A 144,179-nucleotide genomic window follows, 5' to 3' on the forward strand; every position below is an offset into this window, starting at 1 on the left:
CAAACCAGGTTCAAGTCAAGTCAACTGGGTTTGGACTTAGGTCAGGTATGTTCAGACCTAGGTCAGGTGGGTTAGGACCAGGTCAGGCAGGCTCAGACCAGGTCAGGTGGGCTAGGATAGGTAGGGGAGGTTTGGAAAAAGGAGGAGAGAGAGAAGGCAAAGGGGGGGTTGGCGATTTTTTCTAAAGGGGGGGCTCCTCTATTTATAGGGGAGGTTGCTTAGGGGCTAAGCAACCCATTTGACCCTTTGGCTTTTTCAGAAATCCAGCTTGATCTTATCCATCTAACTGTTTGATCTTATCCAAAAGGAATATTCCATGGAATATTCCCTGGAAGGTCCTGGAATATTCTAGAATATTTTAGAATATTTTCTGAGAAATATTTCTGTGGGTCCACCAATATTTTTGCGCGTCCCGCAAAAAAATTGGGTTTTCGGCATTTTTTCCCAAAAATTTCTGAGTAGGACATTATCTTCGTATTGATATAACTGAGAAAGTTGGCTCGTAGAAATCTTTTGATTTCGATCAGGTAGGAAGTTATGACCTCTAGAGTGTTTGAGCATATATTTGTGAAGATACAAATATCCTAAGTATATTTGGATCGCAGGAATCAATTCGATTCGCTCTACGAAAAAAAATACTATTTTTCACTAGAAAATGCCTCAAGATTTTATTCAGAGTTTGAACTGAAAAATTGTGGGTCTTACAGATTCTTGGTGAGAATTAATGGACCATCCTAGTTTAATTGCATGTGATCGGCTTTCAGGATTTATCCCCTTATCCTGAACAGGGGGAAATAATAAAAAGAATACCTCATTGAAAAGAGGCATCAGGTTTATCCCTTAACCTGAAAGGGTACTTTTTTAAAGACAAAGGTGGATAAAAGATAAGATTGATGAAAATTGTTTAAAACTTGAAAAATATTGATAATAATTTGATGAAAATTTGATTAATTTGAGAAAATAAAACATATGAAGGAAATTATCAAAGATCACAAGATCATTTTGAAAGTTAGTAGGATTTGAGAAAAGAATTTTGTCTAATCCTGCCTGTATAGATCACAAATAAAAATGCCCCAGTATCATGGAGAAGAATGTAAGAATTGAAAGAAGATCATTGTTTTATTGAAATGGCTCTTTGAATAGTACAAAAGGCTTTAGAATGAAAATTCTAAGTATAAAATTTCTTCAGATGCAGAGTGTTGACAGGATCTGACATTTCCACCCCATCTGCGTTGATTAGACGATACGAGTTGCGAGGCAATGCTTCCTTAACCACATAAGGGCCTTCTCAATTGGGTGACCACTTGCCCTGTGGTCGATGCTTGAGATGAGCTGTCGATCTGAGCACCAAATTGTTAACCCGAAATTTTCTTTTAATAACGAACTTGGCATAATGTCGAGCTATCCTCTGTCGACAAGCTTGAGCATGCTCTGCTGCCTTGAGCCTTTTTTCATCAAGTAGATCCAGTTGCACCAATCTCTGCTGCTGATACTGATCAAGTGGTAAATCTCTAAGGGAAGCAAATTTGAGAGCGGGCTTTTGAACGTGGAGAGGCAACACTACTTCAGTTCCATAAACAAGTTCTGAAGGAGTGGCGTTGGTTGGAGTCCGAATGGTGGTTCAGTATGCCCAAAGTGCATCATGAATTTTCTCATGCCAATCTCGACCTGTCCTCACAGTCCTTTCCAAAATGCGGATCAGAGTCTTATTGGTAGCCTGTGCTTGGACATTCCCTTGAGGATAATAGGGAGCTGAGAAACGATGGCAAATTTTGAATTTAGAACAAAATGTTTTCATCCTCTTATTTTTTAAATGACTTTCGTTGTCTGAAACAATATCATGTGGTATGCCGAAATGGCAAAGAATGTTCTTGTGAATGAAAGAAACCACATGGCGGCCTTCTACTGTGCGTAGAGTAACAGCTTCAACCCATTTGGTGAAATATTTTGTCGCAGCCAGAAAATATTTGTGGCCGTTGGAAGCAGAAGGGGTAATCGGGCCTACGACGTCGAAAGCCCACATAGAAAATGGCCAAGGAGAAACAACTGATTGTAGATATGTGGTCGGCGCATGAATGGAAGGTGCTTGTATTTGGCACTTGACGCACTTTTTTACAAATCTATGTCAGTCTTGCTGCATGGTATTCCAGTAGTACCCTGCTCAGACGATCTGCTTGACGAGAGTTTGATAGCCAACATGGCCACCACAAATCCCTTCATGTGCTTCTTGGATAATTTTCATAGCCTCTTCTTTGTCTAAGCATCTTGAATACTTAGAACTAAACCCACGGCGGTAGAGGACATTAGCAAGAATGAAATAACGGATAGACATACGCTGAATCGCACGTTGCTCCCTTATTGGCATTTCTGGTGGAAATTCACTAGTCTTAATGAAATTTTTGATATTTTGATACCAAGGCTTCTCCTTCTGATCGACCTGGTTTACTTGTATAGTTGAAATGAAAGCAGGTTGTTCAAGTCTGTCAACTTCAAAAGAACGACATGATTCACTGCCTTTGAAGGATAAAATAGAGCCCAGGCTGGCTAAGCTGTCGGCTATCTGATTATGCTCTCTTCTGATATGGCTGAGCTGAAATTCTTCGAAGCTGTCCACAAGAGCTAGGACGATCTTCTGATAGGGAATCAATTTGGAATCTTTCACTTGTCGTTCAGTGTTAACTTGACTGACAACAAGTAATGAATCGCCAAAGGCATGCACTCTTTTAACAATGAAACTTTGCAGAATTTTGAGGCCTTGTATTAGAGCTTCATACTCGGCCATATTATGAGTGCATTGGAAACCAAGCTTGAGAGAATAAGGGATCATTTCTTTTTCTGGAGTGATTAGCAAAACTCCAATACCTATGCCAGACATATTTTTAGAGCCATCAAAGAATATATTCCAAACTGGAGGTTGTTGGACATTGCAGATGTGCTCATCAGGAAAATCATCCTCTGCTTTAATTTTTTCTGTCAGGGGAAAATCTTCGCTTGGCCTTTAATCGACTTATGAGAAACATACTCTAAGTCATATTGCATTAGAAGAACCTGTCACTTCGCAATCCGTCCAGTGAGAAATGGTTGCTCAAGAATGTATCTGAGAGGATTTAGCTTTGATAGAAATTTGATTTCAGATGCCAACAAGTAATGTCTCAATTTCTGGCACATCCAAACCAGAGCTAGACAAGTTTTCTCCATCTGAGAATACTTCTTTTCATAATCAATGAAGGTTTTGCTCACATAGTAGATGGCGTGCTCTATCAGGCTGCCTTCTTCATATTGTGCGAGGAATCCACCACAGGCATTCTGACTGACGGAAATATATAGTAGGAGAGGCTTCCTTAATTTTGGCGGCTTCAAAACTGGTGGATTAAGGACATACTGCTTGATGCGCTCAAACGAGAGTTGGCATTCCGATCCCCATTCAAATTTTACACCTTTTCTTAGCAAATGATTGAAAGGTTCACATCTCATAGCCAAATTCGAGATGAATCTGCGAATAGACTGAATACGCCCTTGAAGGCTTCGCAGTTCCCTGAGATTAGTTGGAGGCGGCATGTCAATAATTGCTTTTGCTTTAGCTGGATCCACCTTGATTCCTTTCTTGCTGATAATGAAGCCGAGCAATTTGCCGGACTCAACTCCGAAAACACATTTCTGAGAATTAAGTCTCAATTTATAAAGAATGAGTCTTTCAAAAACTTGACCAAGAGCATTAAGGTGATCCTTTTCTTCTTTAGACTTGACCAGAATGTCATCCACATATGCATCCATATTTTTGTGCATTTGATCGTGGAAAATAACAGCCATTGCCCTTTGGTAAGTTGCCCCAGCGTTTTTCAGTCCGAATGGCATGACTGTATAGCAGAAGGTTCCCCATGGGGTAGTAAATAAAGTCTTAGACTGATCATGAACGGCTAGCTTGATCTGATTATAGCCTGAATATCCATCCATAAAAGAATACATGGCATGACCCGCTGTGCTATCGATCAACAGATCAATGTTAGGAAGTGGATAATCATCCTTCAGGGTAGCCTTATTGAGATCCTTGAAATCAATGCAGATCCGAACTTTGCCGTTCTTTTTAGGAACTGCCACGATATTTGCCAACCAATATGGGTAATCAATGGCTCGGATAAAGCCTGCTTTTAACAAATCTTCAAGTCCTTCCTTGACTTGTTGCTCAATTCGAGGGTCTAATTTCCCCAGTTTCTACTTGATTGGCCTGGAATCTGGTTTCAACTTGAGTCGATGCTCAACCAGTTTGGGATCTAATCCTGACATATCTTCATAAGTCCAGGCAAATACTTCTTGATGCTGCTTAAGAAATTGGACGAGTCTCACTTTCTCTTCTGCTTTTAGGCTCGAACCGATTTTGAGAATTTTCGGATCATCTTCCGAACCAATGTTGATATCCTCAGTTGGATCTTGAACCAAAGATGATGGTTCGTCCTGCTTCTGAATGTGAGCAAATTCTTGCTATTCTTGGATAGTGGAATCAAATTCTGCTAGCTCTTGGGTCTGCTCTGCTGCCTGGCTGACCTCTGCTCTTTTTATCTTAGAAATCTTTGCCAATTTTAAATATTTGGGATTGATAACGAATTTCTTCATTGATTCAGGAGTTAATGGTCCTGAAAGTGCCAAGAAAGGTTTTTAAGAGAAAAATACAAGTCAAAACAAGCTTTTGACTTGTATTTGACTAATGGCACAGACAAAATATAAGAAAGAAATGATAGACACCCAAATATGAAGAGAAAGTTGATCTTTTCATTAATTGGAAGTATAATATTTACAAGACTAACAAAAGATGGGATTGTGTTGTCCCTACAAGATTAAACAGAGAAATGAGAACAGAAAAGCAGGAAAACTAAGGCATCATCTTCTCATTTGCTTCCTTTGACAAAAACTGTTTTTTTTACTGGGATCTTGGCCGGTGAACCCCAACCCTGAACTGTCTGCATGCTGAACGGGAATGATAGGCTCCACTATGCCATCCTCATTTTTCCCCAAGCCTTGGAATGGCTGATATCCATGTTTTATCAACAGATCAAATCCTTTTCTTGCTTTGGAAAATTGTGGAAATAGAGGACGATCTTTAAAGGAGGTGTAGTTGATACGTCCTCCTAATTTGAAGAAACAAGGTCCCTGCCATTGGATCGTGGCTGCAACATTTTCTTCATCCATGACATCTTTCAGCTTCAACATTTCTAAACTTTCACTGAGGTTGATTTCATCCGCTTCGCGGATGCTTGGAATATCTGCCGTAAATGTTGGGTGGGGAATCATAGGTTGTGGCAGCCTTTCTTCAGGATCTTCGCCCAGAATGGTGGTAATCATTCCTCCCTTGGACCATTTTATGCACTGATGGAGGGTTGATGGAACAGCATTAGCATTGTGGATCTATGTTCGTCCTAGCAAGAGATTGTAAGTTGGTGGCACGTTGACGACATGGAGAAGGACTGTGTGCACCGAGTAATTAATGAAGATTTCCAGAAAGATCTTGCCCTTGGCGGTCTTGTCATGATTGTCGAAGCCGTAGATGGTGATAGGATCAGGCACATATTCTTCTTCCTTTAATTCTAAGGCCTTTGCTGTCATCTCTGGGCAAATGTTAAGGCTGTTGCCCCCATCAACAAGTACATGTGGGACAGTCATGCCCCTGGTCCTTACCACAATATATAATGCATTGTTATGGAAAGAATGAGGCTTTGGCAGGTCCTCATCTGAAAAGGTGATAGGCGCATTAGTCATCGCCTGATTTACAATCTGTGCCATATCTTCAGGTGTAGTGCCTGGCTTCACCTTAATCTTTCTTAATAAATCATCTAGCTTTTCTTGATGCTTGGGAGAATCATGAGTCAATTCAAAAATGAAAATGTTGGAGAGCGCTGTAATCGGCTTTTGGAGACTCTTGGCCCGCTCTTCTGCTGCCTTAGAGGTTTCTGCTTCCTCTGCGCAGGCTTCTTTCTTAAGGAATCTTTTTGGAAAAACTTGAGTTTTTCCACTCTCAACTGATGTATTTCTTTGGTTCAAAAATGAGAAGATATTCATCTTCTGAGATATAGGCTGATCCTGATGTAGAACCATTACCTGATGCTGGAGACTTAGGTCTTCACTGGAACATGGATGTATATGGCTTTGTGGAAGAAATGAATGTTCTGAAATGGTCGATGTTGAATGTTTTGGGAATGGGGCAAACAGGATTTCCATTTTGCCTTCCTCTTCGTCTTCTATGAGGATGCTTTTGTCAATGCAGTCCTGGATCAAATTTTTCAGGACAAAGCAATATTCGGTATCATGCCCTGTCGCCCTGTGGAACTTGCAATACTGCTCCTTGAATCTTCCCATGATTACTGGCGGATCTGCAACTTTGGGAAGTTTAATCATCCCGTGGGACAGTAAATATTCCAGAACTTTTTCTAGAGGCTGGTCGAGGGGAGTAAATTTCTTATCCCTACTCCAGTTTATGTGCTTGGGCTTTTCCTGAAGATCCCCTTTTTGTTGAGGACCGTTTGAGAGAGGCTTATCATTGTTCTTGAAGAACTTTCCTTTTCTACATCTGTTCTGATCAGGCTTCGTGCCACTGCCGCTGCCATTCTTGCTGCTACTGCCCTTATTATCCCCGGGAGCGTCAGCTGAGTAAGTAAAGTGTGCCTTTTTCTTTGGATCCTAGATATTCTTGGCCAAAGTGACACCTTCATACATTCCATTTTTCACTCCCATTTCAAGTCATTTTGCTCGTTCCATTAATTCAATAAATGATTTGGATGGATACGGGAAACTGAGGCTTTTCAGGGGCTGAGAGAAGTTGTTGAGAATGATTTGGAGGGCATGTTCTTTAGAAATGGGATTCCTCATCTTATTACAAATGCTCTTCCAATTATGGATGAAATCCCTAGCCTTTTCATTTGGCTCCTGCTTGATGTTGCAAAGGTGATTGAGCATAGGCAAAGCTTCTGTATTGAACAGAAAGCGCTCAACAAACATATTGACAACCTTGTCAAAATACCTTAATTCAATGGGATTGACGTGCTCGGCATACCACTTAGCAACTATCTCCTCTAAACTGCGGGAGAAACAGAGGAAAAGGGCACGGTTATCCTCGCTGAACCTGGCGCATTCGGAGAAGAATATGGCAAGGTGGGCCTTAGGATCTCCAGATCCATCAAACTTAATGAACTTTCTGGGGAGGTTGTCCAGATTGTTATCCCCTTCTAAGCCGAGGTAGAAGTCCTGCCTGGTGTATGATTATTTTCCCTTGTCCCGGATTTGCAGATCCTTAACTATCTTTGTTAATATTTGGATCGGATCCTCTACGGGGGCCCCATACTTGGGCTTGCTTATTGGCACATGCTCTTCAACTGTTCTCTTAAGCTGTCGTAGATGCTTGGGGATATAAATCAGCTGCTCTTCTTCTTCAAAGACTTCTGCTGATTCTGAATCTTCTGAGGTTCTGTCGCGCTGTACTTTCTGTTTACTGATTTTGACAGGCTTTTTCATGGGCTTTTTCTTAATCTTGCTTTTAGAAGCTGCTTTCTTTGGACCAGCCTTAGCCTACTCTGCCATCATTTTGGACATCATCTTTTGGAAGACTCTATACATAGCAGGATCACCATCACTCTCGTCCTATGAGTCGTGTTTCTTAGATGATCTGGGAGAATTCATCTCTTCTCTCTCGCTATCGCTGTGCTGCTGAATAATCTGTTTACCAGCTCTTGTCTGAACCATTTTTGAGATGCCAAAGTTTTCCTGCAAGATATGGGAATGGTTAGAGTATGAAAGAAACCTTTTAAAAATCACAATTCTTTAAGAAAAGCAAGAATGAAGGGCTTTGGTAGAAAATTTCAAGAGATTATCCCATTACCCGGGATTGGGTCATCACAAGACTTGTGATAATTGTGTTATCACTTTTATGATAACGAAGAAAATGGGCCTTGTTACCTAGGTGAGGTCGTCAACCATGATAAAAGATATTTAAAGAGAAGTAGGAGGAATGTCCCATTTACCCGGGATGAGGTCGTCACCAGAATCGTGACCATTTGTGCTATAAAACAATACAAGAAATAAAATTTGGCCCAAAAAGTAATTTTTATTGATAGTAATATTCAAAGACAAAGAGAGGGTGGGCAGACATTTTTCCACCACTCTTGATATTCAGAAGATACATTTGATCCAGAAAATAAAGATAGAGAAATAAAGGAATCCCAAGTATATTTGGTGACATGGTATGCACCAGACCACTGATCCGACTGCAGATTGAACTCTGGCATGTTGCCTATCGGGAAGAGGATGTTGGCACGAACCTGTCGCTGTGAAAATTGTCTGAGACATCTTTCTGGCTGATAATCGACACAGAAGGAGGGGCCAAGCAATCTGTAGCGCTTGCTGCGAGCATAGGTGTAATGAGGAACTGATTCTTTTCTGTCGAAGAAATCCCAAACAATCTGCTTCTGATGCAGTTTCTCGATCAAGGCTCGATATTGAATGGCCGACTTCGGCTGCTTACTGCTGAATCTGAAAGAACTGCCTTTGATGGCACATGTCGCAGGAACCACGACTGTAGGGCATACGTGGATCCTTCCACCAGAATGGTCTCTCTAAGGGCAAAACGAGTCAAGCCTCTGTAAAGGAAGGCTAAGGCTGCCATAGAAACTGATAGCTGACGGGTCTGCTTGCTTCCCCATCTTCGAAAGAGCTGGGCAACTCTGATATCTATGAAATTCTGGCCATCTTGGAAGAAAGCTAATCCCACTGTGCATAGGATCATGGCATGCTGAATTCTGTCTTTCGCTGCTCGAGACAAAGTGTCAACTTCTTCGTAAGCTCTGTACTTGCAATAGAGTCCGAACAGGTCAATGAACTGATTCCCATCGATCTCAGTGAGAGGCCAAGATCTGCTCCCTGTTGCTCGGGCCAAAGCTTCTCGAACATCTACCCCTTTGATGTTGATTAGGAATTGCTGCTCGACATGATCATCTGGCTGACCAGCTGGTTCGGGCAATCCCATAATATCATTGAATTCGTCCATCAACAGAGTCATTTCCCCCCATGGAAACCAGAATGTGCAGGTACGTGGATTCCACCGTTCTGCCATAGCCTGAATCAAAGCTTCATTGATGGTTCGCTTGCCCACTGCCGATGCCATCTCTAACCCACAGTCATCCAAGTGGTCTGGGAACATACACGAGAAGGTGGTGAACCAAGAATAATACCACCGAGAGAAGAAAGGTTGACACTGGATGACCCGATGATCCGGGGATCCATCTTGTATCTGATAGAAGACATGATCTCTGGGAAAGACAACATCGAGAGAATCAGACGCCATCGAAATGATACTGGGGCAAAGAAAAATGAGGAGAATTTAGATAGAATGCAGGACTTATGGATAGACTCTTGAAGAATAGGTATAAATCTGGAAATTTTTGAAAGATTGAGGAATTTTTAAAGGAAATTTTTCAGGGTTTTTGAAGAAAATAAAAAGAGAAAAGAAATGTAGGTAGAGGAAAATATACACCTAGGGTTTCTGAAAAATAGGAGAAATTTTGAATAATATACCCAAAGCTTTTGAAAGGGTTTGATACATATATATAAGAAAATAAGAAAAACATCGCATAACCCAAGCTGCACAAACAAGGATGCGCACACAACACTCCCTAAAGGCTCACTCTAAATGCAATATTTTGAAATGGCTTGTAGGACCTTAATCCTAACTCTAAGGTTTTAGATCATCTGATTCCAACCAAGATATGCCTATATACCCAAGCCGAAGCTTGAAGTACGTGTCATAGAAATATTTCTCCGGTTCTAAGATAATGGCTTCCTAACATCCTTGAGCACCTACCGATATGCCTTGGACTATGGCCCTTAGGTACGTGGTAGGAGGGCGCAAACCCAAATAAGTGGTCCAGTTGTGAGGCTCTCTCCCGAACTATGGTTCAGTGAGATAGCCCAGCAACATGAAGACCGGGACAATATAGGTAGGGAGGTTTTTCAAAATATGTTCAACATGCAAAAACCAGAAAGCTCTAATGCAAGTCCTAAAGAGATAGATTTAAAATGAAAGAAGCATGCACTTGCATACATTGTTTGCATTCAATCCCTAGAATTGAGGAGAGTTGTATTTCCGACCTAAGTCTAATGTGTGTGAACATGAAATGATCTCCTCAATATGGTCCAACCAAACCATACTTAGATCCTATATGCAATGATGTCAGCTTAGGACAGAGTCTAGGCTCCTTAGGTTTGCATGAAAATATAGCTGACATTTGTAGAATAAAGACTCAGATAATAAAAAGGAAAGGCATTAAATTCGACCGGACGAAGACAAGTCCCATCTCAGTCGCCAAACCTGTGATCATCGCAAAATTTTTCCTCTCGTATCTTTCTCTCTCTTCCACCTCTTTTCCTTTCTAACCTCTATTTCCTCCTTTTTGAAGGGAGAAAACAAAAGGACAGAAAAGAAGAGAGAAGGGAAAAAGAAAGAAAAGAGAAGAGGAATTCTTTTGTGGGGTCTCACTTGACCTTAATTTGAAAATATTTAAGAAAATAACTCGCCTCCGTTTTGAAATATTTGCGGGAAAACTAGGAGACGGGATTCGCTCGTCGGTACGAGGTTCGACCGTTCTTGGCGCCTTTACCAGGGGTAATCGAACCAAGGGTCGAAATTCATGCCTTTTGCTTTGCTGAGAGATTATCTAAGAATTTATTCTAAGTCTAAATGCACAAAGAATCATGCTTGTGCAATGCAAGGATGTATGCTCTATTTGAAAAATGATTTGGAAACCTCCAAGTATTTCTGAGATGAATCTGATAATAGAGTGAATAAATGGTTTCTAACTTAGAACTTAAGATTTAAAGTTCTAAGTTTTTGGAATAATCAGAGTTTTGAGAAAATAAATTTGGATTTTGAAAGGAATGATTTTGAAGTTGAGATAAAAGGAGGAGAAAGGAAATTTCAAAGTCATAAATGGACTTTAAATTAGAATTTTGAACCTAGATGAATGCTTGAAATGGAATTGAATTATGGCTTTGAAGTTTAAAATCAGAATGAGATTTGAGAAATCCATATAGAATTGAGAAACAAAATTGGTTTTTGGATTTTTGGGAATCAAGATAAACCTGGATTTTGAAATCTGGAATGAAATGGAATTGGTTTTGAAAGTTGGAATTGGGAATAGAATTTGATTTGAAATCTGAGATCCAATGATGAAGTTGAATTCTGAATTTTAAATGGAATTGGATTCAATGATCTGGAATCCAAGGTGGAATTTGGATCTGAAATCTGAGATCCAAGATGGAATTGGATCCGAATTTTGGAATGGAATTTGGATCTGAAATCTGAGATCCAAGATGGAATTTGAATTCTGGATCCTAAAGGGAATTTGGATCTGAAGTCTGAGATCCAAGTTGGAATTGGATTTAACTTTGGATTTGGGTTTTAAAAATCAAAATGGAACTTTTGAAGATGGATCTGGGTTTTGGAAACCCAGATTGAATTTAAAACTTAGGAAGGGTCAAGCTTTGAGATTCAAAATCAATCTCAAACTTTGATTTTGAAGATAAGAAGATAAAACTTGATTTTGAATCAGAAGATGAATCATAAACTTCAAAGTTTAAATTGAACTTTTGAAATTGGATTTTTGAGATATTGATTTCGAATTTTGAAAATGAATTTGGAATCTTAAAGTCGATTTGAACTTTGAAGTTTGATTTATTTTAGAATTTTTTGAAGTTTTGAAATGAATTCAAAATTTCAAAGTCAATTTAGACTTTGAAATCGAATTTTGAATCTTGAAAATGAGATAGAATTGAATTTGAATAGATTTGATCTGAAAAATAAAGAAAAGAATCACTTAAAATTTTGAAAAATATGATGCAATTCTATCCTAAATGATGAATGAATTTAAATTTTTGAAATTTGGATTTGAAAACCATATTTCATTTCTTAAATGAATGTAAATAAGATTAATGATATAATACACTCCTAACTATGGTCATTGAATGTATTATATAATAATCATATCTAAATTCAAATGAGGAATAAAATACCTTTTGGTGCTTTTATAGAGTTTAAAATGAAATTAATTCTCAATATATCCTGACTATGGCCATTGATATATATATTGAATCAATTTTAGACTAAACTCTGATAAAAGAGCAAAATATTTAAAGAAAATATGATGAATTTTTAAAAGGATCCAATGTGGATCCAGTGTTATTTTATAAAAGATAAAAGTCCTAAGTTTTGTTTAGATCCTGATTATGGCCATAGATGTAAATCATCAACTTAGGATTAATTACCTCTTACGAAATGGTGCACGTGCCATTCGTATTTGTAAAACTTTGAAATGAAGGAAAATGATGCAACAAATGATATTTATATGCTCATTCATTCTAATCTAGAGCAGGAAATGTAAATTCTCATTAAGATCTAATTTATTACAACACTTAAAATACAAATCCCAAGTAATGACATTTTCCCCATATTTCCTGCAAAATTCAAATTTTTGACAAGGTAAAAGGGATATAGAGACAAATATCATATTGGACTTAAAAGGGTAAATGATGGAATGCTAATGCCTACGTTTCAAACTAATGAAATTCTAATGTGTCATGAATGAGGAAACCTATGTATTTACATGATGGAACGAATACCTATAATGCTTATGTTATATGTTATGACTGAACGCAAATGTAGGGGTAATATACATATGATGTACAAGAGGTTGATATGTATATGGATTTTGAACCATGATGAGCATATACAGTGATATAAGATACCTAAGTGCAAGTGTTAAATGCATGTAAGTAGTGATGTTTGGAAGACTATGATTCATACTGATGCAAGAGTTTTATTGTGGAAACAAAGGGAATCACAACAACCGGAGAAATGACACAGCAATTCTTGGAATTACTGTGCAAAAAGCGAAACTCAGTGGTTCTTTGAGCTGCTGTGTATCTCAAGGAATCATAGCAACTCATTGAGTTGCTGTGAAAAGACGAGAGTCACAACACATAGTGACTCATAACAGTTATACTGGAGAGATAGAATGGGAGATGACACTAAAGTTAGCTATAATGATGTGGTGGGTGTTTGTAGCTGAAGCAGGTGTAGGTGATATGAGGTGACCTACGATACATTGGATATAGTGCAGTGAAGATGGGTATGGCTGTGTGGGTATGACTGCATATGCTGCAGTAGGTAAGTGCAGGGAGTTACAAGTGAATGGAAGGTGATATTTTAGTAGGTGATAGTGGAAAAGATAAAGATGGTGGGCTGTGAAATGTAAGTATGCAGATGAAAGAGGTGAAGGGCTGAAGACAACCAGTTGTGACAGTGTCCAACATTGTCACAGGTGATTCCAATAACAGTGTTTGATTACTGTCATCGAGGGGAATTTACAACAGCACCCGAGTGTTGTAAAGGGGCTAATTGGCTGAACAAGGCAAAAATTGGATGTGGAGGTATATACTGACAGGTATGTAGGATGCCTATAGAGGAGCAAGATACATATACGGTGGATGGAAATATGATAATAGATGCAGGCTATGACAGTGAATATATATGTTGTGAAGAGCCAAAAAAATTTACAGGTCTTTTTGTAGACTATTTACATCATAATTGCAGTGTAGGTCACATTATCATAATTTGATTGAGATCGAAACCAACCCTTCTGCTTATAAGAGATGTCCATAATCAGCTTATTTAGCAGCATTCACTGGCAAAGCTGGACCTGTAATCAATGTTAGCAGTCAATGCCTATGTGAAAAACTCATTTCTTAGTGAATTTGACTGTATCTGTTAATACTCCAGATATGATCAGGACAGCATCATTGTTTGGAGATATGTTAAACAGTTTATCCAACAAGACCGCCTTATGCAAAGAAATGTATTTGCCATAATCATTAGAGGCCTTTTCATGGGGTTTAACTGTGAGTGGATTCACTTTAGTAGATTCTAAAGATCTCCCCCTTCCACTATACTTCAACGAGAGTTAAGACCAGTCACGCCCTTTATCAAAAGGGGACTTTACTTTGATAATCAGCTCAAAATCCAAAACGACACAACCATTATTTTGCAAATGATTGAAGCAGACCATAAAAGAAAGAAATCAGAGAGGGATTAATCTAGCTGGGTGTGCACATCTGTAGATAAAGGAGGAAATGTTTTGATGATGAACTAATATGGGCGTAGCAGGATATGTGATATTGAAAGAAATGCAGAATAAAACATAAATGGAAAAGACTATTGAATTCGATATGGCAATTCGATAGATAATGTAAAAAAATAAATAAACTAGATGAGTGTGTGCAAGGATACTTTGCAAGGATGACCTTTGTGTTGTCTTACCTGTAACGGTCAGCAGAGACTTTGTCACACTTGTTGAACAAACACAGAACGAGTCTGGAGATGGAGATGAAGTTAAACGAAGGCAACATGAAGACTAATAATATTCAAGAGAAAAGGAAGAACAATGTGCAAATGCAAATGGATGAATGCAGTATAATGTGGTAATGAGCTAAATATGCAAACAAATATAAAGCATCATGGAAGATTGGAATGATAGTGTGAATCATCAAACCTGTATAAAAGAAAATATCTCAATAGATCATAACTGCATAAATCTGAACAGAGGATGGTATAAATGAGATATTGAGGTGCGAACAGGAAGTAACCAGAGGATGATGTTGGATAGCTTTTGTACAAGATAGACGTTACCAATTGTAAGGGAAATATCATGTTGGAAACAGGATCTTCAGAACCCTTCTGTTATCCAAATTGTCTCTTACAACAAACCCGATCAGCGTACTGACTTGGCTATTTAAATTTGTCCTTTTAACGGATTAAATCTGCTATTACAGCAAATCAAATTTACTCTTACCTTTGCCTTCTCAGTGAATCAGATTTACCATTTCAGCAGAACAAATTAACTCAGAAGTTCATTTCCTTTTACAGAAGGCGTGAGCTTATCAAACCCAGTATTCCTGAAAATGCCAAATGCAGAGACAAATTTTGGCATCTAACATTTCGACCCTGTCACATAAATTGATTTATACAGGAATTTTGCTGATATCTAATATTTCAATCAATCCTGTTACAGAAATACAGGGACAAGTTAATTGTTACAGAAATTTTGATATCTAACATTTTGAAAATTTTGATTGGTTGATACGGGAAGGTTGTGAAGGTAATTGTAACCTCAGATGATGTCGCCAATGGATTAAACATTAATTCCAGAAAGGATTATTAGGGCGATTTGGGATAAACCGGAGAGACTAATCTCTCGATGAGACGCTTCTGTTTTATTGCAGAAGATGCGATAATCTATTCATAATCTTACCATGGAATCACCTGAATTCTTGTCTCACCTATGTATAAGAAATGTTAAACCACCTAGACAGGAATCCATTAATATAAATGAATAGTAACAGAAAGAAAAAGGAAGCAATTGTCGGAACTGATCATCCCTTTAATATTGCACAGTGGTGAATCGATTTTGCCATAGGCAAATTGATGTTACTCTGGTGCTTTAATGGAAATAATAAAAATAAAAAAAAAGAAATAAATAAATAAAGGCAAGAAAATGGATGCTCACCGAGAAGATGCAGAGGTCTAGGAGGAGGAGGTTGACCTTCGATGGAGATGATGGGTAGTGTTTGCAGACGATTCCTCCAGAAGAAAAGTTGATGGAGAGAAGCTTTGATGTTCGATGTGGAAAATGGATATCTAACGATGATGGATCCTTCAGAGAAAACGTCGATCCTTAGCAGAGGCTTGGGTGCCTCTTCTTAAAGAGAATGGAAGGCTCGAGAATGGGAAGGTGGTTGAAGATGGAAGGTGGAGAGGGGAGAAGGTTGTTTGAGGATCAACGATGGTGGGGAGAGAGGAAAATGCGCGGGAGCAAGCCGTTGTAGATTTTTCCCTTTTTCAAAAGAAGGGTCCCTTTTAAGAAATTTTTTTATAAAATGGTTTAAAATGAGGTTTTTAACAAAATTAACTTTTTAAAAAGCTTAAAACCATTTGTTTTTCTCGTCGTTTTTCCATTTTTTTTGGTTTTTGTGTTATTTTTCATTTTTTTGCATTTTTAGAATAAAATCCTAAAGTTTTACGAGAAAACAAAGATTAAAAACTAGTTTTTTTGTATTTTTGCAAAATATTTACAAAAAGAGAGATTTTTCTGAGAATTCAAAGCTATTTCTCTGAAAAATTCTTCAAAAAGCGAATTTGGACCCGGAATTTGAGGTGATATTCGAGGTTTGGACCTCGAATCGAGAAAATATAAAATAGTGGATCCAAATGGGTGCCAAATGAGCTGTTTGAGCCATTCAGAAAATGTTTTTGGTATTTTATAATTTCAATTTGTAAATTGAGTAACGAGGCTCAAATTTGGACCTTAAACACCGGGTTCGGCTCAGAAATCGAGTTTGAATGGAATTCGATCCAGAAAATCCGAAGAACAACTGAAAATTAGCTTTATTTTCTCAGAAAAATAGGGCCAGAGGCAAAAAGGTCACTTTTATAAAACTTTGAAAAATTTGGGGTGTTCACAATGTGCAATAATTAACATGGCTATATCAATTAAAAGCACAATTAAATCTAACATGATGGAACAATTAGAAACATTTGCGTTAATAAAACAAGTGCAACTATAAACAAGAAACAGTAAGCAGGAAATACATCTTTAGCAACATGATCAGATATAAGCAGTAAGAACATTAGCATGCTTATGTGATTGCTAATTAACATTCAATTGCAACAATGGATATTTCAGCAATTATAACAATGAGCAGAGAAATACAACTTTAATCACAGAGTTATCACAAAGCAGTGAGTGACATCATCGTGTGACAAGCATGTATCTAGATTAATAACTCAGTGTACTTAAGCAGTTAAGCAATTAAATAGTTACATAATTAAGCAATTGAGCAAGTAGCAATTTAAGCAATTAACTACGACAGAAACCATCAAACACATAAGTCAGTTGTCAATGTGTTAGTTTAATTGCATTGTCTTGATTACCCCTTTGAGTATATGAGGGAACCTTGCATGAGTCATGGTTTTTAATGCACGCTCTCCAACATGAACCATTTCGGGAATGGGTATCCGAGCAGTTTATCTTAATTATGCTTGTTTAGCAACATTCCCTCCTTCTGAGGTACTTAAGCACATCTGGCCTTGTGTTTCCCGCAGGGCAACACGAACAACATGACGAGGTCACACTCGTACATTCACGTGCTCTAACACAACAAGCCAAGAGGAGCACTTCGTCGGTGAAGGCGATATCAACATTCATCATTCAGGGGTGTATGACATTCTTAAACATGTGAGCTTGACTCACGAGGTGAGTCCATCGCCCACACATAACTTGCCATGAAGTTCAACATTCCAACAAGTCTCAAAAGACAATTATACCCCTACAATGTGCCCCAAATCCCCTTTGCATTTTTGGGATGAATCAAGTGTCAAGTATGCATCATGTGTCAGGTGTAAACGCACATGAATTTGTTTAAGCATTCATCGCATGCTAAGAAACATCGTTAAATATAAGACACTTGATTTATAAAAATGCTCAATGCAACACGTTTTAGCTCAGTGGCATGATGTGCCAAAGTGCGTGTGAACTTTCAAACTTTGCCAAGCATACTACAAGAGTTTTGAATTATATCACTTAATAAGTCTCATACTATTCTACATATATGCTCAAAACATATTACTTGTATATTGCGATTTTATCTTAGGACATTCACACTGTAAGATTTACAATAATTGAGCATGAGAGAAATCCATCCATCAAGTGTTATAATTAAGAGCGCAACCAATGCACAGTTCGGGTATTCAAAGCACCTTTGCATTATTGACCTTACCCCCAAAATACTTAAGAAATAGATCTCAATGAAATCATACATTCATTGAAAATAATTGTTTGTAAATCATGTATTCATATTCAAATATCTAAGTGAGTCTTGACACTGAACTTAATATGATTGAGCACTTCCTTATCGTAAGCATTCATTTTCAAACTCTTAAACACAATTTATATGTATAGGAATATATTGGACTGTCTTCATAAGTTGAAAGTTGGCTCAACTGGTTGTCATAACTAAGTTTTACCGTACGAGGATTCATTACAACTATACCTCTTGGGTATATATATATTCTTATACCTTCATTTTTCCTAAATCTGGAAGTGCAATGTATATATATTTTGGTTGCTTATAATCGAAACCTTATGAGTCGGCTTTGCTAAAACATTGAGAATTAGAAAGTTGTGCTAAACATGAACTTACCTATTGAGGTGGTTCAATAAGAGTTGGTGGCCAAGCTCTTGAATATCATGCGCGTAATAGGCAATTCACATTCATGTCAAGTAGGGCACGTGATACAACATAGTTAAGCATGCTGTAATGAATTTTTAGAGGGTTCAAACTAGGCCACTACAACGAAGCATACATGCGGCCAACTTGGTGCCATGCGTACAAAAAATTGCAGCAGCTATGGGCTGCCTTACGTGAGCCAAGTGTATAGGAAAATCACAGCAAACAGTTTGCGGCCATGCATTCAAGGGGTGCATGGAAAACACAACCCCTTTAAGTGCTGCCAACAAGTGCACTGCTACCAGGAATTGTTGTGTACGAGTTGCGGCTAGCAAGCGACGAGGTTGCAGAAAATATCACAGCCTCTATGTCCTGCCACATACAATGAATAGGGGAAAGTAAACCGCGGCAATAGGCTTGCCGCCAAAAGGTTTAGGGATGATGACCAGCAACCATTGCGCTAACACCATTGCTTTTGTAGGGGAAAGAGATTGCAGCCTCAACACCGGGGTGGGACTTCCAAAGTGCGGCCAAGCATGGCACCGAAAAGTGTCACGGTGGCTGTAGAAATGGGCAGCAGTGAAGAACTGCCTAGAACGTTGTTGCTGCAACAATTTCTCTGTAACAAAAGGGGCTGCTGCCCAACCCACATTCTAGCAAGAAAAAGGGGTGGCCGACTACTCGATCCAGCATCCACACCGCAACAGCAAGAAGGGGAAAAATCAGTATAACTTTGGTTTTGTGCAGCCTGCAGACCCACACATGGGCTGGTTCCGCAATGGCATGCAACCACAACACGTAGGGCTACAGCATGTTGCAGATCAACACAAGGTGACACCACCTAGGTGCAGCAGAGGCTGTTGGGCAGCGACCGAGCACAATCCAGGTGTCTAACAACATGACTGGTCTGGACTGACAGTCTAGACCTGGTCATGCATGTGAAACCACTTGGAGTAGTTCGGCCAAGGCAAGGGTCCAGACTTGGGATGAGAGGAACGAAGGATTGACACAGGGAAGGCATGGGCAATAGCATGGTCTGGAGCGAGCTTGGGTCCAGGCCTGCCACGACTATGGCCAATCCATGCCTCCAAAAAGAGGCTCAGCTCGGCCCGGACTGGGACGCGACTGCAGCCATTTGGCTAAAGCCAACCCTCAACGAAGTGGGTAATCTGGCTGCAGCATGCACCCAGTTTATGGGTGTCATAGCCGCCCTCCATTACTAGTTAGGCTGACCTAGGCTTGCCGCTATGATGGGGCAGAACCTGGGTTGTCCGACATCAGGTCAGTCAACACAAAGAAAAAAAATGAAAACGTAATTAAACATGGGTCTTGAAAGTGAAGTAGAAGAAAAGGGGCAGTGGCATGGCTGCCCTACTGCAGACTGACCCAATGTTCGTAATGGTAATTTTTCAAAATCCAGTATTCGTGCTGGTACTTTTTCAAAATCTAGTGCTCGTGTTGGTACTCTTTCGAAATCTAGTGCTCGAACTGGTACATTTTCAAAATACAATGCCTATATTGATATATTTTCAAAAACCAGTATTCATACTGGTGTTCTTTCAAAATCAAGCACTCGTGTTAGTGTCTCACTGGTAGGTCGTGTCAGTCGACCTCTTGGGTTCGGTCTTCGTGCTGATCATTCATCAAAATTCAAGTTCCATACCAATTTCGGCTCTCAAGCCACCCAATTTCCAATTTCGACCTTTAGGTCAACCAATTTCCAATTTCGACCTTCAGGTCAATCAATTCCAATTTCGACCCTCGGGTCGGTCAATTTCCAATTCCCAATTTCTAAAATTTCCAATTTCCAATTTCCAATTTCCAATTTCTAATTTCCAATTTCCAATTTCCAATTTCCAATTTCCAATTTCCAATTTCCAATTTCCAATTTCCAATTTCAAATTTCCAATTTCGACTTTCGGGTCAATCAATTTCCAATTTTCAATTTCAAATTTCTAAATTTTAAATTCCAATTTCCAAATTCCAAATTTTCAATTTTCAATTTTCAATTTTCAATTTCCAATTTTCAATTTTCAATTTCCAATTTTCAATTTTCAATCTTCAATTTCCAATTTCGACCTTTTTGGTCACCCAATACCAATTTCAATCATTTTCCCTTGCGAGAGACCCTTTTTAAAGGGAGAGTTCGAGGGAGCTCTTTCTTTTCGCAGGGTATCCTTTGTCCACTTAGACCCTTTTCAAAGAGAGTTTGAAGGGACTCGTGTCTTTGTTAACCGTTTGCAAAACAAATTTCCAATTTCACACAAGGAACCCTTAGTTCAGGGAGAGCTTCGACGGAAACTCGCTTTCCTTGTGACCCCAATTTCATACTAGGCCATTTCATCATGAAGGACCCTCTTCTTAGAGAGAGTGTGATGGACTCGTTCTTTCATGACCAATTCACTGACCTCACCATTACCGGCCTCATTTCCATAAGAGAAGCCTAATGTTAGGAAGTTTTGACATAAGCTTAATTTCTCTTCGAAAGTTCGTTTTGCAAACACCTCCTCTTAAAGGAAGAGAGGAGTCATTCCTATTTCCCATTTCTGAATCTTCTCCTTTGGGGAAAGGAGAAGAGAATTTTTGCCATGGATCCGTTGAGTCGCGCTTCAAATGCTCGCTTTCATGAAGGATTTTAAGAACATTTTGCCAATTTGTCATTAAATATTTGTTGATTTCAAAATCTTTATTGCCAAAAAAATTATTACCTCAGAATACCTTCAGTATTACTTCCAAAAGGACAAAGCTTTCTCGAAAAGGGATTCAAAATTCAAAATCTTTCTATTGGCCAACCAAAAGGATGAAGAATAAATCCTCGATATGGCCAGCAAAGAAAATTCAATATTGTTGCAAAGTCAAAAGTGATCGATATTGATCGCGGTCAATGACACATTTTTAAAGATCATTCTTGTAAAGATAAGGCAGTCGAAATATCCTGGGTGATATAAAAAAATCAATTCAATTTCCATATCTCCTTAATCATTTAAGTTGCAATTAAATATTTGCAAAATGGATCTCTCAATTGTCGTCAAGATGAAGACAAATTATGCGAGTTAGACCCCCAGGGCCAAAGAAGATTTAGATCATCTCCAAGATGAAGGCGTTTGTGACAGATCCTTCCAAGGAAAGTTCAGATCACCGCCAAGTTGAAGGCGAATGCGATGAGCCCCCCGACAAACCCTAAAAGATATTTAATTTCTGCTATCATCAAGAGATTTCCAAACAAGGAGCCAATACCGTCAAGATAACCCCTGAGGCAAAGAAGGATCAGAACATCTCCAAGATGAAGGAGTTTGTGACGTACCCTTCCCTCAAAAAGAGAGAAAAGTTTGTACATCTCCAAAATGAAGGATGATGTAACCCCCAAAGAAACCCAAAAGCGCTCCAATTCTGTCGAAAAAAAAAGTGCAGAAAGATCATCATGAGAAAAGAATCCCAAGATATCAAACTGCCGAATCTTCTTTAATTTTGGGAAATTCTTTTATCAATATTCTTTCACCAATTGCTTTCACAATGAAAATTCTTTCTTTTCCGTTCATATCAGGGAAATTGATAGCTTCCTTGAAGAAGGCCAATTGTAAGCAATTTGAATTTAAATTTAGATTCTACTGAGTTATCCAAATTGGAGGTAATACTTTGGGTAGAAAAAAGGAAATGTTTTCATACCAATATACATCAGTTTCAAGTATTTTGAATCAATAAACAATTTTTAACATTTTGGCAATATTTTTTTGTTGTCCCGACATGAAGTGAAGAGCTCGATGTCCATTTTGACACATCCCGGTATCATCTTTTGCTTCCTTAAGAGAGTAACCTTTGTTGTCTTTCGCGTTGCTGAAAGATTAGCCTTCTCTCAGGAAGGATAGCCTTTGTCATCTTTCGTATTGTTGAAAGATTAGCCTTCTCTCCGAAAGGATAGCCTTTGTCGTCTTTCACGTTGTTGAAAGATTAGCCTTCTCGCCGAAAGGATAGCCTTTGTTGTCTTTCGCGTTGTTGAAAGATCAGCCTTCTCTCTAAAAGGATAGCCTTTGTTGTCTTTCGCGTTGTTGAAAGATTAGCCTTCTCTCCGAAATGATAGCCTTTGTCATCTTTTGCGTTGTTGAAAGATTAGCCTTCTCTCTAAAAGGATAGCCTTTATCATCTTTCGTGTTGTCGAAAGAATTCATCTTTCGCGTTTGTCAAAAGAATCGCCTTGCTCTTTTGGATCGCCTTTGTCATCTTTCGCGTTGTCGAAAGAATTCATCTTTCGCGTTGTCGAAAGAATCACCCTGCTCCTTTGGATCGCCTTTATCATCTTTTGCGTTGTTGAAAGAATCACCTTGTTCCTTTGGATCACCTTTGTCATCTTTCGCGTTGTCGAAAGAATTCATCTTTTGGTTGTCTAAAGAATCGCCTTGCTCCTTTGGATCGCCTTGTCATCTTTCGCGTTGTCGAAAGAATCGCCCAGTTCCCTTGGATCGCCTTATTCATCTTTCGCGTTGTCGAAAGAATTCATCTTTCGCATTGCCGAAAAAATCGCCCTGCTCCTTTAGATCGCCTTTTTTATCTATCGCGTTGTCGAAAGAGTTGCCTTATTCTTCTTCAAAAAGTTATCTTATTCGCCATCCAACTTACCATTTTCACTTCCCGATCAGGTTAAGGGTTAAACCTAGGCCTCATTCTGATGAGGTATTTCATTCTTCCCGGTCAGGTTAAGGGTCAAACCTGAGCCTCGTTTTTACATGAGGTATTTCTCGTCCATCCAAGTTAAGGGCAAAACCTGAACTTCATTTCTACAAAATGAATCTTTCTTTTTCATTCTCCATTCCATATCTACCATTTTCATTAAAGCAAATTCTTTCATACCCAGTTAGATTTTTCTAACTGGGGCATTTTTTTGTATATAGTCCAAATTTGGTGTGTTTTTCTTTGCCACTAAGCTCGGCCCTATATCGGCTTAGTAGCAAAACGGGGCATCTGTAAACACACCAAATTTTTACCCTCATCCAGTGTTTACATTTCATATGTCATTGCATATCATTGCATGCATTCGACATATCATTTCATTGCATTATATAGCATTGCATGTCATTTCATCTCATTACCGAGATCGAGAACTCCCGTTTTCAAAATATTAAATCCAGATTAAAGCTTTAAAAACTTTTCTTTCGAAATCAATTTCAAAACCTAGGTTTTGAATTGAAATTCCACCATTTGTCAACCTCCAGGATCTTATATTTTGAAGTATTTTTCTCGGAAAACAATCTGAATTCGTTTTAAACTCAATTTCAATTCTTAGATGAGACCCATTTAGGTGGTGTCACTTCTGGATTCCTTTATTTATAAAAAATCTCAAAAATTTCAGAGTCCTAGTTGGATCAGGACTCTGTATTTTCATCTTTTTGAATCTTTTCAAAACTTTATTCTGTTTTTAAACCAGATGTAGTCATATCCTCTGCCTATTCTCGTCATTTTTGTCCAAAATAATAGAATCCCAGTCCAATCAAGACTCTTTTTTCAGAATCCTAGTTGGATCAAGACTCTTTTTCCCGAGTCCTAGTCGTATCAGAACTCTACCTTTTACTACCCCTTTTACCTATTTTTGAGAAAAATTATATAAATTCTTTGTTTTTGGCCAAAAATTCTAAAGTTCCAGCCAAATTAGGACTCTTTTTCAGAGTCGTAATTGAATCAGGACTCTATCCTGATTTCGTCTGTTACTCCTGTTCTTTACTTGTTTTCAAAACCTTGTCATCCGACTTTCAAAACCTTCCATTTTAACCAAAATTTTAGAGTTCTAACCGGATTAGGACTCTTTCTCGGAGGCCTAAACGAATCAGGACTCTATCTTTCATTGGTATTCTACCTAATTTTAATCAAATCTTTTTAAAATCTTTTAAAATAAGTAAAAAACTAAGAGTTCTAGTTGAACCAGGACTCTATTCATAGAGTTCTAGTTGGATCAGGACTCTGACCTCGATTTCAACTTTGAGAGAATCTTTCAAAAATCCTTCTATTTATCTCTTCAGGAATCAAAATTGTTATACCTTTATCATAGAATTTTAAAATTCTGGGATTTTATCCCAGAGTCCTGATCGAATCAGGACTCTATCCAAAGTTTGTTTTCTCACTTTATTTTCACTGGTTTTCAAAAGCTTTGTTTAAATCTCACCATTTACTTCTTAGAAAACCAAAAATTCCCGGTCTTCTAGTCGAATCAGGACTCTTTTTCAGAGTCATAATCAGATCAGGACTCTGAACCGGACTTCAATTCTATCTTATTTTCACCTATTTTTCAAAGACCTTATATTTGTTTTCTCAAAAAATCCAAAATTCTAAGAGTCCTAGTCCAATTAGGACTCTGTTCCCAGAGTCCCAGTTGGATCAGAACTCTGTTTGATTTTAATACTTGTCATTATTTTCACTGTTTTTGCAAGTTCTTTCATCTATTTTTCAGAAAATACCAAAAAAATCTAGAGTTTTAGTCCGATCAGGACTCTGTCCCAGAGTCCTAATCCAGTTAGAAGTCTATTCTTAAGTTTTTTTTACTTCCATTTTCATTCATTTCTATTTGCTTTTCAAAAATTAGGTCATTTTGCAGAGTCCCGGTTGATTCAGGACTCTATTTCAGAGTTCTGATTGAGTTAGGACTCTAACCCTGACTGCGTTTTCTGACTTATTTTACCAGTTTCGTGAAATCTTTCAAAACCCTTTTTCATCTGGCTTTCAAAATCCTAAAATCTCAAAGTCTTAAAATTTCAGGACTCTAACCCAGAGTTCCAGTTCGATTAGGACTCTATTTTCAATCCTTTGAATTTTATTTATTGATTTTAACCCCTTTTCAAAGCTATTTTCAGTCTTTATTTCAAAATTTCAAAACTTCTATGTGGAGCCCACTCAGTTGACACCATATCTGGAAGAGTTCAGACCTAGTCAGGACTCTGTGCCATTTCAAAACTTTCAATTCCAAGTTTACTTTTGAAACTCTTTTGAAAAGCTGTTGGTTTTCAAGCTTTAAAATCATTTTTTTAAAATTCAAGTGGGGCCCACTCGGGGTGGTGCCACATTTGATAAAGTCAGGGTTAGACTAGGGTTAGTGAATGTCCTACTTAGGTTAGGAATCTAGAAGTTTCCAAACTTGATTTTAAAAGTCATATTTTTTTACTTTAGATTTTAACCTTGATTTTAAAGTTTTAAATTAGGGTTTTTTGAAAAACGCCAAGTGGCACCACATTTGGATTTTTTTGGGGTTTTTTTTAGAGTCTAATTAAGAGTCAGTTAAGGTTAGCTAATTAGGGTTATAGTTAGGTTAGAAGCCTCTAGGAAAATCGTTGCTCCTTAGTGGATTTATTAGAAAAAGTCTTAAAAAAAAAGAAAAACCTCATAATTAACCCTAATTGACTTTTTGAAAACCTATAAAAGGTGGCTTCAAGAGGTCAAAAGGGGCTCCTTTCTCTCTAAAATTTTTGTGGCCTCTCTCCTCTCTCCATCACCTCTCATTCTTCCCTTAAAGCTGCAGCCACCCAAGGTAAGATTTTTAATTTTCTTTTATGTTTTTATTACTTTTTTTATGCTTTTTATCATGGATTTAACCAGTATCGCCCTTTGTTCAGGGATTTCAACCATGGGTTTCTTCCAAGAACTCCAAAATCGACCTAAGAAAGTGATCTAACTCAATTTGGGGATGTTTTTCAGGATTCTAATTTGTTAGAATTGATGAGAGGTATGTTTTCTACATTCTTAACCAATGCAATATGAGATTTACCCGTTAAATGAGCTAAATCCATAGTTTCGAAGGTAAAATCAATTCCAGCCATGAATTCCCTGCTTTCCTTTTATTTTTTTATCATATTAATGTTTATTGCATATGTTTCAATATTAAAATAGACTTTTTTTTGCAGTTTAGGTATTTTTTTATTGTTTTTCATTGTTAAATCATGCCTTTTTTAGGGTTTTCTTAGATTTTCATGTGTTTGATTCTAGATTTGTAGAAATCATGTTGTTTCATATTTAAATATGTGTTTAAAATTTCTGATTTTTTATATGTGATCCATGGATGTGTCAGTGAAACCCTGTAAAAAATCAAAAGTTTCATAATTTGGTAATTCTGTCAAAAAAATACAAAGTCAAATCATGATTTTTGTTGATTAAAATCATTGTTCAAATTCAAGTATAAATTATAGTTATGATATTTTTTGCATCTGTTATCCGATTCAATATCCGTAAATTGAAGTGGCTTCATGTTAATGTCTAATATTTACTGTAAATTTTTCATAATTTTTGGTCACGGTTTGGTATTTTTCCTTTGTCAAAAGGTCAGATCAACTTTTTAAAACTCGTTATGATTTGTTAAAACCCTAATTCAATCTGTGTTGATAATAGATCCTTAATCGTAGATCCGATTCATAATCTATAAAAAAGGAAGTTCATTATTTATATGTCTGCTATTCACTTCTGAAATTTCAGAAATTTTTTATGAAGTCTGTTATTTTTCCTTGTATTCGCAACCAGAAATACCCATTTTGATCAATTTCATATTCATTAAATTCAAGTACAGATTGTCGGAATGATATCTCCCCAATTGGAGATGATTTTTCTGATTTGTAAAAAGGATATTCTTTTATTTTTTGTCTACTATTTCTCTGTAAAAGTTTATAAATTTCCATGGTGGCTTTACCCCTGATTCGGGCCGGACACTGAAACAGGTGCATGCCCGCGGATAAAAATAGCCTATTTTAGAATTTTATGTAAATTTTGGATTCAAATCTTGTCAAAATTGAATATTTATATTTCTAGATTGATTTTAGGGTTATAAAAAGTTCCCATGTCAATTCTTATCAATTTTGGATCTCATTTGATGCTTAAATGGATTAAATTGCAAAACAGGGTGCCCGTAGGATCCCAAAACACTGCCAAAATCATGATTTTCATGATATTTTTGAATTTTCGTGTATAAGTTCATGTTTTTAGGGTTTGTTCATGTTTAGAATCATGTTAGGACATTTCATGGTCGATTTGGTTGTTATTTGATTTTATTTAAACCCTAAACCCAAAGTTTTTACCAAAATATTTTCTGAAAACCCTGATTTCAAGGCCATAGTCTTGCTATCGGGGGCATTTTGGTCATTTGTCCTCATTTTCGAAATTCCTAACTTTGATTTTCTTAAGTTAAATCATATCATATCATTTTGTGTTTGATTTATTCTCATTTGAATTTTAAAATTTGTATTTTATAAAATCTTTCTGGAAACCCTGATTTCAAGGCCATAGTCTTGTTTTAGGGGTATTTTTGTCATTTTCACCAAATTTTGAATTTCAAAGTTGTTTATCTTTATTATTTCTTCTATTTTGTTTCATATTTTATTATGTTTATCTCAAGGAATCATGGAAAAAGGCTTATGTCTAGATAAATCCAGCAATTTCCAGATATTGCTCAATAAATCTAGAAAAGCCGACATGTTTTCACTAACAAGCTTTTCTAGTTTTGCAGAAACATTCAAGAAGAAGTCTTTTCTTTATTTCTCTTTTATTCAATTCAATGCAACTATCAAATATAATATTTGGAATAAGATTTACATTTTCTACTTAGAATAGGACTGCATTGCATATAGTTTAATTCTGTAAATTTTAATATCTGATGTATTTCAATTCATGCATATTTTTATAAATCCACTATGGTCTACATAAATGGCACGTGCACAAGCTCTTAGGTAGTTAACAAACTCTGTGAAATTCGTATTCATGGCCATAGTCAGAATATGAACAAGACCCACATTTGTGATCTTCATGTTAGCCTACACTCTTAGGCTAACTTCAAAATGCACTGCATTTCTCAAAAAAATACAAAAAGATTTTCTCAATTCTTCAAAACCATGTCTTTCAAATCCATATTCATTCATTTCATTCAATTTGCAAATTTCAATTCTAGTTTAGAGAAATCGATTTTCTAAAAAAAAATTAAGTCTTACTCAGAAACTGATTTTCTCAAAACTCTGAGCTTTCAAGTGGTATTTCAAATATTCCTCAAGTTCAAATGATGATTTTCCAAGTCATAATATCTTCAATTTCAAAGTCTGAATTCAGAGAAATCTAGTTTTTTCCAAAGTTATTTGAAATTCCTTAGTCGATTTTCACAAAGAACTTGCATTTCTTCAGAAATATTCTCACCATGATTCACGATTTTCAAAGTGTTATATTTTCCAAGAATTTTCCAAGTATTGCAAATATTCAAAGGAAACATCATGTTCCAAATCTACATTTTCTGAAATTCATAGCACATGCTTGATTTTTTGTGCATTTAGGAAATAGAATACGATTTAGACAAGTTGAGCAAAGCTAAGCACACTTTTGATCCTTGGTTTGATTACCCCTGCTAAAGGCGCCAGGAACGGTTAAACCTCGTACCGACAGGCGAGTCCCATTCCTCGGAATTATCCTGCATTTTAAAAATGAAGGCGAGTTATTTTCAAAATCTTTTGCAAAGGTCAGTTTGACTTGCAAAAGTAAAATTTTGCAATGATAACAGGTTTGACGACTGTGATGGGACTTGTCTTCGCCTGATCAATTGTGTGCTTGACTTAGTTCAAATTGTCAAAATCGTGTTCTATGGAATGTCAGCTTTTACATTCTGATATCATGTGAACCTAGGAGCCTAGACTTGAACCCAGCTGACATGGATGCATGTAGACTAGGCATGGTTTGGTAGGACCATATTGAGGAGGAAATTTTCATGCTCACATAGACCTAGGTCTAATACAATACTTCTCAATCTAGGATTTGTATGAAAACAATGTTTGCTTCTTCAAAATTTTTAAAATCTCTATCTTTTTAGGTTTTAGAGCCCTCTGTTTGCTTGCATATGCTCATGTTTTCAAAAAACCATCCCACCTATCTCTATCTGGTCTTCACGTTGCTGGGTTTTCTTCCAGAACCATAGTTCGGGACAAAGCCTCACAACTGGGCCACCTATTTGGATTAAAACCCCCTGCCACGTACCAAGGGCCATAGTCCAACGTATATCGGTAGGCGCTCAAGGATGTTGGGAAAATACAAGCCTAGAATCAGAGATGAATTTTATGCTACGTACTTCGGGTTTCGACTCGAGTATATCGACATAGCATGATTGGACATAGCTGATCTAAGCTTAGAGTCAGGATTAGGGTCCTACAACCATTTTCAAAATTGATGCAGTTAGAGTTAGCTTCTTAGGGAATGCTGTATATGTATAATTGTTTGTGTAGCATATGATGGAATGCCTTCTTTTATTTTCCTTTTACATCATTTTCCAAATTTCATCTATTTTTCCAATAATTTTATCAAAACCCTGGATGATTTTCAAAAACCTCATATTTTTCTTCAAAAAGTCCAAGCGATTTCCCTTTTCCTACCTTTCCTCTGGATCTCGAATTTTCAACCTTATTTTGATCCTGTCTGCAATTTTTTAAATGTTCAAATTTTGTCTTCCAAATTCTATTCAAAATTTCCATCTCTTTTATAATCCTCAATATTTCCTTCATCATTTACCTTTCTCCCAAAAATCCTTCAATCTAAACCATCCCTTTGTCATATAGAGAATTTTGGCATTGTAGAGTGATTCAGACCAGATCTAGAAGGAAAACAGTGTCGCCTCAGCACCCTAGTAGTGGCAGCGAGCAAGAAATGGATTCACCATGATCTACCAGGAAACAAAATCAACAAGCCAATGATGATGTCGATCCCCAGATATATGCCATGTTTCAAAAGATGATGAATAAGATGATGGCAGAGCAAGAAGGGGTCAGTTTCGACAATATTCCTACCAAGAAAAAGATCATGGGCCGAACATTGAAGAAACAACTGAAGATATCCAAGAAGCGTATCCAACATGAGGATACATCTGATGAAGCAGAATCAGGAGGTGACATCAATGAAGAGTGCGAGGCTCAATAAGCTTTTCAGAAAATAACTCGGGGGCAGGGGTCAGCTAATAAGCTAAAAGATCAGTCTGCTAATAACTCTGACCAGTCACAACTTAGAGACGTGGTCAAGATGGTTAAGGATCTGCAAGCCCGCGACAAGGGAAAAATGATTTTCACAAGCGAAGATTTCTATGATGGTTTAGACGGGGATGACAGCCTGAAGGATCTCCTCCGAAAATTTGTCAAATTTGATGGGACTGGCGATCCCAAGGCTTACCTGACTATGTTCTTTGTGGAATGCAATCGATTCAAGCGGGACAATTAAGCTCTCTTCCTTTGTTTCCCTCGCAGTCTGGAGGGAACGGTTGCCAAGTGGTACTATGAGCATATCAATCCAATCGAGCTGAAAGAGTTTGACAAGGTGGTCAATCTGTTCATTGAACGATTCCTTTTCAACACCGAAGCGCTGCCAACGTTGAACCACCTCTACAATACAAAGCAACAAGATAATAAGAAAGCTAGAAACTTCATCCGCAGATGAAAGGGCACTTGCAACAAAATGAGAAATCCTATCTCAGAGGAGCACGCACTCCAGATTATTCTGAACAATTTCTCACGGCCTTTGAGAGGCCTTATCTCCACCTCGCCTTCCAAATCTTTCATTGAGCTTACTGAAAGGGCCGAGTGGCTCGAGATGGGAATAGAGAATGGGGTCTATGATGGCATCACCCCCATCAAGAATAATCAAGATTCAAAGAAGAAGGCAAATTTCACCTTCAATGTCGGCTGCAGTGACTACAAAAATAGCAAGAGCAATCATACAGGTCAGAAAGAAAAGTCTTCAAAGAAGAATGAAAAATTGAGTCAGCAGAAAGAAAAGATAAAGCGGGATGGTTGGGGTGACGATCGTCAGTTTACTCTTCTTGAGCAGCCTCTCGATAAAATCCTTGAATATATGTTGACCAAAGAAATGGTGAAGCTCCCATGAGCCACAGATCCTCCCACGATCATGGGAAGATTCATGGATCAGTTCTGCAAATTCCATCAGGCAGTAGGAAATGATACTGACCACTATTTTGTCTTTAAGAACATCGTTTAGGATTGCATTGATAAGAATCTCCTCGTTGAAGATGAAAAGAAGAACCAGTCATCCTGACTGAGCTTTTCCCTTAAGAAGCTGATAGCACCAACATTTTTCCATTTCTCATCTTGCTTTATCATCCTAAAGGGATGATGTAATCCCATTTATCTTTCCTTAATTTGTCATCTTTCCTTCAATGCATCAATAAAATTATCAATTCTCCTCATAAGCTTGATGTCAGCTTTTATTCTTCTTCTCCGTAAAATGTTCTTTCATGAGGAATGACCCTCTTTAGAGTCCCTCATGAATCAATCAAAAGTCAGTTACTTTGTTATCATCAGAGAGCATTCTTCGAACATCAATTATCTTCCTTTTATCCAAATTTTCTTTCCCTATTACACTAGGGCATTTTGATTTTGAAAATCGTCTTATAAACATCCTGTATGCAGGCAGGATCAAACAAATCTCTCATTTTGCATGCATGTGCATTCATTTACATCATTTTGCATTCATTTGCATTTGCATGCATTCATTTGCATTTGCATGCATTCATTTGCATCCATATGCATTAAATTCATTTCCCCTTCAGGTTAAGGGATAAACCTGAGTTGCCCATTCAGGATAAGGGATAAATCCTGAAGCCCCGACAGTTGTCCAAGTCATTATGAGGATGAAGACTGAAAATCTCCCATCAGAATCAATTGGTAATTTTTCAAAACCCAGTGCTCGTGCTGGTAATTTTTCAAAATTCAGTGTTTGTGCTGATAATTTTTCTTTAAAATCCAGTTTCGTGCTGGTAATTTTTCAAAATCTAGGGTTTGTGCTGGTAATTTTTCTTCAAAATCCAGTGTTCGTACTGGTAATTTTTCAAAATCCAGTATCTGTGCTGGTACTTTTTCAAAATCTAGTGCTCGTGCTGGTACTCTTTCAAAATCCGGTGCTCATGACTAGTATATTTCTAAATCCTGTTTTACTGGTTGAAACTCTTAAATCCGATTTTGATTTTCTTCCTAGTCAATTTTTTCAAATCCAATTTATATTGGTCTAATTTTCCTTCCTTCAGATCCTAGAATTGGTCTAGAAAATTAGAGTTTCGACTCGAATTTTCTTCTAAATCCAATTTAAATGTCTATAATTGGTCTAGAAAATTAGAGTTCCGACTCGAATTTTCTTCCAAATCCAATTCAAATGTCTAGAATAGGTCTAGAAAATTAGAGTTCCGACTCAAATTTTCTTCCAAATCCAATTCAAATGTCAGAATCAGTCTAGAAAATTAGAGTTCCAACTTGAATTTTCTTTCAAATCCAATTCACCTAGCTCTCCTTTAAAGTTTTGATCTTCTACTTAAACTTTTCTGCAATTTAGTAATTGGTCTAGAAGATCCAAGTTCCGACTCGAATTCTCTTTCAAAACCCAATTCATTTAGTTTTTCCTTGAAGATTTGAATTCCGATTCGAATCTTTCTATCAAATCTGGTTTAGCATCCGTCCTTCCAAAATCAATCTTCGAATTGGTCCTTTTAAACTCCGTTTAGCACCTGGTCCTTCTAAACCCAGTTTAGCACCTGATCCTTCCAAATCTAGTTTATCACTGGTCTTTCCCAAATCCTGAGACCTCGACAATCATTCTCGTCACAATTCCCAAATATTTTGAAAGCGCTGGTCTCTTTCAAAAATTCAAGTCTCAATTTAAAAACAAGGTACATTTTCAAAATCCAGTATCCAGTATTCGTGCTGGTACTTTTTCAAAATCCAGTGCTTGTGCTGGTACCCTTTCAAAATCCAGTGCTCGAACTGGTACATTTTCAAAATCCAATGCCTATATTTATATATTTTCAAAACCCAGTATTCAGACTGGTGTTCTTTCAAAATCAAGCACTCGTGTTAGTGTCTCACTGGTAGGTCGTGTCAGTCGACCTCTTGGGTTCGGTCTTAGTGCTGATCATTCATAAAAATTCAAGTTCCATACCCATTTCGGCCCTCAGGACACCCAATTTCCAATTTTGACCTTCAGGTCAACCAATTTCCAATTTCGACCTTCAGCTCAATCAATTCCAATTTCGACCCTCGGGTTGATCAATTTCTAATTCTCAATTTCTAACATTTCTAATTTTCAATTTTTAATTTCCAAATTCCAAATTCCAATTTCGACATTCGGGTCAACCAAAATCCAATTTCGACTTTCGGGTCAATCAATTTCCAATTTCCAATTTCCAATTTCCAATTTCCAATTTCCAATTTCCAATTTCCAATTTCCAATTTCCAATTTCCAATTTCCAATTTCCAATTTCCAATTTCCAATTTCTAATTTCTAAATTCCAATTTCCAAATTTCCAATTTCCAATTTCCAATTTCCAATTTCCAATTTCCAATTTCTAATTTCCAATTTCCAATTTCCAATTTCCAATTTCCAATTTCCAATTTCCAATTTCCAATTTCCAATTTCCAATTTCGACCTTTTTGGTCACCCAATACCAATTTCAATCATTTTCCCTTGCGAGAGACCCTTTTTACAGGGAGAGTTCGAGGGAGCTCGTACTTTTCACAGGCTATCCTTTGTTCACTTAGCCCCTTTTCAGGGAGAGTTTGAAGGGACTCGTGTCTTTGTGAACCGTTTGCAAAAAAAATTTCCAATTTCACACAAGGAACCCTTAGTTCAGGGAGAGCTTCGATGGAAGCTCGCTTTCCTTGTGACCCCAATTTCATACTAGGCCATTTCATCATGAAGGACCCTCTTCTCAGAGAGAGTGTGATGGACTCGTTCCTTCATGACCAATTCACCGACCTCACCATTACAGGCCCCCTTTCCATAAGAGAAGCCTAATGTTAGGAAGTTTTGAAGAAAGCTTAATTTCTCTTCGAAAGTTCATTTTGCAAACACCTCCTCTTCAAGGAAGAGAGGAGTAATTTCTATTTCCCATTTCTAAATCTTCTCCTTGGGAAAAAGGAGAAGACAATTTTTGTCATGGATGTGTTGAGTTGCGCTTCAAATGCTCGCTTTCATGAAGGATTTCGAGAACATTTTGCCAATTTATCATTAAATATTTGTTGATTTCAAAATCTTTATTGCCAAAAAAATTATTACCTCAGAATACCTTCAGTATTACTTCCAAAAGGACAAATCTTTCTAAAAAAGGAATTCAAAATCTTTCTATTGGCCAACCAAAAGGATGAACAATAAATCCTCGATATGCCCAGCAAAGAAAATTCAATATTGTTGCAAAGTCAAAAGTGATTGATATTGATCGCGGTCAATGGCATATTTTTAAAGATCATTCTTGTAAAGATAAGGCAGTCAAAATATCCTGGGTGATATAGAAAAATCCATTCAATTTCCCTATCTCCTCAATCATTTAAGTTGCAATTAAATATCTGCAAAATGGATCTCTCAATTGTCGTCAAGATGAAGACAAATTATGCGAGTTAGACCCCCAAGGCCAAAGAAGATTTGAATCATCTCCAAGATGAAGGAGTTTGTAACAGATCCTTCCAAGGAAAGTTCAAATCACCGCCAAGTTGAAGGCGAATGCAATGAGCCTCCCGACAAACCCTAAAAGATATTTAATTTCTGCTATCATCAAGAGATTTTCAACCAATGAGCCAATACCGTCAAGATAACTCTTGAAGCAAAGAAGGATAAAAACATCTCCAAGATGAAGGAGTTTGCGACGTACCCTTCCCCAAAAAAGAGAAAAAAGTCAGGACATCTCCAAAATGAAGGATGATATAACCCCCAAAGAAACCCAAAAGCGCTCCAATTCTGTCGAAAAAAAAAGTGCAAAAAGATCATCATGAGAAAAGAATCCCAGGATATCAAACTGCCGAATCTGCCAAGAATCTTCTTTAATTTTGAGAAATTCTTTTATCAATATCCTTTCACCAATTGCTTTCACAATGAGAATTCTTTCTTTTTCGTTCATATCAAGAAAATTGATAGCTTCCTTGAAAAAGGCCAATTGTAAGCAATTTGAATTTGAATTTAGATTCTACGGAGTTAGCCCAATTGGAGGTAATACTTTGGGTAGAAAAGAGGAAATGTTTTCATACCAATATACATCAGTTTCAAGTATTTTGAATCAACAAACAATTTTTAACATTTTGGCAATATTTTCTTGTTGTCCCGACATGAAGTGAGGAGCTCGATGTCCATTTTGACACATCCCAGTATCACCTTTTGCCTCCTTGAGAGAGTAACCTTTGTTGTCTTTCGCGTTGCTGAAAGATTGACCTTCTCTAAAAAAGGATAGCCTTTATCCTCTTTCGCATTGTTGAAAGATTAGCCTTCTCTCTGAAAGGATAGCCTTTGTCATCTTTCGCATTGTTGAAAGATTAGCCTTCTCTCTGAAGGGATAGCCTTTGTCGTCTTTCGCGTTGTTGAAAGATCAACCGTCTCTTCGAAAGGAGAGACTTTGTCAACTTTTGCATGGCTAAAAGATTAGCCTTCTCTTCGAAAGGATAGCCTTTGTCGTCTTTCGCGTTGTTGAAAGATTAGCCTTCTCTCTGAAAGGATAGCTTTTATCATCTTTCGCGATGTCGAAAGAATTCATCTTTCGCGTTTGTCAAAAGAATCACCATGCTCCTTTGGATCGCCTTTGTCTTCTTTCGCGTTGTCAAAAGAATTCATCTTTCGCGTTGTCGAAAGAATCGCCCTGCTCCTTTGGATCACCTTTGTCATCTTTCGTGTTGTCGAAAGAATTGCCTTGTTCCTTTGGATCGCCTTTGTCATCTTTTGCGTTGTCAAAAAAATTAATCTTTTGCATTGTCAAAAGAATTGCCTTGCTCCTTTGGATCGCCTTGTCATCTTTCGCGTTGTCGAAAGAATCGCCTTGTTCCCTTAGATTGCCTTATTCATCTTTCGCGTTGTCGAAAGAATTCATCTTTCGCATAGTTGAAAGAATCGCCCTGCTCCTTTGGATCGCCTTTGTCATCTTTCGCGTTGTTGAAAGAGTTGCCTTATTCTTTTTCAAAAAGTTGTCTTATTCGCCATCCAACTTACCATTTCCACTTCCCGATCAGGTTAAGGGTTAAACCTGAGCCTCATTCTGATGAGGTATTTCATTCCTCCCGGTTAGGTTAAGGGTCAAACCTGAGCCTCATTTTTACACAAGGTATTTCTCGTCCCATCCAGGTTAAGGGCAAAACCTGAACTTCATTTCTACAAAATGAATCTTTCTTTTTCATTCTCCACTCCATATCTACCATTTTCATTAGAGCAAATTCTTTCATACCCAGTTAGATTCTTCTAACTGGGGCATTTTTTTTTTATATAAGTGTTTTTCTTTGCCACTAAGCTCGGCATTATACCGGCTTAGTAGCAAAGAGGGGCATCTCTAAACACCCCAAATTTTCACCCTCATCCAGTGTTTATATTTCATATGTCACTGCATATCATTGCATGCGTTCGACATATCATTTCATTGCATTGCATAGCATTGCATGTCATTTCATCTCATTATCGGGATCCAGAACTCCCATTTTCAAAATATTAAGTCCAGATTCAAGTTTTAAAATTTTTTCTTTTGAAATCAATTTCAAAACCTGGGTTTTAAATCGACATTCTACCATTTGTCAACCTCCAGGATCTTATATTCTGAAGTATTTTTCTCAGAAAACAATCTAGATTCGTTTTAAACTCAATTTCAATTCTTAGATGAGACCCATTTAGGTGGTGTCGCTTCTGGATTCCTTTATTTATAAAAAATCACAAAAATTTCAGAGTCCTAGTTGGATCAGGACTCTGTATTTTCATCTTTTTGAATCTTTTCAAAACTTTATTCTGTTTTTAAACAAGATGTAGTCATATCCCCTGCCTATTCTCGTCATTTTTGTATAAAATTTTAGAATCCCAATCCAATCAAGACTCTTTTTTCAGAATCCTAGTTGGATCAGGACTCTTTTTCCCGAGTCCTAGTCGTATCAGAACTCTACCTTTTACTACCTCTTTTACCTATTTTTGAGAAAATTTATATAAATCCTTTGTTTTTGGCCTTAAATTCTAGAGTTCCAGCCAAATTAGGACTCTTTTTCAGAGTCCTAATTGAATCAGGACTCTATTTTGATTTCGTCTGTTATTCTTGTTCTTCACTTGTTTTCAAAACCTTCTCATCTGACTTTCAAAACCTTTCATTTAAACCAAAATTCTAGAGTTCTAACCGGATTAGGACCCTTTCTCAGAGTCCTAAACGAATATGGACTCTATCTTTCGTTGGTATTCTGCCTATTTTTAATCAAATCTTTTTAAAATCTTTTAAAATGAGTCAAAAACTTAGAATTCTAATTATATCAGGACTCTATTCAAAGAGTCCTAGTTGGATCAGGACTCTGACCCCGATTTCAACTTTGAGAGAATCTTTCAAAAATTCTTCTATTTATCTCTTCAGGAATCAAAATTGTTATACCTTTATCATAGAATTTCAAAATTCTGGGATTTTATCCCAGAGTCTTGATCGAATCAGGACTCTATCCAAAGTTTGTTTTCTCACTTCATTTTCACTGGCTTTCAAAAGCTTTGTTTAAATCTCACCATTTACTTCTTAGAAAACCAAAAAATTTTGGTCTTCTAGTCGAATCAAGACTCTTCTTTAGAGTCCTAATCAGATCAGGACTCTGATCTATCTTATTTTTACCTGTTTTTCAAAGACCTTTCATTTGTTTTCTCAAAAAATCCAAAATTCTAAGAGTCCTAGTCCAATTAGGACTCTGTTCCCAGAGTCCCAGTTGGATCAGAACTCTGTTTGATTTCAATACTTGTCATTATTTTCATTGTTTTTGCAAGTTCTTTCATCTATTTTTCAGAAAATACCAAAAAAATCTAGAGTTTTAGTCTGATTAGGACTCTGTTCTTTCATCTATTTTTCAAAAAATACCAAAAAAATCTAGAGTTTTAGTCTGATTAGGACTCTGCTCCAGAGTTCTAATCCAGTTAGGAGTCTATTCTTAAGTTTGTTTTACTTTCGTTTTCATTCATTTCCATTTTCTTTTCAAAAATTAGGTCATTTTGTAGAGTACAGTTGATTCAGAACTCTATTTCAGAGTTCTGATTGAGTTAGGACTCTAACCCTGACTGCGTTTTCTGACTTATTTTACTAGTTTCGTGAAATCTTTCAAAAAACTTTTTCATCTGACTTTCAAAGCCCTAAAATCTCAGAGTCCTAAAATTTCAGGACTTTAGCCCAGAGTTTCAGTTCGATTTGGACTCTATTTTCAAGCCTTTGAATTTTATTTATTAATTTTAATCCCTTTTCAAAGCTATTTTCAGTCTTTATTTCAAATTTTCAAAACTTCTATGTGGGGCCCACTCAGTTGGTGCCATATCTGGAAGAGTTCTGACCCAGTCAGAACTCTGTGCCATTTCAAAACCTTCAATTCCATGTTTACTTTTGAAAAGTTGCTCGTTTTCAAGTTTTAAAATCATTTTTTTAAAATTCAAGTGGGGCCCACTCGGGGTAGCGCCACATTTGATAAAGTCAGGGTTAGACTAGGATTAGTGAATGTTCTACTTAGGTTAGGAATCTAGAAGAGTTCAAACTTGATTTTAAAAGTCATATTTTTTTACTTTGGATTTTAACCTTGATTTTAAAGTTTTAAATTAGGGTTTTTTGAAAAATGCCAAAGTGCCGTCACTTTTGGATTTTTTTTAGGGTTTTTTTAGAGTCTAATTAAGAGTCAATTAAGGTTAGCTAATTAGGGTTATAGTTAGGTTAGAAGCCTGTAGGAAAATCGTTGCTCCTTAGTAGATTTATTAGAAAGAGGCCTGAAAAAAAGAAAAACCTCTTAATTAACCCTAATTAAATGACTTTTTGAAAACCTATAAAAGGGGCACTTCAAGAGGTCAAATGGGGCTCTTTTCTCTCTAAAATTTTGGTGGCCTCTCTTCTCTCGCCAGCACCTCTCATTCCTCCCTTGAAGCTGCAGCCACCAAAGGTAAGATTTTTATTTTTTCTTTCATGTTTTTATTACTTTTTTTATACTTTTTATCATGGATTTAACCATTATCGCCCTTTATTCATGGATTTCAACCATGAGTTTCTTTCAAGAACTCCAAAATCGACCCAAGAAAGTGATTTAACTCAATTTGGGGATGTTTTCCAAGATTCTAATCCGTTAGAATCAATGAGAGGTATGTTTTCTATGTTCTTAACCAATGAAATATGCAATTTACCCGTTAAATGAGCTAGATCCATATTTTCAAAGGTAAAATCAATTCCAGCCATGGATTCCCTGTTTTCTTTTTATTATTTTTAGCATATTAATATTTATTGCATATGTTTTAATATTAAAATAGATTTCGTTTTGTTGTTTAGGTATTTTTTTTTGTTTTTCATTGTTAAATCATGCTTTTTTTTAGGGTTTTCTTAGATTTTCATGTGTTTGATTCTAGATTTGTGAAATCATGCTGTTTCGTATTTAAATATATGTTTAAAATTTCTAATTTTTTTATATGTTATCCATAGATGTGTCAGTGAGTCTCTGTAAAAAAATCAAAAGTTTTGGGATTCAGTAATCTTGTCAAAAAAATACAAAGTCAAATCGAGATTTTTGTTGATTAAAATCGTTGTTTAAATTCAAGTATAACTTGTAGATATGATATTTTGTTCATCTGATATCCGATTCAAGATCCGTAAATTGCTGTGGATTTGTGATAATGTCTAATATTTACATGTTTAATATTTTTTTGTCACTTTTTGATATTTTTTCTCTGTCAGAAAGTCAGATCAACTTTTTAAAACTCGTTATGATTTGTTAAAACCCTAATTCAACTTGTGTTGATCATAGATCCTTAACCGTAGATCCGATTCATGATCTGTAAAAAAGGAAGTTCATTATTTATATGTCTATTATTCACTGCAGAAATTACAGAAATATTTGATGAAGTCTGCTATTTTTCCTTGTATTTGCAACCAGAAATGCCCGTTTTGATCAATTTCATATTCGTTAAATTCAAGTACAGATTGTCAGAACAATATCTCCCCAACCGGAGATGATATTTCTGATTTGTAAAATGGATATTCTTTCTTTTTCTGTCTACTATTGCTCTGTAAAATTTTATGAATTTCCATGGTGGCTTGGCCCCTAATTCAGGTCTGACACTGAAACAGGTACATGCCTGCAGATAAAAATAGCCTATTTTAGGGTTTTATGTAAATTTCAGATTGAAATCTTGTCAAAATTGAATCTTTCTGTTTCTAGATTAATTTTAGGGTTATAAAAAGTTTACATGTCAATTCTTATCAATTTTGTATCTCATTTTATGCTTGAATGAATTAAATTGCAAAACAGGGTGCTCGTAGGATCCCGAAACACTGCCAAAATCATGATTTTCATGATATTTTTGAATTTTCATGTATAAGTTCATATTTTTAGGGTTTTTTCATGTTTATAATCATGTTAGGACACTTCATGGTCGATTTAGTTGTTATTTGATTTTATTTAAACCCTAAACCCAAAGTTTTTACCAAAATATTTTCTGAAAACCCTGATTTCAAGGCCATAGTCTTGCTATCAAGGGCATTTTGGTCATTTGACCTCATTTTCAAAATTATTATCTTTGATTTTCTTATTTTCAATCATATCATATCATTTTGTGTTTGATTTATTCTCATTTGAATTTCAAAATTTGCATTTTACAAAATATCTTTATGAAAACCCTGATTGCAAGGCCATAGTCTTGTTTTTAGGGATATTTTTGTCATTTTCACCAAATTTCGAATTTCAAAGTTGTTATCTTTATTATTTCTTATATTTTGTTTCATATTTCATTATGTTTATCTCAAAGAATCATGAAAAAAGGCTTATGTCTAGATAAATCCAGCAATTTTCAGATATTGCTGGATAAATCTAGAAAAGCTGACATGTCTTTACTAACAAGCTTTTCTAGTTTTGCAGGAATATTCAAGAAGAAGACTTTTCTTTATTTATCTTTTATTCAATTCAATGTAAATATCAAATGTAATATTTGGAATAAGATTTACATTTTCTGCTTAGAATAGGACTACATTGCATATAGTTTAATTCTGCAAATTTCAATATCTGATGTATGCCAATTCATGCATATTTTTATAAATCCACTATGGTCTACACGAATGGTACATGCACAAGCTCTTAGAGAGTTGACAAACTCAGTGAAATTCGTATTCATGGCCATAGTCAGAATACGAACAAGACTCAGATTTGTGATCTTCATATTAGCCACATTCAGCCTACACTCTTAGGCTAACTTAAAAATGCACTCATTTCTCAAAAAAATACAAAAAGATTTTCTCAATTCTTCAAAACCATGTCTTTCAAATCCATATTCATTCATTTCATTCAATTTGCAAATTCCAATTCTAGTTTAGAGAAATCGATTTTCTCAAAATTTTCTAAGTCTTACTCAGAAATTGATTTTCTCAAAACTCTAAGCTTTCAAGTGGTATTCCAAATATTCCTTAAGTTCAAATCACAATTTTCCAAGTCATAATATCTTCAATTTCAAAGTCTGAATTCAGAGAAATCTAGTTTTTTCCAAAATTATTTGAAATTCCTCATAAATCAATTTTCACAAAGTACTTGCATTTCTTCAGAAATATTCTCTCACCATGATTCATGATTTTCAAAGTGTTATATTTTTCAAGTATTGCAAATATTCAAAGCAAATATCATGTTTTCAAACCTACATTTTCTGAAATTCATAGCACATGCTTGATTCTTTGTGCATTTAGGAAATAGAACACGATTTAGACAAGTTAAGCAAAGCTAAGCACACTTTTGATCCTTGGTTCGATTACCTCTGGTAAAGGCGCCAGGAACGGTTGAACCTCGTACCGACAGGCGAGTCTGATTCCTCGGAATTATCCCGCATTTTAAAAATGGAGGCGAGTTATTTTCAAAATCTTTTTCAAAGGTCAGTTTGACTTGCAAAAGTAAAATTTTGCAATGATAACAAACCCCAAACTTCACTATTGTGTGGATGAATGTTAGCTAACCAGACTAACTTTTGGATTTTGATTTCATGCCATACATTTTCAGATATTCAAAAATTAAGAAGCCATATACAGAATGTTATAACAGTGAATATTATATTCAGACCTAAGACAAGTACAGAAAGATAAATTTTTTTGACTACTTGCAGGCTGAATCGATTAAAATGAAAAACATGAAAAATATAGATCTTTGTCTTATCTTTCTACATAATCAAATGGATCGGATTTTTATGGAGGGAATCATGAGAAATCCCCAAAATACAGAATACTTTTCATAGTGTTCTGGACGGGACAGGGTCTGACAGATTTTGTGCGACCGATTGCTTGACAAGGAATTTTCGAGACCATGCCTGTCGAATCAGGCCACGACCTTAACAACAATATTATAGGTCCATGTTGTAGCTTTCTAGAAAGCCCAAGAACACCAGAATGGAACCATTATCTTAGTCGATATAGTCGATTCTTTGGAGTTGTCTCTAACAACTCTAGAGCTGAAAATCCAATTTTTGACAGGAAATGGAAGAGTAAGCAATCACGAGTTTTGCAGATTGTTGGAATCTACTTTCAAACAACATATAAACTTAAAACTCAAACTTCCATTCATGAACATAAGTCAAGTGCTTTCATGCTGAGAGAATGTGATCATCGCAAAAATTTTTCCTCTCGTTCCTCTTTTCCTTTCTCTTCGCCTTTCTAACCTTTGTTCCCCTTTTTGGAAGGGGAATAAAAGATAGAAAAGAAGAGAGAATGAGAAAAGGAAGAAGAGAGAGGAGCTCTTTTGTAAAGTCACACTTGACCTTAATTTTGAAAATGTTTTAGGAAATTACTCGGCTCTGTTTTGAAATATTTGCTGGAAAATTGGGAGATGGGATTCGCTCGTCGGTACGAGGTTCGACCGTTCCTGGCGCCTTTACTAGGGGTAATCGAACCAAGGATCGAATTTATACCTCTTTGTTTTGCTAAAAGATTATCTAAGAATTTATTCTAAGTCTAAATGCATAAAGAATCATGCTTGTGCAATGCAAAATGCGGAAATGTATGCTTTTTGAGAAAACACTTTTGGAAATCTGAGATTTTCCCAAGTGATTTTGAAGTAAAAATGATTCGAAATAGTTAAATTTAACTTAGAGATTGAGATAGATCAGGTAAGATATTTGAAGTTCTAAGTCTTTGAAATAATCAGAGTTTGGGAGAATAAATCTTGATTTTAAAAAGAATGATTTGAAGCTAAGATAAAAGAAAAAGAAGGAAGTTTCAAAGTCAGAAATGGACTTTGAATTTGAATTTTTGAACCTGGATTTAGGAGAGGAAATGAATATTTGAAATGGAATTGAATTCCAGATTCAAAGTTTTTTGAAATCCGAACGGGATTTTAGAAATCCAAATTGAGTTTAAAAAATAGAATTGGGTTTAAGAGATCTAGATGAGATATAAAAATGGAATAGGTTTTTTGGAATCTGGAAATCAAGATAGATTTGGATTTGAAATCGGGCATCCTAAATGGATTTGGATCCGAAGTCTGGGATCCAAGATGGAATTTGGATCTGAAGTCTGAGATAAAAAAAATGAAGTTGAATTCTGGAATCCTAAATGGAATTGGATCCGAAGTCTGGGATCCAAGATAGAGTTGAATTCTGGATCCTAAATGGAATTTGGATCTGAAGTCTGAGATCCAAGATAAAGTTAAATTCTGGATCCTAAATGGAATTTGGATCTGAAGTCTAAGATCCAAAATGAAGTTGGATTCGAAATCTGGAATCCTAAAAGGGAATTGGATCTGAAGTCTGGGATCCAATATGGAATGGGATTCAAAATCTGAATCCAAAGTAGAATTGGGTTCTAATTTTGGATTTAGAAAGCCCAAATGGAACTTTTGAAGATGGGTCTGGGTTTTGAAAAACCCAGATTGAATTTAAAACTTAGAAATTTTGAGATTCAGAATCAATCTCAAAACTTTGATTTTGAATTGAGAATTAAGACTCAATGAGAAAATAAAGGATGAATCTTGATTTTAAAGCTTGAGTTTTTGAAATCAGAAGATGAATCAGAGATTTCAAAGTTAAATTGAACTTTGAAATTGGATTTTGAGATATTGATTTGAATTTTGAAATTCAATCCTAAAAAATGAATTTGGAATTTCAAAGTCAAATTGAACTTTGAAATTTGATTTGAATGAAAAATTTTGAATATAAAATGAATTTAAAATTTCAAATCCAAATTGGACTTTGAAATTGGATTTTGAACTTTTGAAATGAGATAGAATTGATGAGTTGAAATGGAAATTTGAAGAAAAGATATTCAGGATCACTTGGATTTTGAAGGAGAATTTTGAAAATATGATGCAATTCTATCTTAGATGATGAATGAATTTAAAGAATTTAAAATTGGATTTTGAAAATCATATTTCATTCTTTAAATAAGTGTAAATAAGATTGAGGATATAATATACTTCTAACTATGGTCATTAAATGTACTATATAATAATCATATTTAAATTCAGATGAAGAATAAAATATATTTTGGTGCTTTTATAGAGTTTAAAATGAAATTAACTCTCAATATATCCTGACTATGGCCATTGATATATATTTTGAGCTAATTTTAATTTAAACCCTAATAAAAGAGGAAAATATTTAAAAATATGATGATTTTTGAAGAGGGGTCCAGTGTGGATCCAGTGTTATTCCATAAAAGATGAAAATCATAAGTTTTGTTCACATCCTGACTATGGCCATTGATGCAAATCATCAACTTAGGATTTTAATCACCTTTTATAAAATGGTGCACGTGCCATTTGTGGTCCCATTTGTGAATTTTTGAAATAAAAGAGGAAAATGATATGAAAACAAGAAATTTATGAAATTTACAATGCTCATTCATTCTATCTAAAAGCTGAAAATATAAAGAATCTCATTAATATCTAGCTATTACAACTTTTAGATTAAAATTACAAAAGATCCCTAATTTATGAAGGAAAATAGTGTTTTCCATGTATCTCCTGCAAAACAGGGTGAGCACAAGAATAATGCTTCTAAGAGTATGCCACTACAAACTATAGGTGAAGCTTGATTTTAATATAATGAAAAACCAAGATTAGTGGAAAGATAAAGTGCACATTTGACAATAAAGACCCATAGATGTAACCTCAGTACATGATGATATAATACATGCTAAAATTAAGCCAAAGGACTGGATGAGCCATTGACATCGAAGCCAATATGCTGCTGCTATTGTTATATCTGCAAAATTACTTCCTGTGACTCAACGATGCAGTGACAGTCCACAGAAATTCCATCATACCAAGATGGGACTGCTATAGGCGCAGCAGCGTGGAGCAATGTGCAATGGAGTGCTGTGAAGGGGATGCAGTGACTATAGTAAGTGTAATATACAGGGGACTATGCGTAAATGCAGGTAAAGGGGAAGGTGAAAGTGGGCTACAACCGATATGCATGAATGGTTACTGTGGTTTATGTGCAGTAGGAAGTGAAATGGAGGTGTACTACCACAGATTATACACAAACATCATGAAAGCAAAAGCAACAACTTGTCATCCTGTTTCAATCCCAGCACTTGTACCAAGTACATCTGCTCTGACTTTAGCAAACCGATTGACCCAGGAAGTTTATAATGACTAGTGATGGAGAAGGTTGTGTGAAGGTAAAATGGTAGTTAAATATATGCAATTGGGGTTTGTACATTGGTGCAGAAAACCGAAAAGAATGGTAAAGGGGTGTATGTAGATGAAATGGAAATATGATGTGCAATGGGGTATAAGCAGTAAAAGTATGAAAGGTGATGAAAGTCTGAGTGAGCCTGTAGATGATTGACACCGGTGCCTATGTGTAGTATATGATTTATGAGTATAGGTAAATGATGTACAGGCTAGAGCATGGAATGCTCCATGGCAAACAAGCGACTAAACAATGAATATAAGGGACAGGTAAGTTGCAGCATAGCCAAAAAAAAAAAAATTGTTTTAACGACTTCAAGGTTTGATGTGCAATATCAGTGCAAGGACCTGGGGAAAGCTCTGACACATAGGGAATAAGACAGATGGGTGGGGCTGTGATACAACATAAAAATGCAAGGAAGATAATCAAATAGAAGGGACTGCAATGCCACGAGAGGTAAATTAAATATCTAGTTTCAAAATTTACTTTATATACGTTTTGCAGGAAATGAGAGACCTAAGATTTAAATTAATGATCCGACGTATTTCACAGTGACTTTATTAAACATATTAAAACAACTTCCAAAGTGATGACCTCACAACAAATCAGTGTGTCTCCAGGATAATGCACATTAGTGCAACTCCTACTGGCTCACCTCCGGTCGATGCTTTGAACAGTTTCCAACCAGTTATACATGCAGTATGTTAAGAAAAAAAAAAAAGAAATGAGGTGGTTAAATACTGTCAAAAGAGAAATCCATTACAGTAGATGACTGAACATAATCAACATAAGAGAAGATAATGGGATGCACATACAGAGGATTAAAGCATATATACTAACCCCTTTCTTTCTTTCTTTTTAATCTTCAGCAGGTGAAACCCTTGGATCCTGGGCTCTCCCTAATCCTAAATCTTAGCTTCCAGATTAGGGATACCGTCTATAAGATTATCATTGGTTGGCGTGATGATTTCAACATCCAGAACTTTCTGCAACATTAGTGAACTACAGATTTCGAACCCATGCCATGACAAGAGAATCTATCTATTGAATAAAGTATGGAATTTCACGTTTTTAGAAGATGCAGATACACCACACGAGAACCCTGATTGTGAACTTGAGATTTATTCAACAAATTGATATCATTCGTTGAATTTCCCATGCTTATGCAATATATTGATTCGGCAGACCAATTCTGGACCTCATATTTCTACAGTTCTCTGCTACAAATTGATGGTGATATATATATATATATATATTTTTTAAGAGAGCATATAACCAATAGGCTCTCGTTTGCTGTACAACAGAAAGGGATTATTAGTCTACAACCTCAGAAAAACTCCAGATCACCACAAGGTATGCCTTCATGGCCATTCCAAATGGATCTCGTAACGATTCCAACTGAGACTTGAGAGATGGTATCCAACACATATATAAAAAAAAAATCTGACGAATGTAACGAAATCTGATGGAAAAAAAAAAGGGTCTAAGGCATGATGGACACTCAAATACAATATATGAAACTATGATGAAGAGGTTAATCCAATATAAACTAGAAATCGAAAATAAGAAGAACCACGAAGATGAGATACTCATCCATACAGTAAGCGATTAAATGCAATGAAGTTCAACCATAAAAATGAACAGAACATAACAGAAATAAAAAGAAAACTGTCAGGATATGAGGATTCCCTTTTAATATGGCACAATGAGCATGGATCAGTGTTTGGTATATGCAAAACTGATGTCACGGTGGTGCTCCAGTGAATCGATCATGCAAAAAGTATCAAAAGGAATGAAGAGGAAAATCAAGACTAGCTAAGAGGGAGGGAGAATAAAGGGAGACACACCAAATGGTGGCAGCGATCTGGAAGGAGGAAGTCGGTCTTTCCTTCAAGCGAACCCGGAGGGAAAGTCTGTTGCCGGTTTCTGCAGGGATTCCAACCAAGGGAGGAGAGGCGATGGCCCTTTAATGGAACTGGCAGAGGTCCTTTTGCTTGCAGGAACTGTAGCGACCACTGAAGTTCGATCTCCTTCGTCCCATCCGAGGAAGGGCAAAGGAAATTAGGAGGAAAGAGGAAGAGCAGGAGAAGGAAGTGATTCGCAGAAGGGAAATCAGAGGATGGTGAGGATGCAACCGATGATCGAAGAGATGAATGATGGCTGCTGAAGGAAAATGGATGCCCCTCTCATTTTCCCCTGGCCTTCCTTTATAGAGAAAGGGAGAAGCATCGAGAAAGAGGGGTTCTGTTGAGGATTGAGGGTGGAGAGGAGAAGCCAGCGATCGAAGGGTGCTAGAGGGAGCATGCGAGCCTGCGAACGAGAGTTCGTGAATCGACCGTTGCAAATTTTTCTTTTTTCAAAAAGGAGGCCCCTTTAAAACAAATTTTCATAAAGTGGTTTTAAAAGAATTTTTTTGTAAAACAAACTTAAAAAAGTTTAAAACCACTTGTTCTTTGCATAGTTTTTCCGATTTTTTTGGTTTTTTTTGTCGTTTTGTTGTTTTTTCATATTTTTGGAATAAAACCCTAAAATTTATGAGAAAACAAAGATTTAAAACTAATTTTTTGTATTTTTGAGAAATATTTACAAAAGAGGGGTTTTCTGAGAATTCGAGGCTATTCTTTTGAAAAATTCTTCAGAAAGCGAGTTTGGATCCAGAATTTGAGGTGATATTCAAGTTTCAGACCTTGAATCGAGAAAATATAAAATAGTGGATCAAAATGGATACCAGATGAGTTGTTTGAGCCATTCAGAAAATGTTTTTGGCATTTTTATAATTTCAATTTATAAATTGAATAACGAGGCTCAGATTTGGATTTTAAACACTGGATCCGGATCCAAAATCAAGTTGGATATATCAATATGGAATTTAATCCAGAAGATCTGAAGAATAACTGAAATTTGGTTTTGAATTTGCTTTGATTTTCTCAGAAGATGGGGCCAAGGGCAAAAAGGGAATATTTATAAGATTTTGAAATTTTTGGGGTGTTCACAGATGCCCCTCTTTGCTACTAAGCCGGTTGAAAGCCGAGCTTAGTGGCAAAGAAAACACTCTAAATTTTGAAAATGCCCTAGTCAGCAGATCTGAACTGGGTGTGGAAGAATTTATTTGAAAAGACATGATTTTGTAGGCTTAATACCTTATCCTGAATGGTTTTGAAAAAATAAAATCCTCGAAAATGATGTGACCAAATAACAAAAATGAGGAAATCGTGATGGGACTTTGGATGAAGATCCCGAAATGGTGGAAAATCAGAATTTTGATCCAGTCTTTATGGGTGAGACAAGATCAACTTTTTGGAATGACTCAGGTTTAGCCCTTAACCTGGATGGGACGAAGATATATCAAGATGAATTGAATGAGGAAAGGAATACATGAGGACCATGATGTGACATTTTTTGGAAAACGCCTCGTGAGATGAAGCTAAAGTAAAATCCTATCCTGGATGAATATACAAAGCATGGATTCCTTGATGGGAAGAACCATGATGGGATTGGAAGAAAATACCTCGTCAAGACGAGGAACCTTGTTGGAACGAGACTCAGGTTTAACCCAAACTTGAAAAAGGAAGATACCTCGCGAAGCGAGGTTCAGGCTTAACCCTTAACCTGAAGGGGGATGACCAAATGGTATCTTCGAACGAAGAAACCATGATGAGACCTTCGGAGTTTGGACGAACAAATATGAAAGGGGTTTTGTAAAAGGAGGAAGATGGGGTTCCCTAAAGCTTGGAAAAAGGGATGATCTTGGGCATCTCATTGCTGAGACTGAAATAGTTTTTGAAATCAATGACCTCTCGCAGAAAATTCAGGCTTGACCCTTAACCTGAGTGGGTACGACCATACGAATTTCTCGAATTAAGAAACCGTGATGGGACAGGAAGAGATACCTCTCCTGAAGGAGGCATGTAAGATCCACGATTTTCATTTTCATGTATATTGTGTAATTATATGGAAATCGATGAATTTTTATGTTTTGGCAATTTCTAAAGATTTGCTTATTTTGAGAACTGGGTTAAATCGCGTGATTTTATGTAAATGAAGCGATTTCGGGAAATCTAGAGCGTATCAACCTCCGAAACTTTCAGGGTAAGTTTGGAATAAGGTTGTAGTGATACACCCCGAAATTGAGATCCGAACGACGAAAGGACCTCGTTAGTGCATGTGAATTACGAGTCTTGACTTAATTTTGGAGCCGAATCTTAGAACGCTTAATTTTAACTAACGAGAGAATATTTTCTCAAGAGGCATCAACCATTCTACGTTAATTCAGTTTATAAAGAGAATAAAATAATTTGTTGGAATTAAATTATTATTTTAATGCATTAAATAAGCATTGTTTTGAAATGTATACAATAGGCGATTTTGGATTTGGATCCGGAGCGACTAGAGGACCCAAACCCATTGGGCGATCTATTTAGTGGACGTCCATGGCTATGGTTGACCAGCTGGTCAAGGGTGGACCAGCTGAGTGGTATTTTTGAAATAAATTTGCATGGTTTTGAAACGAAGGCCTCTATTGGCCATTGATCATTTCCAAAACCTCATGATGGAGCCCAAAGGCCATCATGAGGGGCGTCTTTTCCAAAAGAAGAGCATGGGGCTGGCGCCCCATGGCAATTTTGAAACTATTTTGAATATTTTCAAATACTCAAAACCGATTGGATGAGTAGGGTGGCAGCCAAAGGCGCCCTCTTGTAAATTTTTGAAGTTTTAATGGCTTTTCAAAATGGCATTTTTGAAAGTCTTTCTAAAAAGTTTAAAAGCATGACATGCATTGGCTATGGGGGGGCGTGGAGCACCCCAGCCCTCCATCTTGGAGGGGTAAATCATAGTCGTCCATTCCCACTCAACCCCCTATAAGACCCTTTAGAAAAAAATGGGCTCTCTTGTTGGGCGATTTTTCATAGGACCCTCTCTCTCTCTTCTATCTCCCAAACCTCCTCTCTCCTCTCTTGTCTCCTACTTCCAGCCGTGGGTGTCTCTTGAAGGAGAGAGCTGCAACTAACACTTCTTTCCCTCTCCAACCAAGGTGAAGTTTCAACCTTTATTTTTTTGTGATTCAAGGATTTCGATATATATGAAACCCACGAAGCAATGCACTCCATGCGTGCATGCTTCAAAGAGGTGGATTAGCTCTAGAAAAAAAAAGTATTTTCTCTATGAGTGTTCATGTTGTTTTTTTTATTTCCCTAATGGCTGCATGTTTTGAAATAGGCTTCCTCTATTTTTTTTTCTTCTAAGTGCGTTTTCAGCCTTTCTTTTCCAAAGCATGTAATTTCTGATTAGTATGCTGTAATGAATGTTTTTACTCTTTCTTCTCTCGGTTTTGGCTTGTTCTTGAACATTGCAGTCAAGGATGGGTGAGCTGGACTGAGTTGCGCCCGTCCAGCACGCACCGAGCTCTTTTAGAGCTTGTTTGGGATGCATGCAGGCTCAGTCGTGCGCTGTAGCCGACGCCCTTACCTTGGACTCCCGTGCTTGGTAGTGATGGGCTCAGCCCAGTCCCAAGTCGATGGGACTGGTGCTTCAGCCACGGGGGTTGGCTTGGGTCATAGAGTGACCCAGCTCTGTTTGCTGAGGGAAGTCGTGGCTCCAGCAATTTTGCTTTTTTTTTTTTGGGATTTCACGGTTGGCGCATGACCAACCGGGTTCTGCTTGTGGTTTGGGGCCGGCCCATGGCAGGCACCCAACTCCTTCCATCCGTTCGGATGTGAGCCATAGGCTCTGGTCCTTGGCCCTAGTGATGGCACGGCCTGGTCTAGCGGACCAGACCCTTTGTCCAACCAACTGCACTTTGGTTTGAGCTGGGTGCCATGCGGGTGGCCCGCGCGCCCAGCAAAAGCTGTCAAAAGAAATTTTATGTATAATATATGTATATTTTGGTGTCATATATATATTTTAAGGCCTCATTTATTGTTGGTTTTTTGGCTTGGGCTAGGGTGCCGGTCTGAACCAGGGGATCAGACCTGCACTATAGCCGGTTTGACCATTTTTGGGCGCAAACCTAGCCCAGCCCGTTTTCTCCTTAGTTGGAGCGGGGTGCGCACCACTTGGGTGTTGTGCACCCATGGCATTCGGTTAGCACCTAGTGGGTGCAGGTCTTAACCAAGGTTCATACCTGAACCCTCTGGCAGCCTAGCTAGCAACTAGTGCTAGCCGCGGCTCCACCTTGTTGGAGCCGGGTGCCAGCCACTTAGTGCTGGACACCCCCGGGTCTCTCTTTCGGCTGAGCCACCTTAGGCTCGGGTTTGAACTGAAAAGGTTCAGACCCTAATCCGTTTTAGCAGCTGTCTGGTCCTAGGGACTAGACACCTTGATCCGCTCTTGGCACCCCTTGCACTATGTTAGCCGATTGACCCTTGTCAGGGGCTTGAACTAGCCCCAACCGAACCCTTTGGCAATCTGGTTCAAACCATAGTCGGACCAGACCCTGTTTAGTGTGCACGACAGCCTGGTCCAAAGGACCAGACCAATGTTGAGTTGGAGCTCTTTTGGCAGCAAGTGTGCGGATCCTTGTGTTGGCACTCTTGCAGCCCCGTAATGCCACTATTGTGGCTGTCAACACGTTTTTATCAAAAACCAGCTCGCACCTACTTCAAGCCGAACCCTATTAGGTTCAAGCTAGCCTTTGTATTGCCCTGCACCCTCCTCGCACTTCGGTTAGGTTTGGCATGAGTGCATGCCTAGGGATGCACCGGGTTCGAGTAAGCTTTTCATATATATATATATATATATGTGTATATATATATATGTATATATGTATACATATATGTATGTGCCTCGTCGAGTATGTTTGAAAGTGTTGATATATATATATATGTACATATGAATATATATGTAAGTGTATTAAAACACATGACTCTCGTGTCCCGTCCAAGTATTTCCTCAGATGATTCCATACTCCGAGCTAAGTATGAATTCCATAGGTTGTCCTGCGTTCGTTTTGGACAAACAGTTTGTTTAGGGTCCGCGGGCGCAGCACCCTGAACCGTGGTAATGCCAATATTATACCCATTAGATGGGTTAAGTTCAGAAATCATCTTCGAAACGTAAGTGTGTCGTACTGCGTAAGGAAAATCCTTATGCCTTGATTTACATGCAACGATCTAGTTAAGTATACAGTCGAACACTATTGCAAATCCACATACTTGGAAACTACGTTGAATTACAAGTGTTGTTTAATTATCTTTGTTTCGGGTCTGCACGCGCGGCACCCCATACCGTGGAAATAGCTAATGTTGTTTCCATAAGACAGGAATATCCCAGATTTCACCATAAACATGTGAGTGTGTTGAACCACGTATGAAAGCATAGTTAAATGAGATCTTCACACTGAAGTATGCAAGTTAGTGCTTTTTAATTATCGCATATTATGCAACTGCCTCTGTTATTTATACTTGTGCAAAAGATAGAAACATGTGATACTCTTACACTTTGCACTTGGCACATCTTGACACTGTTACTGAGTAGTGTGTACCCTGAGGAGGTACATTGCTTGAGGTATCGGTAAGTACATTAGGTGCACTTACCTTGTGAAACGAAAGGAAAGAAAATTTGACACCATAGGGTATGAATATTGAAATGTTTTGCTGTGGGCTCAGTTGGAGTCTCCGGGCAGTGGCCTTTGTGTTGTGTGGACTCTTGTGTGATATACCCTAAACAGAAACAATATAATATGGTGTTTTGACTGCTTTCACGAGCAGTGTGCTCCGTTGGCCATGTGAGGCTGAGCACGTGGATGGGCAGGACAAGTCCTCATTTTTGCGTACCCTGCGGGGACCACGAGGCAGATTCCTCATTGTGAGGTATGATTGAACATGAGCCTTAAGAAAGATAAACCTGCTTCGCCCCATTCACAAAATGGTTCACCTGGGGAGAGAGTAGATGGTACAACCCTGAGTGACTTGTCGTTACTACGACACGTGTTTGACAGGAGCTGTAGCGTCCTTTGGCCTCCAGTCACTCAGAGTCAGGGAGGTCGAGGTTGCCTTCTTAGGACCTCACTACTAGAGTAGTATGGATTGCAATCCTTGCCTATGCGAGTGTTTTCTCCTAGCCATGTGCTGCTCGCATGAGGTTGACTCGGTCTGTAGCTTCCCCGGTTACCACTCCAAACAATTAATAACAGACGCCGGGTGCATGTCTCACTGAATGCGAGGTTTCCTTCGCGTACCCGAAGGAGTAATCAGAAGAACTTAAAGACTAACCAATCAGCTGACTTACTATAGTTGCTTGTGCTGTGGACTTTACTCCAGTTGCTTTTTCTTGTTTAGTTGTTACTTGGTTACTTTGCTGCTCAGCACTTGTTACAGTTGTTACTACCTTGAGCACTTGACTTACAATTACTGTTGCTTCTTTAGTTACTTGTTGCTCAGTTTGTTGTTTTAGCTACTTGTTTACCCTGCTACTGTAGTTGTTGACTAGTACTTGTCACTTTGCACTCACCTGACACAGGCACTTACACTTGTTAGCTTTTTCTGTTTTTCCTGTGTAGAGGGTATATCTATACATGCTTATGGTTGTTTCTTCACCACCTCGCAATAGGACTGACCCCGTTTTATGGGGATGTGGGTGACGAACAGGTGTAGTGCGGATGCGGTGATACACGGTAGAGGCTCTGAGGACCCACACACACACTTGACCTGCAGATCCTGTACCCGGTGGTTTTTGGGTTCTAGTTGTTGTCGGGATATATATTCCCTGTTTTGTACTTTAGTACCTACATTTTGTAAACTCTTTAAACTGTAGCGGTGTTTCCCCTTCTTACTTCACAGTTACACTTTTGTACACATCGTTGGTTACACTGTTTCCACTTGTTGCACTTATCTATGGAGACCGTCCAGACTTGCGGCTTTGTTGTTTTCCCACGCTTGCTTTCCGCTGGTTTTCTACTTAAACCTTTCAAAAAAAAAAAATTCACAGAAATCCCAAGCTTCTTTTCAAGGTCGGGGTTTGGGGCGCCACAGTGTTTGGTATCAGAGCAGAGTTTAAGTGTGTGGTCAGAGCTTCATCGTGCATCATCCATCACACTGTAAGTATAAGTTAAGCTTATTTATTTCCTTTATTTCCTGCTTTTTAGATGGTTTGTGTTTGTGGTTCTGTGTATATATATAGATGTCGACAAACCCTACCTATGGCAAGATTTTGGAGGCTCTCCAAAACCTGACTCGAAGCAAAGAGGCCCTGAGCGGAGCTGTGCGACATTTGGCACGTAATGTGCATATGTTGGCACCTCCATGTGCCAGGTGTTTGGAAGATCATGCGGGGCAGATCTGTCCCCGTGAGTTGGCTGAGTGCCCCTACTGTAGTCTTCGTGGGCATGTCGAAGAGGAATGCCAGACGAAACAGAGGGATGAGTTCTGGAAGAACAATGCGGAAGACATCGATGACGTTTCTTCGGTCTCTGGACCATTGGTGGTGGAAGTGGATAGCCAGGACGAAGAAAGGCGCGGAGCAATTGGTTCTCCCCAATATTCTCCCGAGTCCTACCCCTATGCTGTTTCTTCAGAGTATGTGCCGCCGGTTCTGAGGGAAGTTCAGGAGATCTCTGACACGCCGCTGAGGAATGTTGTTTCTCCTCCATGTGCTAGACTGAGGCGCTGTGGTAGTCGGAAGGACTACAGGGACTTCTACACCAGCAAATCATAAATTTGCGATGTGTTGTTTTGACGTTAGAAACACTGAGTCAGTGTTTCATTTATTTTTATTTATTTTTTATTATTTTGTCATGTTTAAGTTTTTGGCAGTGCTTGTTTAACCCTATCTTGATGAAGGGTGCTTCTATAATGATTCAGCTTCTTATTAATAAACTGGAATTTTCCAATCCCTATGTATTGGTTGGTTGCTTACGTATAGACTTGTGCGTATTTAGATGGCGTGGCGCACCAGGTGTGATGATCTTATGGAGACTCTGAACAACCTTACAAAGGTTGTAGGACGACAAGCAGAGACTATGAGGAACATGGGCGAGCACCTCTAGCAAGCCGCCCAGGGATAGGGAACACCTGCTCAGGTTCCTGTTGCAGCAGTCCCATACAAGCAATTTATGAGCTTGAATCCTCCCTCGTTTGATGGGAAGTCGTCGTCGGAAGCAACCGAAGACTGGATCAGAGAAATAGAGCGTATTTTCCGTGTGTTACAAGTCGGCGATGATCGGAAAGTTGATTTTGGGACATATCGTCTCAGGAAGGATGCAGAGAGGTGGTGGGCGACCACCTGGGAGATCAAATTCGATAACCAGCCAGTTGATTAAGAGCAGTTTGTAGAGACATTCTACGCAGCATATTTTCCAGCTCATGAGAGGAGCCAGAAAATGCAGAAGTTTCTCGACCTCCAACAGGGTAGTTCTTCTCTCTCTGAATATGTCACACGTTTTCGCAACTTGGAGAGGTTTTGTCTGCACTTATACACGACAGAGAAGGAGCGAGCTCTTAAATTTGCTCGAGGGTTGAAGCCGGTACTACGGACAAAGGTGTACACCCGTGCACCTATGACGGTCGATGAGGCTTTAGAGACGGCCTCCTTGCTTGAGTATGATTGGACCGAATCGCAGAAGACTCCCGCACCACGTCAGCAGCAGCAGAATCCTGGCCAAAGGAGTTGGCCAAAGAAGAGACAATTCCAGAGGAACCAGGGTGGAAGGAAGTTCCATCCTCAGTCAAAGAAGCAGCGAAACAACAACAACAGCAACAACACCCGCCAGATTCAACATCAGAACCATAGACCCCAGTACCAGCAATGCCAGCAGCCACAGCAGAAGCAGCTTACCGCAGCTAGTTGTCCGAAATGTACCACAGATCATCCAGGGCGACCTTGCCCACGGGACACAGGCGGATGCTTATATTGTGGGAAGATGGGTCATTATATCCGGGATTGCAGAAAGAAACATGCGGATGACCAGCGCAAGAATATGCCGAGTACTTCCAAGCCAGCACAACAGCGACAGCCTTTGACACAGCAGCAGCAGCAACCACAGTCGTATCCACCGAGGCCAGCGAACCAGAAGGTCATTGCCGGTCGAGCATACGCGGCAACAGTTGAGCAAGTGACCAAGGCAGAGTTGGTCCAAGGTACGATCTCAGTAGCCGAACATAAAGCATTTACTTTGTTTGATTGTGGTGCTACTCATTCATTCATAGCAGCTAGATTTTCTCGTACCTTACCTTTGGCAGTCGAGTCTCTGAATTTTCCGTTAGAGGTTTGCACTCCAACTGGAGAGCAGTCTTTTTGTGACTCGTATATCCCGAACATTGAGGTGTCAGTGGCAGGACAGAACCTGTCAGCTGACGTTATCCTGTCAGATATGACCGAGTATGATGTGATTTTGGGCATGGACTGGCTTTTCGAGTACCATGTTGTTATCATCGCAAAATTTTTACTTTTTGCCTGTCAAACTGACCTTTGAAAAAGATTTTGAAAATAACTCGCCTCCGTTTTAAAATGCAGGATAATTCCGAAGAATGAGACTCGCCTGTCGGTACGAGGTTCAACCGTTCCTGGCGCCTTTACCAGGGGTAATTGAACCAAGGATCAATTGTATGCTTAACTTTGCTCAACTTGTCTAAATCATATTCTATTTCCTAAATGCACAAAGAATCAGGCATGTGCTATGAATTTCTGAAAATGCATATTTGAAAACATGATGTTTGATTTGAATATTGGAAAATATTTGGAGAATTCTTGGAAAAGATGTCACTTGAAAAATCATGAATCATGGAGAAAGAACATTTCTGAGGAAAATGAAAATCGATTTCTGAAGAATCTAGAGGTTTTGTGAAAATCGATTTTGAGAAAGGTGAAATAACTTTGGAAAATTTTGATTTCTTTAAATTCAAACTTTGAAATTGAATATATAACTTAGAAAATCAGGATTTTGAACTTAGTAAATGCTTGAAATATCATTGGAAAATCAATGTTTTGAGAAAATCGATTTTTGAATAAGACTTAGAAAAATTTTGAGAAAATCGATTTCTCTGATTTGGAATTTGAACTTGCAAATGAATGAATATGGACTTGAAAGACTTGATTTTAAGGAATTGAGAAATTCTTTTTGTATTTTTGAGAAATGCAGTGCATTTTGAAGTTAGCCTAAGAGTGTAGGCTGAATGTGGCTAGTACGAAGATTACAAATCTGGGTCTCATTCGTATTCTGACTATGGCCATAAATACAAATTCCACCAAGTTTGTCAACTCCATAAGAGCTAGTGCAGGTGCCATTCGTGTAGACCATAGTGAATTGGTAAAAATATGCATGAATTGGCATACATAGCAGTTATATATCAAAGCTTAAAACTATATGCAATGCATCCTATTTTATGCAGGAATTGAAATTCTTATTCCAAAATTAATTACAATTTACATCACTAATCAAATTTAAATACAAGAAATAAAGGAAAATAAAGTCTTCAATGTTCCTGCAAAACTAGAAAAACTGGTTAGTGAAAATATGTTGGCTTTTCTAGATTTATCCAGTAATATCTAGAAATTACTTGATTTTGCTAGACATAAGCCATTTTCCATATGATTCCCTTATATAAACTTGATAAAATATGAAATAAGATGTAATAAATATGAAAATGGAATTTGAAATTTCGAAATTGGGGTCAAAATGACCAAAATACCCCTGATAGCAAGACTATGGCCTTGAAATCAAGGTTTTCAGAAAGATATTTTGTAAAAATGCAAGTTTTGAAATGCAAATAATGATAAATTAACTCAAATATGATATGACATGATTAAAAATGAGAAAATTAGGGTTTAGAATTTCGAAATTGAGGTCAAATGACCAAATTGCCCCTGATAGCAAGACTATGGCCTTGAAATCAAGGTTTTCTGAAATAGATTTTGGTAAAAACTTGGTTTTATGGATCAAGTACACATAAAATTAAACATAAACTACCCTAATATGATTCTAAACATGACTAAACCCTAAAAATACATGCTTATTGTGATCATCGCAAAATTTTTCCTCTCTTGTGGTTTCACTCTCTTCCTTCTCTTTTCCTTTTCTAACCTCTATTTTCCTCCTTTTTGAAGGGAGGAAAATAAAAGACAGAAAAAGAAGAGAAAAGAGAAAAGAAAGAAAAGAAGATAGAGAGAGGAACTCTTTTGCGGGTTTTCACTTGACCTTGATTTGAAAATATTTAGAAAATTACTCGCCTCCGTTTTGAAAATGTTTGCAGGAAAATGGAGAGACGGGATTCGCTCGTCGGTACGAGGTTCGACCATTCCTGGCGCCTTTACCAGGGGTAATCGAACCAAGGATCGAATCTATGCCTTTTGCTTTGCCTAAATATTATCTAAGAATTTATTCTAACTTTAAATGCACAAAGAATCATGCTTGTGCAATGCAAGGATGTATGCCCTTTTGAAAGATGTTTTTGAAAATTTCCAAGTATTCTGAAATGAACTTTGATAATGGAGTGAAAAAATGGTTTTCTGAATGATAAAATTTAACTTAGAACTTGAGATAGATCAGAGAAATTCTAAGTCTTTTGAAATAATCAGAATTTGGAAGAATAAATCTTGATTTTGAGAAAGAATAATTTAAAGCTTTGAAATGAAAGGAAATGAAGTTTCAAAGTCAGAAATGAATTTTGAATTTGAACTTGAATTTAGGAAGGGAAATGAATACTTGAGATGGAATTGACTTTAGATTTTGAAGTTTGAAATTTAGAATGGATCTGAGAAAATCAAATGGTATTTGAAAATAGAGATGAATTTAAAAAATTCAGATGTGATCTGTAGATGGAATTGGATTTGAAATCTAAGATTGGAAATGGAATTGAATTCTGGATCCTAAGATGGATTTTGGATCTAAAGTCTGAGATCCAAAAGTGGAACTGGATTCTGGATCCTAACATGTATTTGGATCTGAAGTCTGAGATCCAAAGTAGAACTGGATTCTGGATCCTAACATGGATTTGGATCTGAAGTCTGAGATCCAAAGTAGAATTGGATCTGAAGTCTAAGATCCGATATGAATGTTGAATCCTGGATCCTAAAATGTATTTGGAGTTTTGTTAAATTCAGAAGATGAATCAAGAATTTCCAAGTTTGAATTGACCTTGAAAAATGAAATTTATAATTTGAATCTTGAATATACAAATGAATTTCAAAGTCAATTTAGACTTTGAATTTGAAGTTTGATTTTGGAATTTAGAAGATGAAAAAAATCTCAAAGTTAAATTGGACTTTGGATTTTGATTGGAGTTTTGAATATAAATTGATTTTGGAATTTCAAAGTCAAATTGAACTTTGAAATCTGATTTGAATTGGAAATTTTAAATATAAAATGAATTCTTGAAGTCTCAAAGTCAAATTGGACTTTTGAAATTGAAATCTAAATCTTTGAAATAAGATAGAAGAATGAATCGAAATGGAGATTTGAAGAAGGATATTTGAGATCACTTGGATTTTGAAAAGAATTTCGAAAATATGATGCAGTTCTATCCTAAATGATGAATGAATTTAAACTTTTGAATTTGGATTTTAAAAACCATATTTCATTCTTTACATGAATTAAAATAAGATTGAAAATATAATACATTCTTGACTATGGCCATTGAATGTATTATATAATAATCTATATTTAAATTCAGATGAAGATTGAGACATATTTTTGTGCTTTTATAGAGTTTAAAATGAAATTAACTCTCAATATACCCTGACTATGGCCATTGGTATATATTTTGAGTTAATTTTAAGTTAAATTCTGATAAAAGAAGAAAATATTTAAGAAAAATATGATGAATTTTGAAAACGGATCTAGTGTGGATCCAGTGTTATTTCATAAAAGATAAAAATCCTAAGTTTTGTTTACATCCTGACTATGGCCATTGATGTAAATCATCAACTTAGAATTAATTACCTTTTATGAAATGGTGCACGTACCATTCGTGTTTCACCATTGTGAGATTTTGAGAAATAAAAGTTAAAAGCATGAAAACAAGCACTTTATGGCATTTACAATGCTCATTCATTCTATCTAAAACAAGAAATGTAAATTCTCATTTAAGATCTAACTATTACAATACATGAAATCAAATTTGCAACTCCAAATAATAACCTTTTCCACATGTTTCCTGCAAAGCAACTGGGTTAATATGAAGATAGAAGAAAAATTTGTATATGGAGGTAAAAAAAAATTGATCATACGCCAAGATGTTTATGATGGAGAAAGTGGAAAATGATATACACTTGTATATATACCCATGTATATATATATATATATATATATATATATATATATATATACTATGATGAGTTGAACTGTTTGAGCTTGTTGATGTGTTGAACAGACTTAATAGTGTTAGCAAATTGGCTTCAGTCAGCACATCCAAATGTTTGTGAAATGACACATAATGAAGGCTGGGATGGAGTTGTGATTGTCTACATTGGTGAAACATATACAGATAATGAAGGTATGTAGGCACTTTTGCAAATGCAGCCAAGGGTTAGACGTTTGGTAACAAGATAGATAGCTGTATGCTATGTGCAGAAATCATAAGATACACAGTGAAAATGCACAAGGATGAGTGTTTGATGCAGGAGAAATATATAGGTGAATGCACAGAAATAACAGGAAAAGGAAAGTATAATGATATGAAAGGGTAAACGAAAACTGGGAATAATCTGGGTTATGCAGAGGTTAACAAGTAGGCAGTTGAGTATGATTGTGATATGAAATGCAGATCAAGAGATGTTGGAAATGCAAAAGAGGAAAGACCAGCAGGTGGTGGCTGGATGAACGCAAGTAAATAGGCAGCAAGATGTAAGGGATGGTTCAAGATGCTTGGAGTAAAGCTACAACGGAAAAAGCCACAACAATGCATGGATGGGGACTGTGGTTATGCTACAGTAGCACACAGCACTGTTGTAGGTATATGGAAGGTGGCAGCAACGTTTGACATTGCTACAGCTGTACAAAATTTATAAAGTGCATGGAAGGTTATGAGAGATGTACATATGCTGTGAGGGAGTGTAAATGTGTTGTTAAAGAACACAAGTGTTGTATGCTGAAGGTTGAAATGCTATGCACAGGGATATGGCCGGAAGCATAGGGATGAGAGTGGAGATGCTCTGTTATGACTATGAGCAGGGGCTGTGAAAGGAGTGTGAAGGAAATGAGTAAAATAAGCACACCTATGTGTAACATAGGGGAAAATAAAATGTAGTGAATGTAAAGAAGGTGAGTTACTGTGAAAATACACAGTGATGTGTGGTAAAAATGCAAAATAATGTGTTGTGACATGCATCCTATAGGAAATAGATTTTTGCTGCAAAAAAAAATGTATGTGAAGCCATAGTAAAAACATAGAAATATGGTGCTGTGAGTGCTTGGGATGTAGAGTTACAGCAGGTGATGTTGTGGAGACAACAAAGACAGCAATTGATGTGCAAAAGATTTGATATGCTAAATGTTGTTAATGTAGGTGATGGACTAAGATGCTGTGAAAATCGGATGGTGGGCTATAAGAGATCAAATGGCAAGCAAAAAGCCCCGTTTCATTACTAGGTCTTTTGTTGGTCACTAGTTCTTTGCATCAAGTGGACTAACCAATAACATAATATCCTTATTTATGGATCTGCCAGCTTCATACTGTTCTGGTTCTTCCATGCCCATCAAAGGAAAAGAACCACCTAAATTACTTATAAAAGTCTTTCCTAGATATGACATTATTAGGACATTGCACAGGCACTTCATCCTTAAAATCAACAACTTCATCTTTGAAGTTAGCAACGACTGTTCTAATGGACATCAGATATCTCATGGGGGGGTGGGTGATTGGTTGTTAAAATCGTGATTCACTGCTTCATTCCCCATTCCTACTGTTGAGGGCTTTAGATCAAAGGATGCCATGGTGAACCAGAAGTTGCTGGTGGCATGTGCATGACAATACACAGGTATCTTTGCTAGGATACAGAGGGTATGTGTCAAACGAGGGTTGATAAAGGCAATGAGGATGTATATACTAAACATGGTGTACTGACAGTGAACTCAGCCTATCTTCGATTATTTCATACCAATTTAGATCCCCGGCTCACATCTTACCATTGATAAATTACCTCGGAATTGTCGTGATGCATACAAATTCCTGCAAAATGCAAGTTACATAAGTGACAATAAACATCTAAATGCAGTACATTGCCCAGCTCACGTCATATGTATGGATTAGCATCACAAGCAACTTCAACTAAGTACAGTAACATCCTTATCGTGAAGTCCTTCAAAGACCCAAGGTTTACAAACGTAACATTCAGGTTTGGAAGAGCATCAAACTGTTGTGCAATCAGAATCCGGCCCTCAAAATTCCATAGGTAACTGCAGGATAGAAGATGCTTTTTGCAATATTCTGACTATCACAAATGCTAAATTTAAAGAGCTCAAAACACAGAATAGTAGGCAATATGGAGGGTGATCTGAAGAGAGACTTTACAGATGGGTGTTGAGATATGAGAATATGTGTTGTGTATAGGCATTGAGAACCCAAATTACACTAAGAATGATTCCTGTAATGACAGTCTGGTCATTTTGCCATAGGTGGCTGCCAGAATTTCTGAGTTGATAGTCATTTTCTGTAATTAAGATCACATTCTTTCTATCTATAAGATAAAAAGACATCTTCAGCATTAAATTGATTTACATACCTTGTTAGGGATATCATAGCCGAGATACCCGCATTCATATCAAATGATGATCGTATACTCCAGAACATTCATCCATTACAGGTCCCTGAAGATGAACTCACTTCCCTCTTGACAGTTTTGTTTGCGAGATGCAAATTAATCTCTGCTGGATACGCAGTTGACCCTTAAAACAACATAAATCCCAGCGACCTCCTCGAATGCTGTGAGATTGCCAGATGAAGAATACAAACCACAGGATCTGATGATCCTCATTTGTTATTTATTTTATAAACCAAAGTAAATGTTTCCTGATATTAACACCACTATCCACTCCACAGAGAACGAACATAAAATTCCAAAGAAAAAGGTAATTAAAGAAATGAAGTAGTCATGGGGAGTGGGTTCCGGCTTTAGCCAGCCCTCAATAGAAATAACAGTTGTATACATTCATGAATCCATAGGAGATCTAAAAAAAAAAAATTTAGTTTATTCACACATACGACTAGTCGTATCTACAGAGTGAAAATCTTGTATCCATCATGGGTGTTGCAATTAAATAGAATAAATGTGAATGTTGTAAATTCCAATCCATTGTTGTATACCCACTAGATTCAACATTTTACATCCACCTTCAGAACTTTTGAAATCCAATCTAGGAACCTAACTATCTCAAAAATGAAACCTGCAGGGGGTATGAACAAGGCTAAGGATGCAGGTTTGATTAGATAGAATGAATCAATGATAAAGAAAATCACCCAAGCAATTACAATAATGAAAATCAGAATGCAGTAGATCAAAATCAAGTATCAAACATAATGACCATAATATAGATGAGAAATTGAAACCTACAGGAAAATAATAATAACAAAAAAAAGGGAACCCAAAACAGAGCAGAGATCAGATTGGGATGCTAAGAGATGAAAAGGGAAAAATATCGAGGGATTAAGTAGCGCTAAGACAGAATACTGCTATATCTAGCTTTAGAAATCCGATACAATGGAGTATCGTGTCTGTAAATATACATTTAAGACCCCTGTAAACTGGTAAGATAAACAAATACAAAAAAAATAAAAAAAAATAAATAAAGAGATGAGAGAAATATGTTGGAACCATTCGTTCCACTGGTTATCGCACTGAGGTTAATCAGTTTTGCTATAAGCAATCTGATATTACCGAATGTGCATTAATGAATTAAAATCAGATGAGATTTAAGAAAGAAAAAAAACAAAAACAAAAATAAGGACAGAAGAATGATGCGTAGGTGCTAGATGATGAAAATCTAAAAAAAATGAATAGGAATAAACTTCGAAATACTGAAATGGAATGGAGAAAGTAAAAGGATATATTTCTTACCTGTAAATGCATTCTGCCTTCAGTTACTTGGAAGGAAAAAAAAAAACCGAGAGATATAGAAGATGCCGAAGGGAAGAAGAAGGAGAAGATGATCGTGAAGAATGTAATGAGGAGGGGAAGCAAATGGTGGATCGAGAGGGGGATTGAAGATGAAGTCGATGGGATCGACAGGCAAGGGATGGATAATGGATTATCGAAGTGGGGAATGGATGGATTAGAAGATGAAGATCAGGCGATACCTAAGCCAGGAGGGGTGAAGACGGATCCCCTCTCCTCTCGCGTGCTCCCCTTTTTAAAGAAGAAGAGGAGCCTTCGAGAGAGAGGCTGTTGGTTGAAGATGAGAGGTTGAGGGAGAAGAAGTTGTTTCAAGATGGAGGGTAGGACTGAGAGGGGAAGTGCGCGGGAAAGAGGCCGTTGCCTCTTTTCCAATTTTCCAAAAGAAGGCCCCCTTGAAAGAACTTTTGTAAAAAAATGGTTTAAAAGGAGGTTTTTGGCAAAAATTCAATTTTTCAAGTTTTAAAACTATTTGCTTTCCTCAATTTTTTTGATTTTTGTATCGTTTTTCCATTTTTTTGTATTTTTGTAATAGAAAACTAAGATTTTAAACAAAGTTTAAACATTAAATTTTTGTATTTTTCTGAGAAATATTTACAAAAAGTGTTTTTCCTAGAATTTCAGGCTATTTCGAGGAAATTTCTTCAGAAGAAAGGGTTTGGACCCGAGTTTTGAGAAAATGTTCAAGTTTTAAAACTCGAATCGAGGAATACAACGCAATGGATCCAAACAGATGTCGGATGGACTGTCCGAGTTATTTAAAAACTATTTTTGGTATTTTCTGTAATTTAAATTTAAAATTTGGACAATGAGACTCAGATTTGGATCTGGACAATGGATCCAGATCCGAAATTAATTTAAACATATAAAATGAATTTAATTTCAAGAAAGCTTGAGAAATGAACTGGAATTTAGATTTAAAATGACTCATTTGCTCAAAAATGAATTTAGGGGCAAAAAGGGAATATTTAAAAGATTTTGAAAAATTTGGGGTGTTCACACTTATGCACAAAAATCCAAGAATATCACAAAATTTGTGATTTTGGCAGTGTTTCGGGATCCTATGGGTGCCCTGTTTTGCAATTTGAGCCATTCAAGCATCAATCGAATTCCAAAATTTGTCAAAATCGGTACCTGCACTTGTTATAATCCAAATATCGGATTGGAATTATAAAAATATTTTTTTGACATTAATTTAATCCCAAATTTGCATTAAAGCCCTAAAATAAGCTATTTTTAACCTAGGTCACAAACCAGTTTCAGAGTTAGACCCGAATCAGGGGTCAATATTCCATGAAAAATTCTGAATTTTTACAGAGACAAACTAGGAAGAAAAATAAAGATTTCCCAATTTACAGATTGGAAAAGCATCTTTGGTTAGGGAGAAAACCTTTCGGCAATCTGAATTAAAATCTAACAAATCTAACAAGGGTTAAAACAGATACTTCAAGTTGAAAATACAGAAATAAATAGCAAACCTAATAAAGAATTTCTGAAATTTTAGCAGTAAACATTGAACATAAAAATAATAAAACTCACTTTTTACAGATCATGAATCGGATCTGTGGTTTGGTATCTATGAATAACACAAGTCTGATTAGGGTTTTGGTAAACCCTAACGAGTTTTAAATTTAAAATCAGATTCTCTGACAGAGGCAAAATACTAAACAGAGATCAAAAATTCCCAAAATTTCACAGTAAATAGATCTCATCAATATGAATCCATATCATTTTACGGATCTCAAATCAGACATCGGATGAGAAAACCCACACAAGTGCAAGTTACCCTTCTGATTTTAACAACGATTTTAAAGTTTTAAAAACCCGATTTGATGTCTGATTTTTCTGACAGGGTTCCCGAATCCCAAAACATCCGATTTTTTTACAGTAGTTCATTTACACATCCATGTATCACATATAAAAAAATCAAGAATTAACAGTAAATATTTTAATCCAAAATAGCATGATCTTTTCTGTTCTAAACTAAAAACACACAGAAATTTAATAAAATCTAATAAAATATGCATTAACTAATGAAAGCAATAAAAGAAATACCAAAACAGTAAAATAAAAATTATTTCTATGCTGGAAAACGTGTAATAAACATGAACAAACAAAGAAATAAATAAAACTTAGGGAATCAATGGCTGGAATTTGATTTTACCTTTAAAAGCATGAATTTAACCCATTAAAAGGGTAAATCACATGTTTTATTGGTTAATAATGCAAAAGACAATGCTAAAATCGATTCTAATGGATTAGAATCCCTGTAAAACACAAAAAACAGAGTTAGATCATCTTCTTGGACCGTTCTTGATGGTTCTTGAGGTTGAATCCATGGTTTAATCCATGCAAGGGTAGGTGCCAATGGCTAAATTGTTGTTTAAATCCATAAAAGCATTAAATAAACTAAAGAAATTAAAAGAAATAAATACCTTGGAGTTGCAACAATGAAGGAAAGGCTGGAGAGGAGAGAGAAGCTCCAAGAATTGCCAAAGATGAATAATGAAAATCGTCCCCCTCTCTCTCTCTATTTATAAATTTTTTTTAGGTTAAAAATCAAGTGTTTTAAAAATTTTGGACTCTCTAAGTGATCATGCATATAATTTAGGGTTATTTCATATAAAAAATATGCATGATTTCATAAAAAAAATGATTTAAAACCCAATGTTATGTTGGTTTTGAGTGAATGAGCTAAATTGAATTAAAAATAAAAAATGCTTGGAAATTAGTGTTATTTTGCAATTTAATGAATATTTTAATGTTTGCCATTGTGAGTTTCTAAAAATAAAACAAAAATTAGAGTTGAGAATATAGTTAGTTTTAAAAATAAATTAAAATGAGGTTGATTGTAAATATTTTTTAGAAGTAATCTTTAGATTAGAGTAGTTTAGTTAGTTTTGAGGTTTTTAGTAAATAAAAAGTCTTTAACCATTTTTTTTATTTTTGAAAAAAATAAAACAAACCGGTTCAAACCGGTTTGCACATCTTTAAAAAACCCAAAAGAGGGAAAATCAAAATCGTCTTCCTCTTGTGCGCCAGAGCCTTCTCCCCTAATTCTTCCCCTCCACCTCATTATTACCTTCTTCTTCCCCTTCTCCCTATTTCTCTCTTCTCTTTTCAGGTGGAGGTTTCTTCAATCCGGCGATGGTGTACGGGAGGGGATCAACTCTCTTCTAACCCCTCTCAAGTCACGGTGAGTTGTTCTGCAACTTATTCTTCTTCTTTTCTTATTTTTCCACATTTATCTTCTTTTGCTGGTTCGATTAATGAAGTTAGGTTATGTTTCTGTTTAATGAAAAATGAAAAAAAAAAAAAACTCGATCATTGTTGTTTTTGATTTTTTTTTTATGATAAATTTTGTGATTGATGATTTCATTAGATGATTGATTTTGTGATTGATGCTTTAGTTAGATGAACATTGATTTTTAAATTTTAGTTTACATTCTGAATTTCATAGTTTTTGTGTTTAAAAATCTGTCGCCGGATTCCAACACTGTTCTTTAAAAATTTGATCGATCATCTGGATCGATTTCTGTTTTTATCCGGCGACTTGATATCGTGCCTGAAGTACTGCATCTCCAGTGATTACTTGCGTAAGCCGGAAAATTGAGAATTTCAGCCGTGATTCATAAAGGAATCTGATGAACTTCAAGGATGTTTTTAATGTTTTCCGGCGATATCACTCCGACGGCTGAGGCTGAATGAAATTCGGCAGTCGTGAGCAAAATTTTCGACATCTTTGCTACAGGCAATAGATCGCCTGATCTATCTAGCAGTTTGGAGTGTTTCTGAGCATTGCATCGCTGGTGAACTATAACCTTTGCTGAATATTTGGTGATTCCTTGTACTGCAATTGAGCGATCAAGATTTTCATTAATGTTTTGGATATTACATCTGCCGGTGAATAGTTACATTTTCCGGTGATTACTGTTTATTACATCCTCTGGTGAACAGTACTTCTGTTGGAAATATCAGTGAATGTTTTTCTTGATCGGATGTCTGAATCCGATATGAGTGGGGAAATTACTGATTTTTGAATAAATGAGGAGCTGGATCATTTGACTGAGAAATCTAGCAAGTATTGTGTCCAAAGCTGATCGAATTTGATTTCTGGTTTATCAAATATTTGAACTTTGAACCTAGTTCGATCTATCAGAATTATGTAATGCTTTGAGTTGATTAAAAATCTGATTTGTGATTAGTTGACCCGAATATTATTTGATGGAGCATCTATTGGCTAAGTTTTTTGGTTAGTGATTACACTGATGCTACTGATCGCTGTCACTGTTCAATGATCATCATTGCTGCTGGAATTTTTGGTGACCATTGGTCACATGATCTCAGGATTTTAGGGTGGATGCCTGGATTGTTTTTATGTTTACATTCTGGACTTGGTTTAAGTACTATCAGATTTTAGTGCACTATCCGACTTCTGATAATTGGGTGTTATCATTCGAGTTTTTCAGCTAGATGTTAGCTAGTATAATTGCTACTTCTATCTCTTGTGCTGCTCGTGTTTATTTGAATTGTGCAGGATAGCACAGGAGTGGAGCGGAAGTGATTACGTGACATGAAGTACGAAGAGTAGAGTTTTTTTTTACTTTTCAGTTTAGAATTAGGAATTTAATTGGGTTTGTAAATATTGCACTTTACGCCCTCTGCGAAGGGTATTCATTTGTTGTAATAGTTAGTTGTTTTTACCTTTCTTGAACATTTTACATTTCAATAATTCGGCAATAAAGATTAGTTTATATTTGTGTGTTTGAATACGAAATATTCCCGTTCCCTGAGTTCGACCCGGTCTCATTCACTAGTGAGAACCGGTTTTTATTATTTGATGTCTGGGTTTCACATGTTTTACATATAAAAATCTTTTCAAAATTACAACGATTTAAATAAAGACATCAAATTTTTGGCGCCGTTGCCGGGGAACGGCGTAATATTAGTATTCACTTTATTGCCTAGTGTTTGTGTGCATTTAGGTTTAGAACCACGTATGTGCATATCGTAGAGACTAGCTTACTTTTCTGCACAGCCTACCTAATAGGATCCCCTTGTGTACGATTGGTACCGTACACATAGATTTTATATTTCTTTTGCATAATCTCTGTTATGTGTACTTGCGTGGTGATTGTTTAGTTTTTGTTGTTTTTAGTTTACTTGCTTTGTGGTTTGCGTGGTTTGACCACTTAGTGCGTTAGTTAGGTAGAAAACCCAAAGTTAGGACGTGAGCTACACCGGTCTACTACGAGGTGTATGCAAGGGCGACGCTCACTTGACCCTGAGCTGGTAGAGCCGATTGAGGACCCTGAGTCCCTTATTAGGAGAGCCCAGAGATCTGCAACCATGGCTGAGAATCAGCAGATTACTCGTCCTCTTAGGGAGTATTTCATGCCCAACACTTACACTCCCGCCTCCTGCATCACAAGATCTGATGTAGGAGCAAATCATTTTGAAATAAAGGCTAGTGTGATCCAGATGCTACCTTCATTTTATGGCCTTAGCAATGAAGACCCATACCATCATCTTGACGAATTCTTAGAGATTTGCTCGACAGTGCGAATCAACAACTTTGGAGATGACGCGATGAGGTTGACACTGTTCCCCTTCTCTCTGAAGGACAAAGCGAAGAGTTGGTTAAAATCATTAGATACAGTTCGATACCACTTGGGAACATATGCAAAGAGAATTTTTAAAGAAATATTTCCCAATTGGTAAGACGAACCAGTTTCGTAAAGCGATAACCAGTTTTTCCCAAATTGAGGGAGAACAGTTTCATGAGTCTTGGGAGAGATTGAAAGATCTTCTCCGCAAGTGTCCCCACCACCAGGTGCCTCGCTGGCAACTGGTGCAATATTTCTATGACGGTCTTACTGAAAAGAACCGTCAAATAGTGGATTCGTCATGTGGGGGCACTTTTATGCTAAAAAGTGAGGATGAAGCGTGGTCGCTTTTTGAGACATTGAGCGAAAATTCTATGCACCATGCGACAACTTCACGGTTCGATAGGGTTGCACCTGCAAAGGATAGTACTAAGAAGACAAGTATTTTTGAAATAGGGATAAACCTTGAGTTGAGCAACAAGGTAGACTAATTGTCCCAGAAATTAGATCAGTTTTTGTTGGGTCCCTCTCCTGCCATGCAGGTGTGCGCGTTGTGTGCGAGTCCTGCACACCATATTATTCAGTGCCCAGTTGCGCCACAGTACCCTGAGTTTGTCCAAGAGCAAGCTCAGATGGCTCAAAACTTCGCTAGGCCCGCACCCAATCCATTTTCTAACACTTATAACCCGGGTTGGCGAAACCATCCCAATTTTTCATGGCGCAACTCACAGATCCAAACCCCTAACCCTTCCCAGAATCAACCCAGTCAAGGCGGTTATGCACCTGGATTTCAGAGATCCAGTTATCCCCCACCCTAACCTGTTTATACTCATCCCCAGTCTCATGAGCCTTCGCATAGTCAGTCCTTCGAGGACAAGATGCTACAAGCATTTTCTGATATTAAAGCGAATTTGAGCTCGCATAATCAGTCTATTGCAAAATTAGAGACTCAAATGGGGCAGCTCGCCGAGGCACTTAGCAGGCGAAGTGAGGGGACATTGCCTAGCCAGCCTATTGTCAACCCTAAGGGAAAGGAACCCATGCGTAGCTTGCATATGACCGATGCACATAAAGAGCAAGCTCAAGCAGTAACCCTTAGGAGTGGGAAGCAGTACCAAGCGAGGGAGGCTATAGAAGAAAAAGAGAAGATAAGTAAGAAGCAGTCTGTCCCTAATGTTTTACCTCAGGAAAGCGAGAAGGTTCTTCCATCTGAGCCTTCACCATCCTACATTCCCAAAGCCCCCTTTCCTGAGGCGTTAGAAAGGCCAAGAGCATTAGGTAAGTCCGGAGTGAACATGCAAGAGATGCTTGAGATATTCAAGCACGTTCAGATAAACCTTCCCTTACTAGATGCCATCCAACAGGTCCCTGCATATGCAAAGTTCCTCAAAGAACTTTGTACGCAGAAAAGGAAGTCGATGTCCCATGTGCAGAAAAAGATTTATTTAACTGGGCAGGTGAGCGCAGTATTGCAACATCAAACCCCACCTAAGCTAAAGGACCCAGGGACTCCTATCATCTCATGTGTCATAGGAAACATCACTGTTGGGCGTGCATTGCTCGACCTTGGGGCAAGTGTTAACATCTTGCCGGGTTTCTTTTATGACCAATTTGGATTGAAAGAGATGAAACCTATACCTATGACTCTTCAGCTTGCAGATAGATCTATCAAGGTCCCAAGAGGGATACTTGAAGATGTTTTAGTCAAGGTGGAGGATTGTTAATTCCCTGTCGACTTCGTGATATTAGATATGGAGGGAGTTGATAGCCCACAACAGACCCCTATTATTCTCGGCCGCCCCTTTCTAGCTACCGCCAACGCGTGCATTAATTGCCGCACTGGTGCGATGGATGTGTCATTCGGAAATAGGAAGATGCGGCTGAACATTTTTCGTGCTGCTATGGGGCCTGCTGTTGAGGAGGCTTCTTTCGAGGTTGATGTCATTCAAGACCTCATAGAAGCAGAATATGCTTGGTTATTGAGTGATCCACCTCATGAGGAGGATAAGGAATCACTAGAAGAGGATCACCTAGAATTACTTGAGAATCAGATAGGTGATTTGAATTGGATCGGGCACTTCGAGTCATTTAGAGGTAGACAGGATGAAAACACACTGAGCAATGTCACAGATGACACTATTTTTCATAGAGAGCCCGATTGAGCCTGACTTCATGTCCATTGATCTCATGGACGATGAAGGTTTTTCCAGGGATCCGTCTGGCTAGGGACGTGAAACTTAGCGCTTTATGGGATGCAACCCATATCTTGTATATTATTAGATTTGCTTAGAATTTATAGATTTTATTTTGTTTTTACTTTTTCGTGAGTTTTTCATGTTCTTTTTTGTTTCATTTATGGTTTACATGTCATGTCATGTATACATTGCATTCATTACATTCATAGAACATGTATTTTTAATTCATGTCAGGTCATTCTAATCTTTTCCCTCATTTATTTCTTCTCATGTGCATTCACTTAGTTTCATATAAGCATGGGGGAGTGCCACTGGGACAGTGTCATTCAAGCATGGGGGAGGGTGTAGTTTGCACACCTTGATATTTTTGTTTACGTTCTTGCACATGTTTACACATCTCTCATGAAAAGTAGATTTTTAAAGAAAGAGTTTGAACTTATATGAATGTTATTTCAAATCTGATATTTTTTAGAGGATTTTGAAGCCCCACGAAATTTTTTTCTGACATAGATCTAAAAATTATGGTTGTTTATGCGGATTTCGAAGAAATGATGATAGATACATGTTAGAATTTATTTTGAATCATAAATATGAATATGCACAGTTCTATTTTTGAAAAACTAAGCAAATGAACAAAAGCATAAAAATGAGCTCAAAAGAGAAAAAAGAAGCATGCGTTAGGTTGTTTGGATAATTCAACAATCCTTAGTAGATGGAACTTAGATGTAAGTTGAAACTTTTAAATCCATTTCGAAAAAGAGAGTGGAAAACTTTGTGATCCTAAGTAGCTGAGAACAGATACAAGTTGAAATGTTTGACTCTCATGTTATAAAGGTGAATGAAGGAAGTCACTTTTATGTCTTAGTTGATATTTTTTGGTATGCATTGAAAAAGTATAGAAGATATTGACATTGCACAAGGCATAAAAGTAGACCACACGCAAGCTATAATAGAAGAATGAATACGCAAAAAAAAAAAGCGTGAAAAGAAAAAAAGAGAGAAAAGAGCTGAAAAAGAAAGAAAAGTTCAGTGCTTAGAAATGCGATTGAGAAAACCTGTGCAGAAAACATATGAGTGAGGATAAGTAAATAATAATATGTTTTTATTGGATTTTCTAAGAATAAAACATAAATAATTGTGATATTTAAAAAAGTGAAAGAAATTCTTTTTCTGTGGTGGTATATAAAAAGAATCTAATTATATTGTGATTTTGAAATAACAGGAAATATTTGTGAAAATAAAGTCTTTGATTACCTACTGCTTATGAGGATGTGTAATATTATGTATACATGACAGAGATGTTTGTGGGTAGCATCACTGCAAACCCTCACGAGACCTTATTCGTCCACTGGGGTAACCCAGGGGTTGAAAGGGCTTGTTGAATGAGCTAAATGCAACCGTGATTCCTACGAAAGTGAGTTAGGTGATAGTTTGATTTCATGCATTTGTCTAGTTTGCTCGAGGACTAGCAAAACATAAGCATGGGGGTATTTGATCATGCATATAATTTAGGGTTATTTCATATAAAAAATATGCATGATTTCATAAAAAAAAATGATTTAAAACCCAATGTTATGTTGGTTTTGAGTGAATGAGCTAAATTGAATTAAAAATAGAAAATGCTTGGAAATTAGTGTTATTTTGCAATTTAATGAATATTTTAATGTTTGTCATTGTGAGTTTCTAAAAATAAAATAAAAATTAGAGTGGAGAATATAGTTAGTTTTAAAAATAAATTGAAATGAGGTTGATTGTAAATATTTTTTAGAAGTAATCTTTAGATTAGAGTAGTTTAGTTAGTTTTGAGGTTTTTAGTAAATAAAAAGTCTTTAACCATTTTTTTTATTTTTGAAAAAAATAAAACAAACCGGTTCAAACCGGTTTGCACATCTTTAAAAAACCCAAAAGAGGGAAAATCAAAATCATCTTCCTCTTGTGCGCCAGAGCCTTCTCCCCTAATCCTTCCCCTCCACCTCATTCTTACCTTCTTTTTCCCCTTCTCCCTATTTCTCTCTTCTCTTTTCAGGTGGAGGTTTCTTCAATCCGGCGATGGTGTACAGGAGGGGATCAACTCTCTTCTAACCCCTCTCAAGTCACGGTGAGTTGTTCTGCAACTTCTTCTTCTTCTTCTTTTTCTTCTTTTTCCACATTTATCTTCTTTTGCTGGTTCGATTAATGAAGTTAGGTTATGTTTCTGTTTAATGAAAAATGAAAAAAAAAGAAAGAAAAAAAAAAAAAAAACTCGATCATTGTTGTTTCTGATTTTTTTTTTATGATAAATTTTGTGATTGATGATTTCATTACATGATTGATTTTGTGATTGATGCTTTAGTTAGATGAACATTGATTTTTAAATTTTAGTTTACATTCTGAATTTCATAGTTTTTGTGTTTAAAAATCTGTCGCCGGATTCCAACACTGTTCTTCAAAAATTTGATCGATCATCTGGATCGATTTCTGTTTTTATCCGGCAACTTGATATCGTGCCTGAAGTACTGCATCTCTAGTGATTACCTGCGTAAGCCGAAAAATTGAGAATTTCAGTCATGATTCATAAAGGAATCTGATGAACTTCAAGGATGTTTTTAATGTTTTCCGGCGATATCACTCCGGCGGCTGAGGCTGAATGAAATTCGGCAGTCGTGAGCAAAATTTTCGACATCTTTGCTACAGGCAATAGATCGCCTGATCTATCTAGCAGTTTGGAGTGTTTCTGAGCATTGCATCGCTGGTGAACTATAACCTTTGCTGAATATTTGGTGATTCCTTGTACTGCAATTGAGCGATCAAGATTTTCATTAATGTTTTGGATATTACATCTGTCGGTGAATAGTTACATTTTCCGGTGATTACTGTTTATTACATCTTCTGGTGAACAGTACTTCTGTTGGAAATATCAGTGAATGTTTTTCTTGATCGGATGTCTGAATCCGATATGAGTGAGGAAATTACTGATTTTTGAATAAATGAGAAGCTGGATCATTTGACTGAGAAATCTAGCAAGTATTGTGTCCAAAGCTGATCGAATTTGATTTCTGGTTTATCAAATATTTGAACTTTGAACCTAGTTCGATCTATCAGAATTATGTAATGCTTTGAGTTGATTAAAAATCTGATTTGTGATTAGTTGACCCGAATATTATTTGATGGATCATCTATTGGCTAAGTTTTTTGGTTAGGGATTACAGTGATGCTACTGATCGCTGTCACTGTTCAATGATCATCATTGCTGCTGGAATTTTTGGTGACCATTGATCACATGATCTCAGGATTTTAGGGTGGATGCCTGGATTGTTTTTATGTTTACATTCTGGACTTGGTTTAAGTACCATCAAATTTTAGTGCACTATCCGACTTCTGATAATTTGGTGTTATCATTCGAGTTTTTCAGCTAGATGTTAGCTAGTATAATTGCTACTTCTATCTCTTGTGCTGCTCGTGTTTATTTGAATTGTGCAGGATAGCACAGGAGTGGAGCGGAAGTGATTACGTGACACGAAGTACGAAGAGTAGAGTTTTTTTTTTACTTTTCAGTTTAGAATTAGGAATTTAATTGGGTTTGTAAATATTGCACTTTACGCCCTTTGCGAAGGGTATTCATTTGTTGTAATAGTTAGTTGTTTTTACCTTTCTTGAACATTTTACATTTCAATAATTCGGCAATAAAGATTAGTTTAGATTTGTGTGTTTGAATACGAAATATTCCCGTTCCCTGAGTTCGACCCGGTCTCATCCACTAGTGAGAACCGGTTTTTATTATTTGATGTCTGGGTTTCACATGTTTTACATATAAAAATCTTTTCAAAATTACAACGATTTAAATAAAGACATCAGTAAGGGGGGGGGGGGCGATTTTTGTAGAGGATTTCCTATATACCCCTAGCCTAAATTATCCTAATTAACCCCTATCTAAACCTAAAAAATCCCCAAATGTGATGCCACTTGGCATTTTCCACATTTGGGTTTTTAAAGTCCTTTAAAAACCTTTAAAAACACTAGTTTTAAAATCCAAACTTCAAAATGAGTTTTTAAAATAACTTTTGACTCTTCTAAACCTCTAACACTAACCAAGACACTGAATAACCCTAGTCTAGCCCTGACTTACTCGAATATGGCGCCACCCCGAGTGGGCCCTACTTGAGTTTTTTTCAAAAAAAATGATTTTAAAACTTGAAATTGTGAAAGTTTTCAAAAGATTTTCAAAAGTAAACTTTGAAACTAAATTTTTTGAAATGGCATAGGGTTCTAACTGGGTCAGAACTCCTCTGGATATGGTGCCAACTGAGTGGGCCCACATTGAGTTTTGAAAATTTTAAAATAAACACTGAAAACAGCTTTGAAAAGGGGTTAAAATCAATAATTGAAATTCAAAACTTTTTAAAAATGGAGTCTCAAGCGAACTGGAATTCCGGGTTAGGGTCCTGAACTCTTAGGACTCTAAGATTTTGGATTTTAAAAGCCAAATGAAAGAGTTTTTGAAAGAATTTATCAAAAATTGGTAAAACAAGTCTGAAAATATAGTCAGGGTTAGACTCCTAACTTGACCGAAACTCTGAAATAGAGTTCTGAACTAACTGGACTCTGTAAAATGACCTAAATTTTGAAAACAAACGGAAAAGATTGAAAATGGAAGTAAAACAGACTTCAGAATAGACTCCTAACTGGATTAGGACTCTGGGACAGAGTCCTGATCAGACTAAAACTCTAGATTTCTGAGAAATTTGATAAACAAAGGAATTCAGAAGCGACACCACCTAAATGGGTCTCATATGAGAATTGAAATCAATTAAAATTTGAATTTAAAATGAATCCAGATTGTTTTTTGAGAAAACATTTCAAAATATAAAGTCGTAGGGGTTGGAAAATGACATAATGTTGATTAAAAACCCTGGTTTTTAACAATTGATTTTGAAAGAAAAGTTTTAAAACTCAATTCTGGATTGAATATTTTGAAAACAAGACTGCTGGATCTCGAAAATGAGATGTAATGACATGCGATGCTAGGCAATGCAATGAATGGTATGCCGAATTCATGCAGTGATATGCAATGACACTTGAAATGTAAGTACTGGATGAGGGTGAAAATTTGGGGTGTTGACAGATGCCCCTCTTTGCTACTAAGCCGGTATAGGGCCGAGCTTAGTGGCAAAGAAAACACACCAAATTCAGACTATAAAAATGCCCCAGTTAGAAGAAATCTGCCTGGGTATGAAAGAATTAATTCAAGTGATGATGGTAGATATGAAATGGAGAATAAGGAGAAAATTTTGCTTCAAAAGAAATGAGATTCAGGTTTTGCCCTTGACCTGGATGGGACGGGAAATACCTCGTATGGAACAAAGCTCAAGTTTAACCCTTAACCTGACCGGGAAATGAAATACCTCATCAAAATGAAGCTCAGGTTTAACCCCTTATCCTGACCGGGCAGAAATGAAATACCTCATCAAATGAGGCTCAGGTTTGTACCCTTAACCTGATCAGGCAGAAAAATGGACGGAATCCTCGAGAGAAGAGACCGTGATGGAACCTTCAGATTTTGCACAATAAATACGACAGGGGTTTTACAAAAGGATGAAATTGGGGTCCCTAAAGTTCGAAAAGGGATTTGATTTTGGGCGCCTCATTGCTGAGACTAAGTAACTTTTGAAATTGCCTTTTGCTGAAATTGGTGGCTTAACCTCAAGCCGAAATTGGACTCTCTATGGTGGGACAGTGGGGATACAGGGAAGTGTGCGAATTTGAGAGCCCATGCGCTCAAATTATACCAAGGAAGGGAAGGAATCTTGAAAACTCCCGTTATCAAGTCCTAAAAGGGATGGTGTCAGGATGCGCCAAAGATGAACCTCAAGCTCTCGATTCATGCCAGGATAGCTAGAAAATATTGTCAAAATGTTGAAAATTATTGTTGATCCAAAATGATTGAAAAATGATGCACATTGGTGCGAAAATATTCCTTCTTGACTACCGAAAGTATTACCTCCGACTGGGCTTAACTCTGTAGAATCAAGATTCGAATTCAAATTGCTTGCGATTGGCTTTCTTTCGAGGAGGTTATCAATTTCCTTGATATGGACGGAAAAGAAAGTATTCTTGATATTGCGAGAGCTATTGGTGAAAGAATATTGATAAAAGAATTTCACAAAATTAAAAAGATTCTTGATAGATTCGGCAGTCTGATATCCTGGGATTCTTTTCTCATGACGATCTTTCTGCACTCTCTTTTCAACAGAATTGGAGCTCTCTTGGATTTTTCGGGAATTACATCATCCTTCATTTTGGAGATGTCCTGACTTTTCTCTCTTTTTCTTTTAGAAGGGTACGTCACAAACTCTTTCATCTCAGAGATGTTCCGATCCTTCTTTTCTCTCAGGGATTATCTTGATGATTATTGGCTCTTTGGTTGGGGATCTCTTGATGATAGCGGGAATTAAATATCCTTTAGGGTTTGTTGGTAGGCTCATCGCATCTGCCTTTATCTCAACAGTGCTCTGGACTTTCCCTGGAAGGATCCGTCACAAACTCCGTCATCTTGGAGATGTTTCAAATCTTCTTTGGCCCCGGGGATCGACTCGCTTAATTCGCCTTCATCTTGACGACAATTGAGAGATCCCTTTTGCAGATATTTAATTGCAGCTTAGGTGATTGAGGAAATATGGAGATTGAGTGGATTTTTCTATATCACCCAGGATATTTCGACTGCTTTATTTTTCAAGAATGGTCTTTTAAAAATGTGCCATTGACTGCGATCAATATCAATCACTTATGGCTTTGCAACAACATTGAGTATTCTTTGTTGGCCATATCGCGGATTTATTCTTCATCCTTTTGATTGGCCAATAGAAAGATTTTGAATTTTGAATCTTTTTTCGCAAAAGCTTTGTCCTTTCGGAAGTAATACTGAGGGTATTCTGAGGTAATAATTTTGTGCAATAAAGATTTTTGAAATCAACAAATATTTGATGACAAATTGGCAAAATTTTCTTGAAATCCCTTGTGAAAGCGAGCATTTGAGGCACAACGCAACACATCCATGACAAAAATTCTCTTCTCCTTTCCCCAAAGGAGACAATTTAGAAATTGGAATTAGAAATTACTCCTCTCTTCCCTGAAGAGGAGGTGTTTGCAAAACGAACTTTCGAAGAGAAATTAAGCTTTCGTCAAAACTTCCTAACATTAGGCTTCTCTTATGGAAAGGGGGCCGATATTGGTGAGGTCAATGAATTGGTCATGAAGGAACGAGTTCATCACACTCTCCCTGAAAAGAGGGTCCTTCACGATGAAATGGCCTAGTCTGAAATTATGGTCACAAGGAAAGCGAACTTCCGTCGAAGCTCTCCCTGAACTAAGGGTTCCTTGTATGAAATTGGAATTTTGTTTTGCAAACGGTTCACAAAGACACGAGTCCCTTCAAACTCTCCCTGAAAAGGGGCTAAGTGAATGAATTGGATAGCATGCGAAAAGAACGAGCTCCCTCGAACTCTCCCTATAAAAGGGGTCTCTCGCAAGAGAAAATGATCGAAATTGGATATTGGGTGACCCAAAAGGGTCAAATTTGGAAATTGGGAATTTGAAATTTGGATTCTGAAATTTGGTATTTGAAATTGGAAATTGGAAATTGGAAATTGGAAATTGGAAATTGGAAATTGGAAATTGGAAATTGGAAATTGGAAATTGGAAATTGGAAATTGGAAATTTGGAAATTGGAAATTTGATTGACCCGAAAGTCGAAATTAAAAATTTGGAATTTGAAGTTTGAAATTTGAAATTTGGAATTGAGAATTGATTGACCTAAAGGTCGAAATTGGAAATTTGAAATTTGAAGATTGGAAATTGAAAATTGGAATTTTGATGAGTGATCAGCACGAAGGCTGATCCCAAGAGGTCGACTGACACGACCAACCAGTGAGACACTAACACGAGTGCTCAATCTTAAAAGAATATCGGTATGTATACCGGGTTTGAAAATGTACCAATATAGGCATTGGATTTTGAAAACGTACCAGTTCGAGCACTGAGTTTTGAAAGTGTACCGGTTCGAGCACTGGATTTTGAAAACTGCCAGTACGAGCACTGGATCTTGAAAATATACCTTGTTTTTGAATTAAGACTTGAATTTTTGAAAGACACTGACGCTCTCAAAGTATTTGGAGAATTGTGACGAGAATAATCGTCGGGGTCTCAGGATTATCCCTTATCCTGAATGGGTATTGAACTTGATGCAAATTCATGTCAATGAAAATCGATACAAATGAATACAGATGTATGCAAATGCGAAAATGGTATAAATGAATACACATACGTGCAATAATGAGAGATTTGTTTATCCTGCCTGCATACAGGGTAGATAAAGACAAAATTTCAAAATGCCCCAATATAACTAGGAGAGGAGAATTTGATCATTATTGAAGATAATTTGAGGAATTACAAAGAATAGGACATGATTTAAGTATAGAATTTTTTCAAATGTCGAGCATTGATGGGATCGGGTAATTCTACTCCATCGGCATTGATGAGCCGATATGAATTGCGAGGTAATGCCTCTTTGACAACGTAGGGACCTTCCCAGTTTGGTGACCACTTGCCACCTGGGCGATGCTTGAGATAAGCCGTTGATCTGAGCACTAGATCGTTGACTCGAAATTTTCTCTCAATGACAGACTTTGCATATTGCCTGGCTATCCTTTGACGATATGATTGAGCGTGCTCTGCTGCTCTGAGCCTTCTTTCATCGAGCAAATCCAGTTGTACCAGTCGCTGTTGCTGATACTGATCAAGAGGTAATTCTAGAAGTAATGCAAATTTCAGAGCAGGTTTCTGAACATGTAGAGGCAGTACTACTTCAGTTCCGTAGACAAGTTCTGACGGAGTAGCATTAGTTGGAGTTCGAATGGTGGTTCTGTATGCCCAATAATGCGTCATGAATCTTCTCATGCCAGTCACGGCCTGTTTCCAAAGTTCGCTCCAGAATTCGAATCAGAATCTTGTTGGTGGCCTCTGCTTGACCATTCCCTTGAGGATAATAAGGAGCGGAAAAATGATAATGGATTCTGAACTTTAAGCAGAATGTCCTCATTCTCTCATTCTTGAAATGACTACCATTATCTGACATAATATCATGCGGTATGCCGAAACGGCATAAGATATTCTTGTGGATGAATGAGACCACATGTCGACCTTCTACTGTGCGTAGAGTGACTGCTTCTACCCATTTAGTAAAATATTCTGTTGCGGCAAGAAAGTATTTGTGACCATTTGAGGCAGACGGAGTAATGGGGCCTACGACATCAAAATCCCACATGAAAAATGGCCATGGCGAGACGACAGACTGCAAATATGTCGCTGGCGCATGAATGGAAGGTGCATGCATCTGGCATTGAACGCACTTTTTCACAAAATGATAGCAATCTTATTGCATGGTCCTCCAGTAATATCTTGCTCGGATGATTTGTTTGACAAGAGTCTGGTAGCCAAAATGACCACCGCAAATGCCTTCATGCGCTTCTTGCACAACTTCTTTGGCTTCTTCTTCGTCCAAACATCTGGAATATTCAGAACTGAACCCACGACGATAGAGGACATCGGCAAGAATAAAATATTGAACAGACATGCGCTGAATTGCTCGTTGCTCTTTCTTTGAGAATTCTAGAGAAAATTCGCCAGTTTTAATGAAATTTTTGATGTCATGATACCAAGGCTTCTTCTTCTGCTCAGCCTGGTTTATCTGCTCTACTGGGATGAAAGCGGGTTGATCAAGTCTGCCAATTTCAAATGAGCGACAAGATTCTCCGTTCTTGAAAGACATGATGGATCCCAGATTGGCTAAACTGTCTACAACTTGATTGAAATCTCTCTTGATATGGAAAAGTTGGAATTCTTCGAATTTGCTGGCAAGAGCTGAGACAATCTTCTGGTAAGAAAGTAATTTATGATCTTTCACTTGCCATTCAGCTAAGACTTGATTGACGACGAGCAAAGAGTCGCCATAAGCATGCACTCTTTTGACATTGAAGTCCTGTAGAATTTTCAGACCTTGTATCAAAGCTTCATACTTGGCCATATTATGCGTGCACTGAAAATCCAGTTTGAGAGAAAAGGGAATCATCTCCTTCTCTGGTGTGATTAGCAGAATTCTGATTCCTATGCCTGCCATATTCTTGGAACCGTCAAAGAATAAATTCCAAATCGGGGATTGTTGAATATTGCAGATCCGCTCATCGGGGAAATCATCTTCGGCTTTAATGTCCTCTGCTAGAGGAAAATCTGCCAATTGATCTGCAATTGCTTGGCCTTTGATAGATTGTTGGGAGACATACTCCAGATCATATTGCATCAATAGGACTTGCCATTTGGCAATTCGTCCGCTGAGAAATGGCTGTTCGAGAATATACTTGAGAGGATTTAATTTGGATAGAATCTTGACTTCAGATGCCAGCAGATAGTGTCTCAATTTCTGACACATCCATACCAGAGCTAGACATGTCTTCTCTATCTGAGAGTATTTCTTCTCATAATCAATAAAGGTCTTGCTCACATAGTAAATGGCATGCTCTATCAGATTGCCTTCTTCGTATTGCGCTAAGAATCCACCGCAAGCCACTTGATTAACTGAAATATATAGCAATAGGGGATTCCCCAATTCTGACAGCTTTAAAACAGAAGGATTGAGAAGATATTTCTTGATGCGCTCAAACGACTGTTGACACTCTGGTCCCCATTCGAACCTCACTCCTTTTCTGAGCAAATGATTGAAAGGCTCACATCTCATAGCCAAGTTAGAAATAAATCGCCGAATTGATTGCATGCGTCCTTGAAGGCTATACAATTCTTTGAGATTAGTCGGGGGTGGCATGCCAATGATAGCCTTGGCCTTAGCGGGATCCATTTCTATCCCCTTCTTGCTGACCAAGAAGCCTAGCAACTTGCCGGATTCGACTCAAAAAACACATTTTTGTGGATTGAGTCTTAGCTTGTAAAGAATGAGTCACTTGAAGACTTGATTGAGAGCTTCGATGTGATCTTCCTCTTCTTTGGATTTCACCAGAATATTATCGACATATGCATCCATGATTTTATGCATCTGGTCATGGAAAATGACGGCCATAGCACGCTGATAAGTGGTTCCAGCATTCTTAAGCCCAAAAGCCATAACCGTATAACAGAAGGTGCCCCATGGCATGGTGAAGGATGTTTTAGATTGGTCACGAGCGGCCAACTTGATCTGATTATATCTGGAGTATCTGTCCATAAAGGAAAACATAGCATGCCCAGCTGTGCTGTCAACTAGGAGATCAATATTTGGGAGTGGATAGTCATCCTTCAGAGTGGCTTTATTGAGATCACGGAAGTCGATACAGATTCGAACTTTACCATTCTTCTTGGGAACTGCTACGATATTTGCCAGCCAGTCCGGATAATCAATTGCTCGAATGAATCCTGCTTTAAGCAGATCCTCAAGTCCTTCCTTGACCTGTTGCTTGATTTGAGGATCCATTTTTCTTAACTTCTGCTTAACTGGTTTCGCATCAGGTTTCAGAACGAGGCGATGTTCCACTAATTTAGGATCTAAACTTGGCATATCCTCATAAGTCCATGTGAATACTTCTTTATGCTGCTTAAGAAAATTAGTGAGCCTTTCTTTCTCTCCCGGACTCAGACCGCTGCCAATCTTGAAAATTCTAGGATCATCTTCTGATCCAATATTGATGTCCTCAGTCGGATCCTAAACTAAGGATGATGGCTCATCTTCTTATCGAACTGATGCAAATTCTGGTAATTCTTGAAGAACTGAATCGAACTCTGTGGACTCTTCTGACTGCTTTGTAGTCTGACTGCATTCTGTTCTTATTTTGACCTGATGAATTACTGCTGACTTCGAACAGGTGTTTGAATTAAGGACGAGCTTCTTGATAGATCAGACAGACATTCTGAAATTTAGAGAGTAAATTGATTCAGGGAAATCGCTCATCATAAAATAAATTGATTTTATTGAGAAGATAATTGGAAAAATAAGAGATCAAAGTAATGACAATTTTGCAAAGATTTGATAATGAGAAGTAAAGAGACAAATGGCATCCAGGAAACTTGCAACTTTATTGAAAGATAGAATTGATCAAAATGACAATGATGAAAATGAAATGGGATATCATCCCGACAAAAGAGTAGAAAAGAAAAGACAAAACGAATTCTTCTAATGTGTTCCCTTGACGAAAATAGTGCCCTTCTGAGATTTTCTGCCACAAAAGCTTAGTCCGGACCTTTTAGGGCAATGCTGAGGAATCACTGGTTCGAGACGACCATCTCCATTTTTGCCTAGGCCTTGAAAAGGCTGATAGCCATGCTTTATTAATAGATCGAATCCCCTTTTGGCCTTCATAAATTGGGAGAATAGAGGATGATCCTTGAGTGTGCTGTAGTCAATTCATCCTCCAATCTTGAAGAACTGTGGGCCTTCCCATTGGGTCGTAGCCACTGTATGCTCGGGCTGTTCTATCATTTGCAATATTCCTGAATTTTCTTCAAAGCTGACCTCTTCAATACCCCTAATGCTAGGGATATCAGTGGTAAAAGTGGGCCTGGGAACCACGGGCTGTGCCAACCTCTGCTCCGGATCTTCGCCCAGGACTGTTGTGATCATACCACCTTTTGACCACTTGATACATTGATGCAGAGTAGATGGTACCGCGTTCGTGTTGTGGATCCACGATCTCCCGAGAAGCAGATTATAGGTGGGCGGCACATTGACCACGTGAAAGAGGATTGAATGGACCGAGTAGTCAATGAAGATATCCAGAAAGATTTTTCCTCTCGCTGTTTGGCCATGATTATCGAACCCATAAATGGTGATTGGATCTAGAATATACTCTTCTTCTTTAATGTCCAAAGCTTTGGCAGTCATTTCCGGGCATATATTGAGACTGCTGCCTCCATCTATCAGCACATGAGGAACAGTCATTCCTCTGGTTCGAATCACAACATAGAGAGCATTGTTGTAAAATACATGAGGCTTAGGGAGATCCTCATCTGAGAAAGTAACCAGAGCATTAGTCATGGCCTGATTGACTACGTGGGCCATGTCCTCAAGGGTTGTGCTTGGTTTCACCTTGATTTTTTGCAACAGATTATCCAACACCTGCTGATGCTTGGCGGAAGCCTGGGCTAAGTCTAAAATTGAAATATTGGATAATGCTGTAATTGGCTTTGGTGCAGGTGTCTCACTTTTTTTTGGGTCCGACTTAACAAAATGCTTGGGGATCTATGGCATTCTTCTGGCTACCTCAGGGGATACCCCAGTGGGCTTATCAGATACCTTAATTTTTCCGAAGGCTGAAATAAGGTCCATTTTCTGAGTTTTGGACTGAGCCTGTTGCAGCACAAGGACCTGATGCTGAGCTTGTATGTCTTTTTTAGAGCATGGCCTGATATGCTCCTGTGGTTGAAACGACTGTTCAGTGACGACTGCTGTGGAATGACGGGGAAATGGCTCTTTTAGAATTTCTATATTTTCATCTTCGGCACCTTCTACCAGAAGATTCTTATCAATAAGGTCTTGAACAATATTCTTCAAAACAAAGCAATTCTCGGTATTGTGTCCCACTGCTCTGTGAAATTTGCAGAATTGGTCTTTGAATTTTCCCATAGGAGCGAGAGGATCGACCAGCCTAGGTAATTTGACCATCTCCTTGGTCAACATGTACTCGAGCACAGTCTCGAGTGATTGGTCTAATGGGGTGAACTTCCTGTCATAGCTCCATCCTTCATGTTTTACTTTTTCTCGGGGTTTCGGTCCCTGATCTATATGAAGTGGCTTGCTGAATTGTGGGATCGACTTCCCTTTCTGATCGTTCTTGCTTGAATTTCCTGCCCCATAACAGAAGTCTTTATTCTACCCCTTGCGATGATTCCATTTATTATTGCTGACAGAATTAGTGAAATGAGTCTTCTTCTTCGACTCGTTTTGGCCGTTGTTCTTGGTGAAGGTAAAGCCTTCATAGAAACCATTCTCCATACTCAACTCGAGCCATTCGGCTCGCTCTGTTAATTCAATAAAGGTTCTGGACGGTGCGGTGGAGATGAGGCCTTTCAGAGGCTGCGAGAAATTACTCAATATTAGGGACAAAGCATGCCCCTCTGATATGGGATCTTTCATCTTATTACAGGCTGACCTCCAACGATGGATAAAATCTCTGGCCTTTTCATTTTCTCTCTGCTTGAGGCCGCAGAGATGACTGAGAGTAGGGAGCGCCTTAGCATTAAAGAGGAATTGCTCAATGAACATATTTACCACCTTGTCAAATTCTTTCAACTCGATCGGATTAACATGCTCAGAATACCATTTGGCTGTCATTCCCTCCAGACTGCGAGGGAAACAAAGGAAAAGTGCTCGGTTGTCTCGCTTGAATCTTGAACATTCAGCGAAGAACATGGCGAGATGAGCCTTGGGGTCGCCAGAACCATCAAACTTGATAAACTTTCTAGGGAGATTATTCAGATTGTCGTCCCCATCCAAACCATCATAGAAGTCTTCGCTGGTGAAGACTTTCTTGCCCTTGTCGCGGGCCTGCAGGTCTTTAACCATTTTCATCATGTCTTTGAGTTGTGACTGAGTAGGGTCATCAACGGACTGATTTCTGGATTTGTAAGCCGACCCCTGCCCCTGAGTCGACCTTTTGAATTCTTGCTTATTTTCATATTCCTTGTCAGTATCATCTGCTGATTCTGACCCGTTAGACATTTCTTCATGACGACTCTGCCTTTTGATGATTTTCACATTCTTGGTTGTGTGACCCCTATCTTTCTGCTTGATCTGAATCTGCTCAGCACTGGCCTCAGCTTGCTCTGTCAGCATCTTGGTCATCATTTTCTTGAACATAACATACATTTGAGGATCAATGTCATCCTCAACCTGTTGTCCTTGACTTTTGGCTGATTGGGGTGAGGCCATTTCTTCTTCTGAAGCGATTGAATATGCAACACCTTCAACTGATGAGGTTTTCTTTTCGGACCTTGTATGAACCATCGAGTATCACAAAATGTTCTCTTGAATGTCACTGATGCTCTCTGCAAGGTAGAACTGATGGTTAGGCTTTTGAAGGAAATTTGGTTGGAATAAAATATTTGCTGAGAATTTTGGTAGACAATTTGAAAGACTATCCCATTACTAGGGATTGAGTCGTCGCTGGAGTTACGACAATTGCGCTGCTATTCTTTGCAAAATAAACAACTGAAAATATGCCTTGTTACCTAGGCGAGGTCGTCAAACCAAGGTAAAATGAAGATTAAAGGAATTTTATTGAAAATATGATTTTAATAATACACTTGACAGAGGGGAGGGGGACAAACAATTTTTCACCACTCCTGATAATCAGAGGACACTCGAGGATCAGGAAAAATAGTAAGAGTAACAAAGGAATCCCAGCCATGTCTGACAGAATGGTATGCTCCGGACCACTGATCTGATGTGAGATTGAACTCTGGCAAGACCCCTGATAGTGGACGAATCTCTATACGCTTTTGTCTCTGAGAGAACTGCATGACACACCGCTCTGGATGGTAGTATGCGCAGAAGAAGGGACCAAGTAGCCTGAATCGCTTGCCATATGCATAAGTATATCTGGGAGGTGATTCCTGACAATCAAAGTAGTCCCATACGACTTCTTCCTTCTGAAGGTTGTCGATCAAGAACCGGTATCGTGCAACTAGAAAGAGCTTTTCACCATTATATCTGAATGAACTGGCTCGGGCTGGCACATGCCGGAGGAACCAAGATTGCAATGCATAGGTGCACCCTTCGACTAGAATCGATTCTCCAAGTGTGAAGCGGGTCAACCCTCGGTATAGAAAGGCGAGTGCGGCCATGGCTATGGAGAGGCGGCTAGTCTGTCGACTTCCCCACCTTCGCAGAAGTTGAACTATCCTGATATCCATGTAATTCCGTCCATCGGGAAAGAGAGAAAGTTCCACAGTGCATAAGACCATCGCATGCTGGATTCTCTCTCAAGCTGTCCTGGACAACAAACTGACTTCCACAAATGCCCCATATTGTCTGTAGATTTCGAGCAGGTTTACATATTCATTTCCATCTTCTTCTAGCAATGGCCAAGACTTGCGTCCTGTCATGCGAGCTAAAGCGTCTCGGGGATCCAGACCCTTGACATTAATCAAAAACTGCTTCTCCAATGGATCTCCAGGTTGACCGGCTGGCTCGGGCAATCCCATAATCTCCGAGAATTCGTCCATCAATAAAGTCATTTCCCCCCATGGGAACCAGAAGGTACTAGTGCTCGGATTCCACCGCTCCGCCAGTGCGTGGATCAAATTGCCGTTAACTGTCTGCTTTCCCACTGCAGACGCCAGTTCTAACCCACAATCGTCCAAGTAGTCCGGAAACATACGAGAGAAGTTCTTGAACCATGAATAGTACCACCGGGGAAAGAAGGATCCAGTGCTGAGGACTCGATGCTCGGAAAGACTTTGTCACACCTCATAGGAGATGTGACCCTCAGGGAAAACCGAATCAAGCTGACTGGATGCCATCAGACTAAAAAACACGAAAAATTGGAATAAGACTTGGGAAAATATAGAGATTTTGAAAAAATGCAGGCAGGATAAAATGAAGTAGGAAATTCGAGATCCAGAAGAGAGAAAGGATGAAAAATCACCTGGAGTTTTGAAGGAAATTAAGGGAAATTTGGAAAATTGTCCAGGGTTTGATGAAATATGAAGGAATACTTCATAAAATGAAGAATGAAGTATTTGAAAAATCGTCCAAGGTTTAAAGCATGGACAATATATGGAAATGGATTGGGGATTTCTGAAAAATCATCCAGTATTTTGGAAAATTGGGAAAATATGGAAAATAACAAGGAAATGACTATAACACATTCAATTACATCCTGCACAAACAAGTATGCACATACAGCATTCCCTAAAAGCTGACTCTAGATGCACAAGTTTTGAAATAGCTGTAGGACCTTAATCCTAACTCTAAGGTTCAGATCATCTGTGTCCAATCATGCTATGCCTATATACTCGAGCCAAGGCTCGATGTACGTGGCATAAAATCAATTTCTCCGGTTCTAGGTTCAAGTTTTCCAACATCCTTGAGCACCTGCCGATATACATTGGACTATGGCCCTTGGTACGTGGCAGGGGGGTTTTCACCCAAATAGGTGGCCCAGTTGTGAGGCTTTATCCCGAACTATGGTTCTGGAAGAAAGCCCAACAACGTGAACACTGGGTAAAGATAGGTGGGGTGGTTTTTTGAAAACATGATCACATGCAAGCAAACAGAAGGCTCTAAGTCCTAAAGAGATAGATTTTTGAAAAATTTGAAGCAAACATTGTTTTCAATCAAACCTAGATTGAGGAGGGTTGTATTAGACCTAAGTCTATGTGAGCATGAAAATTTCCTCCTCAATATGGTCCTACCAAACCATACTTAGTCTATATAAGATCCTTGTCAGCTAGGTTTGAGACTAGGCTCCTAGGTTCACATGATATCATAAAATAAAAGCTGACATTCCATGGAACACGATTTTGACAATTTAAACTAAGTTAAGCACATAATTGATCAGGCGAAGACAGGTCCCATCACGGTCGCCAAACCTGTTATCATCGCAAAATTTTTACTTTTTGCGAGTCAAACTGACATTTGAAAAAGATTTTGAAAATAACTCGCCTCCGTTTTAAAATACAGGATAATTCCAAAGAATGAGACTCGCCTGTTGGTACGAGGTTCAACCGTTCCTGGCACCTTTACCAGGGGTAATTGAACCAAGGATCAATTATATGCTTAACTTTGCTCAACTTGTCTAAATCATATTCTATTTCCTAAATGCACAAAGAATCAGGCATGTGCTATGAATTTCTGAAAATGCATATTTGAAAACATGATGTTTGATTTGAATATTGGAAAATATTTGGAGAATTCTTGGAAAAGATGTCACTTGAAAAATCGTGAATCATGGAGAAAGAACATTTCTGAGGAAAATGAAAATCGATTTCTGAAGAGTCTAGAGGTTTTGTGAAAATCGATTTTGAGAAAGGTGAAATAACTTTGGAAAATTTTGATTTCTTTGAATTCAAACTTTGAAATTGAATATATAACTGGGAAAATCAGGATTTTGAACTTAGTAAATGCTTGAAATATCATTGGAAAATCAATGTTTTGAGAAAATCGATTTTTGAATAAGACTTAGAAAATTTTTGAGAAAATCGATTTCTCTGATTTGGAATTTGAACTTGCAAATGAATGAATATGGACTTGAAAGACTTGATTTTGAGGAATTGAGAAATTCTTTTTGTATTTTTGAGAAATGCAGTGCATTTTGAAGTTAGCCTAAGAGTGTAGGCTGAATGTGGCTAGTACGAAGATTACAAATCTGGGTCTCATTCGTATTCTGACTATGGCCATAAATACAAATTCCACAAAGTTTGTCAACTCCATAAGAGCTAGTGCACATGCCATTCGTGTAGACCATAGTGAATTGGTAAAAATATGCATGAATTGACATATATAGCAGTTATATATCAAAGCTTAAAACTATATGCAATGCATCCTATTCTATGAAGGAATTGAAATTCTTATTCCAAAATTAATTACAATTTACATCACTAATCAAATTTAAATACAAGAAATAAAGGAAAATAAAGTCTTCAATGTTCCTGCAAAACTAGAAAAACTGGTTAGTGAAAATATGTTAGCTTTACTAGATTTATCCAGTAATATCTAGAAATTACTGGATTTTGCTAGACATAAGCCATTTTCCATATGATTCCCTTATATAAACTTGATAAAATATGAAATAAGATGTAATAAATATAAAAATGGAATTTAAAATTTCGAAATTGGGGTCAAAATGACCAAAATACCCCTGATAGCAAGACTATGGCCTTGAAATCAAGGTTTTTAGAAAGATATTTTGTAAAAATGCAAGTTTTGAAATGCAAATAATGATAAATTAACTCAAATATGATATGACATGAGTAAAAATGATAAAATTAGGGTTTAGAATTTCGAAATTGAGGTCAAATGACCAAATTGCCCCCGATAGCAAGACTATGGCCTTGAAATCAGGGTTTTCTGAAATAGATTTTGGTAAAAACTTGGTTTTATGGATCAAGTACACATAAAATTAAACATAAACTACCCTAATATGATTCTAAACATGACTAAACCCTAAAAATACATGATTATGCACGAAAATCCATGAATATCACAAAATTTGTGATTTTGGCAGTGTTTCGGGATCCTGCGGGTGCCCTGTTTTGCAATTTGAGCCATTCAAGCATCAATCGAATTCCAAAATTTGTAAAAATTGGTACATGCGCTTGGTATAATCCCAATATTGGATTGGAATTATAAAAATATTTTTTTGACATTAATTTAATCCGAAATTTGCATTAAAACCCTAAAATAAGATATTTTTAACCTAGGTCACAAACCAGTTTCAGAATTAGACCCTAATTAGGATTCAATCCTCCATGAAAATTTCTGAATTTTTATAGAGACAAACTATGAAAAAAAACAGAGATTTCCCAATTTACAGATTGGGAAAAGCATCTCCGGTTAGGGAGAAACCCTTCCGACAATCTGAATTAAAATCTAACAAATCTAACAAGGGTTAAAACAGATACTTCAAGTTAAAAATACAAAATAAATAGCAAACCTAATAAAAAATTTATGAAATTTTATAAGTGAACAGTGAACAGTGAACAGAAAAATAATGAAACTCACTTTTTACGGATCATGAATCGGATCTGTGGTTTGGGATCTATGAATAAAACAAGTCTGATTAGGGTTTTGGTAAACCCTAATGAGTTTTAAATTTAAAATCCGATTCTCTGACAGAGGAAAAATAATAAACAGAAATAAAAAATTCGTAAAATTTTACAGTAAATAGATATCATTAATATGAATCCATAGCACTTTACGGATCTCAAATCGGACATTGGATGAGAAAACCCACACAAGTGCAAGTTACCCTTCTGATTTTAACAATGATTTTAAAGTTTTAAAAACCCGATTTGATGTTTGATTTTTCTGACAGGGTTACCGAATCCCAAAACATCCTATTTTTTTACAGTAGTTCATTTACACATCCATGTATCACATATAAAACAATCAGTAATTAACAGTAAATATTTCAATCCGAAACAGCATGCTCTTTTCTGTTCTAAACTAAAAACACACAGAAATTTAATAAAATCTAATAAAATATGCATTAACTAATGAAAGCAATAAAAGAAATACTAAAACAGTAAAATAAAAATTATTTCTATACTGAAAAACGTGTAATAAACATGAACAAACAAAGAAATAAATAAAACTTAGGGAATCAATGGCTGGAATTTGATTTTACCTTTAAAAGCATGGATTTAACCCATTAAAAGGGTAAATCACATGTTTTATTGGTTAATAATGCAAAAGACAATGCTAAAATCGATTCTAATGGATTAGAATCCCTGTAAAACACAAAAAACAGAGTTAGATCATCTTCTTAGACCGATCTTGATGGTTCTTGAGGTTGAATCCATGGTTTAATCCATGCAAGGGTAGGTGCCAATGGCTAAATTGGTGTTTAAATTCATAAAAGCATTAAATAAACTAAAGAAATTAAAAGAAATAAATACCTTGGAGATGCAGCAATGGAGGAAGGGCTGGAGAGGAGAGAGAAGCTCCAAGAATTGCCAAAGATGAATAATGAAAATCGTCCCCCTCTCTCTCTCTAATTATAAAATTTTTTTAGGTTAAAAATCAAGTGTTTTAAAAAATTTGGACTCTCTAAGGGGGGGGGGGGGGCGATTTTTGTAGAGGATTACCTATATACCCCTAACCTAAATTATCCTAATTAATACCTAATTAACCCCTAGCTAAACCTAAAAAATCCCAAAATGTGATGCCACTTGGCATTTTCCACATTTGGGTTTTTAAAGTCCTTTAAAAACCTTTAAAAACACTAGTTTTAAAATCCAAACTTCAAAATGAGTTTTTAAAATAACTTTTGACTGTTCTAAACCTCTAACACTAACCAAGACACTGACTAATCCTAGTCTAGCCCTGACTTACTCGAATATGGCGCCACCCTGAGTGGGCCCTACTTGAGTTTTTTTCAAAAAAAACGATTTTAAAACTTGAAATTGAGAAAGTTTTCAAAAGATTTTCAAAAGTAAACTTTGAAACTAAATTTTTTGAAATGGCATAGGGTTCTAACTGGGTCAGAACTCCTCTGAATATGGTGCCAACTGAGTGGGCCCACATCGAGTTTTGAAATTTTTGAAATAAACACTGAAAACAGCTTTGAAAAGGGGTTAAAATCAATAATTGAAATTCAAAATTTTTTAAAAATGGAGTCTCAAGCGAACTGGAACTCCGGGTTAGGGTCCTGAACTCTTAGGACTCTGAGATTTTTGATTTTAAAAGCCAAATAAAAGAGTTTTTGAAAGAATTTATCAGAAATTGGTAAAACAAGTCAGAAAATATAGTCAGGGTTAGACTCCTAACTTGACCGAAACTCTGAAATAGAGTTCTGAACTAACTGGACTCTGTAAAATGACCTAAATTTTGAAAACAAACGGAAAAGATTGAAAATGGAAGTAAAACAGACTTCAGAATAGACTCCTAACTGGATTAGGACTCTGGGACAGAGTCCTGATTGGACTAAAACTCTAGATTTCTGAGAAATTTGATAAACAAAGGAATTCAGAAGCGACACCACCTAAATGGGTCTCATATGAGAATTGAAATCAATTAAAATTTGAATTTAAAATGAATCCAGATTTTTTTCTGAGAAAACATTTCGAAATATAAAGTCCTGGGGGTTGGAAAATGACAGAATGCTGATTAAAAACCCAGGTTTTTAACAATTGATTTTGAAAGAAAAGTTTTAAAACTCAATTCTGGATTGAATATTTGAAAACAAGAATGCTGGATCTCAAAAATGAGATGTAATGACATGCGATGCTAGGCAATGCAATGAAATGGTATGCCGAATTCATGCAGTGATATGCAATGACACTTGAAATGTAAGTACTGGATGAGGGTGAAAATTTGGGGTGTTGACACATGCTCAAGTCTTTTGTCGGGAAGGCAAGATTGTTCTTTTTTGGCCTGATCGTCCTATTTTGAAGATCAAGCTTCCTCGACCTCTGCGCGATAGCCGCATGATATCTTCCTTCAAGGCTCAGAAGTATCTGCGAAACGGGGGTACTGCCTTCTTAGTCAGTATTGCCCCTATTGAACCCGAGATGGTTTTAATCGATGACCTGGACGTGGTCCAAGATTTTGTCAATGTGTTTCCTGAGGAGCTACCTGGGTTACCTCCGAGGTGAGAGATTGAATTTGGTATCGAGTTGCTGCCTGGAACGACACCGATTTCCAAGGCACCATACCGTATGGCCCCAGCGAAACTTGAGGAGTTGAAGCGTCAATTGGAAGAACTTCTCGATCAGGGTTTTATTCGACCTAGTGCTTCACCGTGGGGAGCACCAGTGTTGTTTGTATAGAAGAAGGATGGATCCCTGAGGTTGTGCATCGATTATCGGATGCTCAACCAAGCGACAATTAAGAACAAGTATCCTTTACCTAGGATCGAAGATCTTTTCGATCAGTTACAAAAGGCGAAGGTTTTCTCGAAGATTAATCTCAGATCGGGCTACCATCAGCTTCGTATCCGAGAGGATGATATTGCGAAGACAACTTTCAGAACGAGATACGGGTTATATGAGTTCGTGGTGATGCCTTTGGTCTCACGAATGCTCCAGCAGCGTTCATGGATTTGATGAACCGGATCTTTCATCCATTTGTGGACTCGTTCGTGATAGTATTCATTGACGATATTTTGGTCTATTCGGAGAGTCCAGAGCAACATCGAGAGCATCTGCGGATTGTTTTGAGTACTCTTCATGAACATCAGTTGTTCGCCAAATTCTCTAAGTGCGAGTTTTGGCTCGAGCAGGTCATGTTCCTTGGCCATGTGATATCGAAGCACGGAGTATCTGTCGATCTAGCGAAAGTCGAAGCAGTTCTGGGCTGGAAGCAGCCTCAGAATGTGTCTGAGATTCGTAGTTTTCTTGGGCTGGCCGGTTACTATCGACGTTTTATCTAAGACTTTTCGAGGATCGCTTTACCTTTGACGAAGCTGTTACGTAAGGGTGTTAAGTTCGTGTGGAACAGTGCTTATGAGGACAGCTTCCAGATCCTGAAGACGAAGTTGACAACCTCGCCAGTGTTAGCGTTACCTTCTGGTAGAGGTGCTTTTGTGGTATACACAGACGCCTCTGGTACCGGTTTAGGTTGCGTGCTTATGCAGCATGGCCGAGTGATTGCCTATGCCTCCAGACAGTTGAAGACTCATGAGCGGAATTACCCAACGCATGATTTAGAACTGGCAGCAGTCGTGTTTGCTTTGAAATCATGGCGACATTACCTTTATGGGGAATCGTTTGAGGTCTTTTCAGACCACAAGAGCCTCAAGTATTTGTTCTCTCAGAAAGAGCTGAACATGAGGCAGCGACGATGGCTTGAGTTTATCAAGGACTACGATTTCACGTTGTCTTATCATCCTGGTAAGGCGAACGTTGTGGCGGATGCGCTTAGTTGCAAAATGAGAGGTGTTCTGGCTAGTCTTGTGTGGAGCTAGAAGCTTGTTGAAGAGTTCGTAGCCTGGAAACCTTTTTCTATTAGTGATGGTTCGATCAGATTGTCTGGTCTGACCATTCGATTCGAGTTTTTGCCGAAGATCGTAGTGGCTCAGAAGCTTGACGACAAGTATGGCAAGTTTCTAGCCGTGCTGAGCAAGTAGATTCTTCTTTCAGAGTGTCCGAAGATGACAACGTTCGTATGAGAGATCGCCTTTGGGTTCCGAACAACCCAGAGCTGAAGAGAGAAATTCTTGATGAAGCTCATATGTCGAAGTACACGATTCATCCGGGAGGAACGAAGATGTTCAAGGACTTACAACGGAAGTATTGGTGGCATGGCATGAAGCGAGAGATAGCGGCTTACGTTGCAAGGTGTTTGACTTGTCAGCAAGTCAAAGCAGAACATCAGCGTCCCGGTGGTACCTTGCAGAGGATTGAGATTCCACAGTGGAAATGGGAGGATGTTACGATGGACTTTTTGGTTGGTTTACCACTGTCTAGGCGTAAAAACGACGCGATTTGGGTAGTCATGGACAGACTCACCAAGTCTGCCCACTTTCTGCCAATCAGGATCAGTCAGTCGCTTGAGAGTTTAGCTAACTTGTACATTAGAGAGATTGTTCGACTTCATGGTGTGCCGAGATCTATCATTTCCGATCGTGATCCCCGATTCACTTAGCAACTGTGGGGTCAATTGCAATATGCTTTTGGGACAAAGTTGAAATTTAGTACAGCCTTTCATCCTCAGACGGATGGACAGTCCGAGCGAACGATTCAAACGTTGGAAGATATGTTGCGAGCTTGTATGCTAGATTGAAAGGGTGAATGAGATTCACACCTATGCTTGGTAGAGTTCGCTTATAACAATTGTTACCACACTAGTATCGGGATGGCCCCGTATGAAGCGTTGTATGGGAGACCTTGTCGGTCGCCATCTTATTGGGATGACATCGGCGATAGATCGAGAGAAGTGCCGATTGTTCTTCAGCACTATACGCAGCAGGTGCAGAAGATTCGTGAGCGTTTAAAGGCAGCGCAAGATAGGCAGAAGAGTTACACCGATAAGAGACGTCGCAAATTGTCCTTTGAAGTTGAAGACATGGTTTTTGTCAGAGTTTCGCCGACGAAGAGCGTGTTTTGTTTTAGAAAGAAAGGAAAGTTGAGTCCAAAGTATGTTGGACCGTTCGAGATCGGGGCGAGGATTGGTGAAGTGGCATATCGTGTCGAGTTACCTCCACAATATGCTCACATTCACAATGTATTTCACGTGTCGATGCTCAGGAAGTACGTTCCCGACCCATCGCATATCATTCAGTACGAAGATGTGGACGTACAGGAAGATCTGACTTTGTCAGAATGGCCTATCGAGATTGTTGACCGACAAGATCAAGTTTTGCGTACCAAGACTATTCCGTTAGTTAAGGTACGGTGGCAACACCATGGCATTGAAGAATGCACATGGGAACCAAAAGCGAGCATGAGAGAGACTTATCCGGAACTTTTTGTAAACTCCTAAGAGTGATTTCGCGGATGAAATCCTTTTTAAGGAGGGGAGGTTGTAAGATCCACGATTTTCATTTTCATGTATATTGTGTAATTATATGGAAATCGATGAATTTTTATGTTTTGGCAATTTCTGAAGATTTGCTTATTTTGAGAACTGGGTTAAATCGCGTGATTTTATGTAAATGAAGCAATTTTGGGAAATCTAGAGCAGATCAACCTCCAAAACTTTCAGGGTAAGTTTGGAATAAGGTTGTAGTGATACACCCCGAAATTGAGATCCGAACGACGAAAGGACCTCGTCAGTGCATGTGAATTACGAGTCTTGACTTAATTTTGGAGCCGAATCTTAGAACGCTTAATTTTAACTAACGAGAGAATATTTTCTCAAGAGGCATCAACCATTCTACGTTAATTCAGGTTATAAAGAGAATAAAATAATTTGTTAGAATTAAATTATTATTTTAATGCATTAAATAAGCATTGTTTTGAAATGTATACAATAGGCGATTTTGGATTTGGATTCGGAGCGACTAGAGGACCCAAACCCATTGGGCGACCCCTTTAGTGGACGTCCATGGCTATGGTTGACCAGCTGGTCAAGGGTGGACCAGCTGGGTGGTATTTTTGAAATAAATTTGCATGGTTTTGAAACGAAGGCCTCTATTGGCCATTGATCATTTCCAAAACCTCATGATGGAGCCCAAAGGCCATCATGAGGGGCGTCTTTTCCAAAAGAAGAGCATGGAGCTGGCGCCCCATGGCAATTTTGAAACTATTTTGAATATTTTCAAATACTCAAAACCGATTGGATGAGTAGGGTGGCAGCCAAAGGCGCCCTCTTGTAAATTTTTGAAGTTTTAATGGCTTTTCAAAATGGCATTTTTGAAAGTCTTTCTAAAAAGTTTAAAAGCATGACATGCATTGGCTATGGGGGGCGTGGAGCACCCCAGCCCTCCATCTTGGAGGGGTAAATCATAGTCGTCCATTTCCACTCAACCCCCTATAAGACCCTTTAGAAAAAAATGGGCTCTCTTGTTGGGCGATTTTTCATAGGACCCTCTCTCTCTCTTCTCTCTCCCAAACCTCCTCTCTCCTCTCTTGTCTCCTACTTCCAGCCGTGGGTGTCTCTTGAAGGAGAGAGCTGCAACTAACACTTCTTTCCCTCTCCAACCAAGGTGAAGTTTCAACCTTTCTTTTTTTGTAATTCAAGGATTTCGATATATATGAAACCCACGAAGCAATGCACTCCATGCGTGCATGCTTCAAAGAGGTGGATTAGCTCTAGAAAAAAAAAAAGTATTTTCTCTATGAGTGTTCATGTTGTTTTTTTTATTTCCCTAATGGTTGCATGTTTTGAAATAGGCTTCCTCTATTTTTTTTTTCTTCTAAGTGTGTTTTCAGCCTTTCTTTGCCAAAGCATGTAATTTCTGATTAGTATGCTGTAATGAATGTTTTTACTCTTTCTTCTTTCGGTTTTGGCTTGTTCTTGAACATTGCAGTCAAGGCTGGGTGAGCTGGACTGAGCTGCGCCCATCCAGCACGCACCCAACTCTTTTAGAGCTTATTTGGGATGCATGCAGGCCCAGTCGTGCGTTGTAGCCGACGCCCTTACCTTGGACTCCCGTGCTTGGTAGTGATGGGCTCAGCCCAGTCCCAAGTCGATGGGACTGGTGCTTCATCCATGGGGGTTGGCTTGGGTCATAGAGTGACCCAGCTCTGTTTGCTGAGGGAAGCCGTGGCTCCAGCAATTTTGCTTTCTTTTTTTTTTTGGGATTTCACGGTTGGCGCATGACCAACCGGGTTCTGCTTGTGGGTTGGGGCCGGCCCATGGCAGGCGCCCAACTCCTTCCATCCGTTCGGATGTGAGCCATAGGCTCTGGTCTTTGGCCCTAGTGATGGCACGGCCTGGTCCAGCGGACCAGACCCTTTGTCCAACCAACTGCACTTTGGTTTGAGTTGGGTGCCATGCGGGTGGCCCGCGCGCCCAGCAAAAGCTTTCAAAAGAAATTTTATGTATAATATATATATATTTCGGTGTCATATATATATTTTAAGGCCTCATTTATTGTTGGTTTTTCGGCTTGGGCTAAGGTGCCGGTCTGAACCAGGGGATCAGACCTGCACTATAGCCGGTTTGACCATTTTTTGGCGCAAACCTAGCCCAGCCCGTTTTCTCCTTAGTTGGAGCTGGGTGCGCACCACTTGGGTGTTGTGCACCCATGGCATTCGGTTAGCACCTAGTGGGTGCAGGTCTGAACCAAGGTTCATACCTGAACCCTCTGGCAGCCCAGCTAGCACCTAGTGCTAGCCGCGGCTCCACCTTGTTGGAGCCGAGTGCCAGCCACTTAGTGCTGGACACCCCCGGGTCTCTCTTTCGGCTGAGCCACCTTAGGCTCGGGTCTGAACTGAAAAGGTTCAGACCCTAATCCGTTTTAGCAGCTGTCTGGTCCTAGGGACCAGACACCTTGATCCGCTCTTGGCACCCCTTGCACTATGTTAGCCGATTGACCCTTGTCAAGGGCTTGAACCAGCCCCAACCAAACCCTTTGGCAATCTGGTCTGAACCATAGTCGGACCAGACCCTATTTAGTGTGCACGACAGCCTGGTCCAAAGGACCAAACCAATGTTGAGTTGGAGCTCTTTTGGCAGCAAGTGTGAGGATCCTTGTGTTGGCACTCTTGCAGCCCCATAATGCCACTATTGTGGCTGTCAACACGTTTTTATCAAAAACCGGCTCACACCTACTTCGAGCCGAACCCTATTAGGTTCAAGCTAGCCTTTGTATTGCCCTGCACCTTCCTCGCACTTCGGTTAGGTTTGGCATGAGTGCATGCCTTGGGATGCACCGGGTTCGAGTAAGCTTTTCATATATATATATGTGTATATATATATGTATATATGTATACATATATGTATGTGCCTCGTCGAGTATGTTTGAAAGTGTTGATATATGTATATGTACATATGAATATATATGTAAGTGTATTAAAACACGTGACTCTCATGTCCCATCCAAGTATTTCCTCAGATGATTCCATACTCCGAGCTAAGTATGAATTCCATAGGTTGTCCTGCGTTCGTTTTGGACAAACGGTTTGTTTAGGGTCCGCGGGCGCGGCACCCCCAACCGTGGTAATGCCAATATTATACCCATTAGATGGGTTAAGTTCAGAAATCATCTTCGACACGTAAGTGTGTCGTACTGCGTAAGGAAAATCCTTATGCCTTGATTTACGTGCAATGACCTAGTTAAGTATACAGACGAACACTATTGCAAATCCACATACTTGGAAACTACGTTGAATTACAAGTGTTGTTTCATTATCTTTGTTTCGGGTCCGCAGGCGCGGCACCCCATACCGTGGAAATAGCTAATGTTGTTCCCATAAGACAGGAATATCCCAGATTTCACCATAAACATGTGAGTGTGTTGAACCACGTATGAAAGCATAGTTAAATGCAATCTTCACACTAAAGTATGCAAGTTAGTGCTTTTTAATTATCGCATATTATGCAACTGCCTCTGTTATTTATACTTGTGCAAAAGATAGAAACATGTGATACTCTTACACTTTGCACTTGGCACATCTTGACACTGTTACTGAGTAGTGTGTACCCTGAAGAGGTACATTGCTTGAGGCATCGGTAAGTACATTAGGTGCACTTACCTTATGAAACGAAAGGAAAGAAAATTGGACACTATAGGGTATGAATATTGAAATGTTTTGCTGTGGGCTCAGTTGGAGTCTCCGAGCAGTGGCCTTTGTGTTGTGTGGACTCTTGTGTGATATACCCTAAACAGAAACAAAATAATATGGTGTTTTGACTGCTTTCACAAGCAGTATGCTTCGTTGGCCGTGTGAGGCTGAGCACGTGGATGGGTGATGATGCATAAATATCACGTTTTATTAATACAATTTTACTGCATAAATGCATCATATATAGGTTTAAAGCATACACATAGGTGCATAATGATGTTAGAGAGCTCTGGTTCGAATTTCAGCAAAATCGGAGTTAATTTCAAGGAATTATGACATTTACAGTGTAACGGGTCAAATATCATATCCGATTTGAGAGATTTGGATCCAGACGCCCATTTGGACTTTGGATCTTGACCTAATTACATGGATTTAACCCAGCTCCAGCCCACTTAAGTTTTGTAAAAATATTTTCTAAAAACCCCCTGCAGAAAGAGACGCCCAGGAATTATTTTTATTTTAAACCTGTTTTTGTAAAATAGGCAAAAGATCCAAAATCGTCAAAAGGGAGAGGGAGCGCCCATTCAACTTGTCTTTTGTCTTGATTTTCGTGCCCTAGTGGCACGATTCTAGCTCAACTCCACCTTCTCCCAAGCCGCCCCTTTCATCCACCTTCTTCCTCATCCATGGAGACTATCTTCAATGGAGACGCCACCCTCTTCTTCCATTCTTTTCTTTCCACATCTTGTCTTTCTTCTCCCCTTGCTGAAACTAATCATTGAGGTTGTCTTTTGCAGGTATTTGCAGCATTGGAGTGTTCTAGCCGTGGTAGGGGTGCAGTCTACTTCTCCATGGCCGGTCGTCTCTACCCCCGTACGGCCCTCTACGCATCTTCACCATTTCTTCTTCTTCTTCCTCTTCCCGGAACACCACCACCTGTGGATCCCTGTAAAAGTACAGCAAAAAGATGTTAGACAGCATCAACGAGGTTCCTCGTGGCATGGAGTCAAGCAAAGTCCGCTCTTCTCTTCATCCCCCCATTCTTCGGATCGGCCCAAGAGGTAGGTCTTCTTCTATCTTCTCTTCTAGCTAAAACCTAGAATGTGTGTGAGTTATGTGAGTGCGTTTTTCTGTATTTTTGTCAGCCTTAGTATAGCTTTTGTTCGTGCAAAAGCCAGCACGTAGGATGTTTAGGTGTTTGGGTCATTTACTTTTAGGTTTTTCAATCCAACGTTGGGATTTTTTATGTCTTTTTGGGTATGTGCGTGTATTTGAAATGAGATTTCTACATGTCTGCGTTTTTCAGTTATTCTAAGTCTAATGGTTCTTGTTTTGTTCGAGTTTAGTACCTTAGGACAAATGTCTAGATGATTTCATGTTTTGTGTATTTTTAGATTTTGCTAAAATTGTCTAGTCGAGTGGAGTTTTTCCGGTTTTTAGGTAGGACGTCCAGCAGTTTGTAGCATTTTCTGTAATTCTTTTCTTTGTTATGTTCATGTCAATTTGTTCATTATTGTTTAGGTTTTTCATATATTTTAAATCGTGTATTGCGTTTAGTATGAATTTCTGTATTGTGTTTTTGGTGCTAGTCGAGTTGTAGGGTTGTGTAGAATTCATTTTTCTGTTTTTATTTCATGTCCAGCATAGTATTTTGTTCATTTCTTCATGTTTTTAGTTTTGATAGTTTAGTTGTATCATGTGTAAGATAGGATAATTCGGTATTGCTTAGAATCCTTAGTTTGTAGTTTCTATGTTGCTAGCTTATTGTAGATTGCATATTAGGTTTGTTCAATTCGTGTGTTGCTTAAAATTTCTGTAGATAGTAGCTTATAGATGATTGTTACTGTGTTTGATAAGTAGTTTAGGTATGTGTTCTTTAGAATAATTATAATCTTTAATTTTCGTTTTAGCTAAATTAACATTAGTATAGAATTTCGTTTTTTCTTAGTGTAGTGTTAATTCAATAGAGACTTTCCAAATTCGTGATTTCTTATGCATACCCTTAGAATAATTTATATAGATAGTAAGTTAGTTAGATTAATTTTATTGTAGCCTAGGTATGTAAATAATGTAGATTTTCGTTAAGGGCATTTGAGTCTTTATAGTTGGGAATCCGTTTTTGGTAGAAAACCAATCCCTCTAAAATCGTGAATGGCATTTAAGGAAATTTCTATTCCCTAGCCCAATTATAAATGCTTTATTTTTCCAACAAGGCAACCCTTTGGAATTCCAAAGGGTCTTTTAATGAGGGTTACACGACTTTTGTAAACCCTTGGGAATTCCAAACGCCTTTACACGAGTTTTGTGGAAGTTTTGAAATTCTAAATGTGCATTTAAAGACATCGAAAAACGTGTAAAGGGTTTTGGGAAATGTTTTCAAAAAAAGGAGCTAATGCCTTTATGGAAACAATGAAAAATGTATTTCCCAATGGGCTGTACGATTTTTGAAGATGAGCTTTCCCAATATGCATTTAAGGCAATTAAGAGGAGTGCTTCATTTCCCAATCCTATCCTAAATGCCTTCTCATTTTCAAAGTTGGAAACCCCTTTTGAATTCCAAAGGTCATGCTAAATATGGCTACACGTTTTTAGAAAAGATTGAAAATTTGAAATGAGCATTTAAAGCTAATCCAAAAACGTGTTTGGTGTTTTGGGAAAGGTTTTCAAAAGAAGTTAATGTTTTTAATGAAAAATGGGCTGGACGGTTTTTGAAGTTGAACACTTTCCTAAGTGCAATTAATACAATAATGAGAGGAGAGGTTTCATACCAAATTCGTGGATTGCTATTTTTAAAGCCCTATTTAGTATTATTTAGATTGACTTAGTCTTAATTAGGTGTTACTCAAATTAGTAATGTAGCATTAGAATTAGGTTTTAGGAAATTGTGTGTATTTAATTAAGGTAAGTTATTGAATTAAATTAGGTTTGTAAATTCGTGTAGGTCTAATTAGGTAGATTCTAATTGTAGTGTATATTTAATATAGTAATTAAGTTAGATTAACCCTAGGTAGTTAGTTTAACCATAGTTAAACCCTAGTTGACCTTAGTTAGGAACTAACTTACCCCCTAGCTATTAGCTTTAGTTAAAACCCTAACCTGAATTTAGTTAACTAGTTAGCCCTAGTTTAACCCATGTACTAACCCTAGTTTAGTTAAACCATAGTTAAACCTAGTTAACCTAAACCGCCCCAAGCCATAATCCTAGTCGGCCCTAGTCTTAACCCTAACTAACCGTAGTTAATACTTAACCCTAGGTGTTTAAGCCACCTAACCGTACCCCTAGTGAAACCCTAGTAAGCCTAGTTAGTTAACCCTACCTTATCCCATCCGACCCTTGTCCACCATAGTAAACCCTAACCGACCCCTAGTTAAACACTCTTAACCATAGTTAAGTAAACTTAACCGACCCATTAGTTAACCTTAATTAGTTACCCCTACCTTAGTTAGTTCGGAAGTAACCCTAAGGTGGCGTGGACCCTACTCACCCATATCATAAAACCGCCACCTAGACTAACCTTAGTTAAGTAAACCTAACCGACCATAGTCTAACCGACCTTCTCTAACCCTAGTTAGTTAATAACCGTAGTTAGCTAAACCCTAATCACCCTCTTAACCTTAACCGAACCATAGTTAACCCCTAACTACCTTATTAGACCCTAGTTGAACCCTCTTAACCCTAGTTAATCTTTAACCATTCTAGTTAAGCCTAACCGAGTCCTAGCCTTAGTTAAATCCTACTACCTAAACCTAGTCGACCCATAGTTAAACCTTAATCAACCTTAGTTAGGAACTAACCGACCCCTACTAACTCTAGTTGAGTTAAACCCTAGTTACTAGTTAGAATCTAACCCTAGTTAGTTTAACCGTATATTAGTAGTTGTGTTATTAGGTTAGAATTAACATTAGATTAATTAGGTCATTAGATAATCATGTTAATTAGATTATGTTAGATTTAGTTAGATTTGTCATTTAGGTTAGATAGTTAGTGTTTAATTTAGTTAGTAAGTAATTTTAGCTAGTTAGACTAACCATAAGTTAGAATTAATCTTAGAATAGATAGTTAATTTAGTTAGTAATATTAGATGGTAGATATTAGATTTAATTAGAGTGTATATTCCTTTAGATATCTTATTTAGAGTATTCGTGAGTTTAGGTTAGGTTATTTCTTAAATTTTATAACTTAGTTTAATTGTTATTGTTTGCTGTAGTTTAACAGTAGGTTAGGTTCAGTTAGAACTGTTTTTGTACATGGTTCAATGTCCAAATGTCAAATGTGGATTCAAAGGGATGAATAGTGCACTGAACCAAAACCCTAATTTTTACCCGATCGTGCATTAGCTAATTCATGTGGATTTTTCATGAGTTTTCTGGATATTATTTTTCTATTCTCCACATTGGTGTGTTAACTGTCTGAAGACCAAATTTCAGCTCGATCCGAGTTGATTTGGTCTGGTTTTTAAGTGTATTATGAAAACAGCTTTTTCTGATTTTGAAATTTCGGGTCCAGCGATTTCCCAAATTATCCTGATTTTGAAACGCTTCGTTCTGGAGATCCAGAACGTATTTTTCACTTATGTAAAATGTGTCAGCTTCTTGGATCTGTCTTTTACAGAATAGAAGTGATTTGACTAATTTTGGAATTCGTTTGATCCCTCAAACAGTTGTTTTGTGAAAAGCTGTCAGAATCCATTTTTGCCTTCTTTAGGGACAAAGCAGTCTTTTACTTAGTTGTTTAATTTCGTGTAGTTTTACTGTTTTCTAACATTGTAGTTAATATATTAACAGTATTTAGAGTAATTAGAGTTGATTAGCTTAGTTAGTTCACTTAGATAGTATAATTTTAGTTTTAGATATTTAAATTAACTGTAATTTAATTTAGAAATAGTTTAGAAATAGTGTAGATGTAATTTAGATGAACTCTTGACTTAGTTACTGACTTTTTATTTTTATTTTGTAGGTTGTTAAGTTAGAACAGGTAAACAGATGCAATTCAATTGTGATGTGCGACTGCACTTGATGTGAAAAGACAGAAATGCCCCTGGAGACCTGCAGAAGACTTAGCCTCCGATTTTATTTTATTTTCATAGTTTAGAATGTTATTTAATGTAACTTGTAAACATTGACATAGTTGTAAACTTTGTTTTTATTAATAAAGTTTTATTTTATAATTAATTCAGAAATATCCCGTTCCCTGTGGATTCGACCCGTACTCGCCACTTCGGTGGAAAGTCGGTTTTTATATCTTTGGTTGACGATTTTCCAAAGTTTTATTGAAAATAATTGTTTTAAAAAGATCATTTCAAAATATCAACCAATGGGCAGTCCTCGTTTTTGCGTACCCTGTGGGGACCACGAGGCAGATTCCTCATTGTGAGGTATGATTGAACATGAGCCTTAAGAAAGATAAACCTGCTTCGCCCCATTCACAAAATGGTTCACCTGGGGAGAGGGTGGATGGTACAACCCTGAGTGACTTGTCGTTACTACGACACGTGTTTGACAAGAGTTGTAGCGTTCTTTGGCCTCCAGTCACTCAGAGTCAGGGAGGTCGAGGTTGCCTTTTTAGGACCTCACTACTGCAGTAGTATGGATTGCAATCCTTGCCTATGCGAGTGTTTTCTCCTAGCCATGTGCTACTCGCATGAGGTTGACTCGGTCTGTAGCTTCCCCGGTTACCACTCTAGACAATTAATAATAGACGCGGGGTGCATGTCTTACTGAATGCGAGGTTTCCTTCACGTACCCGAAGGAGTAATCAGAAGAACTTAAAGACTAACCAATCAACTGACTTACTATAGTTGCTTGTGCTATGGACTTTACTCCAGTTGCTTTTTCTTGTTCAGCTGTTACTTGGTTACTTTGCTGCTCAGCACTTGTTACAGTTGTTACTACCTTGAGCACTTGACTTACAGTTACTGTTGCTTCTTTAGTTACTTGCTGCTCAGTTCGTTGTTTTAGCTACTTGTTTACCCTGCTACTGTAGCTATTGACTAGTACTTGTCACTTTGCACTCACCTGACACAGGCACTTACACTTGTTAGCTTTTTCTGTTTTTCCTGTGTAGAGGGTATATCTATACATGCTTATGGTTGTTTCTTCACCACCTCACAAGAGGACTGACCCCGTTTTATGGGGATGTAGGTGACGAACAGGTGTAGTGCGGATGCGGTGATACACAGTGGAGGCTCTGAGGACCCACACACACACTTGACCTGCAGATCCTGTACCCGATGGTTTTTGGGTTCTGGTTGTTGTCGGGATATATATTCCCTGTTTTGTACTTTAGTACCTACATTTTGTAAACTCTTTAAACTGTAGGGGTGTTTCCCCTTCTTACTTCACAGTTACACTTTTGTACACATCGTTGGTTACACTGTTTCCACTTGTTGCACTTATCTGTGGCGACCGCCCAGACTTGTGGCTTTGTTGTTTTCCCACGCTTGCTTTCCGCTGGTTTTCTACTTAAACCTTTCAAAAAAAAAATTTTCACAGAAATCCCAAGCTTCTTTTCAAGGTCGGGGTTTGGGGCGCCACAAGGCAGCTCTTTTGGAAGATATAAACAACACTAGGTTGCATCAAAAATGGATATTGAATATTTATTTCATTCTTGGAATAGCTAAAAAATTTTGCCAATAAGATAAAATTGTAGTTTGATTCAATCACTTGAAAATGTGCACGTATGTGCAAGACATTCCCTCTTTTACCTAGAACATTTCCTCCAACAAGGTTAACTCCTCGGTCTTAAGAGTCAAATTCAAAATTTTAGTGCTGATGATTTTTTTCAAGGAAGCTATCCATTTCCTTGATATGAGAAGAGAAGAAATATTCTTAATTTCATAAAAGCAAGTAGTGAAAAGATATTGATAAAAGAATTTTGCATGAGAAGAGATGACTCCTGGCAATTTTGGCAGTTTGATATCTGGGTGTTTTCCCATGATGATTCTTTTGCACTCTTTTTTGAGTCATTGAACTTTTCTCGGGTTTCTGCGGGAGGCTTATTACATCATCCTTCATTTTGGAGATGTCCTGACTTTTCTCTCTTTTTCGGAGAAGGGTACGTCACAAACTCCTTCATCTTGGAGATGCTCCGATCCTTCCTTTATCTTAGGAATTCTATTGATGATATTGGCTCAAAAGGTCTTTAGATGAGAGCAGAAATCAAATATCTTTTAGGGTTTGTCGGTAGGTTCATCACATTCGCCTTCATCTCGACGACGATCTGAACTTTCCCTGGAAGGATCTGACACAAACTCCTTCATCTCGGAGATGATCCAAATCTTCTTTGGCCCCGGGGGTCTAGCTCGCATATTCGTCTTCATCTTGACGACAATTGAGAGATCCCTTTTGCAGATATTTGATTGCAACTTTAAATGAATGTGAAGATATGGATTGAGTGAATTCTTTTTATAGCTCAAGATATTTCCACTGCCTGATTGCCAGATAGCCGTCTTTAAACATGCGCCATAGCCACGATCAATATCAATTTGCTTCTGGCTTTTCAATATCATCGAATATTTATTTCACTAATCATATCGAGGGCATTTCTTTCAACCTTTTGGTTGATTAACAGGGAAAATATTTGAATTTTATCCCTTTTTGCAAAAAGTTTCACCTTTTTGCAAAGAATACTAGAGGTAATCTGAGGTAATTCTTTTGTGTAGTAAGAATATTGGAATCAACAAGTGTTTTTAACAAATTGACACAATATTCCAGAATCCTTTTGTGAAATAATCACTCAATATAGATTTTGATGAGAACTTTAGCTGAAATTTAGAGGAATGGTGTAAAAATCAGACTTTGGAAAACTCGACTGATGAGAGACATTAGCTTTTGGAAATCCCGACCAGTTATTAGAGAAACTGGATTTTGATAATCCCGACCAGTTATGAGAAACTGGATTTTGAAATCCCGACCAGTGAAAAATACTGGATTTTGAAATCCCGACCAGTGAAAAATACTGGATTTTGAAAATCCTGACCAGTTATGAAAAACTGGATTTTGAAATCCCGACCAGTTATGAAAAACTGGATTTTGAAATCCTGACCAGTTATGAAAAACTGGATTTTGAAAATCTTGACTAGTGAAAACAATGGATTTGATAATCCCGATCAGTGAAAAATACTGGATTTGAAATCCCGACCAGTTATGAGAAACTGGATTTGAAATCCCGACCAGTTATAAGAAACTGAATTTTGATTTGAAAAGGTTTTATTTGCAAGTTTGAGAATGATTGAAATTGGTTGATTATAACTTGAGGTTTGAGAAAATGAAACTCGAAGGTTCGGAAATGATAGAATGGGGAAATTGAAACCCGAAGGTTTGATTGTGAAGAGAATCGATTTGGGAGCCCAAGTAGCATGAGCTGGGATTTTTGAAATACATGACCAGCGACAGCTGGGTCTTTTTGGAATACATGACCAGCGAGAGCTGGATCTTTTGGAATGTATGACCAACGAGTGTTGGATCTTTTCAGAATATATGACCAGCAAAAGCTGGATCTTTTTGGAATACATGACCAACGAGTGTTGGATCTTTTGGAATACATGACCAACGAGTGTTGGATCTTTTGGAATACATGACTGACGAGTGTTGGATCTTTTGGAATATATGACCAACGAGTGTTGGATCTTTTGGAAATACATGACCAACGAGTGTTGGATCTTTTGGAATACACCAAATTTTGGGAAGTTTAAGTCAGAACTTGAATTTTGTAGAACAGAAGACTTTGATCAGAAGACTGAATTTAAAAAGTTACCGGTGCGAGGACCGGATTTTGAAAATGATCTTGATACATGATCGAAAATTTTGAGAAATAAACAGTGCGAGGACTGGGTTTTAAAGACGAGCTCGATTTTCAAAAAGAATTTAGAAATCAAGGATCCTTGGTGAAAATTAATGGACCATCATAGTTTTAACTGTATGTGGTCTGCTTTCAGGATTTATCCCCTTATCTTGAATGGAAAAAACAATAAAAGAATACCTCATTGAAAGGAGGCATCAGGTTTATCCCTTAACCTGAAAGGGTATTAGAAATAAAGATTGATAGAAATTTATTAGAATTGATGAAAAATTACTAAAACTTGACAAAAATTGTCAATAGTTTGATGAAAAATTGATTAAGTTTGAGAAATGAACCAAATGAATGAGATTAATACAGATCACGAGATCAATTGAAAATTGGTAGAATTTGAGAAAAAGAGTTTTTGTCTAATCATGCCTGCATATGATGAAGGGAGACAATTTATAGATCAAAATAAAATGCCCCAGTATTATGGAGAAGAATGTGAGAATTGATAGAAGATCATTGTTTTATTGAAACGACTTTTTGAATAATACAAAAGACTTTAGAATGGACATTTCAAGTATAAAACTTCTTCAGATGCAAAACATTGACAGGATCTGGTAATTCCACCCCATTTGCGTTGATCAGACGATATGAATTGCGAGGAAGTGCTTCTTTAACCACATAAGGGCCTTCCTAATTGGGTGACCACTTGCCTCGTGGTCGATGCTTGAGATGAGTTGTCGATTTGAGTACCAAATCATTAACTCGGAATTTTCTCTCAATGACGGACTTGGCATAGTGTCGAGCTATCCTCTGACGATAAGCTTGAGCATGCTCTACTGCCTTGAGTCTCTTTTCATCTAGTAGATCCAGCTGCACCAATCTCTGCTGCTGATATTGATCAAGTGGCAATTCTATAAGGGAGGCAAATTTGAGAGCGGGCTTCTAGACATGGAGAGGTAATACTACCTCAGTCTCGTAAACGAGCTCTGAAGGAGTGGCATTGGTCAGAGTCCGAATGGTGGTTCGGTATGCCCAAAGTGCATCATGAATTTTCTCATGCCAATCTCGACCTGTTCTCACGGTCCTTTCCAAAATGCGGATCACAATTTTATTGGTAGCCTCTGCTTGGCCGTTCCATTGAGGATAGTAGGGAGCTGAGAAATGATGACAAATTTTGAATTTAGAACAGAAGGTTTTCATCCTCTCATTTTTGAAATGGCTTCCATTGTCTGAGACAATGTCGTGTGGTATGCCAAAGCGGCAAAGAATGTTTTTATGAACGAAAGAAACCACATGGCGGCCTTCTACTGTGCGCAGAGTGACGACTTCAACCCATTTTGTGAAATACTCTGTAGCGGCCAGAAAATACTTGTGGTCGTTGGAAGCAGAAGGAGTAATCGGGCCTACGACGTCGAACGCCCACATAGAAAATGGCCAAGGAGAAACAACTGATTGTAGATATGTGGCCGGTGCATGAATGGAAGGTGCGTGTAATTGGCACTTGACGCACTTCTTTATAAATCGATGACAGTTCTGTTGCATGGTATTCCAGTAGTACCTTGCTCGGACGATCTGCTTGACGAGAGTATGATAGCCAACATGGCCACCACAAATCCCTTCATGTGCCTCTTGGATAATTTCCATAGCTTCTTCTTTGTCTAAACATCTGGCATATTCAGAACTGAACCCATGGCGGTAGAGGACATTGGCAAGGATGAAATAACGGCTAGACATACGCTGAATTTCACGTTGCTCCCTTTTTGGCATTTCTGGTGGAAATTCACCAGTTTTAATGAAATCTTTAATATCTTGGTACCAAGGCCTCTCCTTTTGATTCACCTGGTTTACTTGCATGGTTGAAATGAAAGCAGGTTGCTCAAGTTTGCCAACTTCGAAAGAACAACATGATTCACTGCCTTTGAAGGATAAATTGGAGCCAAGGCTGGCTAAGTCATCGACTATCTGATTGTGCTCTCTGATGATGTGATTGAGCTGAAATTCTTCGAAGTTATCCACAAGAGCTAGGACGATCTTCTGCTAGGGGATCAATTTTGAATCTTTCACCTGCCACTCAGTGTTAACTTGACTGACAACAAGTAACGAATCGCCAAAGGCATGCACTCTCTTGACATTGAAATTTTGCAGAATTTTGAGGCCTTGTATTAGGGCTTCGTACTCGGCCATGTTATGAGTGCATTGGAAACCAAACTTGAGTGAATAAGGGATCATTTCTTTTTCTGGAGTGATTAACAAGACTCCAATCTCTATGCCAAACATATTTTTAGAGCCATCGAAGAATAGGTTCCAAACTGGAGGCTGTTGGACATTGCAGTTATGCTCATCAGGAAAATCATCCTCTGCTTTAATTTCTTCTGTCAGGGGGAAGTCTGCCAACTGATCTGCGATTGCTTGACCTTTAATCGACTTTTGAGAGACATACTCTAAGTCATATTGCATTAGAAGGACCTGCCATTTCGCAATCCGTCCAGTGAGAAATGGTTGTTCCAAAATGTATCTGAGAGGATTAAGCTTTGATAGGAATTTGATTTCAGATGCCAACAAGTAATGTCTCAATTTTTGGCACATCCAGACCAGAGCTAGACAAGTTTTCTTCATCTGAGAATACTTCTTTACATAATCAATGAAAGTTTTGCTCACATAGTATGTGGCATGCTCTATCAGGCTTCCCTCTTCATACTATGCGAGGAATCCACCACAGGCATTCTGATTGACAAAAATATATAATAAGAGAGACTTTCCCAATTTTGGCAGCTTCAAAACTGGTGGATTGAGGAGATACTGCTTGATGCGCTCAAACGAGAGTTGGCATTCCGATCCCCATTCAAATTTTACACCTTTTCTTAGCAAATGATTGAAAGGTTCACATCTCATAGCCAAATTGGAAATGAATCTGCGAATAGACTGAATACGCCCTTGAAGGCTTCGTAGTTCCTTGAGATTAGTTGGAGGTGGCATATCAATAATTGCTTTTGCTTTGGCTGGATCCACCTCTATCCCTTTTTTGCTGATTATGAACCCGAGTAACTTGCCAGACTCTACTCCTAAAACACATTTCTGAGGATTAAGTCTCAACTTATAAAGAATGAGTCTTTCAAAAACTTGACCAAGAGCATCGAGGTGATCCTCTTCTTCTTTAGATTTGACAAGAATGTCATCTACATATGCATCCATATTCTTATGCATCTGATCGTGGAAAATGACGACCATCGCCCTTTGATAAGTTACCCCGGCATTTTTGAGTCTGAACAACATGACTGTATAGCAGAAGGTTCCCCATGGTGTAGTAAATGAAGTCTTTGACTGATCACGAGTGGCCAGTTTGATCTGATTATAGCCTGAATATCCATCCATAAAAGAAAAGATGGCATGACCCGTCGTGCTATCGATCAGAAGATCAATGTTGGGAAGTGGATAGTCATCTTTCGGGGTAGCCTTATTGAGATCCCTGAAATCAATGCAAATATGAACTTTTTCGTTCTTTTTAGGGACTGCTATGATATTTGCCAACCAATCTGGATAATCAATGGCTCAGATGAAGCCTGCTTTTAACAAATCTTCAAGTCCTTCCTTAACTTGTTGCTCAATTCGAGGGTCTAACTTCCTCAGTTTCTGCTTGATTGGTCTGGAATCTGGTTTCAATTTGAGTCGATGCTCAACCAACTTGGGATCTAATCCTGGCATATCTTCATAAGTCCAGGCAAATACTTCTTGATGCTGCTTAAGGAATTGGATGAGTCTTGCTTTTTCATCTGCATTTAGACCCGAACCGATTTTGAGAATTCTCAGATTATCTTCCGAACCAATGTTAATATCTTCAGTTGGATCTTGCACCAAAGAAGATGGTTCATCTTGCTTCTGAATGTGAGCAAATTCTGGCAATTCTTGGATAGTTGAATCAAATTCTGCTAGCTCTTCGATCTGCTCTGTTGCCTGGCTTACCTCTGCTCTGACTTTTATCTTAGGAATCCTTGCCAATTTTGATTTCTTTTGGGAATATTTGGGATTGATAATGAATTTCTTCATCGATTCAGGAGTTATGTTTTTGATGGTCCTGAAAACGTCAAGAAAGGTTTTTAAGAGAAAGTACTAGCCAAAACAAGTTTTTTGTACAAAACAAAGAATAATGGCACAGACAAAATATAAGCAAGAATGATAGATGCCCAAATATGAAGAGAAGATCAACTTTTCATTGATTGGAAATGGGACATTTACAAGGCCGACAAAAGGTTGAGACTGTGTTGTCCCTACAAGATTTTACAGAGAAACAAGAACAGAAAAGCAGGAAAACTATAGCATCCTCCTCCTCATTTGGTTCCTCTGACAAATACTGTTTTCTTGCTGGAAGTTTGGCCGGTGAACCCCAACCATGAACAATCTGAATGTCGAGCAGGAATAATCGACTCTACTATGCCCTCTTCATTTTTTTCCATGCCCCGGAATAGCTGGTACCCGTGTTTTATCAGCAGATCAAATCCCTTTCTGGCTTTGGAAAATTAAGGAAATAAGGGATGATCTTTGAAGGAAGTGTAGTTGATACGCCCTCCCAACTTGAAGAAACAGGGTGTGAACACCCCAAATTTTTCAAAGATTTGCAAAATGACCCTTTTGCCTCTGACTCCATCTTCTGAGAAAATCAAAGCGATTTCAAAGCTAAATTTCAGTCATTCTTCAGATTTTCTGAATTAAATTCCATATTGATGTATTCAAATTCAATTCCGGATCCCAATCCAGTGTTTTAAATCCGTACTCCCTCAAAACCCGGATCCTAACCCATTTCTGAAGAAATTTTCTCAAAATAGCTTTTAAATTCTCAGAAAAATTCTCTTTTGTAAATATTTTTGCAAAAACACAAAAAAATTAGTTTTAATCTTTGGTTTCTCGTAAACTTTAGGATTTTATTCTAAAAATGCAAAAAAAGGAAAAATTAACACAAAAACCAAAAAGATTGGGAAAACTACGAGAAAAACAAATGATTTTGAGCCTTTTAAAGTTAATTCTCCTGAAAACCTCAATTTTAAAACATTTTTACAAAAATTTCTAAAAAAGAGGACCTCCTTCTTGAAAAGAAGAAAACTTTACAACGGAATCCTCCCCAGTATTTTCTTCTGGAAACCTCCATCACAAGAAGGCCTCTCTCCATCGTTGATTTTAAAACCACCCCTTCTCTTCTCCACCTCCCATCTTCAACCGCCCTCCCATTCTCGAAACCTCCACGGTTTCTTTAAAGGGAAGGCCTCCATCTATGATGAGGCAGGAGTTCTTTGGCGAAACATCCATTTTCTGCTCATGATCCCCATCCAGTTTCCCATCATCGATAGTCGACTGGGCTTGTGAAGGATCCATTACCATCCCCCCCCCAAAAAAAAACTTTAGCAAAATCGCAGGAGCCGATCTCACCTTGCAGTGACATACAGTAGTCACCACTTCTTTCTCTCTCATATCATCAAACTCACGGTGAGTACTCTCTCTTCTCTCTGTGATTTTTGTTTTTCTTTGATTTTTCCCGTTTGATGCCCCACTGAAGCACTCTGGATAGCATCGATTTGCTTATAGCAACATCGATCTATCCATGTGCAATATCAACGGAATATGCTTATTCCAACATTTGTTTCTTCCTTTTTTCATAATTTATTTCAGGATTCATTTCGATTTCTGGCATGCTTTTTAGCCTAATCTATTGCTGTTTATGCATGATCTAATTCCAATTTTTAATTCAACTTCATTGTCAATCGCCTGCTAACTTTTCATGTTTTCAAGCTTTCTCAATACAATCCATTCTGCATTTTGATTGCCATTTCACCATTACCGCCATAGGCATCTACACCCATTAAAGTTCTGTCTCGGTTATCTGCATCCAATAGGGCTGGGACCTATTTCCCGATTAACATTTGTACTCTGTTCTCATTGATACATCAAAGGAGTGAGAAAATCATGAAAATGGGTATATCCATCTATGTTGTATCCCTTCCAGTTTTAGTATATAGCAGTTAGGGTTAGTTTTGATTTACACTCGTTTTGAATTGATTATGAAATAGTTTGGGTGATACTGTGAAAGAGATCAGCAGCTAAGACTCCACCAGTTAATGTCATAAGGTAGGTTCATATCTATCACTGTATTAGCGCCCTTTTCTTTGCTAGTTTATCCAAATTTTCCTATCAGTCATCTATTTAGATTTTGTTAACCGCATTAGCCTTTCACATTTTTTCTTTTCTTTTTCTTTTTACTTAGACATGCTTGTCGAAGTTCAAGATACACAAGCGGGATTATTAGTTTGGGTGTTATCATTGAGATCAGTGGGTGGTTTGATATGTTCACTTATCCTGATGACAAATGGGTGTTATCATAAGCTGGATCATTGATTTGCTTTCCTGCTCATTTTTCTTCTCCTGATAAATGACTGCAATGTAACGTCCATTAGCATAATAAAGTTAACATCCTTTCAGTTGTTTAGGGGTTGGTTTGCGTAAACGCATCTTCCTTTTCTGAACAGGCTTAATATCACTCTTAATTTCATCATCTACATTATATGTTCCATTTTACAGCATGTTTAGATTAATTCCAATTTAGTATGCCATTTGCATCAATTCAGGAATTGTACGTCACTTAGTTTGAAATCTCACGTGTTAAAAAAGCAGCACCCACTTACCTGTATCATTTCTCTTAGTTAGATGTAGATATTGCCAAAAAAAAAAACTTTTGGTCTATCCCAAATGTTCCATTTGATAAACTGGAGGAGTTATTATTGCTGTCGGACCCTGATGCTAAATTTGGAAGGCATATTCATCATATCTAAAATTAAGGCCTTCTCGATGGAGTGCCTTTTTCAGTATGATGGAGTGAAGATTACAGATCCAGTTTTGAGAGCGATCTTTCAATACTCCGATCAGGTAACCACTAAAAAGAAATTTTAAAGATGAGCCCGAGTGTATGCTTGAAATGGGCGAGACAAATCGCTTGGAGCTTATCTGAACAATCAGACATGGGTCAATAATGTTGGTGTACATGGAGGACAAATCAGAAAAGTGATGATGGTGAGGACAACAGTGGGGGTGATGACAACAAAGAAAGCTACTGTTCCAGTTATGAAAAGATAAGAAGCATCACTCCTTGCAAATGGAGGGTTCTTCAGCTAATGAAATTGGATATGTTTTTTTTTTTTAACCATTTGTGAACTGATTTCATTTATCTCCACCTTGGCAACTTTAATAAGCCACGATTAATGGATTGTTTGGCTGACAGGGAAGTGACATTCAAAGATGTCTGGTGATTCAACTAAACCAACAGTTTGCTTCCTATATTGACTGTCTAGGCTTGTTTCATGTTATAATTTGATCATGTATTATATTTGCTTTTCTCAATCGCGTTTATTTTCCCTTGTAAGATCACATTGCATCCACCTCACATCATACACATTTTTTTTCCTTTTTTTTTTCTGCAAAATACATCATTCACTACCTTTGTGCCTGTCATACACGTGCACCATATTATAACACCCTCATTTCCACATTCCAGCATATGCTCCATCATTGCTTCATATATATCCCTTGCTCATCCACAGTATATCCTTGAATTTCTGTAGCCATGTATGCTTTACCAGAGTTCAAAGTGTTGCTATATATGTTCATGGTATGTCATAGCAACCCAATTGATGTTAAGTAGCATACAGTCCACTGGCACCCTGTTGTATATGATTTCCCTGCATTTGTGGTACAGCAACCCCCTGCTACCTGCAACACGGTGTCACAACTATACATTCTCTACCTTCTTACACCTTCCATCCCACTGTACATCACCTACCTATACACCTTCCCTCTTTCATTTAGCTCCCATCATACCCGCTATAGTCACAACACTGTTATAACATTAACTCCTTCCACAACACTCCAACACACTCCATTTTCATTAAGCATTCACAGCATCACACCTTCTGCACCATTACCAGTACATCTCCAACCTCATCACCTGCACAATGCTATGCCCACACCTATTGCCTTCACAAGCAGTAGACCTTCACTTCATTGCTAATATATATCAGCAACCAGCCTTCATCTCCTGTTATACAAGCAATCCCACATTTACCGACCATCTCCGGCACTTACAGTAGTGGTCTCACTCCCTACACCTCCCTATTAACACCATACAACATCCTGTGCTTTACAGGATGTTGCGTTCTTCAAGCCCAATATTTGCACCTCAGGACTCACAAATCTTTCCCTGTGTCCTAAGCTACAGCCAAGAGATGTCTTGCTCAACTTAAAATCCAGTTTTGATTTGTTGAAAAATCCTAATTTACCGAGTCAAGAACTGAAGTCTTGGTTTCAATTTCTGGTTGCTGTAAAACCTGGATACGTTGAATTAGAATGTTTAGCTCAAAATTCTGATGTACTGTAAACCTTGATTTGCTGAAACCAAATTAAATGCCTAGGTTGGGTGTTGATTCGCCCTAAATCCTAATCAGCTGAGCTGAAATCAAGAATCCTTCTGATCTACAACAGATCTGTCATGAAATCCGGGCCTTGCTGGGTTGAGATCGGACCTTGGTTGGTAGTAAAACCCAAACTGTTATGAGTGCTCATAGCAGCCCTCAAGTTGCCGTGTCTACACATTCCCCTTACTTCAGCACTCTACTATGTGATACCTTGTGTATTCAGCATTGTCGTGCATACGCAGTATGTTATCTCAGGGCCACCCCACAAATCTCCAATCTACCTGTGGCCATTACACCTCCTATGTACATCTCATCTTATGCAGATCTTCTGCAGAACATACTGTTCATACCACTGTCCTCTCCACAGCAGCTTGCACCCTGCCGTATTCCTTTTCCCAAAACACCTGTAGATGGCATTGCAATATATCAATAGCATTTCTTCCCAGCCTGTAGATGCCAGCATCACTCTCATCTATCTATGTTACATGTGTGTCACCGGTGGTATATATATACATATATATATATAGGTATGCACGTATACATATATATATATATGTATACATACATATATATATATATATATATCACTCTCCATCCTTTTTGTCATATATGTCTTTTGCATATAAGCCTTTTTCACTATTGATTTCCATGTGATATATGTGATTTTCCTTCTCTTTTCATGCTAACCCGGTTGTTTTGCAGGAAATATGTGGAAGATATCATTACTTGGGGTTGTAAAATTGATTTTACATGTTGTAATAGCTAGATCTAAATAAGAAGTTACATTCCCTGTTTTAGATTGAATGAATGAGCATTATGAATTGCTTGTTTTTCATGCATTTTTGCCTTTATTTCTCAAATTCTCACAAATGGAAACACGAATGTGCCGTGCACCATTTCGTAAGAGGTAATTAATTCTAAGTTGATGATTTACATCAATGGCCATAGTCAGGATGTAAACAAAACTTAGGATTTTTATCTTTTATAAAATAACACTGGATCCACATTGGCCCCTTTTCAAAATTCATCATATTTTATTTAAAATATTTTCCTCTTTTATCAGGGTTTGATTTAAAATTGATTCAATATATATGCCAATGGCCATAGTCAGGGTATATTGAGAGTTAATTTCATCTTAAATTCTATAAAAGCACCAAAAATGTATTTCATTCTTCACTTGAATTTAAATGTGGTTATTATATAATATATTCAATGACCATAGTCAGGGATATATTATATCTTCAACCCCATTCTTAATTCATTTAAAGAATGAAATAGCTTTTCAAAAACCAATTTCAAATTCCTTAAATTCATTTCATCATTTAGGATAGAATTGCATCATATTTTCAAAAAAATTCCTTTTAAAATCCAAGTGATTGTGAATATCTCTTCTTCAAATTCCTATTTCAATTCTATCTCATTTCCAAAACCTTGAAATCAAATTCAAAGTTCAAAATTCAACTTGATTCATTTTATAAATTCCAAATTCAAGTTCAAAGTTCAATTTGACTTTGAAATTCATTCTCAAAATCAATTTTGAAATTCCAAAAATCCAAAGTTAGATCCTAATCTCAACTTGGATCCAGATTTCCAAATATCAATCTCCACTTTTGGATCTCAGGCTTAAGATCCAAATCCATTCTAGGATCTAGAACCCAATTCTACTTTGGATCTCAGACTTCAGATCCAATTCCATTCTAGGATCCAGAACCCAATTCTACTTTGGATCTGAGACTTCAGATCCAATTCCATTCTAGGATCCAGAACCCAATTCCCCTTCGGTTCTCAGATCTTAGATCCAATTCCATTTAAAAATAAGAATCCAATTTCATCTTGGATCCCAGAATTCAGATCCAATTCCCACTTCGGATTCTAAATCCAGAATTCGATTTTAAAATCTCAACTCTAATTTAGAATCCATACTTTGAATTCAAATTCTATTTTCATCTCATATTTCAAATCCAATTCCTATTTTTGGATTCTAAATCCAAAATTCAATTTTGAACTCTATTCAGAATCCAGACTTTGGATTCCGATTCCATCTTGAATTCCAACTTTCAAATCAATTCTATTTCTCAATTCTATTTAGATTTCCCACATTTTATTCTGATTTCTAACTTCAAAAGTTAGAATTCAATTCCATTTTCATCTCTATTCTGATTCAAAGTCCATTCATGACTTTGAAGTTTCCTTTCTCCTCCTTATCTCAATTTCAAGATCATTCCTTTAAAAGTCAAGATTTATTCTCAAAACTCTGATTATCCCAAAAACTTATAACTTTAAATCTTAAGTTCTAAGTTAGAAACCATTGCTTCACTCTATCATCAGATTCATCTCAATAACACTTGGAAAATTTCAAAATCATTTTTTAAAAGAGAGCATACATCTTTGCATTGCACAAGCATGATTATTTGTGCATTTTAGATTTAGAATAGATTCTTAGATAATATTTTAGCAAAACAAAAGGCATAAAATTCGACCCTTGGTTCGATTACCCCTGGTAAAGGCGCTAGGAACGGTCAAACCTCGTACCGACGAGCGGATCCCGTCTCCCAGTTTTCCCGCAAATATTTCAAAAACGGAGGCGAGTTATTTTCTCAAATATTTTCAAAATTAAGGTCAAGTGAGACCCCGCAAAATAAATCCTCTTCTTTTCTTTTCTTTTCTCTTCTCTCTTTCTTTCTGTCTTTATTTTCTCTCTTCAAAAGGAAGGAAATAGTGGTTAGAAAAAAAAAGAGAAGGAAGAGAGAGAAACCACAAGAGAGGAAAATTTTTTGCGATGATCACAGCGTTGGCGACTGTGATGGGACTCGTCTCCGTCCGGTCGAATTATGCCTTTTTCTTTTGCTTTGATATTATCTAAGTCTTTATTTCTTCAAATGTCAGCTTCATTTCCGTGCAAACCTTAGGAGCCTAGACTCTGTCCTAAGCTGACATCATTGCATATAGGATCTAAGCATGGTTTGGTAGGACCATATTGAGGAGATTATTCCATGCTCACATTAGACTTAGGTCTGAAATACAACTCTCATCATTTTTAGGGATTGCATGAAAACAATGTATGCAAGTGTATGTTTCTCTTCATTTTAATCTATCTCTTTAGGACTTGCATTAGAGCCATTTGATTTCTTGCATGTTGAGCATATTTTGAAAACCTCCTTACCTATATTGTCCCGGTCTTCACGTTGCTGGGCTGTCTCACTGAACCATAGTTCGGGAGAGAGCCTCACAACTGGACCACTTATTTGGGTTCGCGCCCCCCTACCACGTACCTATGGGCCATAGTCCGAGGTATATCGGTAGGTGCTCAAGGATGTTGGAAAACCATTACCTTAGAACCGGAGAAATATTTCTATGCCACGTACTTCGAGCCTCGGCTTGAGTATATCGGCATATCTTAATTGGAATCAGATGATCTGAACCCTAGAGTTAGGATTAAGGTCCTACAAGCCATTTCAAATATCGCATTTATAGTCAGCCTTTAGGGAGTGCTGTGTGCGCATCCTTGTTTGTGCAGCTTTAGTTGTATGATAATTTCCTCATTCTTTCATATATATGTATCAAATCCTTTTCAAAAACCCTGGGTGTATCATTTAAAACATACCCTTATTTTCAAAAACCCCAGGTGTATATTTTCCTCTACCTACATTTTCCTTTTTACTTTTTAATCAAATTTTCTTCAAAACCATGGAAAATTCCTTTAAAATTTCCTCGATCTCTCAAAATTTTCAGGTTTGTATATTCAAAGAGTCTATCCGTAAGTCCTGCATTCTATCTGATTCTCCTCATTTCTTCTTTGCCCCAGTATCATTTCTTTATGGCATATGACTCCTTCGATGCGGTCTTTCCCCGAGATCATGTCTTCTATCAGATTCAGGATGGATCCCCGGATCAACGGGTCATCCAGTCTCGCCCTTTCTTCCCTCGGTGATATTATTCTTGGTTCGCCACCTTCTCACGTATGTTCCCAGACCACTTGGATGACTGTGGGTTGGAGATGGCATCAGCGGTAGGCAAGCGAACCATCAATGGAGCTTCGATTCAAGCTATGGCAGAACGGTGGAATCCACGTACCTGCACATTCTGGTTTCCTTGGGGAGAGATGACTCTACTGATGGATGAATTCAATGATATTATGGGATTGCCCGAACCAGCTGGTCAGCCAGATGATCCTGTCGAGCAGCAATTTTTGATCAACATCAAAGGAGTGGATGTTCGAGAAGCCTTGGCCAGAGCAACATGGAGCAGATCCTGGCCCCTTACTGAGATTAGTGGGAACCAGTTCATCGACCTGTTCGGACTCTACCGCAAGTATGGGGCTTACGAGGAGGTTGACACTTTGTCTCGAGCAGCGAAAGACAGAATTCAGCATGCCATGATCCTGTGCACAGTAGGATTAGCTTTCTTCCAAGATGGCCAGAATTTCATAGATATCAGAGTCGCCCAGCTCTTTCGAAGATGGGGAAGCAAGCAGACCCGTCAACTTTCAGTCTCCATGGCCGCATTAGCCTTTCTTTACAGAGGCTTGGCTCGATTTGCTCTTGGGGAGACCATTCTGGTAGAAGGATGCACTTACTCCCTACAGTCATGGTTCCTGCGACATGTTCCCTCAAAGGCCAGTTCTTTCAGATTCAATGGTAAGCAGCCGAAGACAGCCATTCAGTGCCGAGCTTTGATCGAGAAACTGCATCAGGAGGAGATTGTTTGGGACTTCTTCGACAGAAGAGAGACCGTTCCTTGATACACCTATGCTTGCGACAAGCGCTACAGACTGCTCGACCCTTTCTTTTGTGTTGATTATCAGCCGGAACGATGTCTCAGGCAGTTTTCACAGCGACAGGTTCGTGCCAACACCCGCTTCCCGACAGGCAACATGCCAGAATTCAACCTGCAGTCGAATCGATGGTCTGGGGCATACCATGTCACTAAATATACCTGGGACTCCTTTGTTTCTCTGTCTGTATTTTCTGGGCCAAATGTATCATCTGAATATCAAGAGTGGTGGCAAACTGTCTGCCCACCCTCTCTTTGTCTTTGAATGTTAAATATCAATAAAAATTACTTTTGGCCAAAATTTTACTTCTTGTATTTTGTTTTATAATACAAATAGTCATAATTTTGGTGATGACCTCGTCCAAGGTAAATGGGACATTCCTCCCACATTTTCTTCAATATATTTTATCATGGTTGACGACCTCGCCTAGGTGACAAGGCATATTTTTTCTGTTACCATCAAATGGTAACACAATTATCATAAATCTTGTGATGACCCAATCCCGGGTAATGGGATCATCTCTTGAAATTGTCTGCCGAAATCCTTCATTCCTTTTCCTCAAAAATTTTGGTTTTCAAAGGCTTCTCCATACCCTAACCATTTTCATATTCTACAGGAAAAACTTTGGCATCCAAAGATGGTTCAGACAAGGGCTGGCAAGCAGGCTGCTCAACGGCACAGTGACAGCGAACCAGAGGAGATGAATTCTCCTAGATTATCCAAGAAGCATGACTCAGGGGATGAGAGCGACGTTGATCCGGCCATGTACCGAGTCTTTCAAAAAATGATGACCAAGATGATGGCCAAATAGGCTAAGGCTAGTCCCAAGAAGGCAACTTCTAAGGGCAAAGCTAAGAAGAAGCCCATGAAGAAGCTCATCAAAATTAGCAAGCAGAAAGTACAGCGTGATAGTACTTCTGAAGATTCTGAGTCAGCAGAAGAGAATTCTGAAGAAGAGCAGCTGATTTACATCCCAAAGCATCTGCGATCATCCAAGAGGCCAGTAGAAGAGCCACTGTCAGTAAACAAGCCCAAGTATGGGGCCCCCGCAGAGGATTCGATCCAAGCCTTGACCAAGATAGTCAAAGACCTTCAAATCCGTGACAAAGGAAAAAGGTCATACACCAGGCAAGACTTCTACCTCGGCTTGGAAGGGGACAGCAATCTGGACAACCTCCCCCGAAAATTCATTAAGTTTGATGGATCCGGTAATCCTAAGGCCCATCTTGCCATGTTCTTTGCAGAATGTGCCCGGTTCAGCGAAGACAACCGTGCCCTATTTCTCTGTTTCCCCCGTAGTCTGGAGGGGATAGCCGCCAAATGGTATGCCGAGCACGTCAATCCCATTGAGCTAAGGGATTTTGACAAAGTTGTCAACATGTTCGTTGAGCGCTTCCTGTTCAACACGGAGGCCATACCCACTCTGAACCACTTGTGCAACCTCAAACAAGAGCCCAATGAGAAGGCCAGAGATTTCATCCACAAGTGGAGGAGCCTTTGAAACAAAATGAGGAACCCTATTTCTGAGGAACATGCCCTCCAAGTCATTCTCAATAACTTCTCTCAGCCCCTAAAAAGCCTCCTTTTCCCATATCCCTCCAAGTCATTTATTGAACTGACGGAGCGAGCAGAATGGCTCGAGATGGGGGTAGAGAACGGGATGTATGAAGGTGTTGCTTTGGCCAAGAATATTCCGGATCCAAAGAAGAAAGCCCATTTTACCTACTCAGCTGATGTTCCCAAAGATAATCAGGGCAGCAGCAGCAAGCAGGGCAGCGGCAGTGGCACGAAGCATGAACAGAGTAGAGGAAGAAAGGGGAAGTTCTTCAAAAACAATGACAAGCCTCTCCCGACCGGTCCTCAACAAAAAGGGGACCTTCAAGAAAAACCCAAGCACATAAACTGGAGCAGGGATCGAAAATTCACTCCCCTCGACCAGTCTCTGGAAAAGATTCTGAATATTTGCTATCCCACGGAATGGTGAAACTTCCCAAAGTTGCAGATCCGCCAGTGATAATGGGAAGATTCAAGGAACAGTATTGCAAGTTCCACAGAGCGACGGGCCATGACACTGAATACTGCTTCGTCCTGAAGCATCTGATCCAGGACTGCATTGATAAAAGCATCCTCATCGAGGATGAAGAAGAAGGCAAAATGGACATCCTGTCCGCCCCATTCCCAAAGCATTCAGCATCAACCATTTTGGAAAATTCTTTTCTTCCACAGAGTCACATACGTCCATGTTCCAGCAAAGAAATGAGTTTGCAGCATCAGGTGATGGTTCTACATCAAGATCAGCCTGCGTTTCAGAGAGGGAATATCCTCTCATTTTTTAACATAAGAAACATGTCAGTTGAGAGCGGAAAAACCCAAGTTTTTTCAAAGAGATTTCTGAAAAAGGAAGCTTGCGCAGAGGAAGCAGAAACCTCCGAGGCAGCAGAAGAGCGGGCCAAAAGCCTCCAAAAGCCTATTACCGCGCTCTCTAACATCTCCATTTTTGAGTTAACTCACGATTCTCCCCAGCATCGGGAAAAGCTAGATGATCTACTAAGGAAGATCAAAGTGAAGCCGGGCACCACGCCCGAAGACATGGTGCAGATTGTAAACGAGGCGATGACTAATGCGCCTATTACCTTCTCTGATGAGGACTTGCCTAAGCCTCATTCATTCCACAATAATGCATTGTATATTGTAGTAAGGACCCGGGCATGACTGTCCCGCATGTGCTCGTTGATGGAGGCAGTAGCCTCAACATTTGCCCAGAAATGACAGCAAAGGCCCTGGGATTGAAGGAAGAAGAATACGTGCCTCATCCCATCACCATCTATGGCTTCGATAATCACGGGCAGACTGCCAAGGGCAAGATTTTTTTAGAAATTTTCATCAACTACTCAGTGCACACAGTATTATTCCATGTTGTCAATGTGCCGCCAACTTTACAATCTGTTGTTGGGACGAACATGGATCCACAACGCCAATGTCGTTCCATCAACCCTCCATCAGTGCATAAAGTGGTCTAAAGGGGGAATGATTACCACCATTCTGGGCGAAGACCCTGAAGAAAGGCTGCCATAGCCTATGATTCCCCGTCCAACATTCACAGCTGACATTCCAAGCATCCGAGAAGCGGATGAAATCAATCTCAGCGAGAGCTTAGAGATGCTGAAATTAAAAGATGTCATGGACAAAGAAAACATGGCAGCCACGGTCCAATGGCAGGGACCTTGTTTCTTCAAGTTAGGAGGACGCATCAATTACACCTCCTTCAAAGATCATCCTTTATTCCCGCAGTTTTCCAAAGCAAGAAAGGGATTTGATCTGTTGATCAAACATGGATATCCGCCATTCCAAGGCATGGGGAAAAATGAAGACGGCATGATAGAGCCCATCATTTCAGTTCAGCATGCAGACAGTTCAGGGTTGGGATTCACCAACCAAGATTCCAGCAAGAAAACAATATTTGTCAGAGGGAACAAGTGAAGATGATGCGTTAGTTTTCCTTCTTTCTTTTCTTATCTTTTGTTAATCTTGTAGGGACAACACAGTCCCATTTTTTGTCGATGTCTTGTAAATACTTCATTTCCAATCAATGAAAGATCAATTTTCTCTTCACACTTGAGCATCTATTATTCTTATCTTATATTTTGTCTATGCCATTATTCCTTGCTTTGTATAAAAGGCTAACTTTTTGACTTGTATTTTCTCTTAAAAACCTCCTCTTGGCATTTTCAGGACCATTAACTCATGAATCAATGACAAAATTCGTTACTAATCCCAAATATCTAAAATTGGCAAGGTTTCCTGAGATGAAAGACAGAGCAGAGGTCAGTTAGGCAGCAGAGCAGACCGAAGAGCCAGCCAAATTTGATTCCACTATTCAGGAATTGCCAGAATTTGCTCACATTCAGAAGCAGGATGAACCCTCATCTTTGGTTCAAGATCCAACTGAGGATATCAACATTGGGTCGGAAGATGATCCGAAAATTCTCAAAATCGGGTCGAGTCTAAGCGAAGTTGAAAAAGCAAGACTCATCCAATTCCTTGAAAAGCATCAGGAAGTATTTGCCTGGACTTATGAAGATATGCCAGGATTAGACACCAAGCTGGTTGAGCATCGACTCAAGTTGAAACGAGAAGCCAGACCAATCAAGCAGAAATTGAGGAAGTTAGACCCTCGAATTGAGTAGCAAGTCAAGGAAGGACTTGAAGATTTATTAAAAGCAGTCTTCATCCGGGCCATTGATTACCCAGATTGGTTAGCAAATATCGTAGCAGTCCCTAAAAAGAATGAAAAAGTTTGGATCTGCATCGATTTCAGGGATCTCAATAAGGCCACCCCAAAAGATGATTATCCACTTCCCAACATTGACCTGTTGATCGATAGCACAACATGTCATGCCATGTTTTCTTTTATGAATGGATATTCAGGCTATAATCAGATCAAGCTGGCCGTTCGTGATCAGTCGAAAACTTCCTTTACTACATCATGGGGTACCTTTTGCTACACTGTGATGCTATTTGGGCTCAAAAATGCTGGGGCAACTTATCAAAGGGCAATTGCTGTAATTTTCCACGATCAAATGCACAAAAATATAGATGCATATGTGGATGACATCTTGGTTAAGTCTAAAGAAGAAGAGGATCACCTCGATGCTCTTAGTCAGGTTTTTGAAAGACTTATTCTCTACAAGTTGAGACTTAATCCTCAGAAATGTGTTTTTGGAGTGGAGTCCGGCAAACTACTCGGCTTCATTATCAGTAAGAAAGGAATCGAGGTGGATCCGGCCAAAGCAAAAGCCATTATTGATATGCCGCCTCCAACTAATATGAGAGAACTACGAAGTCTTTAAGGGCGTATTCAGTCTATTCGCAGGTTCATCTCCAATTTGGCTATGAGATGTGAACCCTTCAATCATTTGCTTAGAAAAGGAGTTAAATTTGAATAGGGATCAGAATGTCAGCTCTCGTTTGAGCGCATCAAGAAGTATCTCCTTAATCCACCAGTCTTGAAGCCGCCTAAATTGGGGAAACCTCTCCTACTATACATTTCCATCAATCAGAATGCCTGTGGTGGATTCCTCGCGCAATATAAAGAAGGCAGCCTGATAGAGCACGCCATCTACTACGTGAGCAAAACTTTCATTGATTATGAAAAGAAGTATTCTCAGATGGAGAAAACTTGTCTAGCTCTGGTTTGGATGTGCCAAAAATTAAGACATTACTTGTTGGCTTCTGAAATTAAATTTCTATCGAAACTTAATCCTCTCAGATACATTTTGGAACAACCATTTCTCACTGGACGGATTGCAAAGTGGCAAGTCCTCCTAATGCAATATGACTTAGAGTATGTTTCTCAAAAGTCGATTAAAGGTCAAGCGATCACAGATCAATTGACAGATTTCCCACTGACAGAAGAGATTAAAGCAGAGGATGATTTTCCTGATGAGCACATCTGTAATATCCAACAGCCCCCAGTTTGGAATATGTTCTTCGATGGCTCTAAAAACATGTCCGGCATAGGGATCGGAGTCTTGTTAATCACTCCAGAAAAAGAAATGATCCCTTATTCCCTCAAGCTTGGTTTCCAATGCACTCATAATATGGCCGAGTATGAAGCTTTAATACAAGGCCTCAAAATTCTGCAAAATTTCAATGTCAAGAGAGTGCATGCTTTTGGCGATTCACTACTTGTTGTCAGTCAAGTTAACACTGAATGGCAAGTGAAAGATTCCAAATTGATTCCGTATCAGAAGATCGTCCTAACTCTTGTGGACAGCTTCGAAGAATTTCAGCTCAGTCATATCAGAAGAGAGCATAATCAAATAGCTGATGGTTTAGCCAGTCTGGGCTCCATTTTATCCTTCAAGGGCAGTGAATCATGTCGTTCTTTTGAAATCGAAAGACTTGAGCAACCTGCTTTCGCTTCAGTTATGCAAGTAAACCAGGTCGATCAGAATGAGAAGCCTTGGTACCAAAATATCAAAAATTTCATCGAAACTGGTGAATTTCCACCAGAGATGCCAAAAAGGGAGCAACGTGCGATTCGACGTATGTCTACCCGTTATTTCATTTTGGCCAATGTTCTCTACCGCCGTGGGTTCAGTTCTGAGTATTCAAGATGCTTAGACAAAGAAGAAGCTATGGAAGTTATCTAAGAGGCACATGAAGGGATTTGTGGTGGCCATGCTGGCTATCAAACCCTCGTCAAGCAGATCGTCCGAGCAGGATACTATTGGAATACCATGCAGCAGGACTGTCATCGATTTGTGAGGAAATGCGTCAAATGTCAGATGCACGCACCTTCCATTCATGCTCCGACCACATATTTACAATCAGATGTTTCTCCTTGGCCATTTTCTATGTGGGCATTCGATGTCGTAGGCCCGATTACTCCTTCTGCTTCCAACGGCCACAAATACTTTCTGGCTGTGACAGAGTATTTCACAAAATGGGTTGAAGTTGTTACTCTACGCACTGTAGAAGGCCGCCATGTGGTTTCTTTCATTCATAAGAACATTCTTTGTCGCTTTGGCATACCACATGATATTGTCTCAGACAATGGAACTCATTTTAAAAATGAGAGGATGAAAACCTTCTGTTCTAAATTCCGAATTTGCCATCATTTCTCAGCTCCCTATTATCCTCAAGGGAACGGCCAAGCAGAGGCCACCAATAAAATTTTGATTCGTATTCTGGAAAGGACTGTGAAAACAGGTCGAGACTGGCATGAGAAGATTCATGACGCGCTTTGGGCATACCGGACAACCATTCGGACTCCGACTAATGCCACTCCTTCGAAACTTGTTTACGGAACTGAAGTGGTGTTACCTCTCCATATCCAAAAGCCCGCTCTCAAATTTGCTTCCCTTATAGAATTGCCACTCGATCAGTATCAGCAACAGAGATTGGTGCAGCTGGATCTGCTAGATGAAAAAAGGCTCAAGGCAGTAGAGCACGCTCAAGCTTATCGACAGAGGATAGCTCGACACTATGCCAAGTCCGTCATTGAAAGAAGATTTCGAGTTAACGATTTGGTACTCAGATCAACGACTCATCTCAAGCACCGACCACGGGGCAAGTGGTCACCCAATTGGGAAGGCCCCTATATGGTTAAGGAAGTACTTCCTCGCAATTCATATCGTCTAATCAACGCAGACGGAGTGGAAATGCCAGATCCCATCAATGCTCTGCATTTGAAGAAATTTTATACATAGAATTTTCATTCTAAAACCTTTGTACTATTCAAAGAGTTATTTCAATAAAACAATGATCTTCTATCAATTCTTACATTCTTCTCCATGATACTGGGGCATTTTATTTTAATCCATAATCATCTTTTTTCATCATATGCAGGTAGGATTAGTCGAAAGCTCTTTTCCTCAAATTTTGTTAATTCTCAATTGATCTTGTGATCTTTATTTTCATTTCATTTGATTCACTTTTTGGTTTGATCAAGTTTTCTTCAAGCTATTGCTCATTTCTGTCAAATTTTAACAAATTTTTCAATCTTATTAAAATTTCATCTACTTTTATCTTTAAAAATACCCTTTCAGGTTAAGGGATAAACCTGATGCCTCCTTTCCATGAGGTATTTCTTTTGTTATTTTTCCCCTATTCAGGATAAGGGGATAAATCTTGAAAGCCGACCACATGCAATTAAGCTATGATGGTCCACTAATTCTCACCAAGAATCTTTACTTTCTAAATCCGTTTTGCAAATCTAGCTCATCTTCAAAACCCAGTCCTCGCACTGGTTATTTCTCAAGTTTTTTTCAAATATATATTGAGCTCATTTGGAAAATTCGGTTCTCACACCGTTAACTTTCTAAAATCAGTCTTCTGACCTAAGACCTTCCTCCTAAATTCAAGTTCTGACTTAAATCTCCAAAAATTTCATGTATTTCCAAAAGATTCAACACTCGTTGGTCATGTATTTCCAAAAAGATCCAACACCAGTTGGTCATGTGTTTCCAAAGGATCCAGCATCCCGTTGGTCATGTATTTCAAAGGATCCAGCATCTCGCTGGTCATGTATTTCCAAAAAAGATCCAACACTCGTTGGTCATGTATTTCCAAAAGATCCAACTCCCGCTGGTCGTATATTCCAAAAGATCAAACCCTTAGGGTGCGACTCCTCAAATTCTATCATTTCTGAACCTTCAAGATCTTCAATCTCTCAAATTCTATCAGTTTCCCAACTTTGGTTGCAATATCTTCAAAATCTCACCATTTTCTCAACCCTTGGGTTATAATCTCCCAAAATTCCATCACTCTCAAGCCTTCAGATAAAACCTTTTCGAAATCCAGTATTTTTCACTGGTCAGGATTTGAAATCCAGTTTTCATAACTGGTCGGGATTTGAAATCCAGTATTTTTCACTGGTCGGGATTTGAAATCTAGTTTTCATAACTGGTCGGGATTTGAAATCTAGTTGTCATAACTGGTCGGAATTTGAAATCCAATATTTTTCACTGGTCGGGATTTGAAATCCAGTATTTTTCACTGGTCGGGATTTGAAATCCAGTATTTTTCACTGGTCGGGATTTGAAATCCAGTTTTCATAACTGGTCGGGATTTGAAATCCAGTTTTCATAACTGGTCGGGATTTGAAATCCAGTTTTCATAACTGGTCGGGATTTGAAATCCAGTTGTCATAACTGGTCAGGATTTGAAATCCAGTTTTCATAACTAGTCGGGATTTGAAATCTAGTGTTTTCACTGGTCGGGATTTGAAATCCAGTATTTTTCACTTGTCGGGATTTGAAAGCCAGTATTTTTCACTGGTCGGGATTTGAAATCCAGTGCTTTCACTGGTCGGGATTTGAAATCCAGTATTTTTCACTGGTCGGGATTTGAAATTCAGTGTTTTCACTGGTCGGGATTTGAAATCCAGTATATTTCACTGGTCGGGATTTGAAATCCAGTGTTTTCACTGGTCGGGATTTGAAATCCAGTATTTTTCACTGGTCGGGATTTGAAATCCAGTTTTCATAACTGGTTGGGATTTGAAATCCAGTTGTCATAACTGGTCGGGATTTGAAATCCAGTATTTTTCACTGGTCGGGATTTGAAATCCAGTATTTTTCACTGGTCGGGATTTGAAATCCAGTTGTCATAACTGGTCGGGATTTGAAATCCAGTGTTTTCACTGGTCGGGATCTGAAATCCAGTATTTTTTGCTAGTCGGGATTTAAAATCCAGTTTTCATAACTGGTCGGGATTTGAAATCCAGTTTTCATAACTGGTCGGGATTTGAAATCCAGTTGTCATAACTGGTCGGGATTTAAAATCCAGTGTTTTCACTAGTCGGGATCTGAAATCCAGTATTTTTCGCTGGTCGGGATTTAAAATCCAGTTTTCATAACTGGTCGGGATTTAAAATCCAGTGTTTTCACTGGTCGGGATTATCAAAATCCAGTTCCTCATAACTGGTCGGGATTTACAAAACCTAATGTATTTCATCAGTCAAGTTTTCTAAAGTCTGATTCTTACACCATTTCTTTTGATTACAGCTAAAGGTCTCATCAAAATGTATATTGAGTGATTTTTTCACAAAAGAAATCTAGAACATTATGCCAATTTGCTAAAAACACTTATTGATTCTAAAAATCTGATTTCACAAAAGAATTTCCTCAGATTACCTCTAGTATTATTTCTAAAAAGGCGAAACTTTTGCGAAAGAGAGGTAAAATTCAAATCTTTTCCTGTTGATCAACCAAAAGGATGTAAGAAATGTCCTCGATATGATCAGTGAAAGAAAACTTCAATGATGTTGAAAAGCCAAAAGCGAATTGATATTGACCATGGCTATGGCGCATGTTTTAAGACGACTTTCTGGCAATCAGGCAGTGGACATATCTTGAGCTATAAAAAGAATCCACTCAATCCATGTCTTCACATTCATTTAAAGTTGCAATCAAATATCTGCAAAAGGGATCTCTCAATTGTCGTCAAGATAAAGACGAATAGGCGAGCTAGACCCACGGGGCCAAAGAAGATTTGGATCATCTCCGAGATGAAGGAGTTTTGTGAAGAATCCTTCCAGGGAAAGTTCAGATCACCCTCGAGATGAAGGCGAGTGCGATGAACCTACCGACAAACCCTAAAAGATATTTGATTCCAGCTATCATCTAAAGACCTTTTGAGTCAGTGACATCAATAGAATCCCTGAGATAAAAGAAGGATCGGAACATCTCCAAGATGAAGGAGTTTGTGACGTACCCTTCCCCGAAAAAGAGAGAAAAGTCAGGACACATCCAAATGAAGGATGATGAGAAAACCGAGAAAGTTCAGTGACTAAAAAAGAGTGCAAAAAGATCAGCATGGGAAAACACCCAGATATCAAACTGCCAAAGTTGCCAGAAGTCATCTTTTCTCATGCAAAATTCTTTTATCAATATCTTTTCACTACTTGCTTTTATGAAATTAAGAATATTTCTTCTATTCTCATGTTAGGGAAATGGACAGCTTCCTTGAAGAAAATCACCAGCGCTAAAATTTTGAATTTGACTCTTAGAACTGAGGAGTTAACCTCATTAGAGGAAATACTCTAGGTAAAAGAGGGAATATCTTCGCACATACGTGCACATTTTCAAGCATTTGAATCAACTATAATTTTATCTCATTGGCAAAATTTTCTAGTTATTCCAAGAATGAAATAAACATTCAATATCCATTCTGATGCAACCTAGCGTTGTTTATATCTTCCAGAAGAGTTGCCTCATTCAGTTGAAGTATCTCTTCCTGTCCCATCGCGGTTTCTTCAGTCAAGGATTCCGTATGGTGTTCCCACTCAGGTTAAGGGTCAAAACCTGAATTTTCTGCGAGAGGTCATTGATTTCAAAAAGTTATTTCAGTCTCAACAATGAGACACCCAAAATCATTCCTTTTTCCAAGCTTTAGGAAACCCTATATTTCTCCTTTCGCAAAAACACCTTTCGGATTTGTTCATCCAAATTCTGAAGGTCCCATTATGGTTTTTCCATTTGAGAAACCCATATGGTAGATTTCCTATTCAGGTTAAGAGTTAACCTGGAACCTCGCTTCACGAGGTATCTTCCTTACAGTTTTGGGTTAAACCTGAGTCTTGTTCCAACGAGATTCCTCGTTCTGACGAGATGTTTCCTTCCAGTCCCATCATGGTTCTTCCAATCAAGGAACCCATGCTTTGTATATCCATCCAGGATAGGATCCTACTTAAGCTGCATTTTACAAGACATTTTTCAAAAATGTCCCATCAAGGTCTTCATGTATTCCTTTCCTCATTTCAAGTTCATCTTGATATATTTTTTCGTCCCATCCAGGTTAAGGGCTAAACCTGAATCATTCCAAAAAGAGTATCTTGTCTCACCCATGAGACCTGATCAAAATTTTGATTTTCCACCATTTCGGGATTTTCACCCAGAGTCCCATCATGATTTCCTCATTCTCTACTCAATCATATCATTTTCGAGGATTTCTCCTCCCCAAAACCATTCAGGATAAGGTTTCAAGCCTGAGAAGCCATGTTTCCAAAATAATTCTTCCACACCCAGTTCGGATCTGCTGACTGGGGCATTTTTAAAATTTGGAGTATTATCTTTGCCACTAAGCTCGGCTTTCAACCGGCTTAGTAGCAAAGAGGGGCATCTGTGAACACCCCAAATTTTTCAAAGATTTGTAAAATGACCCTTTTGCCTCTGACTCCATCTTCTGAGAAAATCAAAGTGATTTCAAAGCTAAATTTCAGTCATTCTTCAGATTTTCTGAATTAAATTCCATATTGATGTATTCAAATTCAATTCTGGATCTAAATCCAGTGTTTTAAATCCGTACTCCCTCAAAACCCGGATCCTAACCCATTTCTGAAGAAATTTTCTCAAAATAGCTTTTAAATTCTCAGAAAAATTCCCTTTTGTAAATATTTTTGCAAAAACACAAAAAAAATAGTTTTAATCTTTGGTTTCTCGTAAACTTTAGGATTTTATTCTAAAAATGCAAAAAAAGGAAAAATTAACACAAAAAGCAAAAAAATTGGGAAAACTACGAGAAAAACAAATGGTTTTGAGCCTTTTAAAGTTAATTCTCCTGAAAACCTCAATTTTAAAACATTTTTACAAAAATTTCAAAAAAAGAGGACCTCCTTCTTGAAAAGAAGAAAACTTTACAACGGAATCCCCCCTCGTATTTTCTTCTGGAAACCTCCATCACAAGAAGGCCTCCCTCCATCGTTGATTTTAAAACCACCCCTTCTCTTCTCCACCTCCCATCTTCAACCGCCCTCCCATTCTGGAAACCTCCACGGTTTCTTTAAAGGGAAGGCCTCCATCTATGATGAGGCAGGAGTTCTTTGGCGAAACATCCATTTTCTGCTCATGATCCCCATCCAGTTTCCCATCATCGATAGTCGACTGGGCTTGTGAAGGATCCATTGCCATCCCCCCAAAAAAAAAAACTTTAGCAAAATCGCAGGAGCCGATCTCACCTTGCAGCAACATACAGTAGTCACCACTTCTTTCTCTCTCATATCATCAAACTCACGGTGAGTACTCTCTCTTCTCTCTGTGATTTCTGTTTTTCTTTGATTTTTCCCGTTTGATGCCCCCACTGAAGCACTCTGGATAGCATCGATTTGCTTATAGCAACATCGATCTATCCATGTGCAATATCAACGGAATATGCTTATTCCAACATTTGTTTCTTCCCTTTTTCATAATTTATTTCAGGATTCATTTCGATTTCTGGCATGCTTTTTAGCCTAATCTATTGCTGTTTATGCATGATCTAATTCCAATTTTTAATTCAACTTCATTGTCAACCGCCTGCTAACTTTTCATGTTCTCAAGCTTTCTCAATACAATCCATTCTGCATTTTGATTGCCATTTCACCATTACCGCCGTAGGCATCTACACCCATTAAAGTTCTGTCTCGGTTATCTACATCCAATAGGGCTGGGACCTATTTCCCGATTAACATTTATACTCTGTTCTCGTTGATACATCAAAGGAGTGAGAAAATCATGAAAATGGGTATATCCATCTATGTTGTATCCCTTACAGTTTTAGTATATAACAGGTAGGGTTAGTTTTGATTTACACTCGTTTTGAATTGATTATGAAATAGTTTGGGTGATACTATGAAAGAGATCAGCAGCTAAGACTCCACCAGTTAATGTCATAAGGTAGGTTCATATCTATCACTGTATTAGCGCCCTTTTCTTTGCTAGTTTATCCAAATTTCCCTATCAGTCATCTATTTAGATTTTGTTAACCGCATTAGCCTTTCACATTTTTTCTTTTCTTTTTCTTTTTACTTAGACATGCTTGTCGAAGTTCAAGATATACAAGCGGGATTATTGGTTTGGGTGTTATCATTGAGCTCAGTGGGTGGTTTGATATGTTCACTTATCCTGATGACAAATGGGTGTTATCATAAGCTGGATCATTGATTTGCTTTCCTGCTTATTTTTCTTCTCCTGATAAATGACTGTAATGTAACGTCCATTAGCATAATAAAGTTAACATCCTTTCAGCTGTTTAGGGGTTGGTTTGCGTAAACGCATCTTCCTTTTCTGAACAGGCTTAATATCACTCTTAATTTCATAATCTACATTATATGTTCCATTTTACAACTTGTTTAGATTAATTCCAATTTAGTATGCCATCTGCATCAATTCAGGAATTGTACGTCACTTAGTTTGAAATCTCAGGTGTTAAAAAAGCAGCACCTACTTACCTGTATCATTTCTCTTAGTTAGATGTAGATATTGCCAAAAAAAAAACTTTTTGGTCTATCCCAAATGTTCCATTTGATAAACTGGAGGAGTTATTATTGCTGTCGGACCCTGATGCTAAATTTGGAAGGCATATTCATCATATCTAAAATTAAGGCCTTCTCGATGGAGTGCCTTTTTCAGTATGATGGAGTGAAGATTACAGATCTAGTTTTGAGAGCGATCTTTCAATACTCCGATCAAGTAACCACTAAAAAGAAATTTTAAAGATGAGCCCGAGTGTATGCTTGAAATGGGCGAGACAAATCGCTTGGAGCTTATCTGAACAATCAGACATGGATCAATAATGTTGGTGTACATGGAGGACAAATCAGAAAAGTGATGATGGTGAGGACAACAGTGGGGGTGATGACAACAAAGAAAGCTACTGTTCCAGTTATGAAAAGATAAGAAGCATCACTCCTTGCAAATGGAGGGTTCTTCAGCTAATGAAATTGGATATGTTTTTTTTTTTTTAACCATTTGTGAACTGATTTCATTTATCTCCACCTTGGCAACTTTAATAAGCCACGATTAATGGATCGTTTGGCTGACAGGGAAGTGACATTCAAAGATGTCTGGTGATTCAACTAAACCAACAGTTTGCTTCCTATATTGACTGTCTAGGCTTGTTTCATGTTATAATTTGATCATGTATTATATTTGCTTTTCTCAATCGCGTTTATTTTCCCTTGTAAGATCACATTGCATCCACCTCACATCATACACATTTTTTTTACTTTTTTTTTTCTGCAAAATACATCATTCACTACCTTTGTGCCTGTCATACACGTGCACCATATTATAACACCCTCATTTCCACATTCCAGCATATGCTCCATCATCGCTTCATATATCTCCCTTGCTCATCCATAGTATATCCTTGAATTTCTGTAGCCATGTATGCTTTACTAGAGTTCAAAGTGTTGCTATATATGTTCATGGTATGTCATAGCAACCCAATTGATGTTAAGTAGCATACAGTCCACTGGCACCCTGTTGTATATGATTTCCCTGCATTTGTGGTACAGCAACCCCCTGCTACCTGCAACACGGTGTCACAACTATACATTCTCTACCTTCTTACACCTTCCATCCCACTGTACATCACCTACCTGTACACCTTCCCTCTTTCATTTAGCTCCCATCAAACCCACTATAGTCACAACACTGTTATAACATTAACTCCTTCCACAACACTCCAACACAGTCCATTTTCATTAAGCATTCACAGCATCACACCTTCTGCACCATTACCAGTACATCTCCAACCTCATCATCTGCACAATGCTATGCCCACACCTATTGCCTTCACAAGCAGTAGACCTTCACTTCATTGCTAATACATATCAGCAACCAGCCTTCATCTCCTGTATTACAAGCAATCCCACATTCACCGACCATCTCCTGCACTTACAGTAGTGGTCTCACTCCCTACACCTCCCTATTAACAGCAAACAACATCATGTGCTTTACAGGATGTTGCGTTCTTCAAGCCCAATATTTGCACCTCAGGACTCACAAATCTTTCCCTGTGTCCTGAGCTACAGCCAAGAGATGTCTTGCTCAACTTAAAATCCAGTTTTGATTTGTTGAAAAATCCTAATTTACCGAGTCAAGAACTGAAGTCTTGGTTTCAAATTCTGGTTGCTGTAAAACCTGGATACATTGAATTAGAATGTTTAGCTCAAAATTCTGATGTACTGTAAACGTTGATTTGCTGAAACCAAATTAAATGCCTAGGTTGGGTGTTGATTCGCCCTAAAATCCTAATCAGCTGAGCTAAAATCAAGTATCCTTCTGATCTACAACAGATCTGTCATGAAATCCGGGCCTTGCTAGGTTGAGATCGGACCTTGGTTGGTAGTAAAACCCACACTGTTATGAGTGCTCATAGCAGCCCTCAAGTTGCCGTGTCTACACATTCCCCTTACTTCAGCACTCTACTATGTGATACCTTGTTGTGTATTCAGCATTGTCGTGCATACGCAGTATGTTATCTCAGGGCCACACAACCCTTATCACCTGCCACCACCCAACAAATCTCCAATCTACATGTGGCCATTACACCTCCTATGTACATCTCATCTTATGCAGATCTTCTGCAGAACATACTGTTCATACCACTGTCCTCTCCACAACAGCTTGCACCCTGCCGTATTCCTTTTCCCAAAACACCTGTAAATGGCATTGCAATATATCAATAGCATTTCTTCCCAGCCTGTAGATGCCAGCATCACTCTCATCTATCTATGTTACATGTGTGTCACCGGTGGTATATATATACATATATATATATACATATATATATAGGTATGCACATATACATATATATATGTATACATACATATATATATCACTCTCCATCCTTTTTGTCATATATGTCTTTTGCATATAAGCCTTTTTCACTATTGATTTCCATGTGATATATGTGATTTTCCTTCTCTTTTCATGCTAACCCGGTTGTTTTGCAGGAAATATGTGGAAGATATCATTACTTGGGGTTGTAAAATTGATTTTACATGTTGTAATAGCTAGATCTAAATGAGAAGTTACATTCCCTGTTTTAGATAGAATGAATGAGCATTATGAATTGCTTGTTTTTCATGCATTTTTGTCTTTATTTCTCAAATTCTCACAAATGGAAACACGAATGTGCCGTGCACCATTTCGTAAGAGGTAATTAATTCTAAGTTGATGATTTACATCAATGGCCATAGTCAGGATGTAAACAAAACTTAGGATTTTTATCTTTTACAAAATAACACTGGATCCACACTGGCCCCTTTTCAAAATTCATCATATTTTATTTAAAATATTTTCCTCTTTTATCAGGGTTTGATTTAAAATTGATTCAATATATATGCCAATGGCCATAGTCAGGGTATATTGAGAGTTAATTTCATCTTAAATTCTATAAAAGCACCAAAAATGTATTTCATTCTTCACTTGAATTTAAATGTGGTTATTATATAATATATTCAATGACCATAGTCAGGGATATATTATATCTTCAACCCCATTCTTAATTCATTTAAAGAATGAAATAGCTTTTCAAAAACCAATTTCAAATTCCTTAAATTCATTTCATCATTTAGGATAGAATTGCATCATATTTTCAAAAAAAATCCTTTTAAAATCCAAGTGATTGTGAATATCTCTTCTTCAAATTCCTATTTCAATTCTATCTCATTTCCAAAACCTTGAAATCAAATTCAAAGTTCAAAATTCAACTTGATTCATTTTATAAATTCCAAATTCAAGTTCAAAGTCTAATTTGACTTTGAAATTCATTCTCAAAATCAATTTTGAAATTCCAAAAATCCAAAGTTAGATCCTAATCTCAACTTGGATCCAGATTTCCAAATATCAATCTCCACTTTTGGATCTCAGGCTTAAGATCCAAATCCATTCTAGGATCCAGAACCCAATTCTACTTTGGATCTCAGACTTCAGATCCAATTCCATTCTAGGATCCAGAACCCAATTCTACTTTGGATCTCAGACTTCAGATCCAATTCCATTCTAGGATCTAGAACCCAATTCTCCTTCGGATCTCAGATCTTAGATCCAATTCCATTTAAAAATCAGAATCCAATTTCATCTTGGATCCCAGAATTCAGATCCAATTCCCACTTCGGATTCTAAATCCAGAATTCGATTTTAAAATCTCAACTCTAATTTAGAATCCATACTTTGAATTCAAATTCCATTTTCATCTCAGATTTCAAATCTAATTCCTATTTTTGGATTCTAAATCCAAAATTCAATTTTGAACTCTATTCAGAATCCAGACTTTGGATTTCGATTCCATCTTGAATTCCAACTTTCAAATCAATTCTATTTCTCATTTCTATTTAGATTTCCCACATTTTATTCTGATTTCTAACTTCAAAAGTTAGAATTCAATTCCATTTTCATCTCTATTCTGATTCAAAGTCCATTCATGACTTTGAAGTTTCCTTTCTCCTCCTTATCTCAATTTCAAGATCATTCCTTTAAAGGTCAAGATTTATTCTCAAAACTCTGATTATCCCAAAAACTTAGAACTTTAAATCTTAAGTTCTAAGTTAGAAACCATTGCTTCACTCTATCATCAGATTCATCTCAATAACACTTGGAAAATTTCAAAATCATTTTTTAAAAGAGAGCATACATCTTTGCATTGCACAAGCATGATTCTTTGTACATTTTAGATTTAGAATAGATTCTTAAATAATATTTTAGCAAAACAAAAGACATAAAATTCGACCCTTGGTTCGATTACCCTTGGTAAAGGCGCCAGGAACGGTCGAACCTCGTACCGACGAGCGGATCCCGTCTCCCAGTTTTCCCGCAAATATTTCAAAAATGGAGGCGAGTTATTTTCTCAAATATTTTCAAGGTCAAGTGAGACCCCGCAAAATAAATCCTCTTCTTTTCTTTTCTTTTCTTTTCTTTTCTTTTCTTTTCTCTTCTCTCTTTCTTTCCGTCTTTATTTTCTCCCTTTAAAAGGAAGGAAATAGGGGTTAGAAAGGAAAAGAGAAGGAAGAGAGAGAAACCACAAGAGAGAAAAAAATTTTGCGATGATCACACAGGGTCCTTGCCATTGGATTACTGCAGCAATGTTTTCTTCTTCTTGGGCATCCTTCAGCTTCAGCATCTCTAAGCTCTCGCTGAGGTTGATCTCATCACTCTCTCGGATGCTTGAAATGTCCATTGTAAATGTTGGACGGGGAATCATAGGCTGTGGCAACCTTTCTTCAGGATCTTCTCCCAGAATGGTGGTAATCATTCCTCCTTTGGACCATTTTATGCACTGGTGGAGGGTTGATGGAACAACATTGGCATTGTGGATCCATGTTTGTCCCAACAGAAGATTATAGGTTGGCGGCACGTTGATGACATGGAATAAAACTGTGTGCACTGAATAATTGATGAAAATTTCCAAAAAGATCTTTTCCTTGGCAGTCTGCCCGTGATTGTCGAAGCCGTAAATTGTAATTGGATCAGGCACGTATTCTTCTTCTTTCAATCCTAAGGCTTTCACTGTCATCTCTGGGCAAATGTTGAGGCTGCTGCCTCCATCGACAAGTATATGTGGGACAATCATGCCCCTGGTCCTCACTACGATGTATAATGCATTATTATGGAAAAAATGAAGTTTTGGCAAGTCCTCATCAGAGAAGGTGATAGGCGCATTAGTCATCGCCTAATTTACTATCTGTGCCATATCTTCTGGCGTAGTGCCTGGCTTCACCTTAATTTTTCTCAACAAATCATCTAGCATTTCTTGATGTTTTGGGGAATCATGAGTTAATTCCAAGATTGAAATGTTAGAGAGCACCGTGACTGGCTTCTGAAGCAGATTGGCTCGCTCTTCAGCTGCTTTAGAGGTTTCTGCTTCCTCTGCAAAGACTTGCTTTTTAATGAACCTTTTCGGGAAACCTTGGCCCCTTTTATTCTCAACTGATGAATTCATTTGGCTTAGGACCGAAATGATGTTCATTTTATGGGATGTAGGTTGGTCCCAATGCAGAACCATTACCTGATGCTGGAGACTTATGTCCTTCTCATAGCATGGACATATATGGTTGTGGAAGAAATGAGTGTTCTGAAATGGTTGCTGTGGAATGGTTTGAGAATGGAGCTGATAGGATTTCCATTTTGCCTTCCTCTTCTTCTTCTATGAGGATGTTTTTGTCAATGCAATCCAGGATCAAGTGCTTCAGGACAAAACAATATTTTGTATCATGTCCCATTGCCCTATGGAATTTGCAGAATTTCTCTTTGAATCTTCCCATGATCACTGGTGGATCTGCAATTTTGGGTAGTTTAACCATTCTGTGGGACAGTAGGTATTCCAGGACCTTTTCTAGAGGCTGGTCCAAAGAAGTAAATTTGCGATCCTTACTCCAATTGATATGTTTGGTTTTTTCCTGCAGATCCCCTTTTTGTTGAGGACCGTTCGAGAGGCTTATCACTATTCTTGAAGAACTTTCCCTTTCTTCCTCTGTTCTGATCAGGCTTCGTGCCACTGTTGTTACCGCTCTTGCTGCTACTGCCATGATTGTCGCCCGGAGTGTCGGATGAGTAATTAAAATGTTCCTTCTTCTTCTGATCCTGGGCATTTTTGACCAGAGTGATGCCTTCATATATTCCACTCTCCAGTCCCATTTCGAGCCATTCTGCTCGTTCTGTCAGCTCGATGAATGATTTGGATGGGTATGGAAAAATGAGGCTTTTCAAAGGCTGTGAGAAGTTGTTGAGGATAATTTGGAGGGCATGTTCCTCAGAGATGGGATTCCTTATTTTGTTACAAATACTTCAACATTTGTGGATGAAATCTCTGGCATTTTCATTGGTCTCTTGCTTGAGGTTGAAAGATGATTCAGCGTAGGCAAGGCTTCTGTATTGAACAGAAATCGCTCAATAAACATGTTAACAACCTTGTCGAAATCCCTTAATTCAATGGGATTGACATGCTCGACATACCATTTGGCAGCTATGCCTTCCAAACTGCGGGGGAAGCATAGGAAGAGAGCACGGTTATCTTCGCTGAACCTGGCGTATTCTGCGAAAAACATGGCCAGATGGGCCTTGGGATCGCCGATTCCGTCGAACTTAATGAACTTCCTGGGGAGATTTTCCAGATTATTATCCCCTTCCAATCCAAGGTAGAAATCCTGCCTGGTATATGATTTCTTTCCCTTGTCTCAGATTTGCAGATCCTTGACTATCTTGGTCAGCGCTTGGATTGGATCCTCTGTGGGGGGCCCGTATTTAGGTCTGCTTACTAGTACAGGCTCTTCAACTGCCCTCTTAGACTGTCGCAGATGCTTTGGGA

This window comes from Nuphar pumila, chromosome 1, assembly GCF_984573655.1.
Source record: "Nuphar pumila chromosome 1, dmNupPumi1.hap1.1, whole genome shotgun sequence".
Classification (NCBI taxonomy): domain Eukaryota; kingdom Viridiplantae; phylum Streptophyta; class Magnoliopsida; order Nymphaeales; family Nymphaeaceae; genus Nuphar; species Nuphar pumila.